Source organism: Streptopelia decaocto, assembly GCF_964273445.1.
Source record: "Streptopelia decaocto genome assembly, chromosome: 2".
NCBI classification, from domain to species: domain Eukaryota; kingdom Metazoa; phylum Chordata; class Aves; order Columbiformes; family Columbidae; genus Streptopelia; species Streptopelia decaocto.
The window spans coordinates 132,187,932-132,332,110 of NC_138655.1; the positions used below are offsets into that span (position 1 = coordinate 132,187,932).

Genomic DNA, 144,179 nt, shown 5'->3' on the forward strand with positions numbered 1-144,179 from the left:
GGCCACACTACTATCCTTTCTTCAGACCACACCGTGACTCCACAGGCTAAGTTAAATTGTGAGGCAATATTCACTGTGCCTTCACCATAAGTTTGCCCATGTATCAAAAACAGGACTCCCAGCTCAGCTACCCTGAGGAAACAACACTTTTCATGCCTTTTTGAAAGAACGCTAAAGAAGCAACAGGCTTCTGTTTTTAAATGAAATGCAGTATGAAAATTAACTTTTTTTTTTTTTTTTTTTTTTTAGCTTTGTAAACCCAAATACCTGCAGAAACATGTTTCAAAAAGAAGCTGTGGGCTCTTCAGAGCATCTCTGCTTTGGATTGGTGCTTAAGGATGCAAAATCTCTTTGCCTTTTGAAGTCCACTCATCATTTGTCAAGGAAAGTACTGAGAAAAATTTACAGAATGCATCTGGTACTTTGGGCAAACATGAAAAGATTTATCAGAAACAAAAGAAACCATAGATTTTACTTCTATCATGTGCTTAAGGATCACGAGAATCAAATAGCTGGAATGGGTGTGGCAGATCTGAAGCAGCATGAAAAGACAATAAAATTCATCTGTGCTAGGATCTTAAACTTCTGCTTGCTGAGTGTTTTGTATGATGACAAAACTCTTTTTCTGATGTTGAGGGAAAGTGCTACAAGTGGCAGCTGTGAAATGGTCATGTACAGAAACTCTGTCGCCATTGCTCTTGGGAACCCCCTCAGAAGAGCCAACTGTGAAATCATCATTATCCATGTGAAGGTGTGGACACTCTTCCCTTTGAGGGACCTTGGAGTTGAAAATCATCCCAAAGGAATCCTCAAATATCTAAAAAAAGGCATGATCCTGGACCAGCTAAGTCTCAAATTTTTGTCCTGAAAAACAAACAAACTAGAAAATTACTGAGCTGTGATTAAGTTGTTAAGACTACCAATGGAAGCACGCAAGAGAGTAATCTTAGCGACCAACATCTTCCATGCATATATGGCAAAAGGGATTTTAACCAACTAATTTAATAGCTTCCAAGACCTGCTGACTTGTTAATTGTGCAGGACGGTGATGAAACAGCTCTGCAGAAGAAATCCAGGTCCTCTAACAGCCGGTCAGTTGAGTCTTGGAGGCACAATGCCAGAGTCTGCTGGGTGTTCCCAGTGTCCACTGAGCTGGGAAATATACAGATGCTGTCCCATACAGTACTATGGTTCTGAGGATCACAGGAAAAAGCAAGGGGAAAAAAAAACAAATTTCTCTTGACTAGGGTTTAAAGAGTTTACCATAAATATGGCTGGTGACCACACATTAGATACACAGAAAAAACAAATTCTTAGATACGTGCTTATTAGGCACGTGCCTTCCATGGCTGAGCATCAGGCAAGGCAATGGTGATACGGGATCCTACCTTAATGCATATGCACAAAACAGCTGTGTTATGGTCACAAAGACAGCCCTTGAGTTTACCATTTCCTAACTTCTGAGTTGTGTGGCTCTTAATATTGTGGTTTTTTAAGATAGGTTGTGCATGTGTGGTTTTAACATATGGCAGCCAAAGAAACTCAAATGAGGAGATACAGCCTTTCTATAAACCTGCTGGGAAATTTTCTGTTCTTTGAAAACCACAAGAGTTCTTGCCAGAGGTTAAATGGATTTTTGTTTCAGTGTAGATTTCTCAGTAGAGCAAGTGACTGAAAATTTGTTCTGTTAAAAATTCAACCTAGGCAAGTTTGGAGGGATTGATTAAACTCACCTTTCTGTCCATTCATCTCAAACTCCTTGACTTATCTTTGATGCTTAAAATCTTCAGGGCCTAAATTATTGCATGTTTCTGTCTAAATCCTAATATCATCAAACATGCAAGTATGCAACTCATGACTCAGCATGTTGCAGAAATATGTTAGTATGTCTCCCTTCTTGATTCCTTTTAGCAGCTTGTGTGATGCTTTTGAAGCAAAACACTAATTAAAGCCCATGTCTTCCCCTGTCCTTCATCACTGGGATGTAAACGTCAAAAGGGCTCAAGCAACATGGGGATATCCACATTCAGATCTTTCCTCTGCTTGATCCGTGTGTGGGATTTAAACCCAGGTCCTCTAACCACTGCAAAGGTAGAGATGCTCAGTTCTGATATCCTCTCAGTCTCTCTTGTCCCACTGTGTAAAAAATGTTTAAATATTCATTCAGCTTTGACAGAGTGCAAATATGACTATATTTAGATCCCAACCTCTGCTCATACAACTGCTTATGTGCGTAAAGTGGATAATCTTCAGACTAAGGCTGCTCAGCTTATTCTATGGTCTAAGTGTAAGGGAGCTCTCTTGGGAGGAAAGCAATTTTATTTCAAAGCTTTGCTCTAAATCAGATGTAAGGAGGACTTGAACATAAGGATTTGATGCTTTTATTTCAGCTATAACGACAGTCTTCCTCTCATGTGTTTTTTTAACAACACTTTTGCATCTACTCCTGAAAGTTTTTCATTGCTGTGAAGCATATGTTAAAGAAACTCTCTGTGCCTCCACTCGATTTTGCAGATGAACCACTTTTTAGAAAAGAGCTAAATCCTGCCAATGCCAGGGAATTTCCTGGTGGCTGGCTTAACTTGCCTCACCTGCATCTGGCTGTCTTTTCTGAGCCTCTCAGGCTTCAGATAAATACACTCTATCAGTTGCCTGGCAGTAATTTGGCTGTTGAGGATTGCTCATTTGTGTAACTGTGACTCAGTTCCCCCATACATGCTCAGGCCAGGCAGGAGGCAGGGTGATGGCTCTAGTGGCTCTTTGGAGGTTGCAGGGAGAGCAAGGATGACACTGTCTCCTTGGTGGGGTAGAGCAACCAGGGAGGGGAAGTGCTGGGAGCCGCACAGTCAGAGAGGCACCAAGTCTGAGAGCACCTGGGGCAGAACACAACCTCACATCAGGTGGTTATGCAAAAGCCAAGTAGAAAACATATGGAAAGAATGAAATCATGGGGCCTTATAAAAAGACTGCATTTAGAAAAATGGAAAACATGGAAAATAACCTGAGAGACTTAGCCTGAAGCAAAAGCTATGGGTACTGTCAGCCTTTTTCTATGCAAGTATAAACCCTTGGCCATGATTTGAGGTATGAGGTGATTGTTAGCAATACTATGGCTAACCCATATCAGATTGGTACACTTGCAATATTTCCATTTTAGGATGTCTGACTTTAAGAGATGAAGTTAAACTTCCAGAACTTCTTGCACTTGACAAATAAGAAAACAGTTTGCGTTCCTCAAAATTGTTATCTACGTTTTTCTCTCCTGTTCCCATCCCTTCACATTCCGATGAGAAAGTGTGTTGTCCTAGGTCATGTACCAAGGTGGAAGCTCCAGCTCACCCCAGGTAAACTTTGCCAGGGCATTACTATGCTGCTTCATTTGCTGTATTTACTGTACTCACTCCCTGTATTTGAAGGGAGAAGAATATGTCTTGCCCAGTGAATCTGCTCATAACCGTGCAGCGGAGAGCCAGCAGTACACTTGTTGAACCAGCTAAGTTATTCTCAAAATACTTTGCTGACCCATCAGTTATGGCAGCATGTCTTACATGTTTTAGGGCAATCACAAGCAAAACAAGACTTGGCAAAGGTAGTGCACTTGAAGTTCATGGCACAGCTGCAAGCACAGTCACTGTTTGTGTTCATGAATATTTTGCTTTGCGTGCATACTGCAAATATGAGTGAAGATGTTTCTTTCTTTGAATACAATTGTCAGTCATCCTTCAAAGCATAAAGATGTTTTGGAATGGAGTAAATTGTAGGCATGCAATTATTTGAATTATTTTTTGCAGCTGAGCTGTTTATTTGATTACATCTGTGCTTATATTGCACAGGCTTTTTTCTTTCGCTTTCTGTTCTATGTTTGTTTTATGATGTGTAAATATATTACAGGAAGGCTATTTTCAACGGATAGATGAAATCAACGTTTTCTAATAAATTAAGGCTCAATAGTGTCTTACACCTAATCTTTCTGATAATCCAACTTGGAACTTAAAAAGTTGATAATGGTACATCATCAGTGAATAAACCTAACCATGATTAATTCTCCTTAAATAAATCGTGTTTCTCTTCTATAGACAAATTTAACAATTTTGTTCATATAATAAAAAAACTAAGAGGGATTATTTATGCAAAAAAAAGAATAGCGTTTCATAAAGTACCACATACAAATTAAATGAATGAACATATAGAAGAATATGTGAAGAAAAAAACCTACCACAACACAAAAACAAACAAACAAACAAACAAACAATAAACAAAACAAAACAACCCCCACACAAACCAACCAACTAAAAAAAAAAAAAAAAAGAACCACACAAAAATAACAGATAAAACCATAAAACCTCAAAATCTATTAAAATTTAAATACCTTGTTCAGACCAAAATATATTTCCCACCCTATTCTGTAACAGCCTTGGAAAAAGGTATTGTCAACATTAAGCTTTCAGCTAGTTCACCTGAAACGCAGTAAATACATAGTGCTATTATCTGTACCTGTCTAAACTTGCTGTACTACTCCAGGGCTGCTCTGCACAGTAGCATGCCTGATGTCTTTGCTTTGAAACAACTGGCCTGTATTGTGGGAAATAAACAGGTCTCTGGCACACCTACTTAATATTTTTTGTTATGCTTGTGTTATCGGAGAAGGAATGTACACATTGCAACCTCTCCTGTTTTCTGTTAATGTAGAATGACTATAGAATTCTTTCTGGATTACTCTGCAATCTGCAAGAGCAAGCGAGTACAGTAGGTACAAGGTATTACCTATCAAACCCAGTGTACTTATCATGTAAGCAGTGAGTGCTTACACGATAGCCATGCTCTGTAACTTAGTTATCTAAAACCCTGCTAAATATTTTAAAGAGTCTCATAGTGTTCCCCACCAGTATAATAAAAATAAATACAAAAGAAAACCAGAAGCAAACAAACAAAAAAACCCAACCCAAACCAAACCAAACCAAAAAAAGATCAGCAGATGATATTTAGCAGCTGTGTTCTTAGGTTCTTAGCAGGTCTGGGCACTGAAAAGCAACAAGCACAAAGGTTTATGAGACCAAACCTAATTCTTCACTTAAAAGCAGAGTGGGCATTCTATTACTCAGTGCAATTAAAATGAAAAATCTTGCTTCAATAACATAATTGAAAACATCAGAAAAAATGAACAAGTTAGTCATCTAAAATCAGTGTAAGCCATTTTTGATCCTCAGTTTGACAGTTCCAGGAGTACGTTTCATTCTGGTCTAAATTACACTGGGCCATCTACTCTTTAACACTAGTGTTTTCTTCAGCTCATTAAAAATGGACATTAATAACCACTTCCCATGTTGAAAGCTGAAGCTATTTCTCCTTGCTTTCTAGCCAAATACTTACCCATGGTAGAACATTACCATATATGTTGTTGCTCCTTTGTTGAATTATTATTACCTCATTACCTCAATAATAAGTATGTTTCTCAAAGGGCATTTAATTCATTGTAGGCTGTTCAAGGATTTCTATCAGCCACCTATTCAGCCATTATATTTTTGCACATACACTGAGATAATTCTGATAAATTGAGCTTAATTTTCCATGTGTGGAATATAGAAAAGAGTAGTTTAACCACAGTGGACAGATACCAGGTGTGCATGAGGGTTTGAGCTCTTGCAAAATTACTTTTCAGGTCTCCTAGGAGTTGTCAGAGCCTCTTCCCCTCACATTTGTAACCCTTTAGAGCCAGGACTAAATTCCTTTAGTCATACTCAATTTCTTTACATAAGCCAGCCTACAATTCCCCTGGTAAGGTGTGCAATGAGTGTCCCCCAGGCCACCCTTTGCCCACAGAGTGCCCTGAAACATCGTTTCTTACCCCCTGTCAACCAGATAAAAAGACTTTATCTTCCCTCTCGTAACTCCTACAGATGTGCTCTGGGACTGGCAGAAGGTTGTGTACAGGGAGCTGAAAGATGTTCAGAGAGAGGAAAATAGAGAAAGGTCAGCTTATCACGTTGCCAGAATCTGAAGGAGAGCTTGCTCTTTCCCAAGAAGTTCCTTGTTCCCTGTAAAGTACAGGCATATTACTGAATATACCGAAAACATATATGTGTATCATTGCAATGGCATATGATGCATAAAACACCTACTATTGAGCCTCCATTGCAAAGAATCTTAAGCTCAGCATCTTCCCTGAGATAACATCTGTCCTTCATTACCTTTACATTCAGGCTTCTTTCTGATGTGTTTGTGGATAGTTCTTTTTTTCTGCGATAAGCCTAACATTACAGGACTCTCATTTACATTAGAAAACAAGGGTTCTTTTTGTTGAATTACTAGGGCTGAGTCTTTCAGAGTTATGTTTTTAATGAAAGTTTCCATAGATGGTGGAATTTATTTGGATGGAAATATACTTCCATAAAAAACAGTGGGTCTTTATTGTTTCCATATATACTTCTTACAGTTGTTTTTTGAGCTGGTCACAGGAAAGCTGATGTCATGTAAAACTTCTATGAAGGGACCCTTCCAGATTTTTTTGGATCATTATTACAGAAACAGAAGAAAGAAAAGTGTCTGAAAGACCAGAGAAATTTTTACTACCCACTTTTCTCATATTGAGGTACAAGGCCTAGATTAGCTGTTCCTGGCCATGCTTAGACTCACATGAGCCATGAAAAAAAAAAGTGACTGTGGAGCTGTCTCTAGCAATGGTTAATTTTAGTGCTAGATTTTAATTTCACCTGTAATCTCTGCAGGTGTCTACACTTAAAACTTCCAGACACCTACACACAGTGAGTTCTAAGACAGTGTATAGCACTAGCAAAACAGTTACAAGTCCTATCAGCTTCCTACTCCCTTGGTTAAACCAAGGATGAATTGTATCTGTAGTTACAGTTTCGCAGTGTCAGGTATGTAGAAGCATAAACTCCATGTATCTGGAGAAGATGTGAAGCTGTTAGTGTTTCCTAATTTTCTGATGATACGAAAATGCCACATGAAATAATTTTGACACTATTAAGCAAGAGTAAGAATTATCCATAGTAACTTAGGGAGAGGGGCTGGATTAATCTCATATGACTTTAGGCATGTAACAGTTGCTGTGCATAAGCTGGTTGCCTGGGCTTCTACATAACTGCCACACTTCTGGGAATAAAATTATCACAGGCACCCTTAAAAATGTACCCATACCAACTATGTTGCCACAAAGCAAGGCAGTCTGTGCTTAGGTATATTTGAAAGTCCATCCTTCTTATTGGCATCAGTGGATAGATAGCATGATTCAGAACATGATGGAATAAGGGACATGAATAAGGCAAGAACTGAAAGAAATTTTAAGCATTTCTTCCTCCTTATCCTTGAAACTACGTTATATATACTTCAGCAGGAGTGTGCATGGTACTTTAAAGGTGTAAGAGAGCTCCCAGGGAATTTACCATCTAAGGTTATTTGTCAGTGCTGTACATGAAACCACTAAACTTGGCAGGATCCATATTCTTTTCCAATATCACGAGGGATAAAATAAGCAGCCAGGGATCCCACAGAGTGAGTAATGCTAAAGGAAGGTGTTTTATACTGTAAATCTGGCACCCTCTACTTCTGTATCTTGAAAGTCAAGATGCATCTGGGCTCAAGATGGCCTGGAGTGGAAGTGGACATCATGGTCATGTATAAAATTCCTCTATCTCAGCTTGAGAACTTGGCTGCTCCTGAGCCGCAGGTGGTCCTCTGCTGGGGACACCCCCTCTTGCCAGGAGCCCTCAGCCGAGATGGGAGAAAGGAAAGCTCGAGAGTTTCCTGCTTTTTGAACCGAAGTGTCAATGACCATTATTTATTAACTGACAAGAGGGCCTTTTTTTCCCCCTCTCTTTTAATTAGAAACTACAACAACTTGCTTTTCAAAGCTGAAAATACTTGAAATGATCCCAAGTAATATTCCAAAACCACTAGCCTAAAGCTGGCAGTTAGAAACCTAATGAAATCTGATCGACTGGCTTAGCCCTCCTTTCCCTAGACACATACTCACATGCACACACACACTCCCTTTGCCCCAGCACCACAAAAGAAAAGACCCCAGACAAGGCGACTGCATTCCTTTTGAACAGCCATCTACATTTGTTATGCAGCAGACAACCTGGGATCCATCCATGAGAGATTACACATACTGCTTTGAGAAGCAAAACCTCCTTCATGAAACCTCCCAAAGCAGACTAAGGAAAGCACATTCGTTTCCCTGGCTATTTTTAGTTTCATTCCAGGCTCATCACAGGGCTTTATAATCCTCTTCTGTGGGGAATATCTTCATGGTCTGAACTCCTCTTTAGCAGGGTACATTTGCTGTGGGAGGGGGGAAAAGCTAAATGAAGCTGTGCTGAGTTGCAGCAGCTGCTCCATCACAGGCTCCCTCCTTCCTCATTTAGCATGATTGCTATTCTAGCACAGGCCGCCTCTGCAGCACACACACACCAGCTCACAAGATGTGAGGGGTTTTTTTACAATGGTAGAGTTTGACAGACAGCTTGCTCCTGAGGTTCAGCCAGATACAGCTGGTCAAAGCAAAGCTGCTCATTTACATCTGCCTCCCATGCACTGAATTCTGTCAGGTTTTATTTGTCATGGACAGAGTTAATTGTGAAATGCTTGATACTGAGAGAATATGGAAGATACAACATAAAACAAGCATCTGTTCTGTGAGAAAAATGAAATGATGACACAAAGCTGGCCTAAAGTTCAAGCAGTTTAAACGGCTGCACGAGCCCCATGTGTTTGAGTGCTCCAGGATTATTTAGTCTATCTGATCCAGTTGTCCTCCTAGCGAGTTCCTCTGCCATAGTTTGCCTACAGAAACAACTCCTGAGCCTGTTCTTGCACTGTGGTTTTGCAAGAGATGCTTGAAGATCGTTGTAGGACACAGATAAGTAAGACTATGCCAGAAGGGCATAAACAGTGATAAGGTTAGAGCTCATGTATGGCTGAAAGGGTTTGAGGAATAGGGACTGCTGGGTCCGGGGAGTGGGCAGAAGTTGTGAATGCTGGAAATTAATCAGTCGCAAGACAACATAAAAAAATACTTTCTAAATGTGAAGCAGAGATTTCCTGAATCTTGCTTAAGGCACACCCCCACCACCTCAAGCCTACCTGGTATGGATGGCCTATGCTCCTTTTGCACAGGGATGTCTGTCTGCAATGTGCTTCCTTAAATCGGGATCTGTATGTTTTCCAGTTGTTCTTCTTCAGCAACAGCAGAATCACTGTCAGCTGGTCACAGAGCCTTCATGATATATTTGCCACCAAGTGGAATATATATATATTTTAAGAGACTTTTCTGAAAGCCTTTATGGTGCTTAGAAGCCTCCACAAGGAAAATATTTCATCTCCGGAAGCATGGAAAAAAATCTCTATAGACCTTCAGCCAATGACTGCCTCTAGGAAATGATGATTTGTAGGAATATATAAAACTGGCACATGGCACTTCTCACACAGTATAAGGCCCTTTTCCAAAAGTACAGTATTTATTAGAAATCATGTTTCATTTCTATTTGCACAGAGTGTTGTTATACATATGCTTTCTTATATTATGTTTGATGTCTCTGTCCACGAAAGAGAATCTCAAATGAAAAAGTTTCAAGGATACCCGTACTCTGTACAGTTGAAGTATAGTTTTTCCCATGCTAGCCTTTCTATAGGCACAGAACCATCAACATTTGCAAAATATTCACAAGATGCCACACAATGCATATGCCAAGACATACACTCAAATTCTGTTGATTCAAGTAAGACTTCAGCCCTGCAAATTAAACACACCCTTAAAAGCTTTGCAAAATGGTGCCTCAACTACTTGTTAAAGCCTACCTCTTTTGTACTGAAGGGCCATAACAATTTGGAGTTAGTGATGACACCTCTGAGTACTTTGATATATGTAGCAAACTCCTCCTTGTTGTCTGTTGCACATCTGTTTATCTCCTCACCCCAGTTGCACACCACGAGAGGCTGTGGGCTCTCTGAAGTCCTAGCCATTTAGGTGGGATGCAGCAGAAATGCAGTTCTGACACATCAGAAAGGCTAAAATCGTTGATGCTCTTGAGTTGGGAATTAGAAACTGTACCAGATGTGAAGAGGAAAAAAATCACAGCTAATTGCAGAAAACTGCCAGCAATCCACAGCAAGATGCAGAACCATTACAGGAAATCCCACAAATGTCAGGAACAGACAAAATTCCTCTAGCCCATGGTGTCTTTACAGTATTTCTCTAAACCCAGCCTCTAGTCCTTTTAATGTCAAGTTAGCTACCCCTTAACTTCTTTTCTGTGTATCCTTCTTTGCTACTTTTTTTTTTTCCACAATCCTTTTCCCATCATACCCCTTACCACCAAAAATATACAAGTAAATAAATAAGCAGTGACTGTGACCTCTCTCTGACTTTGTTCTGCTTTCAATAGAAACATGGTGCAGGTTGGTGCTTGACGAGAATTCATAATAATTTTAATCCTCTTGAAAAAATTGTTTCCCTGGCTTTGTCACCTGGAGCCTTAGGATAAATTTAGGAACAAGAATATGCTGTCTACATTTGTTTATACTGTTTTCAAGATCTTTATGTCTATCTGGTATTGTCTATATATAGTATACTGTCCACTACTAAAAAGAGTAGATGGAGTATCTATGGAGTTGTAGCTATCTGTGGTAAATAATTAATTGTTTTGTGCTTCAGAAATTTGGAATTCTCTCCCATGTTCACGGAGCAAAACTTCTTCAGCAGATCAGCTTCACTATCTTCCTGAACAGAAAAGACAATATTAAACCTGCCCAAAACACTAACTGATTTTGCCTTTGTCTTTGAAGTGTCATCATATGGAAGCCTGTACAAACAATAAATTTCCCCATCTTTTAATGTCAGCAATTCTCCCTCCTTTCTGTTCATATCAGTTCTCTCACATCAGCAGTTCCAGAATAAGAAAATCTGCTTACTCTGCCAAAAGTATGTGAAACTCTGCCACATCCACAGAAGGGCAGCTTTTTCACATCAATAAAGCACTTGACACATAGGAGGTAGACCATGTGAAAGGTGTCACACACCAAAGCTGTGTGACTGAGCACAGGGCTATAAATATTTCTATTCCATGGCATTCAGAACTCCATTCTAAATGCAACAGGTAACTAGTTCTGGACATTTTGTCAGCTGTTTTCGCAAAGAACTTACGGATTTGTCTGGAAGAAGTGAACTGGATTGCCAGACTACATCAATTAGCACTTTTTGGAATCCTGTGTTGGGCTCCACTTTGTGAGTGTATGCTTATGGGTTCCTCTGAAAGATAATGGAAAGCCGGGTCCCCACTTGTCCATCTGGAAAATGTCAATATTTACACTTCCTTGTCTACACTAGAAAATCATAGCACACTAATTTAGAGCACGTTAATGTAGGTGCCCAAAGTGTACTGATTTCTTTGGACCCATAAATATAATTTGGGTTTTTTTTAAGAAATCAGAAGAAGAATTAAATAAATAAAAACAAATTAGTGTACTTTGAATTTTACCATGCTTTAATAGTGGAAGAAAGAGCTTTAAATATGTAGTTATTTATAGGACTTGAAATACCAAGTCTGAGATCAAGCAATTTAAAAGAACATAAAATTTATTGGAACCATGTTTAGCTTGTTCTTAAAAACCAAGATTTTTGCTTACAAGCTCAGATCATTTTCATGGGAAATTAATGCCTACTGCTAATAGCTGGATTCAATTTCTAAGAAATTACTCCAGAAGCAATCTTCTGACAAACAGTTAAAGATCACTTGTGAATTTGGCACATGGTTAAGATTTAAATTTGATGGGGTTCCCTAGCGTCTTCATTTGCATTAGTGAGAGCTAATTCCAGAATTAAGGGCCTTTGTTAGTTGCAAATTTTTGTAGGACAGAGATGAAGATGATTGTTGAATCAACAAAGCCTAGGCTTTTTTAAGAACTTAGGGGAATTAAAGACCCAGCTTGAGGTGGAATATAGACATTTAAATCTCCTGAAGATTCTATATGTTATGGCTAAAAGATTTCTTGTTACAGAGTTACGTCCTTCCAAAAATGTCATGCTATTACTTAAGTTTTGACCAGAGACCTCTGCTGTAGGCAGGAACATGAGAAGTGTATGACCCATAAATAGCACTGTCCTTCCGGGATGTCCAGCTGCAAACCTTTAAGAAAAATGCCAGAGTGGCAATATGAAGCATTAACCTGCACCGGGGAAAAGCTCCTTGTTTCACAACATGCTGTCTTCAGAGACCACGGATATGAGCAAAACAGGGACAGCTGAGAAGACGCAAACTCAAGGTAATGGTCAGTGGGTGCACATGTCAGCTTCTGTCACCCTAGTAACGGTGTAATTGTCTCAAACCTCAGAACAAGTTACTGATGTTCCCATCCACCAAGAAGTGCCTCAACAAAACCTCAGAAAGAGAAAAATAGTAGTTTAGACATGAGGGGGAGTATAATAGAAAGACTTCACTTTTCCTTTTTCATTTGACATGCCCTTGCTGAATACTCAAACTTTCAGTTAAAAACATGGCACTGTGCAATCCTATATTTTGGGTATAGAGGAAAAAAAAAATAGGTGTTCCTTGGTGCTAATTTTAGCCAGTTTTTGAAAATCAAGCTGTGGTGTTTCTCTCTTGCATGTTACTCTCTGCAACAGAGTTCTGCAGGCTACTTTGTGATTCACAGCTCTAAAACACCATTCTCCTCCAACTCTGCTGCTTCTGTAAAGTCAATTAGGTATCAGCAGCTGGACTTGGTGATGTCTAGCAGTGCTCACGGACGAACAAGATTAAAAGTACACCCTGGGTACCCAAGAAGAGCAATTGTCTGAAGTTCAAGGTCAGGCAACAGTTCAATCAAACTTGGTGATCTAAAGTAAAGAGGAAACGCCTTCAGTGGGAGAGTAAGTTTGGGGATGGGAGGCAAGAGTGTGAGATGAGTCTTCCTACTGCTGTATAGTAAAACAATAATTTTTGAGGTGGACAAGCTGTGTAATGCATTGCTTATTGCATTAATTTTATAAATGAGGTGTAATAGGATGTTATATGCAACCTTATGGGATTATTCAGCCCACACTCCCACATGAAAAGGGAACTTTTTTAGCTGTAGCTGACAATTACAGAGCATTAACTTGGTGTTCTGGTCCAGGTCACAAAGAAATTATTAATATAACATCCACCAGATGAGGGCAAGCTGAGTGCCCATCTCCACTCAGTCACAGGAGATGGTCAGAAATCCTCTGACACATCAGTGCTGTTATGTCCAAGGTGAAAATGTAGAACTGGGAATAAATGTCACTATCGAGTTGATTCTGGTTACTTTATGTTGCCTCAGCCCAGGTTGCTGTACCAACCATCACAGTGTATTTTCTCTCTATGGGGATTGCTAGCAGCAGCATTTTACAAACTGGTCTGTTCTGTGTTACTGATTGAAAGAACTAATAGGCACCACTAATGTTTTAGACACATTTTTAGATCATGCCTGGCAAAAATGAAAATGCTTAACATACACAGTCTCACTTCAGATTATGTTTCAAATTGAATTGACACCACTCTCTTTCCATTTACTTTAAAAACGAGTAATAAATCATTGACATGCCTCAAATGAGCAGCTGGCTAGCCCTGTTATTTTTCTTGAGATGAAAAAACCCACAAAACAAAACCTAACAGCCGAAACAGAACTAGTTTAGTTGCAATACAATAGACTAAGATTTTGGCTGTAAACCCTAATTGTGGTGTACTATAGTGTTAGTAATTCTTCTACCCTGTGGATAAGATAAAAATGAATATGGTTGTTATAAAGCATACACACACACACACACACACAAAAACCCCAAACTTTATTCATTTTGGAAATGTTTGTGCTTATCTAACCATAATGGTTAAAACTATTTTGGCAGTGTAACAGTGCATTATATAGTTTATTGCTTTTTGTTTTGGAAAATGAAAGCTGCTAAGATATTGTGGTTTGGAAGCCGTCTGCAGAGTGTGTACAGTGTTTCTCACGGGCATACACTTTCACTGTATTTTTGTTTTGTCAATGCATAACAGACATCTCATGTAGTTGGACTTTTAAGTACCTTTTTAAAGCCCCTTAGAAAGTGTAGATAGACTCTCGGCTGGTTTAATTTGACTCACTCCTATGATAACAGGAGAGTTATGTATTATACCATAGTAAACTTTATAAGAATGCATTACACTGCCCCAGGAGCTGTTGTTTTTTATGTGTTATTATTATTATTATTATTACAGTTTTTGATTCCATACTTAATAGCTAAATCTGTATTCCTCTTTCCTTAAAGAGGGTTTCCTATCTATAAAAGGATATCCCTTTCTGAGATTTACTCAATAAATAATAATGAAATTTCGCAATCTTTTATTAGTGTGTGTGGTCTTTGTTGCAAAGACATATACAAAAGCAGTAAATGTGGAGAGGTGAATCAAGCAAAGGAATTCATGGGGAAATGATGTGAGGGGTGTGTGTTGGGAGTGATTCTGATGGGACTACAACAACAACAAAACAAGATTTTATAGTAATGAAGGATCACAACATCCATGGTGCATGGGCTAGATTACTTTTTCAGGACACTGAATACACAGAGAGATATGATGAGGGATGGTGTCAGGATGGAGCTGGACCTTAACATTTACTTGGGGTTGGGAAGGCTTTTGAGTAGCTTTACATATACAGACACTGAGGTCGTCAGAGTTGTACCACAGTCCACAGTCCACAGAGTTGTACCTTGTCCAAATCTCCCTTTCCTCCCCATCTCTCTCCCCAGGGCCTTTCCTAGCTCAAGCCACACAGCACACCTGTGGCTGATCTGCTTCAGATTATTGCCCAAATATCTCCCAATTTTCTCTAAGGTTGCAATAAAGATCCCTCTGTGATCTCCCATTCCTGGTGACAACTGCTGCTCTTCCTGGAGACCTGGAAAGTGGCCTGGGGTTACCAATGGGGTGCTGATGGATCACATACATTGTTCTCACCACTACTTTCAGCTTACAGTTTACTTACAGTTGTGTTCTAATTAGCTCTCATGTCTTTAAATCAAGACTTATCTTGCATCGGTGTGCTGGGTGGTGATAGGGAGACTCTTTGCCTATTTTCCTCAAAATGAATTCAAGTGTGGTAAGATTCCAGGGATTACTAGGAGGAAAATAGGGTGTTTCAATCCAAAGGTTATAGCGGAGGTGTGAACACTGTCAGGTCTTCATGACCCAGACCTCTTAATTTCCCAGCATAGTCCCAGTGATAATCCCCAACTTGGGATACATGAATTTAGCTCGAGGAAAGTTTCACAGATTCCTGTGTTCTTCCCTTTACAAATACAATACAAATACAAATACATTTAAGCCCATCTCAGTGTTTTTTTTAATTTTATCTTCTTCCAGCTTGTTTATCACTATCAGCAGAACAGTAGCTTGAGCAATAAATAACTGACAGCTTTTAAAAGGGATAAAAAAGTTCTTTGTTCACTTTTATCTCAGAAAAGAGACTGGTGAAAGTGCAAGGAAATAAATTGCTAACTTATTAAAACACTTGCCAAAGAGAATGGGCTCCCATTCTGCATAGTCCTATGTGTGAGCTGTGAGGAAGTGAGAAAATATTTTTCTAGTGGAAAAATACTATCTCTAAGATAGTCATGAGAATGAGCAGAGGCTGAGCGGTGCCCAGGTGCCAGTCTCCTCCCGCCACAGCCCTGTCTCGCAGGCAGCTTGCCTGGCAGTGCCTGGCAGTGCGCTTACTCCCAAACATGCATGGGCAGGCACCACGGATTATGTGCTGCAGGTATGTCTGGGGTCATGTCTGCAAGCCCACAGTGCATGGCGAAGAGACGGCCATGAAGAAAGCCTGGTCCAGCTGCGGCAGAGACATGGCCAGAAATTCAGAGCTGGAGGTATTGACATTTTGAGTGAGGATACGGGTTTTAAAGACTACGACACATGGGGAATGCAGACAGAATTCAATATGTGGTTAAGTAAAGCATGTACTTAACATAATCAAGCAGCTATCACAATGACTGTACACACAGTGGTTGTTATAACACTATTCCTTTGTTATTGTCTTCTGTTACTGTAGCCATGCACTGACGTATGATAAAGATATGTGGGTGTAATAAATATTAGGGTGTTCTCATCTATGGTATGCCTCTGAGGGGAGTAAAACAAATAAAGAAGAGATAAAAAAGGAAATGAGTCTTAGAGGGTGAAGCTATAAATCATCATCGTGTAAAATGCCAGTCAGGTTTATTTGGCGCTTTTACTGCAAAAAATAAATAGCAATAGGAATTTGCTTGCGTGGAACACAATAGCAGGTAGGGATTACAATCGCACCTTTGCCTTCACTGCCAAGTCTACTCTTACCAACATAGCTGTGCTTTGACACTTACTATGGGTCTCCTTTTTTATGTTAATATAGCTCCCAGCACCCCAGCATCTGCACTGGGGCTCCCTGGCAGTGCATGAGGGCCAGCAGATACTTTGTGATGGGACGCAGCATGGCCAGCAGCCTGGAGAGATGCTGGCCTTGCAGCTGCACTTTCAGGCTGGTTCAGCCCCTCTTTCACAAGAATGTCCTCCTCCCTGTCTTCGTCATGGTGCAGCCATGTGATTCCCCTAGATTTATACCAGATGTTAGTCTGGTATGGGGCCCACATACTCCTATGAGTGGGGTGCAAACTTATTTCCAACACCTCTTCCAGGGACCACAGCCTGCCATTCTGACTAGGAAAGATAAGTGTAGGTCTAGGCTTGATTCCCAGATCCCAGAGATAGCCCTGGGGAAATAAAGGTGCTGCTCTTCTGCAACCCAAGTAAGCACTTTAACCCCGTGAGTCTTGCAAAGGGGCCCCTCTGCTCATGGTAGTGTTTTAAAGGAAAGTGGAAGCCATGAGTGTGTTCAGCATGCTTTGCAAATGCCTCTCTGATCATGCTCCTGAGGGATTTAGGAGAGGAATGCCTGGTTCCCCAGCTCCCAGCTGCTCAGCCCTGTCAGAAATGGGACTGTTCTAGGAACATGCTTGAGATGTGAACCCCACCACTGGGACAATACTGCAGCGAAAGAGGAAAGCCCCTCTGGTGTTCAGGTGCCTGCAGGCTTATGTGGAAACTGTGCGGTGGTATTTGGTGTTTCAGTTTTGCATTCACCACCCAAATTCTGCTCAAGACCCCTAGCTTGGCTCCAGGGTTTGGCTGCATCTGACTCAGAGTGCATTAACTGTTGCACAGAATCATCGCTTCCCTTTCCAAAATGGTCTTCACCTCTCCATTGGCTTATATTCCTTTATTTGACCTGTTGCTGACTCCATTCCTTTATCTAACCCCTAAACCTCTTCTGACTTGCAGGCCTGGTCCCACCGTGGCAGGTCCCAGTCCTCCCCAGCAGAACCTTGTCCAAATCTCCCTTTCCTCCCCATCTCTCTCCCCAGGGCCTTTCCTAGCTCAAGCCACACACCACACCTGTGGCTGATCTGCTTCAAATTATTGCCCAAATATCTCCCAATTTTCTCTAAGGTTGCAATCAAGATCCCTCTGTGATCTCCCACTCCTGGTTAACTGCTGCTCTTTCCCAGAGTTGTGGAGCAAGCACGAGTTTCCTGAGGAAAGGGTTTTTTTTACGTGGCAACTGCAATTTTTAATTTTCTTTTTTCTTTTAATTTATTTATCAAGTGGTTCTTGCCTGAAAGTCTTCTCTGTGAAGGGACCGCAGGCAATGTGCAACAGTGTATTGCTCAACCTGGTGCAATTACATGTTTGCTCTGGTAAACAAACAGTGTGCAGAACCCAGCCAGTTCCCAGATTTCATGTTTTCTCCAACTGTTTTTACAGGAAAGAATTCACATTTCACTTCCTCTGTTGTTGCAAAGGTTCAAAGCATTCATACTTGGGATATGGTTTTATTTTATTTTGAGTTTTATTTATTCTTACTTTTCCTGAATATAGAAGCCACCATAACTAAGCTGTACCATAGTTCAAATACATGTTTAACTACACAGTAAAACAATGAAAAGGAAATTTAAACAAAAAGTATATGAACTCAGCACTAAATCGCAGCATATTTCCAAATGAAACCATTATTTCTCCACAGAATTATTACATTCCTTGCTTGGTGGGATAAAATGAAAATTACCTCTGTGAATATTTTCCAGTAAAATGACAATGAAGACCATATAAATATATTCATAGATATATATATACATAACATAACCTTGGCTAATATAACTTGAAATTTATTCCTCTCAATTATATCCTTGATTACACAGCTGTTACCTTTGATTTATGTCAATACAAGTGAGAGAAGGACCATACCCTAGCACTTACAGGCAATCGTTATTGAATGTAACCTCTGTAACAAGCATGTTTTCCGTTACTTCTTTTTCTTGTCATATTGAGAGCTGTTCTTCACATTTATCTCTGTTGTGATTTTTTTTCTTCTTAAAAAATGATCTCGTTGTGGGAAAGCAGATCGAACTGATTTAAACAGCTGTTGAAATTGTCAAAAGTAGAAAAAAACATTTATTTTCTATCATTTCTAGTATAGGCTTATACTAAACAGATAATTTTGTCCAAAAGTCATGTTTCCGAATTGTTTGGAAAAGAACTGTAAGTGGCACAAAAAAAACCCAAACACAATTGGAATACATTTTTGGAATGCATTTTATTGCATCTGAGACTCTAAAAAAAAGGACAATTTTCCTTCTGCGAAGAAGGGAATTCCATATATTGGTAAGATAATACTTTTCTGGCTAAAATAGCATTAGACATGGGATTTATTAGTGCAGACAGATGTCAGTCATTCATCCTATTTGTTATTAGTATTTTGAAACCAAATGCTCAATATAGGTTAATAGAATTCCCACAAGTCACCAAAAAAAACCCAAAACCCAACAAAACAAAACAAACAAAAAAATTTGTTCCAACCAGAAAATAAAATGTTGGCAAAATAGGGGAGAGCTGTAGTTAACCTCATGAAGAACAATGAGTTCTTCAATAAAAAAAAAAAAAAGGAGTTTCAGCACTGCAGTAATTTGATATCCTCATTTAAAATGAAATAATGATCAAATAATTTGCTGTGCAGATGCATTCTCATTGCACTAATTGTGGCAGGGTGAACAAGTTCTAACAATAGAAAGATTAAAAATGGTCATATTTCAAGCCACAGCTAAAAAAGACAGGAAGGTTTCAGTAGACAAGTGCTACAAGACAGTGTCTTTCATCTTTTCTATAGCTGGCTCGAAGAAGGCAGGTCAGTAGTAACCAAAAGTTTTTATTGTCCTCGATAACGATCTTCTGAAGTCTGTTTTCTATGTGAAAAGAAGCAGCAGTTTCAGTTCCACAGAGCAGTAAATCTCTCACTGTCATCATGAGCTTTGCAGGCTGTCTCAGCACACTGAGAGGGAGTTTAGCATTTGGGACTGTGCATTTACTTCTCATCCTTAGAAATATTCCCCTGGAGGACAGGTTTGGGAAAGCTTGCTCTGGGAACATCTGAAGGACAGACATGAATGTCACCCGTGCTAAAGTAACACGTAAAATGGACAAATCGTTTCTCATAATAATAATTTTTTATTTGACCTGTTGAGACCTGCTACAGAACTGTTGAACATCTTTAGAAGCTGCAAGAAAACTACTGTTAGTCACGTGCTGAATGATCTTAACATGAAACTAGAGAGTGTAGAAAGACTCTTTGCTTTATCTTCACATTCTGCACTATTTCGGTTGGTTGGCCTTCAATAACTGAGTTACGTTAACACTTAGTGAGAACATTATAATACTTCTTTCTGAATTTGAACCAGTCAGGAAAAAGTTCACATTAAATTTAGAAAGAAAGCTTTGCCTTCTTTCTTTTTTAGTGTAAATGATTTTAGTCTGAGTCAATACAAACCTCAGAGCTGCAGGACTTATGGGAAATGATAGGTATGTTTCTGCTTTGCATGTAGGAGAAAAAGGCAGAAAGGAAACTCCCTCTGAGTTATTTGTATGAATGATAGTATTTCTATCTTACCACATTGTACAATGCTTGAGGCAGTCATGTTGAGGAGCTGATGTTCTAGTTGTAGAAGTGACACCCTGTACAGCATCTAAGCAGACCTACAGAAATGGTGAGAAAGAGAGGAGTGGCTGGTGGCACTGCACATCCCCATGCGCATAACCACAGGATTCTTACCTGAGTAAAATGTAGCCTTCAACATGGTAGACTGGCTGTCTGAAACAATTTTTTTAACCTTTCCTTGAATCACTCAGCCCTTTCAAGATTTTGTTCCTCCTACTGAGAGCTTCTCTGTGAGACCAGTCAGGCAATAACTGAGTTATGAGCTAAGTTTGTAAAACTGGAGCATATCGCTAATGTTGCAGAGATACCTCAGGTCAGGCTCCTCCTGCCCCTTTGAGTAGTCTAGACAAATGTGTAAAAGAACTTGGGGTAAGAGAGCATTACTTTCTAATTGTCATGGAACTAATCAGTTAAATTTTTGGATGGCAGAATGGACTCAATGTCTGATACTCATTTATTCACCTCTAGGTTCAGATTTTGTAAATATCTTCCCAGTCAAAACCAGCCCATATTCCCTGAGATCTCAGGATGCTTTCGAAGAACCACTAAAACCCCACTGGTGGCAAGGATTGCTTATGACCCTCTGCCCTCCAATTACAGTCTGAATACGATCCTACAGGAATCTTCCATGTGCGGAGAAAATCAAAATGTTCTAGGGCAGACTGGCAACTTGTGCTCTTGCTTTTATGTCCCTGTCACATTCTGTGCACTGAGGATCAAAACGAGGTAAGCAAATGAACTCTGTAACTGATACATCTCTTGCAGGAGCCTTAGAGACAGATTTTTGCTTCTGCTCATGAACAGGAGGAAAAGAGTATGTCAGGCAAGAGAATCTGCTTGGTTATTTTCAAAGTACATAAGATATTTTTGGAGAGTTGGAAAAAGAATAATAACAGTAATAATAATAATAATAATTCCAGATTCAGGAAATTTAATTTTGTAGAGTATAAGCAATGCCCTAAAAGTCTTGAAAAACAAAGAGTTTTAAGAAAATAGGCCAAATGGATATATAAACATTTTTTGAAAGTTGCTACTTGTGCTACCAACAAAGATGAGAAAATCAGAGTCACTTTGCACACATGACAATGTTACTTTCTAGTGAGAAACTGCAACTCTATGAAGACTTTTCACTCTCAGGACAGGAGCTTGAAGGTGTGTTTCTATAGTGCCCAAAACAAGCTTAAGCTTGAGCAAGAATGAATAGATTATAACAAAGCTGACTAGAAGGTAATCAGAGAAATTAAAAGGACACACATTAGAAGCGTTCATTCTGCAAATTAGCATTTTGAACTTTAATGGATTCTATTTTGGCTATAGTGTTGTGTGCAAGCTTGATTTGTAAAGTTTTATGTACATGTAATGGTAGGTTAAAGTTACATGTTTATTAAAAGAAAAGCTACAGGGCTTAGCCAATATATGATCATCCTAGATAAAAGCTGATTCATTTTGGCCCAAGGGCAGAATCACTGGAATAAATCCTACTAAGCACTAAAATCAGAGAGAATCAAAGCTACAAATCTGGCATGCAAGAGCTTTAATCTAGAAGCACTATATACATTGTATTATAGTTTGGATTTTAATGTACTCATTGCTTGAGGAAAAAACATCTGCTTTATATTATGCCTGCAGTGCAGAGTACATTGATTTCATCGCATCTCTATACAGAATAACAAAAAATGGACTGTGAACTATTCTTCAAATAACTTCTTTAAGAATATAACAACTAGTGTAATCTTTCAAGGTATGAAAACTTAAAGAAAATGAAATAGAGTAACTCTAAAAATGCCTTTTTAGAGCATGTTTCAGAACTGTCTCAGTCATCTTCCATTTATTTTATTCTCCCTCTTGACAGCTGGCTATCTTTGGCAGTCACCAAATAAATTGATTAAAAACTTTCAGTTTGTTCCTATTTTAGAGATATTATATTATATTCAGAAGAGATATTTATCTTCTGCAACATGAAAGTTGCAAGCCATGTCCTGCATGTTTGGTTTGGGTTTTTTTGGTATGTGTGTGGTTTGTTTGTTTGTTTATTGGGTTTTTTTGTTGTTTGGTTTTTTTAGTTATTATTTTGTTGTTGTGTTTGGGATTTTTTGTTTGTTTGTTTGGGGTTTTTTTACAATACAGTTATTACTTAGAACATTAAGTAAAAATGTAGCAGAATTTTAGATTTTTGAGAGTAGATTAAGGCACAAAATATTTACTAGGCTTTGCAAACAGCTGGATACATAAAATGTGGGTGTTGGGTTCCTTTCTGGAACTTCCAGAGCAAAATAAAAAACCAAAAGCACAGTGCTTGCAAAAAGAAAAAAAAAAGTAGATAACACATCTTGATACAGAAGCAAATCTAATTATCTAGAACTTTCAGAAAAGACAGACTAGATGTGATGATGGGCACAATGCTAGAAAAGTTACATCACTGGGCAAACATGATCTACAGCATAGAGTGACATATGTGGTTATTATGGTCACTGGCCAGCATAAAGAAATCTCAAAGGATGAGGTAAGGCAGTGAAAGTAAATACAGTCAACTGCACAATTTTCCACTACTTTGATGAAGAATGTGTGTTTGCCCCATGCTGTGCAAGGCAATGATGATATTACAGCAGGCAACTCATCCAGAAAAAAGCCTGAACTCATTCAGTTTAAAGCCTGAAACTATCCTAGTAGTCAAAACAGTACTGAGCTGGACCTAAGTGACCAGGGAGTTGCATGACATAAAGGAAAAGCCTTGAAGTCGTCTTGTCCTGTCACTGTGTGGTCTGGATGATAAATACACATTGACTGATCATGGTTTGGCCAGTAATTAGAAAATTTTCCCTAGCCATCAGACAAATTCGATGGTGCTTGATAACCCTGTTTGTGAGATGATATGACCAGATCTCTTTAACACTGAAGGACAAACTGTGGTAATCCAGAAGTCCTCCTCAAGTGGTATTGGAAAGCCATTCTGTTTACACTAGACCGGACTGCAACATCTCAATCACCCTCCAGACTTCACTGACTGTAGGTCAAGACCTTTGCTGATTATGACAATTGCAGTACTGACGCCAAGTTCACTTATAGGTTTCTAAATTAGGCATCTTCAACTGGTGCTGACTCCCCACCCTTTCACTCTGCTGTTGTTTCTGTTGCACCTTTTCAATTGTATGAGTCAAGACAGCACTATGTTATGACCATGCAGACTAGTTGTCACAGGTCATACTGACTCATTCATGAATCCGTAAATCAAAAGAAGTTTCGAACACTCAGGAAAATGGTCTCAGATGCTGAGGTAGCATACAAGGAATATGAAAACTTTTTTTTTTTTTTACTCAACCTTAATTAAAATAAAGGGCCTCATATTTCAGTGGGGAACTAGACAGTAGTTACATTTTATCATAGTTTAATCTCCTGTGCTTAAATGACTCAGTGCTTCACAGGAGAGCAACCAGGGCTGCAGGTTCCTCATTTCCATCAAGATTTAGTCATCATTATGGGTAGAGGTCAATGGCTCACTTTGGAATGAAACCTTGTCCTGCAATGGCAGTAAAACAAGCAACCGTTTCTGTGGGAGCCTGCTCATTCCCCCTGCTCTCACCAGAAAGATCCACATCTAGCAGTTGTGTGGGGTTGTTCAGTGCTCAGTTCAGGGGCCATTTTTAGGTTGATAATACCTGCCCCTTCTCTTGCTGGATTTCATGAGGTGGCATCAACAATGTCTGCTTATACAGACTTGAAAACCAGAAATTTTAGATATAAACTTGAGTGGTTCTGACTTCAGCAATGATATGCCAGAGCTGCTCTATGCTTACTTCTCTGCAAGAGAAAAAAGAAGACAAGTGTAGCAGCAATGAGATGACACCAGCAAACCTGAAAACAGATAGGGCTTTTTTTTTTTCTTTCCTTATTTCCCAGTCCCTCTCACCATAACTGCTCAAAATCTCCTCTTGCTCAAGTACCACAGCACTCCTGACCCAGTCCTGCTGTGCAAGTCTTCATAACCACCATTTCAGGTGCCTGGCAACTCTATTTCCACCTGGTTTGGAAGTCCTGCTGCTGCTCTCTGTGCCCTGACATTATATGTGCTGGCCCATGACTGACTGTCTCTGGCTGAGCCTGGTTCTGTCAGAGCCTCCTTTGTCAGGAGGACCAGAGTACTTGTTGTGATACAATAGAATGAGCTGCATTTCTCTGAATCTTACTTTGGCATATTTCCAAAGAGATAAAAAGCAGGAACTATAGGGAACAGAACCCCAAACTTGTCTACACGTACTTTTGCTACTTTACTATTTATTTTTAGCCCGTGACTGAAAATGAGGTTGATGCAGGAGATGTTATACCCTACTCCTTCATTTTTTCATTTTGTGGCCAATTCACACTTCTTCCCCTGCAGTAGGCAGAGGAAGCGACCATACATTTCCAGTTCCCTTTTTGGTACCTAGAAGAAGACTGTGAAACTAATTGAAACTATGCTAACACTTTGCCTAGTGTGACATTCTATATATCATTTTCTTCCTCCACATAAGTCAGTGGCACTCAGCAGACGGAAGAATAAAAAAAAAATTTATAAATCATAATAAACATAGATTTAAATAGGACAGGGGGCTTTTGCAAAACTAATACCTATGATGAGGAAAGGCTGCTATGGTGAGTTGAGGGAATGAAAGCAAAATATTCTGCTATCATTACACTAAATATAAAGGAGGAGTCTGAAGACCTGAATCTGTCTGGCATCTGTTGGGACCCAAATGTCAGAACACATCCACGATGCTGAGAGTCTGGCCATGTGGTCAGTGGCTGCACGTCTTCAAAGGACCATCGTTCTGTGTGTAGGACCCCAAGGGATAATTATTGTACAAAAAACCCCTAAGTAAATGACTTTTCTGGCAAAAATCATGTTGGTATTTCAGGTAAATCAGACTATGTTTAAAACAAAACAAAACAAAACAGTAAAACCTTAATGAATGCCTCTGCATCTGGCATACATCCAAAGAATAATGTTAAACCACTGCTTTTCAGAGAAAGTCAAGGTATTATCGGTGGGTGTGGAATAATTATTATGAACTTCTTTCAAGCAAAATTTTTCAAAGGCAGTTTAAAGCATCAGGTAAATTGCATGTATTTTAAAAATAAAATACTTCTTTTATTGGCCATACACACATTTGGCCAGGAGGAAATCTTTAAAAGGGCCAGGTTTATTGGAAGAAGTGACAGAAAGTTTTCTAAAAATCAGGACTCTATAAAATACAACTTTTTTTCTTAGTGACTTTTACTGCATCTATTCCAGCAAGCTGATTTCAGTGGGAATTCGGTCTCTGTGTTTGTGTGTGTATTTATATATCTACCTACATATACAGAGAGATGAAAGTCCAGATGTTGGTGAGGGCTAGGACTTCTCAGCCTCATTCACTTCACGGGGGACATGCAGATTCTTGGTCCACCTTCTGGAACCTCTCTGTTCATGTTTTAATTTTATTTAGAGTAAAATCTTCTCTTGGATAGATAGTCTGAATTATTTAATCATTCACAACAGCTAATATGAGGGCTTATATTGTGCATATGTCCCAGGAGAGCCTTTCTACATGGTTCTCTGAGTCTTTGAGTCAGATCAGCCAGTTTGTAAAACAGTGCAGAACTGTCCACAGAATTTTTGGCCTGATCAGCAAGCTTGTCTTTAGCCCATTACCTCATCTGCAAGCAGAAAGACTCTTCAGAATAAGAAACAGGAGATAAGAGGGGAGCAGTTGTGGCAGAGCTTCTATTGGAGAATTGGATGCATCATCTATGAAAAATATCTAGCACTGTTCCAGCTAGCTGATGCTACCCAGATACATGCAAAGCACATGCTTGAGGGATCACAATCAGCTTTAAAAGTTTCTGCTTCAAATATATCTCTTCAGAAATGTTCTTCCTCCCTCACCAGGCCAGAGACCTGGAGGAAGAAGAATTAGCAGAGAAAACTGAGCTGAGTGCCAGCAGTTCCAGCAGAGCTGAAGAGCTGTGCTCACTGTATCTGGCTTTCGTGGCTGCCTACAGCAGCCTGGACTGATCGCTGCAACGCCCAGTGGTACTGGCAAACAGCCTGCACTGTGTCCCTGTAAAAGCTTTGTGGTCAAATTTCTTATCCCCTGTCACAGCGAAGGGAACAGGCAAGACGCCACCAGCAAATGATTCCAGAGGTCTTTTGCTCACAGAACACTAATAAGCAGAATGAAGCCTAGCTGAGTGTGTTGGATAATTTTATGTTGAAGTCCAGACACCAGAGGCCAGAATTGATGTGCTATCATGCAGTCACATTCAGACAGAAGCACTGAATTTTCTTTAGTGAGATAAGATTGGCAGGTTTTTGCACACAAAAATGTAAGTTGCTTCTGCATTCCAGATGCTTTGGTGATATAATTAACTTTTTAAATTACAATGTTAACCGTCTATGAGCACAAAAGGACCATGACCCGGTGATGGATTAGAAAAATAAGATGTTAATAAATTCAGTTTTGCCCTCCTAATTTCCAGGTCTGTGAGATGGTAGGTAATGCAAACTGTTACTGATATGCTAAACAAATTCACATGTTGATCATGTCAAAATGTAAAAGGGATGTAATTATTAATTATTTTTCCTCTTAGGTGTTCCTCAACAATGTGAGGATGCCCCAGTGTGGCAGTGATTCATATGTCTGGCGTAGGCACCAATCTGTTCTGGTCTACCAGCTGTTGCTCTGAAAGAATGTGGGATTGCATATGTAGATGCTTAGGATAGCCTATAGCTAAAATGGCATTAGATGCCTGTGTTTAGGTCCTTGGATATCTTCCAGTGTGTCAGTCATTGATGTAGGTAGGAAATTGAATTTATGAGTTCAGAATTTCAAGATTTATTTGCATAACCAATAACTATGAATTCCCTGAATAATTAAATGGCTGATCTTGATCTTACACCTTAGTCATGTTTTTGATATTCTGTAAAATACAGAAGAAAGCTACATCTAGCATTACATCTGGTAACAGATCCTTTCCCTTTGCAACAGGGAAGTATTTAAAACAGTCACTCTTCATTCCTCAGAGTTAAGAGTAAAATGGATGATGACATTATCGCTGAGCGAGAAGGAAAAGATGCATACCAGTAAGACTGTGTCAGATTGCTAATACAGCAAAGGTTTCAATTTCTCAGTGAAGGGCAGGGATTCCATTATTCGAAACTACACAGATACTGAGGAGAGGCTGAGTGGCTGAGGAAAAAAAAATATAGGAAAAACGGAAAAACACAAAAGCTGATTTCTCCTCCTGTAGAAAAGCTAATCTTCCAAAGGTTTTCAGAAGATAAAGTACAAAATTCTTTCTCGTACTGCAACCTCTTCAAATAGTATTTCATCATTTACAAAAAATATCTGCCTAATGGGTCAAGTAGTGGCAGGAATGAAATGTGGAAAGAGCCCTGATTACATTCTAATGTCATATTTTCTGTCTTCTCTGCTTTGGTGCCAAAAGGGTTGTAGCACAGATCAGAAAAGTAAGGTTAACAAATCCTTAACAGTCAGTGTTTTCCAAGCTTGATCCATATTCATTTTTAAAATGAACCTAAGAGCTTTTCTGTGTTTTATATGAATGGCAATTGTCTCCAGCTTCAGAGGCAGTAACCATTACTGCCAGAACAGGAGAAAAATTAGGAGACCCAGCAGCAAAATGCAGCATCAGAAACAGCCAGAGCTGGTTTAGGTGCATGAAGAAAATACAGTTATTTTCACAAATATGGTCTGTGTTTTTCTGCATGGATAGGCAGAAGTGATCTCTTTCCTGAGGCATATAGTTACTAAGTATGGTAGGCCACTTCTAAACTCAACTGTCAGCTTTAAACAAGCTAGTTTTCTTACTATGTGGACTGAACTAAATCCACTGTGACTGGGCCTCCAGGTGAGGAAGAACAGTCAGGGTAAGGATACAGGCAGGAATGGAGGGGAAGACAGAAATTCAGTGGGTAAATCTATACTGTATGTTGGTTTGTTTTTCCTATGGGCTAAAAGGATTCCACAAAACATTGCAGAAATATTTAGCAGCAACAAAAGTAGGATTTACATGCAATTTTTTAAAGAATCTCAGGTAACTTACACTGCAGTTTGTTAAGTTCCATGAGATAAAACAATACCATGAGCAAAGGAAGAGGTATGTTCTGTTGCTATGAGAACATCTTAATGACAGCTGTGAACACCCACTGCATGTGGAGATATGACACAAAGAGTCTGTCAGCTAGGGAGCAAACACCTTCCCTTTCCAGTTTTTCTGGATGGAGTCACTTCCAAAGGTTTTGTATGATTTTCAAAAATACATGAAACCAAAACCAAAAAGCAATTTGGCAGGCAAGTTTAAAAACACACAGGCAAGCATCCACTCTTCGGCTGTGCACATATGTTTTTCCCATAGAATGAAAGGCCCTAGTCATGGACTAGGCAGAGTCATGAATAAAAGATGGAAGAAATCCATTAACTCATATAGATTGTTCCCAGAGTATAAGCTAGCTCAGTGTAGGTCTGACTGCCCTACACAATGGCACTTTTAACTAACCCCCAAGGGACCATCACTGGATCTCCTATTATTCCCCCAACCTTCCTTAATATTTTGGTCTATCTTTCTTTCACAATTTTATCTAACAGCTCCCTGCTGCATTCTCTTCTGTCAGAACAGTCCTTCCTTTTGTTTAGGTCTTTATTGTTTGGGAAATGCGGACTGTCACCTCTTTCAAAGTATGAAGAAAACAAATAATTCTTAGCAATGGAGAAAGAGACATTGGATAGGACATTTGACATGAGTTTGCAACATAATGTTCAGCAAAACCAAACCAATTTAAATCTGGTGTGCATAAGGAATTTCCTCATATAAAGAAGGAGGCAAGAGATTTTCCCATGTATGTATGTCTCTAATACAATGAACAATTAATTCAACTAATGTATCTTTGTCCAGCACCAGCATAATGGACTCTATTCAGTTTCAGAAAAAAAAAAGCAAAAAACCAAAAACCCGAAAAGACTCCAGCTTGCTAAAAGGAAAGGATTTTTGAAACAAAATAATACAAATGGGCTTGTGTTACCAGAGAAAAGATTGAGGATTTTTATTGAAGAACTTGCTTTGTTTTGAAGAAAAAATAGTAGCTGCTCACCTGTGACTTTTGCTGGATTGGTCTATTTCTTTTAACTTGTTTCTTCACACCAATTGTTTTATTGCATATTGTGTGGAAATACCAGTCCCTGAATACATAGTGTTCAACTACAAAATGATTAACGGTAACAGTCAAGAAATATTTTGTTGTTTGTCTGTCTGGGTGGCCATATCTTGAGATAACTACATAAAGAGACTCGTAGAAAGAAATGAAGAGCAGGAAAAGGTCGGATGAATGAACGGAAATCTTTCTCCCAGGGAGAGCGTGTACAGTCTGACCACCCTCTTGAGTGAACAGGATTCACCACAGTTCCCCTAGTCAGGCAAACAAAGCTTTTATATAACAAGGAATCTTGTTCTGTCAGCAAGACGAAAGAGATGATGTAAGAAGTCTTTGCATCATTCTGTGATCCACTAGTAATACTTCTGTTTACTGATGCAGCTGATTAAAGTTAATCAGGTGACGCACTTCTACTAAAGGCTTCGCTGTGAAATAGCAATTTTGAAGGTTCCTGACTGATAAGCAGAGATTAAACAATCTGATCACAAGCTACAGAAAGCCACAGATCACAGCTTGTCTATGCAGCTCCCCAGAAAGCTCCAGCAGAATGATGACAAGACCTTACATGAGCAGGATAATGAGCACAATATAGCTGCAATTCACAGCGCTTGACTATTTTTAGTTTCTACTGTGCCTAAAAAGCAAGCTTTGAGACATGAAAAATCAGAAAAATCAGAACAGGATGCAAGGCTAAAAATGTTAGCCTAAAGATCTCTTTAATGTGATCTTAACAGCACTGTACTGATATTCATCTGATATGAATGATTTTATTTAGGTAGACTAACAAAAAAAATCTTGAAAGCCACAGAGCCTGCACTGTGGTTACAAATGAGCATGATCCCAAAAGCAGATAAGTAGCTGATTTGCTCCCAAACGTGCAGGATCTCAAAATACCTTCATGGTGTGTGAGACTTTTTTAATCTCCAGCCAAGAGTTACTATTTTTTCTCCTTCTGCTACTAGGCAAAATGTGCCTGGATATTTTACCGTGTGTCGTAAATTAAATAACACCAAAGGGACCTTTTCTCTTTATTATAATAATCTACACCAAACCCACAGTCTGATTTTATAGTGTAAATAAAACAACATATCTGGTTTCTAATTCCAGCAAACTGAGCAGCTAGTTGTTAATGTGGCTCTGAAAAAGCATTTCATGCATGATTTAAGAAGCTGAGTGTAGGTAATTGTAGCTGAAATTATACTACTAAAAATATAGTATGGTGAATGAAAGGTCAAATACTGGCTCTTGAGGGATGGAAGGAGGTCCTTCACCATTTGTTGCATGCTATTTTTAAAGTTGTGTTTCTCAAATTTTGGGTTACAACCAGAAAGTTATAAAAGGCTTCAAAGAGGTAATGGGTGGAAGAAGTATGTAGAACTTCTCTTCCTTTAACGTGGGGAGTGATGAGGGAACATGAGTGGGCTGTAATACCTGGCTGGGTATGTTTATCTTAGCCACGGAATTGCTACCTACCTCTCGCTGCTGGCAGCAGCTGTGTTCCTCCCAGGCAGAAGAACTGACTCAGGGCTGCACAAAGACTGACAGGCCAAAAAGTTGAGAAACACTGCTTTGCAGATAGGCATGAGTCAGAAGCGACCAGCAACGAGAGCACTGAAGTATCGCTTTGCGTCTGACACTGGGGCAAGGTCCCTGTTCCCAGCATACAGGGGGCAGAGAAGCAACGGTGGTAACAAGTGGTGGCAGGGTGAGGCATGGAGAACAGAGATAATTTGCAAAGAACAGAAGCAAGGAAGTGTGGCAAAGCTACTAAGAGTGGGTAACACAAGCAACTTAGCAGACTTTCAAAGTGGGTTGTGCTACCCAACAGGTTTTATCAACTGAGGGCTGCTACTTAAGTGATACTGCAAAGTGGACAAGTCTTGACCCAACAGTTGCCACATCAGAGAAGAACAAACTCTAAAATAGTTTGGTATTTGCTTTAGGCATTAGATGTCATAAATCATCTTGTTTACCCAACTTGTTGGAGTTTTCTCCCCTCCCCCGCCAAATAACAACTGTTAAGCCAACTGTGTTTGCAAGCAGGGGAGTCAGCTCATTTTGAGCATCAAGTAATTCAGATTAGTTGTTCCAGGTTCCTGGGTGGGAGCTTGACTGGTATGTTTGTTGCGATGCTCAACATTTAAATGCAGTCCTTCCTGCTGCCAGTCAAGCCCTGGCAGAAGGGTTGTACTAGAACCATGAGGCTATTGCAAACAAGGGAGTCACCCATATCTCCACAATTGTCTCAGACAAGTTTGGTCTGAGAGCTCACAGTTAGCTCTGGGCCCTGCAGTGTGAGCAGCACACAGCAATACAGCTCTCCCTGTAGTACTTATGAAGAGGTGAAGAGCTTTGGCAGCAACTTTTCCTCTGCACATCCTTATAGCAACTTCAGCTGCTCTTCAGCATTGCAGCAGGAGTCTGGCTACTTGGTTCCCTGAAGAAACAAGCAACTTCTCCAGTCATGGAGTGACCATTCTTGCTATGTAGACTCCCACAGGCTATCTGAACTCCTTGTCTGCCTTTGCTGTGTGGGAGCAACCTGCCCAAGTGATCTGAACAGACATTCATACTATACTTTGGCCCTTTCTGCAGAAGATACCCAGATGTTATTGGTGGGAAGCAGCAGAGGCTACAAAAAACATTGATAGCATCTAAATGAGAAGCTTAAATTGGCCTTATTCTGTCAGTACCTATTGGAGCAGATTCTATACAAGGTTTACATGACTCCTGAGAGTAGGTATGGAAGTGTGCCCAATAAATATACAAATACCTTACTTTTAAAAGTGAGTAAAAGCACTGAAAAATGTTCCAGTAGCTCATTCACTCAGATTTGAATCTTTTTGTCACATATTTCACTTTTGTCCAAATTGTATCATTAGAGAGCAACTGTCCTGCTGACTTAAAAGCCCTTTGAACTTCCACAAGTTTGAAGTCACAGCTGAATCAGTAATACCTGTCTCATTTTCATCTTATAGCAAGAAACATTTTAAATGCTCATTTTAGATGTTTGCAAAACAAGGAGGGAATGAAACCAACTTGATGAATGTGACTTCACACAGCTATATATGAGGCAAAAAGCATGACTTTAGAAGCACGATAATGAGGCTTATCTACAATCTTCTAACAAAATTCTGCTAATTAACAATAATATTCTTGTTCTGAAGTTCCTATAATTGTTGTTTTACCTAGCAATATTAAAAGTGCAGTATAAAGTTAGCAAAACTTTTCTTTGCCTGAGAATTTCCTTTTATTTATTTTATTAAGTCCTATTGACAGACTGAAAATAGACTTAGGCCATAAAGCTAAATACACAGAAGTTTCTGTGCTCATTGTAAGACTAGGTCTGAAGTTTAGCGCAGATTCTTCTTTATATTGAATGAGGTGTCACAGGCTCTTATTACCTTTTCAAGGTTTGATTAGACGCCAATGTAATTAAACCATCATTTGGCACACGATCATGTGCTTTCATGATCACAGGCTGCTCTGCGTGCATGCATGTGCATGTTACACAGCAACGCTACCACCACCCACCATGGGCTCACAAATGCTACACCACTTTGTGCAGTAATTTTAGGGACTTCTGCAAGCAAAAGCCTGTTCTATTTTTTATAATGATTGGCACTACTATGAAGCCCTGACCAGCTCTTGGAGTTGTATTTAAAACTCTACTGGTAGAAAGTAATTCTCCTCTTCACTACAGTTCCATTTATAACTTGAAAAAACAATTTGCAGCTTTTGTAAAGATAGGTCTCAGAGAAGCTCATGATTGTAATGATTATGAGAACTTGGAAAACATGTGCTTTAAAAAACATATATGGTAGCATGGACAGCTAAAATCAAAGGGAATAACCTCTCTGATAAGACCATCTGTAGCATATTTTGGAGATCCTCCATCTACTGCAGATGTAAAATCAAGTAGGAAGGTCAGGCCAGGTTTGATTTTGGATTTTCGCCTTTAAACCTCCATCCAGAACTGATGACTCTTCTCCCCTCAGGAGAATGAAACAGATGCTGGTGAAGAGCAGTGTAAGTTCCCTAACTGGTGGGCCACAGAGGTGCACCCAGTACCTCCTACTGAAGAGTCCAGTTGTCTTAAGTGTGTGTCCTAGCTCTTAGACTAAAGGATACATCCCTTGCAGTCTCACTCTGTTATTCATGAACTGTTTGTTCCAAGTGGAACAGTTTAAGAGAAGAGTTTGTTTCATTTCAGGATATCCAGTGAACTGCTTGAGACACTTGATTTCATTCACATCCAAACTCCAAAGAAGGTAGAACATGGAGCTAACTTGTGTGTTTTGCTTACCCATTAGTTCATTTGGACAGAAGATTTTCTGTCTGCTTTCTGTTGGACAAATTTGTTCTGTGTGTTCTGAAACCACTTACTGGTTTGGGTCTCACAGCGATGCAGGAAACACCTGGTGTGCAACTTCTCGAGGGCTTGGTAGCCAAGTAGCTCAGCATTTCCAGGATCTGAGTGGTTATGGGAGAATGAAGATGCTTGGTAGTTGAGTAGAGACTCTGAAGATTTAAATTTTGCTCTTTAAAAACTATGGATGACAATTCAGAAACTATAAAAGAATATAAATAGCCTCAGACATTTTCTAAGTATATTAAGGATGAAACCATCCTTTCTCTTTCTGCAGTTCCCTCTCAAAACTAACTCAATAGTTTATAATTTAGCTCTTATTTTTATTAGGAAGGAGTAAAGCTCCTCTGGCTCATACCACCTACCAACAGATGCCCACTATTCCATGTTGAGGAAAGTCTTCATATCCAGTCAGCAAAATGCAGAAAATTTGATCAATTTTTTTTCTCTTTTCCCTTGTCATTCTGTAAATAGAGGAGGAATTGTTACATTGAATATTATTATGCAGTATGAAGGATTAGAATCTGATGAAGTGATTAATTTCGGAATACTGCTTATACTATTATTTGCAGCCAGGCTGGATTCAAGAGAAGAGAAGAGCCTGTTGGCTTCAGCATAAATTATAAAAACTACTTTAACTTTAGTGTTGAGGAGCCTCTCCCTTTCCCAAAGCCTGGCTACTTTGGAAACAAAACCGTATATAGCTTTGTCTAATGCTAATAACATCGCCTGCTGGACCTTTACTAGAAAGGTTGGGTTTTAAAGAAGCAGCCTCATTATCCCATGGACTGAACACATCTTCAATTTCACATCTTTGGTTGAATCTTTTAAAATTATGCACTTAGCTGCTGAGGCCTTACTGTTATGGTCCTTTTTGTCAGGAAGATCAGCTTCAAGAGGTAAGAGGATTTATAAAATATAGGTTCACCACAAAAATCAATGCACCAGCACTTACTTGAGAGGAATAATGGATGTTTTCGTGGACACCTGGGTCAGATCCCCTGGTAAACAAAGAATATTGTTCACTGGAGGTAACAGAAATGAAAGGGGGAAAAGTGAACAGTGGCCCATGCTAGAAATCACTAAAAGTTCAGATCATGGAGAGCATACAATGGCTGGAATTTAATTCCTAGTTTTAGATGTCAGCTTGTATTCTAGATGTCTAAAGCTGTTTGGGTCTAGTGTTGACTTATTTAGCACTAGAAGTGTCAGCTTGCAGGGAAGGATGCATAGGCAGAGGGGGAATGGAGGAAGCTAATTTTTCAACTTAATAAATGGACAGAATAAAAATGTTCAAAGTGGAATCAGGCTCTTATTCTCAATAGTAACTTTAATCTAACTTAATAAACCAGTTCTCAGGTGAACAAAATCACCTGAAAATAAAACAGTTCTCAGTTTAAGTGCATGAGTGGGAAATGTGGTTCCTCACTAGCAAAATGCATCTCCAAAAGAGCTATTTGGGAAAGCCTCCTTCTGACAGTGTTGGGTACCACCATGGTTGTTAACTGTCATGTTGAATTAGAAGTGGAATTCCATAAATCAAAGAAAATGGCTTAGTCTAAAAGAAAGTATTTTCCCTCCTTCAAACAAAACTGGACAGTGAGGTCTTACTTTTCTGGGTACAGGTCGATACATGGCTTGAAGGTATTCTTTTAACAAATGCAACAGACTATAAATAGGATGCCCTATGTTGTTTGTATTATTGCCTGAATATTTCTAGATGTTACTTAATAGATTTGCAGCCTTGTTGAATGACTCTCGTACCTTAGCTTGTCTTTTTCTGCTATGCAAGAAAAGGAACCAAGAGGATCTATTATACATACAGAGTTCATGACCTAGTGCTGAGTCTGGATAAGACGTGTGTCTTAATACATTACAAGACAATAGCGTAGTTGAAACCAATTAATTTCTTGTCCATCAATGTCATTAAACCAAAGAACTATTGTAAGTTTGGTAAACTGCACAGGGGATTACAGTGAAACATTGGATGTAGCAGTACAACTGATTTTAAAAGATTATCATGCAAAACCAATACAGCACACAGGAATCAGTAATCAGAAATAAACTAAAAGAACTGCTTTCTTAACTTAAAATCACTATTTATGAAATAGCAACAAACAGTAAATAGGTTACCAATGGCCAGCTACAAATCTCAAAACAGAAAATGCTTATTTTTAGCAGCATCTATGCAGAAATCTATTCCTGCCTCAGTATTGTTGAACTGTGAATTTACTGTCACTAAGCAATGAATACAGAAGCCTTCCAACTGCTAATTGGGGCTTACTATTTACAAGGTTTATAAATAAACGCGGTTTCATGCCAGTATAAAATACTAATTCCACGGACAAACACACACAATTTTTCACCGTTCTACATTATATACATTGTATTTGCATCTAATATTTAGGGAAGTGCAAAGTCCACAGTGACGTAAATAACAATAGTTTTGTAAACTATCAGATGACGAGCTCTCAAAAAATATTAATAACTATATGATAATGTATCTTTTTGTATACTGCTGAAATAAAACATTTTTGCAGTAAAAGAATATACATTTTAGCTACATTCAAGTGATTATTTTATTACCATATATTATATCTTACAAACTTTACTGGAGATGAGCAAGAGCGCTACAAAACCATACCTGAACACAAGAGGTGTATTGCATGGTATGTACAGGCATAGCAAAGGAGAGATAAGAACTGGAAAGAAAAACAAGCTAAGAAAACTTGTACAAAAATGGATAGTAATACTGACTAACACTGGATTATAATCTTACTTATAACAGACCTGAAGGGCTAATAGCGATCCAATTTAGAAACATCTGTGCACTGTAGGTACAGTTTGGTGCAGATCAAGAATGCACTAATACAGTCAATGTTGTACACGTAAGATAATGCACAAAATACGCTGATATGCATATAAACAACTAACTTGTTTACAGTAAGTAGGGCAGTACAACCGTAGCACTGCATCCTTGGCACTTAGTGATAGGACAACACGTATTTGGTTTAACTAAATTCATAAACAGGATATATACTGGATTGTAAGATGTAAAACATACATTATCCCTTTGAACCTTCTAGTTTTACAGCATTTTTCTGTTTTTCAAGTTCAAATGCAAATATGATACACACTAGCTGGATATGGAAGACGTTTCAGATATTGGCTTAAAACAAGACTTCAATTAAAAGACAGAATCACAAATTAATTCAAATGAAACTAATTAAACCTGTTACTGATGTCTTGTGGTGAAAACAAAATCTGAAAAGTTAACAAAAAAAAAAAGCAACATTTTAATACAACCCACAATGTCTTTATGGGCTTTTCCTGAATTGTACTTTATTCCTTAATGTCCCTTTCATATCTGTTGATTTCACTTAAAAGAACTGTCGAAGTTATTAATCTGAAAAGCTTTAACTGAATTAAAAGTTTGGCCTAGCATATCATATCACACAGAATAGAAGAAAATACTATCTTCTTGAAAGAAAGGATGTTTCAGCAATGAAAGGATTTCAGTTTTAAGTGATTGTCCTTGTATTAAATAATATTAACAACCATCTGGAGGAAGCCAATTTACTTTTGCCTGTTTTAAACAAACTGGCTAAATTGCCATTTTATATTATATATAACAAATGTAATAAAATTGTTCTGAACATATAATGATGTAACACTTTAAAATTAACTTGTTTAAAATATTTTACAAAGACATTTTATTATATATGAACTATACAACACACAAGAGTATGAAATATTTTGAACATATACACATTTCTGTATTTTTCATGTAGATTATTATTTTGCACCAAACATTGGTGTCTGCAATTCTAACAATCCTCTCAGATAAAAACAAAACCAAACCGCAGAATGTTTTTGTGCATGTGGTGGTTTTTTGTTTGTTTGTTTCTTTGTTTTTGTTTAGTTTCCTCTTCCGGAAAATAAAACCTATTACAAGGAGAATTCCTCTAATGACTGTTTTCTTTCCCCATTTTCATATTTTGCACAAGGCTTTTCAAATGGATCAACACACATAAAAAGAATAACTTCTCTGTACTTTGCAGTGCAATTTGCTAGGGATAAACTTTAAACCACAACTGACCCTTCCCCCACTATGAACATTGAAAACTGCAGTCAAAGTAAATGCTAATACCAACTGCTATTGAGACTCCTTTCCCCCTTATTTAAAATGTAATCCTTTTCAATATTCATTTTAATGAAAGTACTTGCATAGAGCAGCCTTGTATTATTTCTAAAGAACATTATGACCATTTTAACACAAGATAAGGCACAGGTTTTTTAACATTAATAATCAAAAACAAATCCTGAGGATCTGCTCCTTTCCCTCAGCAAAATCTGCTTTTTTAATATACCCTGTTTTACCTGAAGAAAGCAGAAAACCAGCATAGAATAAACCAAAACTCTAAAACTGAACTAGATACAGAACATTAATAACTCCTGATAATAGTGTAACAAATCCACAGATAAAGAATTAAGTCATACTTTAAACAAATTGTCTTCGGGGGAACAAAAAAGTTACAGCCAGTAGCACTGTAGATGTTAGATAAAAGTTCACATAATATGGATGACATTTATATAGTGAGTTTTGCTAAAATAAGCTTCCATCAGAAACAAGGTAGCTAAATTGTGAGGCACTTAAGGTTGACAAGAAAAGGAGGAATGCAAGGGACCTGTTTCATAGAAAACCTGAAGTTGCATATCATATCCTTGTATTAAGCTTTCTATTAAAGTGCTAGAAATGGAGACTTAAAACAAAAGGATTTAAATATAAAATAAGTGATTAAAGAGCTTAGTATGCATTAAAATTAAGTGCTTTTGATTCTCATTAATTCAGAGCTTTTTACTAGATTTTTAAAAAATAAAGCCTGGAAATAATCCACGTGTGAAATCATCTTCCTTGTGCCATTGATGCTATTTGTAAAGTGCCCAATTATTTTCTAAATAACAAAACCATTTGCCTTATCTTATGTTGTATAGCATGACATAGTCTGTAGTACATATGTAATCCATACTGCAATGACAGAGTCAATCTGATGGAAAACAGCACACACACACACAAGTTTAGTCAGAAGTTTTAGTTCCACCTGTCACTCAAAAAGCCAGGTCTTGGATTACATATCCACCAGTATATAGTGCAACCAACCTCATATTCTCAAAATGTAATTTAGCTGTTAAAGTCCAATGCTCAAAGACAGTCTTAGCAAGCTTTTCCTCAGAGCAGCCTGACGCCCAGACAAAATCACAGATGGAGCTCTAGATCTGAATCACATAAATCCACTAGACGCCAAATCTGAGAAGGATCTGGGTTCTGTTGGATGATGAAGAGGCTGAAGATGTGTAGCAGTCTGTGCATTACTGATCACATCTAACTGAGAGGGATATGCTTCATTTACGTTTCCTCCATTGAAACCGTTTTGGAACTGGGAGGAAAAAAGATAATATAAATGGTTAGTATGTGAAAACAATTTATTTGTAAGTTAAAAAAAATCCTCCTAAAGAAACAGATTGGAAGAAATTGTCTTCAAATATAATAAATAGCTTTAAAACTTTTCTTTTTTTAAATGATGAATGATGAGAAGTTAATTTGCATTAAAGCAGGGTCTGAATCAATGTTGAAACTTCCTCATGTTGAAGCCAGTGGGAGTGCTATTTCTGGCTAAGTAAAGAAACATCGCTATTATCTGAGGCATAATATAGTTTCCATTTGTAGAAAGCACAGTCTGACTGAGCACTCCTGATTTCCACATCCAGATGTTGCATTTTAAAAGCAACCTATTTACATATTTTCATGTCTGCAATGCGATCCAGAATTTACAGCTCTTCCAGGAATGCACATGCAGTTCCACTCGTAAGCTGAAGAATCCTGCAATCAGTCCACAGGCCAAGCTGTCACAGGGTGGGCTTTTTTAACAAACAGTCTTCATATTGACAATGCCAAGTACGAGCAATGAATGGCTTTCATCAGTCTCAACATAACTGTTCATAGGATTATTTTAACCATCTGATGTAATGCTTCCTGTCATGCTATGGAAAAGTCACTTTATCTACAAAATACTCCATTCGGTCATGCAAAGAAAATAAAACAATTTTAAACATTTCCATCATCTCTTTGGGAGTAGCTTATGTCATAAATACTCACCCATTCAAAGTTTGTCCTAGAAAATATGTATTATACATTCATTCATCTATCAAAATACACTGGGTTTTGGAAACTTTTTTTTTCCTTCTATGCAAACATTGAAACTTGACTAATTGTGCATGGTTCTGCTAAGTTTTTAACAAGACTACAGCCATGTGAGTCATGCTTTTAATCAAAGTTGCCATACTTTCAAAGACAACTACAACAACATAAGCTAGGATTACTTCTGACAGAAGCAGATAATTTCAGTATTCTCCCTGAACAAGAAGAGCAAGCTCATTAAAATTTCTAAGAAAGTTCCCAACACACAATCTAGTAAGTAGCAATGTCTCTCCCAATCGACTTTAAACAAGCAATCAAATTACTTGAGGCCTTTCTGCTCTTCTCCATCACTGAAAGTGTTTTTAGACTGCATTGGTTATGGTCCTACTGCAATTACAAGTTAGACAGAAGATCAAGGCAGATGACCACAACAGACCCTTCTGGCTTTCTAATCCCCGTGTCTATTCACACAAAAATCAATGGGAGTTAGAAGGCTGAGGAAAGGATAGCAATCATGGCTTGTGTAGCAACATCTGCCCTCTCTCCAGCCTCCAGCCCCAGACAGGGATGTCCTTGTGCTAAATCCAGCCACAAAGACTGCCCTGCTTTGGTTTGGCTGCATGAACATAGGCTCAGACAGTAGTATCCTATCTAATTAGTTACATCCTTACTAGAGTTAGCAATTAGCAATAAAATCCAACCTTGAGTTTATTGTCATAAGCAGTGATACACTCTCCCTATTTATAATAAGGAAATGCCTATTATTTGCCATCATAGCTTTGGTACAGGTGATATTTTACAAGATTACTTCAAGTGCAGCAGATATATTGCTGACTTACTAGTTCCAATGGGTTTATGTATTTTAAAGTTCTTATTTCCTCTGATACAAAGCCAAATATAATCTCTGCAATATGAGCATATATAAATATTGGGTTATCTTTCTCTGGAGCAATGACATTTCTACGTAAAAAAAAAAAAAGTTTCTACATCAAAACATTTCTCAACATAACAACTTTGGTTTATAGAGCCTCACTTTGCTGTCAATCTATGAAAACGTTAATTGGTAGACGTGACTAGAGGTCAAAACTGAGTGTAGTCTGACAGAAGAGATGTTGGTTTGTTTCATGTGAACACTATATAGCAATATGGGCTGCAAAAGTCAATGCTATTTGGCTCACAAACAAGCAGTCTCTTCCCACCCCCACTGCACCCAGTTGGCATACATCGTTTTGGATCCACAAGGACTTGGAAATAGCTACTGGCTATCTATGATCACTCTTTTACAAAAGGCATTCGGGGAACTATCCTTCCTTATCTCATCAAGAAGCGTGCTCCTCTTTTAAGCTCATTTGGACAAATGTTCAGCAGATCTCTCCAGAGGTAAGCAGGAGCCAACATGCATAAGGGTAACATCAATTCCAGACCAAGCTTCCGCTTAACCAAATGCAGTCCAGATCCACACAGCATCAGTACACCATGGCAAGAAGGGCTGAATTTGCCTCTCGATGACTTAAGGATAACTTTTCACAAAGTAGCCTTTGTTCATTTCTTATGACAAACAAGCTAAAGGCAATATTTTTATTGCAGCACAGTGTTCTAGTAAATATCAAGCAATAGACTTATTAATTCATTGCATTCAGAGATGCTGTCTTAGTCATTAGAATTTCACAAGTAGATAAGAAGTGACCAAGAAAATAACAGAAAAGGGGCATAACAAAAATCACTAAGGCAGCATAACTACAAAATCTACAAAATAAATGTATTTGAAACCAATAAGTAAAAAGAAAGGGAATTGCTTATGTGCTAGCTTTTCAAAACTGATGTACCACACCAGCATAGGTTTTGTGAGAAGAACAATTTTATACTGCTATAGGGACGAACTTGGATGACCCAGGAACTGTTTTGCAAACCTGTTATGAAGTACTATGAAGGACCCATAACACTGACCATAGCCAAGCCAGGCAACACGCAGCCAAGCACTGTGCACGCTTGCACACTGCAGTTCGCCAAAGTCACTTTGTGCTACTTCAGCCCGTGGGCACTCAGGCAGAAGCTATTTATCTTGCTGAACTGGGCTATATATATTTTAGCTAAAGTTCTGTAATTCCGCAATTATATTTTTTCCATTAGTGAAATAGTTTTAAAAATGACATGTTTTGTACTTGTATTAAGCATACCGAAAAATGGGGTATGTTCTACTTGCATTCCTCACCTCTGTCTTGTGTAGTTTAAATGCCAATTAATACTTTAATTCTGTAAATGCTTATGCATGTGCATAAGCATTTGTAGGATCAGTACTTTAGAGCACTGAGGTAAAAGAAAAATAAAAAGAATTGCAGCTCTGTACTCAAGCAGCATTATCAGAAATAAATGTTACAACTTAAACTATTTCAGCAGAGGTTATTCAAAATCAGGAACTGCTGCAGTACTTGAACTGTTTTATTTCTAAGTTAATTTTACCTATGAAGAACTGTGCTTAAAACTGTAGCCTGTGCTACAGCCAGGCTTCTCTCTTCTACGGTTTTTATTGTGCATTCTCCTTAAAACAATGTGAAAAAGGTTCACCTTATCTACTATTAATAATTTTTTTTCCTGCTCTTTTGTCTTCGGCAGACAATTTAGACACCAGCTTGAAAAGCAAGCTGTCTTTCTCTTATGGTAATATATAAAAATGCTTTTGAAAGTATCATCATGCGTAAAAATGCAATAGTTCATAAGATTTCATGCTATTTATGTGATATTATAATCTGACACTTTAAGTAATCCTAAAATCATTGATGAATCTGAGTATCCAGAGAACACTAACACTTTAAAAAGAGGATATTCTTCTGAATCCTTATGACATATGCCATGAAAATGAACATGCTAGACGATACTACTGACATCATTCCACACCTCTAAAAAAAGGTATATAAGCAAATTCCAAGCTTCTGACCGATATCCTTCTCCTTTGCTCCTACTGGGAAAATGACTGGTAGGTACAGCAGAATAGTTTCAGTTACTCATTCTTGCTTTATTAATACCAAAGAGAGCTATGAGGATGTGGATACGTTTACACAAAAACTCAACCAAATGCAGCTCTCTTTATTCTAACGAACAAAGAAAAAAAGGACATTCACACACTGCTAACCCATCAGTTCCAAACTCAGTGGTTCAATTATGACAAACTCTGCATCCCCGTAGCCATCCAAAACAATAAAAACATGGTTTAAAATGCAACAATACAACAATGCTGTTTACCTTACCTTGTTCAACAAGGTTTGTTGACTTGCTATCATAGGATCATACTGCATTTGATCCATGCAGCTGGGCTGTGCTTCTTGCACGCACTGATACATAGAAACAGCACCCGCATAGCATGTTTGAGGAGTTAACATAACCGACTCAGAGTTCATCTCACAGTCATGATTTTCAGGGACTTGGTGCAAACAACTGAGAAAATCCTCCAAGTTGGAAGGAGCAGAGTAGGTTGATCTGTCAAAACCTGCTACAGGGAAATCCATTTGAGCAAAATTAGAAAGCTGGGACACCATTGGTGTGGGTTGCTTGTAAGGAAGAAACTCTTGCCTACATGCATAAGGGGAAGTGTTTACTTCTGATTTGTAGGAGAACTCTGAGGTAGTGCCATGCCCGCCAGGGAATACGTATTGCTGGGGCTGCTGCTGCGAGCAGCTAAGAGGCATGCTGGTGCCAGAGCTCCAGTTTGTGAACATGCCATTGACCTGCATGTGTTTCATCTTTTGACAGAGCTGCTGCTGCTGCTGCTGTTGCTGCTGCTGTTGCTGTTCCACGAGGTGTTTCTGGTGCTGATGAAGTTGATGTGGATCCAACTCTTGCTGTACCAAGCAACCTTCATTCTGGACCAGGGGCTGCTGCTGGTTACAGCCTGAATATAAGAAGTCAGATTTATTTAAGGAATCCTGAACATAAGTCAGGATTTCATCAGTTATGTCAATGTCCCCAATATCATCCATACCAGACAATTCAGTTTTAAAAAACTCCTCATCCTGTTGAATACATTTTAGATCTTCAAAGTCAATGCCCAGATTTTTCATGATGCTGTACAAATCACTGGTTTTGTTATCTTGAAAGAGTGCTGCACTGTCTTCAGGAAGCGGAATAGCACTGTCCTGAGAACACTGCACCAGCTCCTGTTTGAGAACGTTGTGATTTCCAGCAGGCAGGAGATTACCTGTCCAGCCGCTGCTACCACCACCACCCAGTTCATCCCTGCTGTCTGCAAAGAAATTCCGCTCAAAGGAAAGTTTCTGTGATGCTGGAGGGCAGAGGTATACAGACTCGTCTTGCCTCAACATGGCACCTAGGAGGGAGTTTGGATCCACAGAGTCATTGTGTAGCGTTGCTTTGGTTCCTTTTCCCATTGTGCTTTTATTCTTCATCTGAGAGGGATCCATAAGGCTCGACACAGGGAAAGACACCTCATACAACACAGCCTCCCCAGTGGCAAACATGAAGGGCAACTTCATGTTACGCTTCCGTAGATGTTCTGCCCCTTCTTCATCTCTGAAAATAAACCAGATACATAGCATAATACTAAAGGATGAAACGGTTTCTGCAATATTTTGTTTCCCTGGAATTAATATGAAAAAAACCCCAACTATTCCATTTGTAGGCATTTTTCAAATTCCTAGCTATTCCAGCTCAACTTGGCTGAGTTAAACCAAGAGGCAGATTATGAAGTAAGGAGCTTATGACCGTAATACCACCTTACATATTACATTTGTAATTAAATCTAGATAGCATACACCATTTTCTGTGCATTAAGAGCTAAAATGAAAATAAGTGGGCTTTGTTCCATGCATTATGTTTTTCTTGCCACAGCAAATAAATGAATACTTCAATAATGAAGTACCTCTTTTTCTCCATTTTACAGACTCTTTAGCAGAAATTACTTAATCTGTATAATAATGCTGAATTCCATATTATGTAGCATTTGGTTCAGCACAATAAAGGACTTAATTTCTTTATGTTATCTGTTGTTTCTTCTGCACAACTGCAGTTGGATTTCTTATTTTTTGCTAACATGAATAATGAATTAAAAAGAGGTTGGGTGGAATAACTTGGTGCTTATACCACTGCTCTTAATTTTATAGGAAATCAAAATGTCAACAGTTTTACACGTAAAGGACTATGCCACGTAAGTACTGAAATATCAAAATTCTTTTCAATGTTTGTTAGCAAATTGAAAGAGGTTTTCTTTTTGGAGTTCAGGATTTAAAGGGGGCTTATTTAAAGAATTCCTTTCTGACTATAGACAAGGTCGAAAGTTTTTGGTTTTTGAAGTATACTGCTTTATGCAACGATGACTTACGTAAGAGGTCTTTGCGTGGCAATGATGTAATCTGGTCTTCCATTTTTGTAGACAAGACGTGCATTTGCCTGTAACCAGGCCCATCGATTTTCTTTGGTTAGAAGCCTAAATACAGTCATTCCACTCTCACCTGTCTTCATCACTAGAATAAAAGAGTAAGCATACCATTTACTGTCCAGTGAGTAAAAATAGGAAAAATCTTGCATGTCATGAAAATAATCCCATTTGTAAAGCAATTTTATAAATCTCACGTCCTCAGCCACTCATTTCTGTGTGGCACTAATGTATTCCTAGTGAAACAGGATGATCAATCAATTTAAGATGTCTGCTTTAATTTGCTGGCAAAATAAAAGCCAAAGCTCCAAGCAATTTTAAGATATCCACTACAGATTTGCAACATTCTATATGGATCTTCAACCATTATTTCTGCAACAATGGAAATTAATAAATACTAGAACATGTAAATGACAAAAGCCTAAGGCTCTTTTACATCTGAAAAGTGACTGTTACTTAAAAAATTAGAAAGCACATTAGCTCTGAATCCAATTCTTCCACAGTCTCACTGGCTAATACAGAGGTACTTCAAAATCAACTAGTTTTCACCCCCACTATCACTTCACTAGCAATGCTTGTTAAACAAAATGCATTTTCATTGTACATTACTGAAAACACTGCATTACTAGACAGAAAAATTAAATTAAAAAAAAATTAGGAAAGCTTAAGAAACCTAACAAAAATAATCTTTGCTAAAAGACTTGTTTTTTTATCTTGACATCAGAAATGGGACAAAACCAGTTTTAAGACTAAGTTCCAAACCAAATTTCACCCATTCTATTCTAAAAGTATTTTCCTTTTTTATTCCTTACCAAACAAACAAAACCACTGATAGGCGACAGTGATTGTGCTATACCTGAAACAGAATATTTCTTTAATATAGGTTGAGATCTAACCTACCACGGGGGGTTATTTAACTGTCCCTAAGCGGACAAAAGAAAAAACAGTTTTTCAAGAGCAGTCAGCAGAAAATAAGTGCCAAAATATCATGAAGGTGTTCTTCTAACTTCCAAAGACAAACACTACAGCTAACAAAAAAATTAAAATCGTCCACTAAGTAGTTATATATCAGATAGCTGATAGTTATTTCCGTAGCTTTAAGTGTTATGCTTCTCTTCTTAAGTTGTTACTTAAACCAAATCAAGGTGCCAAGAATTAAAACCGGAAATGTGTAGGATACTAACATGCTAAATCAGAGCTTAATTTCTGTTAAATATCTTACACTGATATCAAAAGAAATTGCTTTATTTAATTTCCTATATTTGAAATATTCCCTTTACCCAAAGGAAGTTGTTTAAATAGCAGAAGTTGGGTTGAGTAGAGAAAGAAATGAGAAGAGTAAGATTTGACAGAAATAGGAATATATAACCTAAAAAGGTCTAGACAGGAATATTAAATTTTCTTCATCCAGCCTAAGTTCCTCTATGTATGGAAAGATCCCATGAAATGGTGTTCTTTTTGTTAATGGCCACCTTTTTTATTTAAAAAAAAAAAAAAAAAAAAAAAAAAAAAAGAGTATTTCACAGTATTTTTTTTTTCAGTTTTCTTATAATCCATGCTTTGACTTTACAGTCTTTCCAAGGGAAAAAAGCTTACTTCGGACATGATTTTCAGCACAATAAAGCATATCAGCTGCATGAATGAACTGGTATCCTGTTCCTCTCATACACAGCTCTGCTTCAGTGTATCCCAGGACAATCTTTCCTCTGGAAGGTAAAAACAAAGAATTGCAACACTGCTGATGAATCAACTCACAGAACAAATGCCAAGCAAGTTAATTATGGCTAGAATATTTCAGACGTCAATGCTAACTATATTTTGTTGCAATATCAATTGTACGCTATAGCCTGACACAAAGTTAATAAATCAAAGCTTTTACTAGTTCCCCCAAGTTGCCTTCACTGACTAGGAACAGGTTCATAAAATTATTAGATGGTTAAAACAAAAGTATGTCTACAGTTCAGCTGGACTCTGAATTCCATACTTTTGAACATACCCACTTATAGCAGGCAGCTCTCGTCTGTTGCAATGAAAGATGCTGTTTGCCTAGCCCTGTTTCACCGCATTTAGCTATAGAAGCTCACATGTAAAATTCAGTAGGGGCTTAACTTTAGTTATCTAGAACTTCTTCCCCAAAATAGTATTTTCAGTAGCTTAAACTTGAAAGCAGGGCATATCTCAGAACTACATCACTTTTGCTGTTGAGTCATTTGGGACACCTGTGTTTACATTTAAGCTTTCTTAGAAACACCTCAGAGGAGTACAGGCAATAGAGTCAAGTTCGACCCTGGAAGCTAACATTAGAGTACTTTACTAGAGGTCAGGTAGATAAAGAACTTAACGCATTTGTGTAAGCACTATGAGATATGTGACAGAATGAAGCAGTCAAAAAAGAGACTGAAAAAAGATGTGGACCAAAGAAATGGAGATCCAAAGATGAGGGGTGGAGGGAGGAGGAAAAAGTAGAGATGGGGAACAAGATACGCAAAAGTGTAAAATGTGACAAAAACTGAAGGCTTCAAGTGAAGAACAATGAAAAAAATCACAATGAGGAAAAAAGCCTGCATTAACATTCTGTTAACTTTTACTTAAATCAAAATATTTTGCTGTGAACTGATGGATCAGTAGGTAGAGCACTAAGTAATTTGACTCTACATTATTCTGTAAGCAGACATGGAAATCCATGAGAGATTCTACTGAAAATTAGTCTGAAAGCTTTAAGCACTATCAGTCAAAAATAGGATGGAGTAGAGAAGGAAACAAGTAGGTCCAAAGCTTTTGATTTAATAAAGAAGCATCTTTACGGGCTTCTTGCCATGTTGATGCATAGTTATGTTATGTCAATATAGGAATGCAATAGTGTTTCCAGTTTATACAGGAAAAATAATAGTTTGGAAATAGGTAAAAGTTCTACTATAAAAAAGGACCTCATTTGTTTATTTTGAAGTAAATAACATTTTGATTATATATACTTGAACTGAAGGAGAAAATAAGCATGTAGAACAAAATGAAACACTTGTTCTATCAGTTCAGAAAACAAACTCCAAGCAGATTTAAACACTGAACTTTTCTTCTTCCCTAATTCATTAGTATTCCGTCTTCTGGAACTTCTGTTTTGTGTGATTCTGGCGGTTTTTGTTTGGTTGGTTTTGTTTTTAATGATTGAGAGTCAGAAAGCAATATGCTCTGTCAAGGAAGTATTAATAATAAATACATTGACAATTATGACAATTCCATTTCTCTTTCCTTACTAGCAGGGCTGAAGAGAAAAATCGTAACAGTTTCTACATGATCATCAGCATTGATTGAAACAGTAACCAGCTTTATTTCTCGAAGTCATACTTGAAACCTATCTCAACAGTAAATGAGCATTACATGAAAGAATTTACACCTACTTTGCATCACAGCCAGTAGGTGTGAAATCCAGTTTGTGTTTAGTTCTGAAGATGAAGTTTTTGGTTCGTATCTCAAGGATAGATGGTGGCTGCAAGGGAGTTGCTACGGCAAACAGAGCGAGCTGAGGAGACAAAGCAGTACCATCCTTCCCTTTCTTGTTTTGTCCATGGAGAAACTTTAATCGTCCTTGAAAATTCATAGCCTTAGGATGAAGAAAAAAGTAACCGGTTTATGTTGGAAGTATTTAAGAGTCAGATACTTCTGTGAGGATGTAAAACATTTTTTAAACTTTAAGACCCATCAGACTCAAGTTTTGTACCATGGCATACACAGAAGTTAGCTAATAAGTACAGAACACTGTTGTTGTACCCCTGAGCACGACACTTAGAGCTCTACTAATAAACTCACGAGAAAAAGAACTGGAAAGTTGTTTTGTCAAAAAAACCCAAAACATATAATAGCAAATGCCAACTGGATCTTCTAGTATTCCAATGAACATGGTATTCCACATACAAGTAAGATAACATTATTTCTCTTGCATTTCTGTCATTCATTTGTATAAAATATGTAAGTGTGTACAACTGCAAAATCTCCTATAAACAATTCTATTTGTAAGAAGTCACCTAGAGAGCGATACACTCATATTATTTCTTTTAAAATTACAGTGTTGACAAACAAAATGTTTATTAAAAAGAACAAGCACAGACTTTCCTAAGTAAGGGAAAACCATAGTTCTGTTAGTTATTATAACTTACTGCATTTCAAGATATCCAACAGAAAATAATATCCGTATAGCTTTTTTATCTACAAATCACACAGTACTTTGCAAAAACAGATGCTTATTCACATTTCAGAGAGGAAACTGAGCCAGGCAAAATGAGGGAACTTGCACTTGGATGGAACACCATGTTGAAGGGGAACTCAGCAATACAATCTTTACTTGTCATTTAGCATCACTAACTGAAACATGCTGGTTCAAGCAGCTCAAGTATCTACAGACACTTGACAAATAAAGTGAATTGCTGTATGTATAATACAGATTTCCAGCTTGCAAGCATGTGCGGAAGTTTTCACATAACTCTATACTCACCAGGAACCCAGAGGAATTATCCAGGAGGCATCGCAACCTGCAGATGAAATTCCTTTCCATAAAGGAAGAATTCTCTGGAGGAAGTTGGTCTGGATTATAATAGGTATCTGGCTGTGAAAAGCCATTATCTCCTACAGGAAAAGATTATTTATAAGGATTATTTTTAGAAGAACACCTATTTGAAGGCTATCTATAACAAATCACCTTCCGTCTCACAAACAAAGCATTAGGTCATGACCTGAGCAAGATCCATGTAAACTGGAAACATCCTCAGAACCTATACTGATTACAATGTGAGGTTAAGTATCAGTTCTTCTCATAGAATTTTGTCTTACAGGCTCCGGCACTTGAAAACTGCATGCCTTTTTTTTTTTTTTTTCTAAATTCATTAATTATGTTTGTCACCAACCTAAATTTTGAATCAGTTGCAGAGAACAGAGCTCTCAGCAGAGAGCACATCCACATTTCAGCAATGGCAGGGTCTGCAAAAGTGAAGTAGGCACCCAGGCACAGTAACTATAGGAGCAGAATATGCAGAAGATCAATTGATGGTCTCAAACTGAAATTTTTACTTTCCAGACAGCCAGGTGAAAGGTGTTGGTAGCAATAAATAAAATAAAGCATCTTTAGAGAACCACCACAATGTGAGCACTTTCTCTAACAGATACAAAAAGCCCTACTCAATAGCAAAAACATCCCTGTGCTGATCAAGAAAACACTATAGTTACCTCTTCAAAGGAACACAAAGCACTTATTTAAAATTTTAAAAAGACTCAAAAACATGGCTGACAACTAAGATAACAACATGATACTCTTCTGCCACTTCTGGACAAGCATTTGCTGCTAAGTGGCATTTAGAAAATAGACTTAATAGACTTAAATATTTGGAATATAAAGTAAAAACAGAAGACAAATCAATAAACTTCTGATAGAATACATATGTTCTGCATGAGGCTACATATACAGACATACCAGAGCATGTCTACTCACAACAAACTTAGCAAAGTGATCTTGTTTGTAATACATATAAAAAAACCACAAACTGGTCATTCCCTAGGAATTCATACATGCAAAAAATTAAGGAAAACAGTTAAAAATGCTATTTTGGAGTGCTAAATATTCTGTAATTTAAAAAACAGTCCATGTACTCCAAGAGAACTGATTGCCATGTATGGACAAAAGAAGGATACAGTTTTTAAGAAAGAAACCATATTGACCTTCCAGGCTTGGAGATGAAGTTAGGGAGAGCGTGTCACTTAATCACATACCACATTGTCTTCTCTGGAACACAATTCTGCCGCTTGGACAGCTGGAAAAACTTACAGATAGGCTAGGTGGTTTGTACAATGGTGAATCAAACCCAAAGGAAAACAAATCATGACCAAAAACCATCTCTGTTAATTCAAGGGACTGAACTGGAATCAAATAAGATTGCTGATGGCTCACCAAGAGACCTTGCGACCTAAGGCCATACAAATGCAACAAGAATGCTGAATTATCCAGCTTTTCAGTTTTTTCTTAAAAGAACTACTATGCAAGGTTAAATTTTGCTGAACAAACTTCAAGGTATAGAGAAAAAGGGCCCTAGCTGATAGTATGTAATAAAAGGGATAATCTGAAATTACAGCCCTCTGCAGAACTGTGTATTGGCCAAACTCATCATTACAAGCTGATCTCACAGGTACAGAAACTCAGACGCTTGTAGTCCAAGATAGCTACCACCTAACACTGATATTAGAAAATAGCAAATTCCCACACCTGTCATGTGGATGGTTCTCAGACAAAAGCAAATTTACTCCCTTACTTCCTACTGCTGCAGATTATTGGTTTTTAATTGCCTAGTTGCTGGTGAGAATTTTCAGCACTTCTGAAGCAGTGCTTCTCCAAGAGATGCTGAAACAGATTAGACACTCTCTGAAGAAGCAATGACTATGAAGAAAGAGCATCAAAGAAACAGCTTACAAATCCCAACCCATCTTTCAAAAATGCCAACTCTGACATCCTTGAGAATCCCTGCAGACAAATTACTCGAGGGCTCCTCAAAATGGTTAATACACTGCTTGTATCAATATTCAGGTTTCAGAAGCATCAGCACCACGGAAGCCACTAAAATACTGTGTTTTTTTTTTCTCTCCAAGCAATCGCAATATTTACATTCCTCTTCTGTTGCCGCAACTTCAATCCTGCAAGACCAGCTACTCCTGAGAAAGCTGCCAGCCAGTGAGGCTGAAAGAAACTTGGTATCAACAGTCGGCTACTGTTAGAAGAGCTGACTGGAAGAGCTGCTGGCCAGGCAGGAGTGTACTGAGAGCGCTGAGTAGTTTAGGGTGTTTCAAAGGCCCTGTGTATGTTCAGCCAATTCTTCCATGGAAATAAATGAGATTATGGGCAACCTTCTTGGATGGGATGTAGGGAAAGACTTTAATCATCAGTGAAGGGCTCCGTGAAGGGCTCTGATTAAGTCCTCCAATTCAGATAAATATTCTGGCTGAGGCGTGTCTATGGAGTGTAGCTCTAGTATCCACTGAGCCAGGGGTGTCAAACTCATTTTCATCAGGAGGCCACATCAGCCTCGTGGTTGCCTTCAAAGGGTCAAATGTAATGTTAGGCCTGTCTAAAAGCAGGAGTAGTTACATTTATACAGGCCTAAAATTACATTCGGCCCTTTGAAGGCAACTGTGAGGCTGATGTGGCCCCCAGTGAAAATGAGTCTGAGACCCCTGCACTAAGCAGTGCAAGACTTTCTGCTGGTATCCTTGTCACTGGCAGGCACATCCTTCAACATTTCTGTGACAGGAGCAGCTCAGTGTTATTCCTTTGGTAAATACAGAGCTGTAATCTGAATGCAGGTATCTTACCTGGGTTCTCTCAAGTGTCTGACAACTTCCCTAGTAAAATGAGCAGTTCTCAAGAGTGAACAAGGCTGTGGTAGAAGAAGCAACAGAGTCTGTAGCTCATGAGAGGGGCAGAACAGAACTCAAAACAAGAGGGAATAGGCTTCAAGCCCAAGCCTTCTACGTTTAGGAAAGGAATACTGTTGTGCTTTCCCAGGCAGACAGGAGGCAGAGAGGTTTTAGCACCAGGATCTTGGAGAAGTGACTCACTGTGAGAAGGCAGAGTCTTACAGAGCATCTGCAATCCCTGGAGCAAAATCACCAGTTAACACTACAGGGGGTATAACCCAAATCCCTGATGAAGTTCACACTGCAGCTCATCGACATCACGCAGTAATGTGCAGAACATGCTGTGCATTAAGTGCTTTTTTTCCTCTTTAAGCTCAAGACCATATATGGCTGCGTAACAAGCAAACTTTAAAAGACAACACAAAGTTGAGGGTGCAAAACAGACTGAAAAAATCAGAATTTTGCAGACTTCTCTGGGAACATGACAGGGTTGGGAGGAGTGTTGGGGATGCACAGTAAATAGCTGAGGAGACCACTGGTCCAGAGGCATACAAGAGTATTGAGTTAGAAACAACCAGTCCAGGCAGAGGCAGAATTAGTTCCCAGAGCAGGTTGCAATCTGTGCTTAAGCCTGAGAACAATTATAATATATTTATAAATATCTACATAACGCTAGCCAAATGTATTAAAAAGGAAATGGATTAAATTAGCAAAAATGTGGAGAATCCTTATGATCATATCGTTATCCTTTGTTATAAAGCTGAATTCAGTTTAAAAAGCCTCAACATCCAAACATTTTATACTACTTGAGGCCCCAAAATAATTAGCAGTTTCTAGTAAGCTAGGAACACAAAGTACAAAAAACCCCAAGCCTGATGGCAAGTCAACCTGGCATCATACTTTTCAAATACAACCTTTTGTAAATTCAGGTGCACTTGCTTAAGCGCTATGGAATGCCATTTCACTCTGAAGCAAACACTAAGCCACCACATAAAAACCCACTTTCTGAGTGCCAGCAGCTGTTTGCTATACCAAATTGTATAATTAACTAGTTCTGTAGCATGTTTTCAACTGGACTGTGTGGATCAGAGGTGTCAAACTAATTTTCACTGGGGGCCACATCAGCCTCACAGTTGCCTTCAAAGGGCTGAATGTAATTTTAGGACTGTATAAATGTAACTACTCCTGCTTTTAGACAGGCCTAACATTACATTTGACCCTTTGAAGGCAACCACGAGGCTGATGTGGCCTCCTGATGAAAATGAGTTTGACACCCCTGGCTCAGTGGATACTAGAGCTACACTCCATAGACACTCCTCAGCCAGAATATTTATCTGAATTGGAGGACTTAATCAGAGCCCTTCACGGAGCCCTTCACTGATGATTAAAGTCTTTCCCTACATCCCATCCAAGAAGGTTGCCCATAATCTCATTAAAACTCATTTGAGTTTTAAACCAAATTGCTTTAGGAATGATAATTAAAAATAATATGGACTTTTTCTGGATTAAAAAAATATCTATAATCAAGTAACTTAGAGTAACATAGAGCTTCACCTACATATTTAAATTAGTGTTGTGCAAAACGGAGCACTACAGTTGTCTCAACAGGTTTGTCATTATCAGGCAAGCATTCACTTCCCATATTACACATAACTATCTGTACCAACACATCTCTCTTCCGATAAGTAAGCAGTGTGTTTCTCAATACAGCAGGTCACTTGAATATCAGTCAATAACATGTGACAATCTGATGCTCTAACAAGCACACCATTTGGTCTTAAAGGGTCATCTACTTAATCTTTTATTCCTCTTCTATTCCCAAGAGAAGTACTGGTCTATGTGGAAGCCTTAATACAACAGTAACAGATGTGGAAGACATCATGATGCCAAACAGCCATAACATTTTCTACAACCAGGAATGCAATATTCCATATATTAACACTGTAATTAACACATTCTTAATCATGGGGTGGATCTACCAGCCTGAAGAGCTTAAAGAAGCTGCCATACCCAATTACCTGCTGGCCTTCCTAAGCTAATAAATTTGGTGTCATGATCTGTAACCAGGAGCAGCAGATGTAAAAGTGATCATTACTTCAGCAGAGAAATCACTTTCTCACTCAAACACTGATTAAATACAAGCTGTATAACTGAGGGCAAACACAGAAAACCAAAACTTCCTTGTTTCTTATGTCCCCAAAAGCAACTGCCCACTTCTCACTGCCGTGTTCACAAAACAAACATGCAGGATTACCTGCTTTGCTACTTGCCACAGGACTAGTTATCAGACATGCAAGACTACAAATTAAAATCTCACAAATTAAAGCAAAATTAGTATTTTAATAGTGCTGTGATATGAATGTCAGTGCTTATTTAAAGTGAAAAGAAAGTAATTCCCACTGTTAGCCAAACATATCCATAAATTCAAAGAAGTTTAAGAAATATTATTCCTTCCTTTTTTCATGCAAAATAATCTAAACTTTTTTACATACACAGATTAAAAAAACCCCTTAACTAATCAGACAGGCAAACACATAAATTGGCTGCATTCTTACCCTGTATGCTTGGTCCAGAATCTGCAGACTGGGCAGGATTTAATGCCCAGTGTAGCTGTCGTTGGAACTCAGGTCTGTCTTCTGTGTGAATCAATTCAAAGACACTCTGGTGTATAATATCAGACTACATACAAAAAGGAAAAAAGCAGGAAAGAAAGAGAATAAGAAACTTATATGATAATGTAAGTTATCTGTTTGACAACACTGCTATGGACATAGCAAAATCCATTTTGTTCGAGGATAAAAACATACATTTGCATGCATGTGGGAAAACTTCATGAAACAATTTTTAGTAACACAGAGCAGAACTCAGAAACACCCATGACTGCAGACATGAGAAAAAATAATAAAAAAATTACCTTAGAAAAATAAATAACATTATGTCAAGTATTTCTTTACCTGCTTTTATATAAGCCAACTTTAAACTGTTATGCTTAGGCTTTGTTTAAATAATTTAATTTTACATACTGGTAAATCAAGTACTAGCCAGCTGGTACTTGGGCCTGACCCATTCTAGGTCTAGAGGTGAGCCTGGCTACTATTGTAAGAGGGAACAAAAAATGTTTCTACAAATATATCAGTGACAAACGGAGGGCTAAGGAGAATCTCCACCCTCTGGTGGATGTTGTGACAAAGGATGAGAAAAAGGCTGAGGTACTAAATGCCTCTTTGCCTCAGTCTTTGACAGTAAGACCAGTTTTGCCTCACGTACCCAGCCCCCTGAGCTGGAAGACAGGGATGGGGAGCAGAATGAAGCCCCAATAATTCAAGGGGAAATGGTCAACAACTTGCTACACCACTTAGACACACACAGGTCTATAGGGCCAGATGGGACCCACCCAATGGTACTGACGGAGCTGGCAGAGGTGATCACCAAGCCACTTTAAATTATTTATCAGCAATCATGGCTAACTGGGGACATCCCAGTTGATTGATAGATGGGCATTACATTTGCCAACTACAAGAAGGGTTGGAAGGAGGATCCAGGGAATTACAGGCCTGTCAGTCTGACCTTGGTGCCAGGGAAGGTCATGGAACATATAATCCTGAATGCCATCATGCAGCACATACAAGACAACCAAGTGATCAGTCCCAGTCAGCATGGGTTTATGAAAGGTAGGTCCTACTTGACCAACCTGATCTTCTTCTATGACAAGGTGACCCGCTTAGTGGATGAGAGAAAGGCTGTAGATGTTATGTAATTAGACTTTAGTAAAGCCTTTGACGCTGTTTTCCATAGCATTCTCCTGGAGAGGCTGGCAGCTCATGGCCTGAATGGGTGTACTCTGTGATAGATAAACTGGCTGGATGGCTGAGCCCAAAGAATTGTAGTGAATGAAGAGAAATTCAGTTGGTGGCTGGTCATGAACGGTTTTCCCCAGGGCCCAGTATTGGGGCCAGTTCTGTTTAATCTCTTTATCAATGATCTGGACGAGGGGATCAAGTGCACCCTCAGTAGGTTTGCAGACAACATCAAGTCTAGTGGGAGTGTTGATCTGCTGGAGGGAAGGACGGCTCTACAGAAGGATCTGGACTGGTTGAAGCCAATTGTAGAAGGTTCAACAAGGCCAAGTGACAGGTCCTGCACTTGGGTCAAAACAACCCCAGGCAGCGCTACAGGCTTGGGCAAGAGTGACTGGAAAGCTGCCTGTCGGAAAAGGACCTGGGAGCGTTTGTCAACAGCTGACGACATGAGCCAGCAGTGTCCCCAGGTAGCCAAAAAAGCCAACAGCATCCTAGTGTGCATCAATGGTAGTGTGGCCAGCAGGACCAGGGAAGTGATTGTCCCCCCTGGGGCTGGTGAGGCTCCACCTTGAATCCTGTGTTCAGTTTTGGGGACCTCACTATAAGAAAGACATTGCGGTATTGGACAGAGTTCAGAGAAGGCCAATGAAGCTGGTGAATGGTCTGGAGCACAAGTCTGATGAGGAGCAGCTGAGGGAACTGGGGCTGTTTAGCCTGGAGAAAAGGAGAGTGAGGGGAGACAGCTATCTGAAAGGAGGTTGTAGCATGGAGGGTGTTGGTTTCTTCTCCCAAGTAGCAAACGATAGGACAAGGGGAAATGGCCTCAAATTGTGCCAGGGAAGGTTTAGATTTAATATTAGGAAATATTCCTTCACAAAAGGGTTGTCAAGCACTGAAACAGGCTGCCCAGGGAAGTGGTTGAGTCACCATCCCTGAAGATGTTTAAAAGATATATAAATGAGGTTCTTAGGAACATGGTTTAGTGCTACATTTAAGCTACAGAGGGACTCGATGATCTTGAGGGTCTCTTCCAACCTAAATGATTCTGTGATGATTCTCTCATAACACCACCAGTTGCATGGCTAGGAATGTGATCTAAATGGCAAAGCTACAACAGCCAGGATCAGTGGTTGAAAGAAATTAAGGGCAAAAAGCCCACCAAAGATATTCAAGAAAAGCCCCAGTCAATGGAGAGGAGTTAAATTGTGTGTTTTCTGCATGGATTGAAAACTCAGTACTTATAGAAACAGAAAATATTTCAAATAAAATATAGAACTAGAGTAATTTGGAGCTGGCAAGAGCAGAAGCCTAGCTCAGATTTTATTTTGGTAAATTTCATAAAAGAATCAGTATTTTCCAAATTAAATTGTAGAAATGCTAATTTTTGGAACTTTTAAGACTTTAAGTCGCTATTATGCACTTGATTTATTGGTATTACTATATAAATTTTATGCTAAATTTGTTTTACAATCTTTTTTTTTTTTTTTCCCAACACTGAAAGAATCTGTGACCCCAGAAATAATTATGTTTTGTTTGGAACATTTTATTTTGTGCAAACATTCCCCAATCTCTTATCAGTTAGCTAAAATTGCAGACCAAGCAGAGTTTCTCCCTGGTTTTAGACAGCAACTGAATCTACCACCATCCAGTACACAAATATACAAACTGATAACAATAACTCAGCTTCTATCATCTTAACATTAACTAATCCCAGGAGTTCTCTAAGGAAGGGCAACATGTGCTCGCTGGATCTTGGTCTTTACTACCTTGTTACCTGGCTTGCAAGCCGAAGGAAGTTAACCATATATGATCTGCTCCATAAATTGTAAATAGCAAATGCTGGTGTTGAAATAAATAAGTAAATAAAGTAAATACAAGCAAGAGAACACTAAAATTCTAAAAATATTAAGATCACCCAGTTGATACTTAAAACCTCAAGGCATATAGAGTTAGTTTTATTTGAAAGGTTTCTATTAAAAGAATTACCTTCCCCTTGAATTATGTCTCACTCAGCATCATAAACTGGGTAACACCACAGTATAAATTTCAAACAGTTGTTCCAGTAAAGACTAATTAAGTGTGAAAGTTTCCTATCTTGCCTAACTCAACTTTGGAAATTATATTCCTGTTGTGCTTGGCCTGAGGACCCATTTCATCCATATAAGCTGACAGAAAAAGCAATATGGTTTCAAAATAATCCAACCTAAAGTACCCAACTGAGATTTTTATTTCACAAACTATCAGATCCTAAATACACAAACAGATGCCCTCCAAAATTAAGTAAAACCACTGAAAACAAAATAGAAGAAAAAAATATATACTTACTTGTTGGAACCCCAAGTAGTCTTGGATAGTGGAAGAGACATAAAAAACCAGAGCATCGGCCGTAACAACTAACACAAAACCATTTAATGCCTGGGGAGAAAATACACCAATCTATCAGCTTCAGAGACAAAATTCCAGAAAATTATTGTGGCTGTAAGTCTACCTATACCCTATTCTCCCAATAAAATGTGAAGTATGCAAAAACATATCATTATCTAACAGCACAACAAACAAAGATTCTTCACTGCCTCTTTCTACAGTATACATAACACAACAGAAAAAACTGCATGTAATGAAAAAGAAAAAGTTATTTTTGAAAATTCAGGGGAGAAGACAAAGCATACTGATGACTTTTAGTTACTCTTGATGGTAGGAGATGAGGGACAGCAGTATGAACAACTATAGTTTCATCTAGCATCAACCATAGTTCACAATGCTCATGCAGCTCAAGCCTTCAGTCCAGCCATGTGCCTGCAGCGCAAATGGGAGTCATGTCACAAACCCATTCCCAAAATCTGTTCTATTCATAGTGCAGATGGGCCCAAGTGGACAGGAAATCAAGTGATCAAGATCCCCCACATAGTCCAAGAAAATATTTTATAGCTTACTTAAAATAGAAAACCTCTGCACAATCAGACTGTTGCAAGTAAACAATGTTTTTGAAGAGATTTCCCCCTTTGTGAAGCAGCAGACTAAGCGGCTCCTTACTCAAAGTCACGCAAAGGGCATTTATCTGAACTCCAAATCAATACGTTTCACAGCAATTGTTGTGATAGCAAACAGTACATTTGTGACTTGGCAGCTCATCTGAAAGGTGCTGATTTACTTCTATGGATATCAGTCAAGATTTAACAAAAGGATGTCTCGAGGGACTGGATTAAGTATATTGTGCCACTTAATTTCCTCAGCTGCATTCAAAGTCAAATTTGGCCAGCATACTCAAAACACATTTTTAAAAAACTCTTTATTATGCAAAATTATTGTAACACAGAAAATGTAAAGTAAGTGAAGGATATCCTACATCTTACTGTAACAACATACAAATATATTTTTATTATAAACCAGCATAATTCTTTCACAAACATTAACTCCCATACCCCCACACTATGGTAACCACCATAACTGCTTTTTCATATTTTGCAGAGAAATGGTTTTACTATTTCTTGGGTTTTTTTAACGTGGTCTAATTAAATCAAATTAAATATCTGACTAAATGGCTGGTCTTTAAATGGTGTGAACCACTCTTTTTGAATGCATAGACATTTAATCTATTCTCACAAACAGTTGTGAGATCTGTAAAAATTCCTTATATAAGCTTAATTACCTGAATACAGCATGAGCTAAAAAAACATGTAATAATAATCTGAAATTAAATAGCTCAGGCTATCCAAGAGAGTAGTTGCACAGAATCCTTGGTTTTGATGAAGTTCAAAGTAATTCCAAGGGAGCAGAATGCCACAACGGCAGGTGCTTGTGTCCTCTGCTGACCTGTTCTGCAGGGCATTTCACCTCAAGTGGTTGATATAAAAAAATCTGCAAGCTGCATCCAATTCTGGCCCACACATTAAAATTGGTTATTCTGCTCTGTTTCATACAAAGCTCCTGTATCTGGAATTCAATCACATTTTACAGTGTCTCCAATTTACAGTTCATCTTGAAACAGGATTGTTACTGCTGAAATCAGATGGCTTCTGTAAGCCAAAACATACCTGCAGTAAGAGTTCTCCTTCCAGCATCTGCATCCCTTCTCCACATTTTGCTGTTCTACAGTTTTCCTGAATGCCATTTCTTTCTGGTCTTGTCGAGTTAGAAGATTTTAATGCAACTAGAGAAAAAAGAAGTGGTTTTTGAAAGGATCACTAGAAATTTATGTGATGCATTATTTTGTGTGAGAAAAAAAAAAAAAATTAAAAATGTTTATAAAGTCAATCTAACAAAATATTTCTGTTTCAGTGTCAGTTTTTTTCCTTACCTTTAGAGATAACGCCCAAAATTTGTCATTCATCTCCTTTCTAAACTATAATACTTCAACAACAGAATCAGTATTATTGAAATCAATCCAAATCTCACTAGTTTATTGCTTTTTTTTTTTCCTTCTCTTTGTCTTTATTATAAGGCTCACTTTTAGTTTGTCACTCTTGCTAATAAAGGACTTTTTATTTTCTCTCATTCAATTACCTCCTTAACCTGATAACAACTCTGCTTTAAGGTAGGACAACACTTGTACTTACTGTTATCCCATCTTATTTCAGGTATCAAACTATGGTACTGCAGATATAAGCCTGCTCTAGACCTGAAGTGCCCTTCAGAGAAAGGAAGGAAAGAAACAGGAACCCTAAATGCATATTACACATTAAAGAAAACAAACGAAAAAAGTATTTCAAACAAAAAAGCTTTTTTCTGCCATTAACCATTTCAACAATTAAGCAAACTTGCCAAATTCAGATAAAATACTATAACAATGAATCATCGTTATTCCGTTCAAAAATACTTCCAACTGCAAGAAAAAAATACTCAGTGAAAAAGGGATAAGAATCAGACCAAACTGCTACAAAGTACCTGAAAGACATACACCCCCCCCATCTCTGCACCATGTCTTCCTATAAATAGGATGCTGTCAAGTAAAACTAGATACTCAATGATTGTCCATACTCAGAATTTATCTACTTTCCACATAGTTCTAAAAAGAAAAAAAAAGTCTCCAAATCTTAAACAACACCCCCACCCAACCCCAAACTTTCTAAACTGCAAAGCAAGGGAAATTTATAAAAGCAACTGCGCTTCTGTAAAATCCAAACAACAGAAGTTTCTCTCATAAGAATGAGATATTCACCCTAAATTCCCAAGGATTTTTCAACCTGCTGAAAACCTTCATTTCTCAGCTGCTCAGAACTTTAGTCAAGAGTCCTGAAGAACTCCTGTTCAGTCACTTTTCAACTATTTTAAATGATATTTTACACTAAGTGTATTAACTGAAAGATAAATCAGGCTTTTCAGGTTTTTTTAAAGTCATCGCTGCAGCTAACAACTTTCAAGCCAGACAGTTTTCATTAAAATATCCCTCAAAGGCACCGCAGAGGAAAAACATGTTCTAAAAAGACACAAACTGATTAATCAGTCAGGAATTTATCCGAGGGTTTCCTTTGAAATTAAAACCTTAATGCTCTTCTTTCTATCAGATAGTCAGAAAGTCCTGTTGTATTCCACACAGTTGCAATAGCAAAGTAATTTTAAATTCAAGTGAGTGGAAGACGTAGCAATATTTTTTTTTCCTAAGCGTTATTTTAAAAGGAGAACCAGAACATTCACTAAAGCCCCCTGAAGTCCACTGTCAGTAGAAGAAAACTTATTATCTTTTTAAATCATATTGTGTGATTATTGAGAAAGTCCACAGTCAGCTTTGGAAGCTGCAAGTGAAGATACCTAGTCACACTTGTTTTTTGTTGGTTGGTTTGTTGTTGTTATTTGTGGGGGTTTTGTTTGGTTTGGTTTTGTTGTTGTTGTTGTTGTTTTGGGTTTTTTTGTTTGTTTTTAATTATTTATTTTCTTTTACAATGTGCAAATAATAAATGAGGGGGAGGAATTACAGGTGGTTGACTAGTGAAAGATGTTCTGCTCTACACATATTAATGAACAGATCTCAAGAGCTCAAGCACAGCCTATACACTGATATGGCTATATTCCTCCTAACTTTCAAAGCAAGCATATAGGTACGCGTGAAGTTACATGTTTTGCTGAATTAGAGCCTACTCTTGTTGCAGAAATCAGAACATGGATGAAATCAAGTTGTTGTAACCTGGGACAGACAGAAAAGTGCAGACAATCTGGGGTAAAAAAAAATGGAAGATAACAGTGGAAATTACTGGGGGTGTACAACTCCAGAGGGGTGTGTGTGGGGAACCACAACACACCACAAACACAAAAAATAGATTTACCTTGTTCTGACAGATAAATTCGAGGCCTTCTACAAGCCAGCCAGCCCCTGGACTTTCTCCCTCACCACCCACAGGCAAGGCAAAGAAGTTATGCTACAGGAGACTTCACATTCTGAGACTCTGGAGATGCATCACTAAGTGACAGCTCTAAAACACCCACACACTTTTAAAGACTAAGTCAGAGAAAGGTTAACTGTTCCATCTGCAGAAAGGAAATTTTTTTATCATCCCTCTTTTCAGTTAATAAAGTGGCATCAAATTTGAAGTGCAGGATGTTGCTTAGGTAGGTGCGGTCTTCCCTTGACTTCATAAAATCTAAATTCCACACATTAAATAAAGACTAGATTCTGTTTAGCTGGTACTAGAAAAAAGACAATTTCACAAAAATCAAAAGTCAAATCAGTTAGAAGCACATAAACACAACAGCAAAATGGGTTTCTTCTTAGGTGGAAGTGAAAAAAATAAAAATGATAATGTGGAAAAACTACAGGAAAGATGACCAAATATTTCTATTTCATACTTCTGAGAATAACAAGTGAAATATTCAAATTTCACAATGAAGGTCTTTTCAGTACAACAGAGCTAAGCAGAAGTATTGGATTGCTTAGATGAACAAGACTCGATAAATTTAGGTCAAGATTTTAAAAACACCTTGTTGAATTCCCTACTGGGGAAAAAACAAAACTGATGAAAAAGAACTTTGAACAGTAAATATTTAAAAGAAGGCAGGATTAAAAAATAAAAATAAAATTCAGTATTCAAACTAGGTATAAACTTCTATTTAAGAAATTATAAATGCAACCTGTAAAGTTGACAATGCTAATATAATTAAGATACGGTAATTACCAACCCTGTGTGAATAAACTTCTTTATCAATACTCTTCAAGCAAACATTGATAAAAATCGCTAGTAGGATTTTAGGTTGACACAAACACAATGAGAATAAGAAACAGAGACAACACAGGTCCTTGACACTGAGCAACCCCGGCTAGCTGGATGCAAGCTTGCAACGTGCGGTTCAGCACAGTCAAATTGAAAGGTATCAGATCCCAGAAAATGCTGCCTTCCAGTATGGGAGGGCCTTCTTGTAAAGCAGTAATTCTGAAGAGACTTAGTCACAGTGCACAATGCCATGGCTTCAGAAAGCCCAGCTAGAGATATAGTAACAGATGATGATAAAGAGAACTAAAGCTCATAAGGGTAACTCATCCAAAGGTAATATTAGAGTCAACATAAAAAGACAGAATCATTCTGGTTGAAAAGACCTTTACGATCATAGAGTCCAACCATTAACCTAGCATTGCCAAATCCATCTCTAAAACAGGCACCTAAGCACCGCATCTACACATCTTTTAAACAGCTCCAGGGATGATGACTCAACACTTTCCTGGGCAGCCTGTTTCAATGTCCGACAACCACTTCGATGAAGAGATTTTTCCTAATATCCAATCTAAACCTTCTCAGCACAACTTGAGGCCATTACCTTTTGTCCTATCACTTGCTACTTGGCAGAAGAGACAAACACCCTCCATACAACAACCTCCTTTTAAGTAGTTGTCAAGAGCAATAAGGTCTCCCCTCAGTCTCCTTTTCTCCAGGCTAAACAGCCGCAGTTCCCTCAGCTGCTCCTCATAAGGCTCGTGCTCCAGGCCCCCCACCATCTTCACCTAGTTTAAAATCAGCCATGTATTCTGCTACATCTCATAGTCTGTGTTACCTATGTAGTCAGATCAAATAATCCCAATAGTCCATTGCTTTACAATTTTTGAATCTCTGAATTAAGTACAACATGTTTCAACCTATCCCCTCTTAATTTTCAGCCACAGGAAACTGAAACATGAATACGACCGTAAATAGAAAAAAATATCTCTATATGTACCCTAAAAGGCATGAAAGATACAATCAATGCACTTCTCAGAATTTTCCATAATGTTAATGCACTAAAAAATAAAGCACAATTGTTTATACCAGTAATAATAATAATCTGCTACACTATTTTAGCAAGACGGCTAAATTGTAAGCACATACTTTCTAAGTAGGTTAATGATTGTCACTTAATCCTGTGTTCAGCAACAAGCACCATTTCCATTTCCCAGACTTTCCTGATTTGAAGTAAAAGCTAAATCCCAAAGACAACAAAACTAGATAGTGATCTTTAATAGGCTGTCTAAACACAGAACAACATTGTATTTTCTGGTACATTTGTTTTACAGTTGTGAAATGCTTTAGCACCCAAACCAGGAAGTGTAGAAGATAATCAGTTTTACATTACATTTAAAAAGACAAATAACAATGGTAACATCAGAGTTTACCAGCTCCTTATCTCGGCTTCCAGCTGTTACAGTCAGGTGATGAGACATTCGCACAGAGATGCAGTGTACTTTATTAGACTAACAATATATCTGAGAAACAAAAAATGTTTGACACAAAACTACTTCTTCAGGTCTGGAACAGAATTCAAACGACTGAGTTCTGAGTACTGCCAAAAGCCATCTTTTACTTCAAAACCACTGAAGTATTCATTGAAAAAATTGTTTTCAGTACCTAAGGAGAGCAGGTACTAAGCAGTCTTCCTTCTTTCCAGGGCATAACACTCAGTCTGAAAAAGTACTTTGGAATATATCCTAAACTGCATGAGTTATAAGAAGCATGCTGAATCAACTGACGACACATGACACATGAATTTCATTAACTATTTGTTGAGATATTCAGAAATCATTCTCTTCATTATGATGCAGAAAATGAGTATGCTTTGCAGTTGCTGGAGTTGTTGGAATAACAGCTGGCCTCAATATTAGACCTATCACTTTCACATTTAATGGGAGAAAATTCTCAGATTCTTCCTTTCTTCAAACCAGGTCCCTGAACTAAGACACATTCAACATCAACTATGATTACTCAGCGGATCCAGTCAGAAACAAAACCCTCAAGTCTTTCCCTCAGTACCTGTATGCTACAGATTTTATGTAATGCAATAATAACTCCTAACAATAAGATCATAGCAAAGTATATGAGGAAAATTATATTTTAAAAGTTAAAGATTCTATCCACCATCTCATTTAATCTCTGTGCTATCCTCCAAAAGAGGCCCTAGACCTGAGTGGAAAAGGCCTCACACTCAAACACTTTCTATTTGCTTCCCCAAACTGCAACTCACAACAACTGGTGTCCCCTTTCCTTCCAGGCTGTCACTCCTGTTCTCAGCAACAATCTTTGCCATCACTTCCTCACTTGAGAGCCGGCAGCTTTGAAGTCCCACCCCCACTATTTCATTCAGTTCAGATTGCAAAATCAATGACCTGTAGCTACCAGAGGACCTTTAGCAGAAGTCCTGTAAACAGTGATTCCTTACTCTGTTTACCAGAAGTTACAACATGAGAGAACAACAAAATTGTCACAGAGCAACTGAAAATACCCTCTCTAGTGACATACTTGAGAGGGCACTACCTGTACTACATGTTGCAAAGTTAATGAAGTAACTGGAGACACAGAGAATTCAGCATAAGGTGAATGTCAGCAAATGTTTAGCCAGCTTTCTGATGGGCATTCACATAGAACCCTGATTTAACACACAAATACTTGTCTGCCATTACTTCAAGAAAATAATATTAGCAATTAAACTTCTTAAAGTAATATAAAGAGGCATTCAAAAAACATTCCAGTTCTCCTTTCCATGAAAGAAGTGACACACCTACAATATTTGGATGAATATTCAAAAGGAATATCAGTAAAAATGAAATATAATAAAACTGCCTTTAGTCTTTACTTGACTACTGTCTTATGGAATATTTGGTTGTCTGGCCAAGAGATGAATATCCTTAACAGTGTATATTAGGACATTGACAATACTAGCATTTTCTGCAAATCTAGGAACTGCTTAAATTGAAAAAAGTGCATTTTTGCAAAACATCAGAATGAACAATATAAAGAAGAAGAAGAAAAAAAAGGGTAGTATTTTCTGTGTTGAGGGAACAAAGAACTCTTTCCTAACATAAATGAAGAAAATATACCATATTTGCTGGTGCTCAGCTGTGGAGGCTAGAGAGACTATTCTCAACTGAAACCTGAGCATTTCCACACCAAATGTGTCTTATTATTACTAAATGAGTGAAGAAATGTATGATTAAGCAGACTTTCCATCTCAAAATTCACCTAAACCAGCCATGTGTTATAAGAGTGCTGAACACAAACCCATGAAGTGATTGCTGGCTGAAAAGCTTCATGGAAACCACATCAAGATACTCTGCAGTTAAAACGTTTTCTCCTCCTTACCTTTTCTTCCCCAGATAAAAAGGAAAGCAAAAAGTTTTTGAGAAGCCAGGATAGCTCATCAGAGGGAGGTGAAAAGAAAGGAATATCAAGATGCTAAATTTTAACTGAACTTTTAAAAATCATATTGAGATGCAACACAGTACTTAAAACAAGCGGGAGATAAATTCTACTTTTAGGTGAATGATCTGTTCAAGCCTAAAACCGTATTGAAGTAACACTTGTCTAATATCAGAAGTATATCGTTAGCACATCAGTCATGTAGCCCTGGAATTTAATCTTAAAGAGCTTCCCAGAACTGCTTTATATCAAATTTTGGCACAGTTCCCACAATTCAGCCAAACAGGTCAAAGTTTGCAGTCAGAGTCAATTTAGACTGTTTCATAACCTCTTCAGTAGAACTGTAACTTCAACTAGTCTGTTCTAGATTACTTTAAAAAAACAACTGTTCTCATGAGGGGGGTGGTCTTACTCGCTTTAGCAACAAATGCCAGCCTCCAACACGAGATTTACCAGCCAAAACTAGACAAGAAGGGCTTTATTGAAAAAACAGAGTTTAATATTAAAACTCTTGCCTAATTCATTAACATACACTAAACTGTTTACACTGGTAAAAGATCCACTTTAAGTGGGAGAAAATACTATATGTATCCATGCACCTACGTGCAACTGTAGCTGTCTCAATTACTTAAGAGCATATGGAAAATTTTTTATCTACTATCTCAGAGACTGCAAAGGGAAAAGTGTTTATGAAAGTTATTAAGTAAAACAAAGGAAAAAATGCAATTAATTTTTTTTAGAAATAAAAACATTCATTGATTGCATATTTTGTACATAGCCACACTTCTACTAGATAGTAGAAACTGTACATTTCATTAATGAAACTTATCTAAGGATTGCTCTGTACTTAGAGCCACAGGAGAAAACAAATTGAGACTTATGATATTTATGTCGCTAACATTTTAGTTATGTTACACAAAGAGATAAGATAAACTTCCGTGTATGCTGCATGTACAAGTAAAACATGTTATACGTAGGGGAAAAGAAAGTTGTCACTATAGCTTAAGTTTTGCATTTCCTATCCCTTCATTTATGAATTCTGAATATTTTTTAAGATAACTTAATATTGCTTATTTATATCCTATAAACAGCTGAGATGATATTTACCCCCAAGTACTAAAAGAAAGAAAAGGCAATGTAGGGTAACAATTTATCTTTGTTTACAGAAATACATATGACAGACAAATTCATAATTATTCCACTTATTCAGCAAAATTGCGTCATTTATTTGGTCAGCTGCCTCTTGCTCTCATGCACTGTTTCCACATTATCAGATTTTTGACACATACTTGGTTTTTAATGTTTAAGAGTTATGCATTTTCATTTTCTAATGCCAGTATCCTGGCCTCCAATTTTTCTGCCACCTACTAACAATTAAATATGAAGGTTGTGATATGCATCAGCATTTTTATTTCTTACACATCTGAAGAGGAAACACTTTAAGGGCAGTCTTCCTTGTAAGCTGTATTACAAGTCACAACACAGCTTGTAAATGACAGTAAACTTTGAATGGATGGATGGATGCATAACAACATGCATTTTCCATTAGTATAAAAACACCAATGTAAAAAATGTATCACTATTCTGATACAGTCCAGAGTACTATATGCAGAAAACAATTTACAAAGCTGGTCATGGAAGCTGAATAACTGGATTTTGTTATTTTAAGCAGAGAGATCACAAGATTGCCCAGCTGTGACGATGTCTGAGGCAACAAGATATTTTCTTTATGATAGGAAGAAACGTAGGATTTTCCCTCCAGTGCTTGGGCTGGAGAAAAAAATGAAAAAGGAAATTTTCATCTCTAAAAGTGGATGATTCTGAAGATTAAAAGTGTCTGAACACAAAATGTCTTAACAGAAGCCTATCTGGAACCTGTAGGGTCTGCCACCAAAGCAACTACTAAAATAAAGCCATGTTCATTTGCTAGACTACAGAGAACCATTTGTACTTTTGGTATAATAAAGCTAGAGAACTTCTAACGTTAAGAACCATCCTTGAATGTTTCACAGACCATGGATGAAAACAGACTTACAAAACAAAAATAAACCAGTAAATATTTTGTCAGCATTGGACTGAAATTACTCAAGGTACAGCTCCAGACCCTCCCAAGGGCCCGCTGTACTTACACTTCAGACATGTCTTCATACATATTTTACACTGAACGACAGAAAAGCGCAGAAGCAGTACACATTACTTGAACTGCTGCAGGAGACTAAAATATTCTCTTCGTTACAATCAATATATAACCAACACACATGAAGAATAAAAACAGTACACAACATTTTTCTCAGTGCCAAGTACCACAGTTTTTGAATGTGTGATATTTCAGACTCACCTGACAAAACCCATCTAATTTTAAAATGACCCTGGGTTTCCCCTACTATACAAAAAAGGTCGAAAGTGCAAAATATTATTTTCCATTTATCTATGATCAAATACTAAGCTTAAATAATTTAGCACAAAAGCTATTTTTGGCATAAGGAAGTCTGTTGCTTGCCCTTTTGAAACTGACACATCTGTGAGCTCAGACCAGTGCTACTTGGTTTCCAGCTCTATGGCAAGGATACGTTTCCAATGTTCAGAGCTATAAATCATAAGGTGGACAAAAACTTGGCAGGAGTATCATCTTTTCTTTCTCCTGTCTAAACTCCAATCAAATTTCACTGTCCAAGGCTCAAAGGGAGCCATGAATTTTCCAGAAATTACATATCTGGATCACAAGATTATTTACAAGAGAATAAATGAGGTTACTGTTCTACTGTTAAAAACAAACAAACAAACATCTAATATTGCTGCCTGGTAAAATTTATCAACACCACCAACAAACAAAATCAGAAAAACCTTTCAAAATGTTTCAAAACCCTTCTGTACACCTTTTGTTGATAAACCAGTTTAGCCTGGAATATTGTGACATATTTTCATTTCCCTTTCTTCAGTCTGGTTGTGATATGATATACTTTAACCCAGTATGCATATGAATATGTATCTTCCATAGAAGGAGATTTTTATTTAAATTTGTCATTTTTGTCATTTAAATATTTTTATTAAATGATATATCTGCAAAAATTCACACAAATGCATATCAGGAACTTTTTAAAGTGTCCTAAAGTTACACAAAGGTGAACCAACAAGTCAGTAATTTACTTATTGTTTTACTGCATGTGAAGTTATGGGTTTACTGAACTGCAATTTCAATAATAAAACTAGGAGATGTACTTTAATAGTTTGTCCTGCTGACAATCCATTGTTCTGCTAAGCGCATAATTACATGGGTAAATACTAAACAGGATGAACAAAACCATAAACCCTTACTCTTTCTAGCACCTGAAATATGGGCAAGCCTCTATGAAAAAGCTCCAGCTCTCCCTGGAATTATTTTTGTACCAGCAGAAAGCCTCTTAGAAGAAATGAACCTTAACCCCACTCTCCTACGGAAAGCTGAATAGGTAATGGCAGGTAACCAGGACAGGAATTAGATCTCGCCTAATGAGTTTATTTGTGATGTGCTAAACTTCCGGAGCCAGAATTTGGAGAAGACACTGGGTTTCCACTGTTACTTTGGAAAAATGTCATAACCGTCAGAGTTAAATATCCTGAAAGAGTGATGGTTTAACTACAACAGTCTCCAAAACTGACAGTTGTCTTTCTCCAGGGCTTCACTCATGGCAGTATTTTAAGACAGCAGAACTACATATGCAAAAATAAGAAAGGCAATAAACAGTACAGCAGCTGTGGCTTAGGTGTATTTTTCACGTGGTAACAGACACTAATATTTTTAAAATTAATATAGGATTATAAACCACACTACAGCATATACTAGGGCAGGGTGTGGGGGTGGGAAGAAAGAGGCTGAAGACAAGCAGGAAATTATCAAAAATATGCATAAAAGTTGAGAGGATGGATGGTTTTGTGGTTCTGACACCGTCTTCCTGTGCAATGTGGTGGAAATCAGAGGCACCAAACGCTTCATTTCCTTAACTGTGAAACCAGAATAAGAACCTTTAACTCCAGCAGCATGGCAAGGATAAATCCAGTAAAGGTTTTAAAAGGTCAGATACTGTAACTGGGAGATATTTTAGTGCTTCGTATGAAAATCATATTAGATAACACATAGTTTGAAGCTTTGCATGGTATTTCAATATCATCTTTCCTGACAATTTTGGTTTGTTACACTGAATCAGCATAATTCATGAATTAAAGATCTACAAATTGTTGTAGCCTGAATACAATAAAGTAGAAATGTCAGTATAGAAAGAGGAGGAAAAAGATCAGACTGGACTTCATCCACATTGTGGTCAGGAGCTCGCACTGGACAGAAGCCTGTATTTTTCATCAAGCATCAGAAAGTAGAAGCATTAGATACCTTAGGTGGTTAGGGGTTAGACCATGAGACAGTGGAAAACTATTTTATTCATTACAATCCTACGGAGAAGGAAAGAAGAAAGAGGTGGGCAAGGCTGTGAAGAAGGGGAACTGCAGCAAACAGGCTAAACTCTGAAGAGCTCCTGTCACCTGCTCCTCCCCATTTTCACAGAAGGCCTGTCCATCCATGAGTTCTCATAGCAGCTTTTTGCCTTAAAAATATTTAAACACATTTTATGTTTTCAAGAGTCAAAATTTAATCTAGAATTTTACATATCATTTAAATAATCAGTCTAGTTAAGGCTTTACTCCCAACAATTCTAAACACAGAAATGACACATCCCTTTCATAGCATAAGTTTTTCAGTAAACAAAAACGACTGAAATTCTCTCAGTATTTTCAATATTTCCATTCCAAATGTAAACAATACTTAACTTTGTAACAACAAATTATTACCAATAAATTGCCTCATGAATCATGCCTCTCCTCTTTTTGTATGAGATTCTAATAAGGCTTATTTTGCTATTAGAAACTTTCAAATCTCGCATGTGCAATTTTTCATGTCCATTCCTATGTGTTCCTGTGACAACACTGCCCATTGACTTCAGCAGCTCTTCTCCCTTCTCAGTTTTACCCTGTCTGGTACATTCATAGACAGCAATCCTAACTCCTAGCCTTCATTTTTGCAACACTAAACATGACAAACACAGAGTAATCTGCTGTAATATACACCCTCCAGGCCTTCTCTGTGCTCATTCCAATTATATCCCTAAGATCCTAACTTGATTTTACAAACTGAACAACATCTCTCCTTCTCAGATATTCTAGAGAATCTCAGTTGTTTTAAACTGATTTTGATAAATGGAGTAACCATATGGTATGGGAAAAGCCCATCCAGTACTGTCTCCAAGACTGCTTCAGAAGACTGCACCAAAATCTTCAGAAGGAAGAAACAAAAGACTAGTCCAACTTGATGAGCAATCCTCTCTCATCACTGTATTGAAGTCCCCCCAGAAAAGCTGAAACAAAAACAACTACAAGTTATAAAACTACTTTTCATTGGTATTTATTAACTGTAACTACTGAAGTGAGAAAACATGTTAACATTTTAGTACGCAGTTTGAAAATGGTTATTGTCTGGCCCCCAGACTCCTGAAAACAGTTACACAATAGGAAATACTGTTTTAACATGAACAATTGTAATAGAGGTTGATGTGACTATAGGTCAGAGTACTGTACAACTCCAGAGGATCAGATCCATATAAATAACCTGATACCTGAAATTTGGATTTCTATACCAAATATGCTATTTAGAAACTTTACAATCTAAGTAACAGATGGCTACTTCAGTTTCCTGAGTTTCACTGTAAGCATCATCATGTATAGCCAACATACTTCCCTTGGGATGGGAAAGAATGGCTTGATACCCATTTTTATAGCATCAGGATATGATATACCCAGGTGGTTCCCATCCATTCCTTTCACTGCAGAAGAAGTCAGTTATAAAGCTAGAGTACAGATAACACCTACTCTTCCCCTTGAAAAGTTTCTATCACATAGAAAAGAATTTAAAAGTTCCCCAAACCGAGAAGTTAAAATCAGAAAGCAGTTTCCCAGCTGGGGCACTGACCACAGAGAACAAGATATCAGTTCCTGATCCACTCCCCACTAAAAGGGCCATTCAGCTCTTCTGTGGGATGGCTGCTTCATGGTAGATGCACAACCTAGTCCAGAAAACTCAGTTTTGAAAGGACTTCAGATCGAGTAGGTTAATTAAGAGAAATCAGAAGTAATTTAACAGGGAGCATACTGAATTAATCTTGACAGCACATTTAATGCAATGTAAAAAGTTTAGATAACACTACAACATTGGTAAGGATATCTGCCCACAGAGTGGACATTGTAATAGAGAATTGGAATTCACTGATTTTGGCTGCCACATAAAAAAAGAAAAACAGAAACATAGAGCCAACATTTGATGGCAGCTTTATTTATAATGAACGTAAAAACATGCATACATTTGCTTGCGAACACCTGCATGATATTAAACTTGTTTTTACAGTTACATAGATTGTTCAGGATCTTACCAAGATAAATGTACTTGGTTTCTTTGCTTCAAAATTTCAGTTAGAAGTTTGTGCCATGCCTTTATCGAGTACATTCAGATTCATATTAGAGTAAGCACAAATCAACTCATATTTTAATGGTGCCATTTGTCATATACTTTTTGTAATCTTCTGCCAATATAGCAGAAGATCAAATGAAATAAAAATCTAAACATGAGGTTTCACTTACCCTGCCACAAGAAATAATGTTCAAGGTGGCAAAGACAGATCTGTTTGATAATTATGTATTTTCTACTAAATTGTTCCATATGCTTAGAATATTTGGGATTTAGTCAGGAAGAAAAGCAAAAGCACTTCTGGTAGTTGCATAGTTCCTTCCCAAAATGTGCGTTGAGTCATCTTTGCACAACTAATTCTTATGTAAAAAGATTTATATTAACTATTTCTGTTCACTATGTTCACCAAAAAAAAAAAAAATCCAGAAATATAATTCCAGAAATACATGCACTAGCTTAACTTAAAATATGAGAGAAACTTGTGCAAAAATGCTTTGAAGTACTCTATTGACAATTTCACTGAAATTACTCCATCTGCATTGCTAAGCCTTTGAATTAGTAACATTTACAAATATATTCCTTTGTCATTAATGACAAGATATATTTACACAGAAAACAAACCAGCACAGTCGCAACTATTCACCATCTCCATTTAATCTATTAATAGAAACTAGGTTTTGCTCCCATAGGCATAATTTAAGACATTTGCTTGAGTTCTAAAATTAATTCATCTAATTACAGATTAGCTTTGATAAAATAGAGTAACTATGATAAGTTTTAATATGTTAGCGAGGGAAACACATAGAGGACAGACGATGAGACAACACTGAGTTCTCCTCAGGATTCAGACAGTGACTTATTGGTAAGAACCTCCCTTCCTTCCCACAACCCAGGCCTTTGTGCACAACAATTCCAAACTCATCAAGGCTGTTTTAATCAGCAGTTGTAAACTACACCATACTCTGATTTTTATTTTGTTTTCAAATATACTGTTGCTATAAGTGTTTTGTAGAAACAAGTTCCAATTGATTACAAGCACAGCTTCGTACTATTGCCCTGACACTCGAATATAAGAGAAGGAACAGCAACATGAGAATTTTTGCCAAAAGCTACATGCACATCTCCTTACTGCGTCACACTTCACCATTTCTGTAACAAAACTACCAATCATAATTTGATTAATTTTACTTTGAGACTTAATACACCACATAAGTTTACAAAAGGAAACAGAAGAATGTCTGCTTCTCCAGAGAGGAAAACTTACTAGAAGAGTTTGATAGCACTGACATACAAACAAATTTTGCATAGTTTATTAATTCTGCAATTCCGTTTCAGATATCTGCATTCCAAATCAGTATTAAGTTAAATGATTCTCATTCTTACAGAAAAACACAAGTAATAACATAGAAACAAATGCGAGGGCTCGAAGAATAGAAGGGTTTGATTTGTGAAGGTAGAACAGTCAACCAGCCCCCAGCTTGCTTTCCCACCTGAAAGTGGCCATTACTAGCTCTACAACTTGGGTAACTTTAGCAGGGGACATATTTGTCTTTAAGCTATGACAGTTCACAGCCTATGGTGCTCATGTAAAACAAAACCAACAGCACTTCCTCGAGATGGTGAGTAGCGGACTGCTGTGACTCAACACTCATAGCCACCCCTCTTCAGCCGTTGCTACAGAGCTCAACTGCTAATGCAAGCCAGAAGCCTCAATATAGTTTAATAGAACATATTTAGTAACATCAGCTGCAGCTTCCCAATTTTGTAAGCCTCCTTTGCATGCATTTAATAATAGTTGCAAATGTAATGGCCAAATATTAAATGTCACTGAATCTAACATTACATTTATCAAAGAGGACTGAAGACAACCACCACTATCTTTCCCCTACAAATGTTAATATTCAATAAACAGCTCTTTTAACTCTCTCCAACGCAAACATACTCAATTAAAACAACTAGGCTGTTAGTAATTTATGTTATTTTACCGATTTAGGAAAAGGGAAATGAGTCTTTATTGTCTCCACCTTCGTGGCACATACATGTATCAACTACTCAGAAGAAAAACCAAAACACTCTGCTAAAAGCATAACTTCTGACTGGTCTCACAGGTATGTTTATACACAAAAGTTCACGTGCAAAAGGGAATTAAAAAGGCATACTACTGGTGATGACTATACTAATGCATGAGCAATTTGTATAAAGATAAAGCAGCAGGTGGGATAGATGTGGTCTGTCTTGCACAAAGCATCTCCAGAACCCCCAAGATGGAACCAATCTTGGTCAGTCTCATAGAAGACAGACATGAAATTGCCAGGCACTCCTTCTTCAGGACAGCCTGGCTTTCTAGGGCAGGCAAAAAGTTATCATATTGCTATGAACTTCCCTAGCCTACTTCTAGCTTTAGCAACAAAAGAAGTTATTAAAAAAACAGTGCCTATAGTATCAGATTTGTTTTCCTGCTCTTCATGCATAGAAGGTTGTGAAAACAACCAATACAGCCTTCCTCAAACATGACTAGCATAATTTAAGGGTGAATTATAAATAAACTATATGGAGCTCAGTTAAGTATTTCTTAAGAAAGGAACTATGGGTGTTTAGTCTAGTTAGTACTGTAGTAATTTACAACTTACTTTTACGTACCAAATGGCATTTCCATTCTTAGATCCTAGTGCCAAAAAAATCTACTATTTCATTCAAAACATTTAGCAGTATTACACTGACTATACATAAATATATAGCTGCCAGTTTGCAGAATAAATTCAAGTGACAAAACACTTGACATCCAAACTGTTCCCTGGAAGCCACTCACTCTGCAAGCAAGACAGCAAAAGATTCCGCTATAAACTGTTAATCCTGCTTAGAAAACTAAAAAACAAATTTGGGTATCACAGTTCATCACAACTTCCACTGTTCCATGACATAAAAAGACAAAAATAATCAGCTTTTATAAAATTATTTATTATTTGCATCTCTTGGCTCATTTTATCTTATGTATGAAACTTCAGAGCCTTTAAGTGGGGTGACAATTCATCTTTAAATTCAATCTGAGAAACACGCAGTCCATTACTACATTCAGAAATAAGACAGCAACATTTATTTTCAGAGAAGTACATGGAAAAGAGGAAGCTGTAGCAATGTTATATTCAAACTTACTGCATTTGCTAACAATTTACCAGGTTGAGATATGTTTTTGAGTTACCAGAAATTACACAAATGTAAATCTGTTGAGGCTATTATCAATATCTTGAGAGGAAAAGAGTACTGTTTGTGGTCTTTATATCTATATTTAGTAAATAACCCATAATAACAGTTGATTATTTCCTAGGTTGATTTTTGACAAAAAGTAGCATTTAGGGATTATTTTTAGTGCTTTGGTTCCTACTGTTTGTAATAGTGAAATCACACACAAAAATATAAAGATATTAACATACACAACTGATTCCTTACATTTCTCAGAGATGCTGCCAAATGAGCTACACCTTCTTTTAAGCATTAAGTTTCTAGCTAAGGGAGATTTAATCCTCAGAAGTATGCCTATGAGCATTTAGTGGTATGATTTGTATTTTAGAAGTCCCTTGAATGTGGAGTTCAAATTCTTGATGCTAAGAAGGGTCCTAATAGCACCTACCATGTTCTTCCATCAGAAAAGGTGTAAAGTCAGTAAATGCCTATATAAAGGCAGGAATTCCCTCCAGGGAAAGATCATGAAGCCCTGGGAAGATGCCTGTAAGCATTATGCAGCTGTACAGACAGTGTCAACGTGAAACCTGGAGTCAGAAAATCTGAAAGTCTCTGAAATATAGCTGTGCTGTCTGTGCTGTACCTTGCTAAAAGAAAAAAATAAAGGCAATTCCTCCAGAAGTCTCTTGTACCTTCCATTTAATTTAATATGGCTCTAATATGGCTGTGGGTATGGGGTTGGCTTATGCAGCCAAAGAATCTTCAGAATACTTGGACGATACATTAAGTATGGAAATATTTATATACAGTGTAAATTCCTGTGTTTTATTTTCATCCTGAAAGGAATGCAAACCACTTTACAAAAGACAGCAACTGTAGGCTTGGGGGCCACTACCCAAGTGAGAAGGGAGACAGATATTTTCCCATCCAATTTCACACAGATAAGATCCCACAAAGTTTCAAGCAGCACATTACTTCAAACAGCACTGAAAGACTCTGCAAAGGCCATTTTCCCTGACACAGGTTTGAATCTGAAGTGTTTTCTCAAAAGTTACAGCCATTTAATAACATATTATTTGAATCAGCCCCCCTTCTCAGTGAGGGTGACAGAACACTGGAACAGGCTGCCCAGGAAGTTTGTGGAGTCTCCTACTCTGGAGACATTCAAGACCTGCCTGGACGCCTTCCTGTGTGACCTCATCTAGGTGTTCCTGCTCCGGCAGGGGGATTGGACCAGATGATCTTTTGAGGTCCCTTCCAATCCCTGACATTCTGTGATAATGCCTTCCCTCCTTGTTCATGTCCATTTATGGCTCTTAATCAGACAAGTCTTCTCCAAGAGATTATAAAGTAACTTACATATTGGCTTCCTGGAAGAGAACAGGCAAAAATGAACATGGCTATATTCCTTCCTAGGACAATTAAGAGCTTAACCTGGGAAAATAAGGTGAAGGGCTAAAAATGAGGGAGCGTCTTAGCTGCATATCACCACATTAGTGATTCACAGTCAGGTATGAGATCTCAGTCAGAGGAAAGCACAAAAAGTCATTGGATCACCCCTCCCCACTTCTGCACTTCAGATAGAGTCTCTCTCCATTAAACGCCAGAATCAAAACTATATGTAAAACGGAATAGCCCTCCCAAAAACATGTCTTTGTATATAGAGGTAGCAACTCGTTTGAGCCATGGTGTTCCAGAGGTGAGATGCATTTCACAACACAAGCTGCTCCTCAGCACAGCTACTTGAACTGATGAACAGAAACGTAAGTAAATGGTAGGACCAGAAACACATCTCCTTTGCACTAGACAAACAAACTGCAACAGATGTTGCAGGTGACACAAAATGACAGCAAAGTAATTTGAAGTTAGGAAGTGTGGAACAGAAACACTTGCTAAGGTTCCTCACACACAGCTATGCTTCCCCATTTTGAGCAAGTTTTTTGTCACATTCCTGTTAAGGTCCAGTTCACACAGAGTCAAATCCTGCAAGAAAAAAGCTTATAATATTCATCCAGTGTTCTTGCACACATAGCAGGTAGAGCCTGATGTCATATTAATTTTAAACATTTGCCTGCTCAGGCATGTCCACTTCTTTCATTAGTATCTCCCAATACTTTCTTAAGTTAGAGGGGGCAGTGTAAGGCTCACTGCATTTGTTATATTACTAGTAATCCAACTTGTTGCTCGAATTATCTTTTCCTATACAGTTTATAATAATTATTACAATATTCCACCATTCTGTGTTTTTCGAGGCTTCCTTATTGCTTAGTGTAAAATGCTGTTCTAACTATGCTTTTAAACTTCTCATTTGTATACACAGATTTTATAGCTTTCTCTCTTTTACCAGGTGTCTGTTTTATTTAATTCTTTAGCCAAGCATCCTAATGATTTTGTAGAAGTGTTTTCTGCTTTTTTCCAGTCTTGGCTCCAATTTTTTTAAGTATACATTTTACTAGAAAAGCATTTGCTGAAAAGGTAAGAAATTCAATAACTGATCCATTAAATGCATTCAACACTTCTGGAAATTTTGCCCCAACTTTTGATTCTGAGCATACCCTAAATCACATTCTATGAGCCGGCAGCTCAAATCCATTTGGTGAAGGGTGATCTGCTTGCACACAAAGGCCCACTCTCACAAATATTGTTGTGTTTTTTTTCTTTACAATCAAGGTCTTTAACTGTTTACAACAGTTAACCTTTATTTGGCCTGTACAGCAAAACAAGATCAGGGAGTCTTTTTAAGCCTGTTTCCCACTACTGTGACCACTTTCAATTAAGCAAGCAGAAGTTATGTCTGAGCAGGAAACCACCTTGCACAACATAGTACTCAGAAGTCCCAGAAATTAGCTACATTTTTTAAAAAATCATTTTCTCAGTGTTTCTTTCTGCATCACAAATGCAAAAACATTCCAACAGCAACAGAAACACCACAACTTATAATGAACTGAAACCGCATAGTAACCTTTTCTTCTGGTATGGTTTGATAGAAGCAAATGCCTATTTTGCTCTTGGATTCTGAAGTGAGTTATTTAAGTGTTGGTTTAAAAACATTTTCAGAATATACAAATGCAGTTGGAAAGTCTGTTGATAGTGTTCTGCTGAATTTTATCTAATTCAGCTCAAATATACAAATCGCATAATGTCAGAGGCTTATCCTCAAAAATTTTTTGACAGACATTTTTGAGGTACCAGAAATGTTACAAGTCTGAAAATACCAAAACATTCTAGTGCTAGATTCATTACAATGGACAGCTAGCATAAACATCAACAGTTTAATACATGAGCTCTTACTGCCTATTTTCTCCTCCCACACCAACAAATCTAGAAACTGTTGGCTGAATCCCGCTCCTGAAGTCACAGCTGCTACCATCTATAAAATTTCTACCATCTATAAAACTTACTGCCACCGAACAGTAAAGTTGTATTAGCAACTAAAGAAAAATCATGGCCAGAAGTTATTCATTTTTTTTCACATCTGTATTACTAATTCCATTTTCAATACCTTGCATAATATTCTAGTCCTCCATGCAAGACACCAGAAGAGGGACAGTTTATCAAGTTCATTACACAGCAGATGATGTTAATCAACCCTGCTGGTTTATATCAAAAATGTCTGCTGCATGCTTAGAGCAAAATGCTTTGTGGAATGTAAGTTGCAGGGTAATTGAATTTTCTCTACAATATCAGACCCATGAAGAGCTATGACATGCTTAAACATGGCTTAAGTTATGACACTGGAGAAAGACACTTCCTGGTTTTAAAAGCAATTTAAATACATTATATTTTACAAGATTTACCTAACGTATATAAGATAAAGGTATAAAAACCGGTTTTAAAACATTCACATAATGCAAGAACTTGAAATTTAATCAGATTATGTATGAAATTTTCCTCAACTTTCATAGGATACCTTCTTTTTACCCATTGCCAAAACGCATCTCAGCAAGCCGTGAACTGTTTGTTGAAGCAGATTGGTGTTTCTCTTAAGACCATTAAAAGATTAAAAGAAATATAAAATTTTAAAATCTCCTCTTAAAGATCTGGAAAAACTTTATACACCATTGAATTGCTCACAACATGGACTAAAAACAACTTAACTTCTGCAAAGGACAGTTGAACTCAGTTTTTTTTATATGTTCCTATCCTTTTTAATGTTGCTTTTTAAATAAAAAAAAAAAAAAGAGTAACAGCATTATCAAGTGTTAAATGTTAAGTGTTTATGCAGTAGCCTCCCTTAAATGGGGGACATATCTTCAGTTGCCACAAAGTGGTACTTAACACAGTGCTATGTTTTCTTAAGTAGAAGGAAAAACCAACAAGCAAGTTGTATATTTTTTTCTTAAGTGACTGAGTGATGCTGAACTTGGTTCACAGCATGCTAATAAATCACTCCAGAAACACCATACTAAGTAAACATGTGCCTACCTCCAAAAATGAGACTTCAGTCATTGTATTTGGAAAACTTAAATCTTCGTGCAAACAAACACTTGCACTACCTAATGTAGATATTCCCAAGTTGTGCTATATAGGACACTTTGAAGCTACTTCATGTGTAGGCTTCAGAAGCCACTGCTCCTCAGTTGACGGGAAAAAGCAAAGGAGGAAGAGAGGAAGAAGAAGAAATTAAAAAAAAAAAAAAAAAAAGGAAAAAACCCAGAAACTGTTGCAACCACTAGGCAATAAAAGCTCATTCCCTTAAAGCCTACAAGCATCTCTGTGCTTGTTGCTCAGAATATCTCCATCAGGCTCTCAGACTGCAGGAAATTAAAAGGGAGACAGAATGAGAGTTATACGGGAGCTGAACGGCCATTTTTGAGGAACAGGAAGAATACAGAAGTTTACAGTATAATGAAGTGCAGGATCAGGAAGAGCTTATTATTCCTGGTCTGAGAAGGATCAATGGTATCTATTAATATATGCTTTTTGGGAATTTCTGAGCTTCTAATACATCAGTGGTAATTCTCCTCAACTTAAAATTAGAGAATCACAGAATCGTTGGGGTTGGAAGGGACCTCTGGAGACCATCTAGTCCAACTCCCCTGATAAAGCACGTTCACCTAGAACAGGTTGCACACAATCACAGCCTGGCAGGTTTTGAATGTCTCCAGAGAAGGAGACTCCACAATCTCTCTGTGCAGGCTGTTCCAGTGCTCTGGCACCCTCGAAGCAAAGAAGTTTCTTCTCATATTCAGATGGAACTTTGTTTCAGTCTGTGCCCATCATCCCTTAACCTTCTGTTGGGCACCACCGAAAAGGGTATGGCCCCATCCTCTTGACAGCTGCCCTTAAGACTTTTATAAGGACTGATAAGATCCCCTCTTAATCTTCTCTTCTCCAGGTCCCCTAGTCATCTTTGTAGCTCTCCACTGGACTCTCTCCAATTGTTCCTTGTCTTTATTGAACTGGGGAGCCCAGGACTGGATGCAGTACTCCAGATGTGGCCTCACCAAGGCAGTGCAGAAGGGGAAGCTAACCTCCTGGCTGATCACACCCTTCCTAATGCACCCCAGGATACCACTGACCTTCTTCACCACAAGGGCACATTGCTGACTCATGGTTAGCTCATCCACCAGGAGTCCCAGGTCCTTCTCTGCAGTGCTGCTTTCCAGCAGGTCTGCCTCCAACCTGTACTGGTGTGTGGGGTTATTCCTCCCCAGGTACAGGACCCTACACTTGCCCTTGTTGCACTTCATTAGTTTTCCCTCCACCCAACTCTCCAGCCTGTCGAGGTCTCACTGAATGGCAGCACAGCCATTCTGGCTTATCAGCCACTCCTCCCAGTTCTGCATCATGAGCAAGCTTGCTGGACTTCAGAAAAAAACAACCCTGAAGAATGACTGTACTTGACATAACTATAACCCGGCAGAACAGGAATTAGTGTACAGTGCTTTTATAGCTAGCCAGTTGTACCTAGTCACCTGATGCCAGAAATTTAGTAATAGTTCAGGATTTCAGTATTTTTTTTTTAAACACACATAGGGAATATAACTTTACTTTTGCTTTTATTATTTACTTTAAAACAGAAAAGTAAATATCAGGAAACATGCAGTTGTTCAAATTTGCCAACTCTCACTTGGGTTTCGAAGCTTAACAACCACATACCAAACCATATACTGCTTGTGGTTTCATCTCAAGGCTTAGAGGCAATGAACTCTTGTTCTAGAACTATAACAGAGATGACAGTCACCTGCTGAATCATCAAAACCATACCCTGGCACACCCGCTTCTCTTCCGAGGCATTTCCCATTCAGTTGCTTGTCTGGGTACCTCTTACTTGCTTCTACAGAAAAAGTCAGCGAGAGGTGCATGCTTGTAACTTACCATCAGACCTATGTCATACTGCTTTAGGCACAAAAAGAGGAGAAAAAAGCTTGCTACTTTTTTTTGAGGTGAGGGATGAAAAGTCAAAAGAGAACATGAAGAGATTGACCTCCTTGTGGAATGAGACCTATGAGAAGCTGAGTCTAGATGCACAGAGGCACCCACATATCATATTTTTGGTTTTTGAACCTTGGTTCCTAAAACAGAGTTTTCTTTTCTTATAACTTATTTTTTTCCATACATTAGAACAATGCATAAAGTTTATACGCATAAAGCTAATCAGAAATTACTTATTGTTTAAAAATCATCATCCATTTGTTATGCTTTCAATTTGTAGAAACGATAAGTTAATACCAAGTACCACAGGAACTGAACCACTGAATAAGTGACAATGAAGCCTGATAGAGGAGTTAGAATATTTGACCACCCAGGTCACGGACTTGCTCCAGTAAATTCATACTTTATGTAATCAGTTAGAATTTGTCTTGAGGAGCCAAATATATCTGTCTTTTGGTGCATTAGAACATTATATGATGCCATGCATAAAGTGTGCAGTTCTAAGCAATTCAAAAGACACATGAGTTGAATTTCAAGAAGCACTTATTCAGTGGAAAAAAATGAGCATCTCTTTGTTCAATTAAAAACAGAGTTTAGTATGCATCACTGAAGGCAACTAATTCCTATTTCTGTTTCCCCTTTAATGTTAACAGCTGGCAAACAGCAAGCCTACATTTTCTTAAGGCAGTTTCAGATCACTCTATTCTGGTTCTTACAGTTCACTTAATTCAAGTTTCTAACCATAGTAAGTTTTGTCATTAACATAACACCTTGTTAAAACATGGAGCATGGACAGTCCATCACTGCACTGAGGTAAAGGAACACCTGGGAGGCTTTTCCCAGGAAGCATCAATACATAGAATCACAGAATCATTTAGGGTGGAAAAGACCATTAAGATCATGAAGTCTAACTGTTCACCTAGCATTGCCAAGTCCACCACTACATCATGTCCCCAAGCCCCACATCTACACATCTTTTAAATACCTCCACTTCCCTGGGCAGCCTGTTCCAATGCCTGACAACCGTTTCAGTGAATAAATTTTTCCTAATATCCAATCTAAACCTCCCCTGACACAACTTGAGGCCATTTCCTCTTGTCCTATCACTGTTACTTCAGAGAAGAGACCAACACCCTCCACGCTACAACCTCCTTTCAGGTAGTTGTAGACAGCGATAAGGTCTCCCCTCAGCCTCCTTTTCTCCAGTTCCCTCAACTGCTCCTCATAGAACTTGTCCTTTTTGCCAGGTAGTTTTCCCAGTCACCTTTTCTGAAGTCTGACGTGCTACACGGGGTTGTCATGACTCAAGTGCAGGACCTAGCACTTGGCCTTGTTGAACCTTGTACAATTGGCCTCAGCCCATCAATCCAGCTGGTCCAGATGCTTCTGTATGACCTTCCTACCCTCCAGCAGATCCACACTCCTGCCCAGCTTGGTGTCATCTGCAAACTTGCTGAGGATGCACTCAATCCCCTCATCTACATTATTGATAAAGGTATTAAACATCATGTGAAACTCCGAAGAGCACTTCTGAAATATTTTTTTTATTTTACTTTTTTTTCAGATTATCTTAAAAAGAAATTATAAATTAATCCATTACAGCAACCGAGCTCTGGTAACTGGAATTAACTTCTGGCTATCTAGCCAGGTTGCCAAAATGATTCACAAAGGAATAATTCTTTAACGACTTAGTGCTCTACCAAAGCATGTATGGAGCAGAAACTGTTTCAACAGAGCTAAAAGTTTTTGTTTACTCAGGAAAAATAAACAGTGTTATAACCTAGAACTGTAAACATCTACAGAGCTTAGTCATACAGGCAAGTCTTATTTCCTTATCAGAAAACAGATAAAGTCAAACAGGAAAAGTCAAGGTATTTCTGCCATCAACAAGCACACACAGGAGGAAAACTGCTGAGTCATAGAGGCAGAAACAGCATTAAAAGCTACTCCAGTATTAACAGATTATTTGTACACATTTTTAAAGTGTATTCATGCTGAAGTCTTAAATTACCAGGACATTTTTAAGGTCATAGTCAAGCAAACTATGCTTGCACAAATTCAAATGGATGAATCACAAAGCCCATGGAAGACAGATGTTGAGATCCTGGTGATACCTCTAACTGTATTTCTCCAGTCAAACTGTCTTTGGAGAAGGGATCAACAATTGATGTTGTTTGTACAACAAAAAGTCCCAAAGCTCATTATCTTTAGATGCTACAGTATAGTAAGAAAAATGTAAACAAAGACTACAAGATTTGGAACACACAGCGTCACAGAACCAGCAGTATCTCCCAAAGCCAGGCTTTTTATTTTGCTGCCTGTTGTGGGTTTGAATTTCATACTAATCCTAACAATGTAAAACTCCAGCACACTTACACGGTTAGCATACGATAAATTATATTTTAGGCTCTCTTTTTGCAAACAAGAGACTATTCACTACAACAGGTATGCAGAGCAAAGCCCAGAACAGTATGCTTAAAGCTAATCTCACTAGTAACAAGGGCTATAGAGCAAAGACAAATGCTCTGCATAGTGGGACAGGGCTTTCAAGAAATTTTACAACAGCTTCGGGGAACATAAGAGGCTCCTACACTGACATTCCATATACCTTCGATAAAATGATACATATAGGGCAGACAAGAGATAACCTTTTATTTCTCTTCCTTGCAAAGGTAATTCTAACAATGATTAACATTAATCACTGAAATATTAAAACTAGCGCAACATGAAAATATAAAGGATACAGTAACTATTTGTATTTGTACCTGGCTTCTCCTCTTTATCTTGCAAATATATTGCCATATTAAGCTTTTACTTTGTGATAGAAACAGAATATTCAATCCTAGAACGTTCAGTCTGGGGTATATTAAACGTCACTTATATCAGTCCATAGGGGTACAGAGCTGCCTAGCTGCACGATGTACATAAAAACACAGCACTCCTAAAAATAAAATGTTTCTGAGCAAGCTAAGAATGAGCATCTAACAATGAAAACATACACATTTCGAGATTTAGGATGATGTCACTGCTACATGGCTCCAATTATCATTTTTGAGAATCAGAATTTAGGACTTCAAAGCCTAAATCCCTACTTACATTCTGCAATGTAAAAATATAGGCTAAAATAGCCTGTAGCAGAACAGCCACAAATGCTCAGTATGAATCTCAAGGGATTGGGGGTGGAGGGGAAAATGGATCAGGAAATAACTTGAACAGTACGATAGTTTGATACTGAAATAAAATGCAATTCCAAGGTTCATCTTTTGTAATGATTTTGGATTAGGGCCAGTGGGAAAGACATTACAAAAAGAGACAGTTGATTTGTTTCAGTTTTTCTTTTTCATTTTTTTCCCCTCCCATTCTCAGACAAGATTCAAAACAGTTCATTCAAAAATGTGAAAAAGAGAGATGTGGTGTATGCTACATTTAACTTATTTCCATGAAATTCAGATGTTGTTCTACAAAAGCCACAAACAATCTCCTTCAGACTACGGGGTTTTTTTCCACCTTGGGAATACAAAAATGGCTCAGGACAGAGTAATGAATCAAGCAAGGCCAGTCAAGCCTACCAGAAGCTGCTGGCAACAGTAAACTCCTATATGGCAACATAAACACCTGAAAGCAGTAAGCGCAGCCCAATTCCATAGCTCTACCCTGGAGGGCTTGGGCTTTTCCTGAGGCAGCAGCAAGAGCAGCAGCAAAAGGTGACATTAAAGGGAAGTCCCCCTTCCAAAAAATACATGAGGAGAGCTGCATGAGACAAGCAAGGCAGATAAATATAGCAACAGTCTGAAATAAAAGCAAGTCAGGCCAGATCTGCAGTATTATCCTGGCCTTCATGGTTGAGTTTTGTACTTTCAGACCAGCACTCAACACTCAGCAGAAAGGCTACCTATGCCCACTGAACCATAGGTACGTTGCAGCCCTTTTCAATGTGACAGAATAAATACATTGTCTCCCACTTTGCTTGTCTTTCCCATCTGTACATCTTATCTTAAGCAGTACTTCCCAGAGCAGGAACCATGTGCAGTCTGTTCTCTGTAATACACAGTACGATAGAACATCAGCCATCACAAGAAAAACACACTATATCAAAGAACATATTTTATGTGATGACAATGGGTGCATTGCAAATTTAAGCTATGTTAAGCCAAAGAATGTGTGTTAATTATATTACAAAGCAAAATTAGGCAATACGAACTCACTGGAAAAAATTCTTAATTATTTTGTTATTGCTGTGCTTGCCAGAATCACTTGCATACAACATAAGAAACCAATTCTAAACTAATTTTGAGCAGAAATTTTCCTCTGTAATTGCAGAACACTGTCCAATAAGCAAGAGGGAAAAAAAAAAAAACATGCTTTAAACCACAGGAATTCTTAGTGAAATGGATGAAAGCATAATTAATAAGCAACATGCTAAATTTTGTTTCTAATGTATTGATACACACACAGCACAGCTACTTCATTCTTGATTCTGCAAACCTCTCCTTAATTCTTATTATATCTTTAGAAAGAAAAATCATGTCCCCAATATTAAAAAAAGTGATAAATCACATGAACTCTACTTTTATCCCTTCTAATTTAACCACTTCAACAAAGCCCCAAGAAGACTCATTATAAAAATTCTTCCTTACAGCAAAGTATTTAAATTACTATCAATTCATCATATAAAGACCAAAGCTAGAGGCAAAAGGGCTTTTTCTTTTTAGTAGGCACAAGGAGCACAGGCTATGCCTATATGATCGTCCAGTTGTGCTCCAGATGCTGAACTCACACTAACCTGCACCCACACAAAGAGCTGTTGTCCCATATTCCACTTTGCATTTTTCACCGCTGAACGCACACATCCATGGGCACTCAGCATCAAAACGGAGTAAAATAATACTAGGACAACATATAAAGTCTTTCTTTACTGTCAGAAGACAGTTGTCTGATTTATTCTAGTCTCTCAAAAACACAAAGTTTGCCTTAAGCCACCTTCAGAAAGTATCTTACACCCACAAAATAAATACTCCAGCAGTGATTTAATTTAACCTGTTTGACTTTGAGGACTGCTAAGCCACTTCAGTATAGGCAGATAGCACTGCACAGCTGAGAAGCGACTTCACCTTAAATCACTTCTTAGCTTTGAGTCACCACGCAAGAACTTTGACTTTTATAAAGAAACAGACTTGAGAGACGTTATTTAAGCCACTACTGAAATTTCTTGATTACAGAACTGTAAGGTCAAATTCATACACACAGGAGCATGCTGGTATGCTTGACATGGGGATACAGAAAGCCTTTTAACGCTATGTAGACTCGAGACTAACCTGACCACAGAGACAGCTACAGCATCATTGAACTGGTGTGTCTAAAGGGGTAAAAATACAGAAGGATCACTTAGTGAAGTTATTTGATGGCTACTGCTAACAGACTACAACAACTGCTTAACAAAATATAATCAGTTTCCAACAGAGGAAAGGAAGATGGTTAAATGTTGTGGAAGAAATAGAAAAAAAAAAAATTATATATATATATATATATATATTCTGTATTCCTATGTACACCTATTTCCTACAACCTGAAATATGGTAAGCATGCAGAAGTCTACTGCATTTTAGCCAACACTATGGAAAAACTCATCTGGCTTTAGCTCTGAAGAGAATTCTGTACCATTTTAATGACTGGGAACAGGAGAGATGCCTTTTATTTATATACACTTTGCTTTTAAACCTTGTAGATGTCAAAGTGAGGTATGCTTATTCAAACTGATGCAACTTCTTGAGATGTCTTTCATAAAACAGTTCCTTTTTTCTCCAGACTTCCCACCTTCAAAAACCAGACATCCACTCTAGATTATTTCAACTTGGAAAAATGCAAGTGTTTTCTTTGAAAAAATATCCATTGTTACAGCAAAAACTTGAGTTTCCTTTCAAGCAAGATCATTTGATTACACGTTTATATTTTACTTTCCGCAGGAATTTACACACCCCCCATTTGCATCCTGTTATTCATTTAGCGTTTCCCTTTACTTCAGCACGCTGTGTTAATAAAGTGGACCTGTTGCCTCAGTCCAGGCACTCAAGGTGACAGTCAGTGCTCACTCTTGCATTTATCAGATTTATTCTATAGGGCTTCCTTCATCTATTTAACCACATAAAACATTCCTTCAAAATGGCATTTATGTGAGGAGCACTGTATAGACAGACCATGAAACTCTAACCTGGGAGGAGGGGGGGAGGTTCTTTTGTTTGTTTTGTTGTTGTTAATTCTGTACTTTAAATCAGTATTTCTCTTTTGGAAGCTAATTTTTAACTGAAATATACCATGATATTTAAGTACATTAAAAGAGTATAAAAGATCTTATTTTCAAAAGCGGATCTGTCACAGTCATAGACTGGTTATTCTTGTTTATCTTCACTTTAGTCACTGATGTTAGCCTTTAAAGACCTTCAGATAGATAGTGATTACTAAATTGATTTTTAATCCTACAGTTCAAAGGCCTGTAAAGAAGTAGCAAGAAGCTTTTTTTTCTGCTAATAAAGGTTGAGATGGCCTATATTTGCATGGTTCAAAATGTCTCCAGTTATTTATCTTTTAACATTCACCAGGCTTTTAAATTTTACTTTATGGAGACCACAGGAAAGATATTCTGCTGCAACACACCTAGTATATGCACTCACTTGTTGTTTTGAAAGTCCTTTGCTACTAATCAAATAAAAATTCTGCTACTTAATTCATGATAACACAATTAAATACTCTGTTTTCTACAGCTGTGGTCCAGTACAGTAGCATTAGCTGCATACGTCTGGCTGATGTGGATACCATCCTAATTGTATGTTACTGAGTTGAAAGCACAGGTTAAGTTTGCTTCAACTCTGCATCCATGATAGTTAAATTGCAGCCTAAAATGCACATATAATTTCTCTGCCACTAACACACATTCATCACTGCTGTAAAAGGCTGAAAGCTACCTTCATGTTCAAATTAGAAACAAGCTATTCTGGCTGTTGCATGGTCTTTATAGGAAAAAAAAAAAAATCATGGCTTTAGCTATAGAGAAATGATAGGCTTAAACCTCTTTATTACAGGACCTTGGAGTGCAAACTGAGGGAGGGTGGTGGGGAGAAGAATAAATAAATAAATCACAACCCACCCCACAACAAAAATCAAGTATGTCCATTGCATAAGAAACCAAGATTTTATATTACTACTCTATACATCATTTATTAAAAAAAAAAAAAAAATCATTGAGACTGGAACTTCCTTTTCGATTCACAAAAACAGCACAGACAAGTCAAATCATTTGTTTTACAGTAGTCAACTTGAGATAACATGTCACAAAGACACTGATGAAACTGATATGCCAAGAGAACACTTTCATTTCATGGGAGCGAATATTTTCATTTGAAAAAACTATGCTAGAAATATTTGACCAAACTCTAGCCTTGAGTAGGTCCCATGCTAAGAAATGTCCTGAATGAGCACAGAAATCAAGACACTTGCATATATTCTGCAAGCAATAAAACACTGGATATAAATGTGTGAACATTATTAAGCTGAAGCCACTAGACACAATAAATGAGAAGAAACATTCTGTATTCCTGAAGGAAAATGCAACACTTTCTTAGGCAGTTAGGTTTCTTCAGTCCTTTCATACATGGTATGGAGCCACCATCAAGAGGCTGAAACACTAAATCTTAAATTAATGAGGACAGGGGTTATTTTTATGTCAAAAAAACTCAGTAAAAATAACTAAACTTGCACATTAATATCAACTCGATTGTAAGCAACATTGTCTGCAGCTGATCAATGTAATTCTACCTTTAGTATAATATTGTAAAACAAGCTCCCTGCTTTATTCCAGCAAATAAAACTAGACAATTTCTGCCTTTGAAGGCATCAAGCCAGCCATGGTACCTCACCCTACACAACAGCTCAGGTAGTGAAGGAGAAGAGTAGGACTCCTTGGCCAGCTCCGAGGCGGTGTAAGAGAACACGTGCTGCTGGCCCGATGCTGAGCGCTGCCGTATCACCGTTGCCAGGGCTGCAGCCAGTGAAAACCTGTCCATGCAACTGGAGGACCTTAGCTGTCATCTTAATGCCTCATGCCCTGCATTAATCAGGGCTTCAACATAGCAAAGACTTCGCCTCTTTTTTTTTTTTTATGTCACCTTTGCAATAAACCACAGAAAGGGGCACAAGCAATTACTTTAAATCAAAGTCAAATCAGTTTTGATGCATCATTAAGCAAAACATACAGCTGATGGGAACTCATCCTACATGATTTTCAGAGGGGGGGAAAAAAAAAAAATCTCCAGTAGCTTTGAAAGTCTAAGCAAAAGGCCTGGAAGACTCATTAAGGGCAATACTACTTTCAAATGTGAAATTTTGAGAGGCTGGTGATTTAAGTGAAATATAAGTAGCTATATGTGGTTTTCAAGAAAGGGGAAAGCTTACTTTATACAGTTACATTGTATATGCCCACACTACTGGATGTTCCATTAAAATACAACTAAATTTAACAGTTCTAAGTACTTTAACAGCTGAAATCAACATAGAGCATGAACAGAATTTTACAAGCAGCCTAAAAACAAATAAATTCCCAGCCCTTACCATCAAAAAAACTTTTGGCTCTCAGGTAACTGACGCTCAGCCTAAGCACTGACAGCTTATCCAGTTTGGCGATAACATCTTGAGGGAAGGGCAGAAGGCTCGCCAAGCGGTCCAACTCCGCATTTAAGCGATCTCTGTGTCTCTTGGATGGATTGGACTTGACTCCTTCAGCTGCGGATGGCTTTACTCTGTGGAAAAAACAAATGAACAAGAGAAATGTAAGTTCCTTCCCAAAATGAAGGTCAATATTTGCCAAACCTAATGTTATAAACTGTCTTTTAAACTTTAACAAGCAAAATGTTTTTTCCCAAGTGACTTTTGTTTCCCATTGTAAAAAAAATTATCTAAAATAGTTTACATCTCCCCATCCCTAACACACACACTGTTAAATGAAGCAGTTAGAGCCACGATGGTTACTTGAACAACTAATGAACATTTGAAACCTTTGAGATTTAGCACTTTTTATAAAAAGCTTCCTACACTGTCACTCAAATGTCACTTGAATTCTTCCAAACGTTCATATTACAAAAAATTCAACAGCTTTTAGTAATATTTGTGTACAAATGCAGTTGACAGTATGCTTCTCCACTTCAGTTGCAATTTTTCACAGGTGTCCTTAATTTTTGTCAATGTTTGGAACAGGCTACTGTCAACTGAATACAACAAAAGTTTCAGTAATATGCTAGACCACAAGGCATCCAAAACTGTCCAGGACACCAAGAGATACAGCTCCATCAGGCAGTAAAGTCTTTGTAGCAAACACTATTGAGCTCGTCCTCTGAGTCGGCTCTCAGCTGAAGGCATTCAATTGGAGTATGGCATGATGAAGGCATGCCTTTATACCTTACAAAGTACCATTTTAAAAGCTTTCTGTTATGAACTACTTAATAAAATTTTTATAAACTTGCTATTTTCCACTCACATTCACCCAAAGGTCCAATCCCTGATACTTGGATACTCGCATCTTCCCACATACGCAGAAGTCTAGGAACAGGTTTAAGCCCTACTCATTTGAATTACAAATAGTCATCACCAGCCAATACTGAAACCAAATAATTTATCTGCACAAGCCATAGTAGATTTTATGATATTAAACAGTTTTGTAATTAGAGTGATTCATCCTCACTTTTCCAGTATTGCAGTTCTACTTGAGATCTGCCACAGTTATCAATCTGTGTTGCTCTCACAGAAATGTTGACTCCGCAAGATGTATCACTCGCAAAAACACTGAGCATAGACTTCAGCAGTTAATTTTTTCAATGCTTCATTTAGCCTGCTCCCACGCTTCATCCTGAGATCAATTTTACAATGAGAAACTGCAAAAGCTCCAATAGTTATTTTTGCTACTGCTAAACAAAAACTATACTGGAAAATAATTTCATCTTGTATTTCCAGTCAAATAAGTAGTGATAGAATGGACATTTTTACTCTCATTTTTCCTTTGTTTCAATTACACTTCTTGCTAGTTCAAATTCAAGACCTTCTTTTTTACAGGTATTATTTATTGAAGTGCCACTTGTCAAAAACTTGCACTTAAGTCTTGTTGCCTGTTTCCTGGCACTAAAGCTCCTTATGCAGAGCCTGGAAACTTGAAGGTGCTATCATGCCAAATGTTGTTAACATATAGAAATACAACATACCAGCAGTAACTACTTAACTCCCAGATGGATAAAGTTAAGCTTGCTGCAGGGTAAAGACTGTCTAGGATACACTTCTGGTAGCATTTATTCTGAAAACATTGGAAAAGTGGGGAAAACCAATGAGTTAAGAAAAAAGAAAATTTTCTCTCTTGAAAAAAACATCGTTTCATCATCAACTGCAATGGATGACAAACTATTTGTTTAGATATGTGCTTCAGTCACAAGTCCTGCAGGTCACCATATCCCCAAGTGAATATTAAAGTAACTTAGTAAAGCTTCCTTCACATTCTCTTATCCTGGCAGGATATTTCCCTGTATAAGCCCTATGATTAACACAGCTGAAATACAACCGTAACTTACTTTGTTAAGTTCAAAAGTCAGCAAACATTAATAGATAGTAAATATTTATGAAGTAAATTGTAAATTGCCATAAAGGCAGAGACAGAATAATAAATTCCAAATTTTAATTTATAACGATCAGTGAATAGCTCACTACTATCAAATCAAACAGGTCTGCTTCTGAAAAGTGGAGGTCCCCATGAAAACCATTCAAAACCACTCATTTTTTCCAACTAAATCAGCAATAAATACCAGACTTCTCCATTTTCTCAACTGCCCTCTGCTTTGTTTAAAACTCCTATAATCAATTTGACAAGTTAGTTGAAAAAATATGCAACTGTGCAGTTATCATGTTGTTAGTTAGATCTCACTGGTTTTGCTGTACTTTCTAATGATTTCTCTTTCTTACTTCTAACTAGTTTGAAGCATAAGGATTTTCTAAATGTAGCAAACAACATTTCTGAATAGTAAGACAGTGGTATTTGCAGCAAAAAAATCTTACCATGTTCTCTCCCTCCAAACCAAACATTGATTTTCCCTAATTTCCCCCTTTGTCACCCAACTAAAGTCTGTTATATAAGAATGGATCCTTTAGTGATGAAGGGAATAAGGGCGGAAATGCCGGGGGCATAAGTAGCAAGCTAAACCATTTTCCATCCACTTACATAAACCCCTGATGCTAAAGACAGCTCTAGCTCCGTTGCAGAAAATTATCTTCGAAAGTTCCAAGCTATGTCAAGATTAAAACCATGCTTGCATTTTATTTAAAAGAAAAAAAAAAAAAATACTAAGGGAGGGGCTGCATTTTAAGCTGATCTTTCAATTCTTGATCTTTTACCTTTCACAGGAAATCTGAATTCCCTAATCAAAGGCCAGAGGTCTCTGTACACACAGTGACTCTGAACTGAGCTACAGTCCTTCTCATCCAACAGCTGTGAGACAAGCAAGCACTCTTAATTCTTGTTTTAACAGTTCTAAAGGATTTGCCATAATAACATTACCTGACTACTATTTTTACAGGTCTGCTACAATAGACTACTTCATCAGAAGTTTTCATTACAGATGCTTCCCATGTGTGCCTTCACAGACATTAACAACACTGAATTATTATAAGGGAAGTGGACAAGTACCTGAGTCTTAATTATGATCAAAAGGCCAAAACAAGTTTCAATATTTGCACACTAATTTGTATTTTTAAAGGTAAATCAAGCAATTGAGAAAATAAAAATAAAGCACAAATTTATTTTGTTCGTAATATGACAACAAAAACTCTGAAAAGAAAAAAAAACAAGCACTGAAAGGCATGATACCTATTAACAAGACCAAAGTGTGAAACGACGTCAGGAAATAAAAGAATGCACAAAAAGAACACTAAAGATACAGTGTTAAAAAAATGAACTTGGTAAAAAAAACCCAAACCACTAAATAGAAGTTCATCAGAACTGTTTTATTGCTTAGAAAAAAAGGACACAAGGAAGAACATACATTTCACCTAGCTAATGGATTTAATCTTTTCAGCTACCTATACTTTTAATTGCATATTTAATAGTCCATGCAATAAAATATGTTATCCTTATGGATATTATTTAATTCAATGTAGATCAGGTATATTACATGTATCAGTTACCACTAAGCAAGTATCACAATAGGTGACATCCTCCAAAATTCTGTATTTCTGTTAGCAACCAAACAATACTCCTAAGCACTTACTCTTATTTCTGACACCAAATTTACAACTACTGAAAATTCAGACAGTGATTTCTTTAGAAGCAACAGAGATGACACAGACTATTGACCTCTTGGATCAAAAGTTCTTGTCAGCCTATCTTGAAGGAGCAAGAGATCCTTTCCAGTGGCTCCTTCAGCAGGCAATAAAAGCAGCAAAGATTTAGGCTGCTGAAGGAATAAAGTTGTTTTTACTTAAAAACCTCAATCGGCAGCATGCTGCTGGTCTGATGCCGGGCAACTGTTTGGTCCTCAGTAGTAAAGAGAGATTTAGTTTGCTCAGGTTGTTTTGGTGTATGAAGGAGAACAGAGTGACAGAGCCAGAATACCAACCAAGAATTAAAGTTTCACATTCGGTTTTAACATATTTCATTACTGTTTAAGATGAAAAGTCAAGATTATTTGGGCAGAGGAAAAAAAAAAGTTCCTATCTACTGACAATGTTATCTGCATTTGCTGCTGATTCTTTTTCTAAAAAAGATACTTTTGCAAGAAATGTTAACCAAAAACCAACCAAAAAAAGGCAAGAAACTTAAACAGTGAATTTTAAGTAGCAGTCTACAAGTAATATACAGGTACTCCAAGACTAGTAAGGTTATCATTTATACATAGTACTTTTATTCCATGTATGATAACAACTGTGTCTTGATTTCAAAAAAGAGGTGCAAACTGCTGTTTGTGGCAGATGCTGCTTTACACAAGGAATCTTCTAATGATTATTTTTCTTTTCTGATGAACTTCCATTCTGAAAGCTTGTTCTGGCACTTCTTGTTTGTTTGCCTTGAAAGACTATGTAAATAGTTTCATTTTTTAACTTAAAATATCTCTGCACTGCTTTCTGAAATTACTCTGTCTACTTATAATTAAGTATCAAGCAGTCAAACATTTTTCTCTGGATTACTTAATATGATAAACACACTTAAGCTAACACAGACCAAAACCGTATCATAATTTCTTATTTACTCTGCTAAAGAAACATGCCATTACATTCTTTGTACCTGCATAGCATGAAACATTTAGACCTCACCACCCCGTTCCTTGTCTATTACAATTACCCAGTTATGCAAAACAATTCCTATCCAATCACCTAAAAAAGCAAAACAAAGCAAATCAGAGCTAGTAGGCAGAAAAACAGAACCTACAAGGTGGATCTACATTCACAGAATACCCTTCACCTGATATTAGTCTATCTACAGTAAACCTCACTTCCATGTAACTTGCATTTTATCCTTCCTACCACAATACCAGTATTCAGCAGGTCAGTTAATAATCACTAGAGAAAAGGAATTCAAAACTTCAAAAGAAAAAGGAGAGATGCAGGGGCCACTCTTTGCTCCCCCATTTTCGGTGGGGAGTGAAGCAGCCCACGGACGTGCAGCCACCAGGGGGACTCGCAGCGCTCAGACGCTCAATGGGGAGGAAATTTAAAGACTCCAAGGTTTTAAGAAAGTGATTTCTGTAGCATATTACATGCAATTGGAGTGCACATGGTTTAGCGGGCTTTTTTTTTTTTTTCTGGCAGATGACAAGATAACAAGATTAACTGCAGGAACAGTTGCCTATTAAGTTTCCCCATGATTGCTTTTCTTTTTCAGCTGTGATACTGTAATTCCTTATTGAATCAAAAAATTAAAAAAGAAAAAAAAAAAAAAAACATTTCAACACTCAGCACTGTCAGGCAATAACCTGAGATTCCCTCTCAAGTTCAGTCTTTTACATAGCACATAACAAGAACAGGGAGTTGCAGGGGGGAGTTTCCTAAACTGGTTTTGATTTACTACCATGGCTTTAATGAGTTGTTTGGTTTGCACCTGAAGCAAGAAGTATCTTTTTTATACTTCATTTTATTCCATGGCAACTATGGCATTATATTAATAGCTTATTCCATGTCTATAAACCAGCTGCCTATTGCCACAGGTTACCAATTATCATGTTCCATTCAGAGTTACACACCTAGCAAATAAAATATCAGAAGACCTGTCTACAGAAACATTCTATAGAATTCTATTGGGGGGAGGAAATTCCAAAATCATTTTAGTGTCAAACCACAAGACAAAAAACACCACACTGGAATTGCTTATAAAGTTTAAAATCTTTATTAATGAACAGCAAGAACATCTTCCCTCCCCCTATCAGTTACAAAAGCTTCTTGCTTCTCTCACTTTTTTTTGGCCTAAAGGTATGGTCTGTAATTAGTTATGTGAGAGACTGGAGCCCTCTGACCCAGTAACAATGTTCTGTAGGGTGGGTCTAACAGAAGAAACAACCAAAGAGTGCAACCAGTATGAGCAGAAAATAAACAGATACATTCTACATGAAAGATAAACTAATCTTAGATTAAAATAACTTCTAGTAATCCAAGCAAGGCTGGTTAATAATCAGCGTCCACTTCCATTGGGTGAGCAAACTATTTTAATATGAGTATTTTTATTTTAAGAAGAAACATTAGTTCTCCCTTTGATCCAAAAAGACAAGGTCCCTCAATAAATAAATGACTTCCATTAGTAATAAAAAAAGCTTCAAGTTCAACTAATCAGAGAAGCTCAGCCAACTTAGATAAAAGGTGATACATGGAGGATTACTTACGTAGATACTAGAGTAACATGAGAGAGAAAGTTTCACATCCTCTAACCAAGACTAACCAGAATTTAATAAGCCAGACATTAAGCGAACTAACCAGCAGGACAGAACACCTCACCCTTTCACAGCCAGAACTTAAGATTTGCCTTTAGCAGCTAATAGTCTACAAATAGCACCAACACATTTTTGTTTCTTCACAAAAAAAATCCAACTCATTTCATTCTTAAAAACAGATTGTACAGTGTGAATTTAATTTGGTACCTGAACATTTTTGTTTGGAAATGAATGGTCAAAAAAGCAAACACTGCTCTTTTCATAGTGAATGTATCTTCTAGCAAGGGAATTTTTTAAAAACCACATTTCTAGACTTTCTGTGTTAGTTTGCAGGGTAAAAACCCAGCTACATACATGCACTCATTCTAACAACTCCAACCATAAAGAAACAAGCAGTCATTCTAATTTCCTTGCCACCAAGACAGTTAACTGCTATAAATCTGAAGCCATAACATTCACAATAGAACTTCATTAAATATTTGTCATTCTTTCCTTTAATGCTTTTACAGTCTTGGTAGTTATTTTATATTAACAGAAATGCCCCACAGAAATACATGGGGGTTTTTTGAGATTTGCATCATGGTTAGCTTATTTTTCTTGCGACTCAGTAGTTTAGCTTTGCTACTTTTCATGACCTACAGATTCTTTCCTTTCAGTTGAAAGTGCAAGTTAAGCATCTCCTCTAGCCTGAAAAAAATCACTCTCGTGAGAGCACTCTTTCAGCAAAACATGCTAAGCCTAGGAGTCAAACCTACAGCAGGTGCCTAATGTGAAATTACTCAGGCACTAAGCTGTTCGCAGAGTTTCACAAAGATAAATTAATAAAGAAAAAGCCACCCCACGGCCAGACACCCCCGACGCTCCCCCCCGCTCCAAGCCTTTTGACCCCTCCTGCAGCACTTCGGTTTGTTTGGAGCTGAACAAATAAAAACATCTAATGGAATACCGGAGGGTTAAAGCTGGTTCACCCCTCCCAGAAAGGCTAAAAATAGCCCTAAACGGTGGGAATCGGACGAGCCTTTCCCGGCTCCGGCCGCGGCAGAGACACCTGAGCGCCCAGCAGCCGCGCGGAGCGGTGCGGAGCGGTGCGGAGCGGTGCGGAGCGGTGCGGAGCGGTGCGGAGCGGTGCGGAGCGGTGCGGAGCGCCCTGCGCGCAGGCGGGAGCGCGGCGGCCACCACGGGCGGGACCCGCTCCGGTGGGGTGAGCGCAGCCACCGCTCGGGAGCCGTCACCTCAGATGCCTCCCAATCTAGGTCAGCCGGCTGCGCCGCGCTGCCGGCACCGCTCCCTCCTTCCACCGCCACGACCCTCCGCGCCTCGGTACTCTTTCTTTTTTCTTAAGAAAAAAAAAAAAAAAAAGGAAAAAAGCTAACACAAATAAAAATCCCGCCGGCACCTCAAGGCACCACCTCTCCCGGCCACCCCCGCCGGGCCTCCGCGGCGCGGTGCGCGCAGGACGGCGAGCCGCCGGGAGCCGGTCCCCTCCCGCAGTCCCCGCCAGCCTCTCTCCCTCCCGCCCCGCAAGGCCGCTTACATTTTCTGCACAGGTTTCCGCCGCTTGCGACTGGCGTAGGTGACATTAGGGTTCATCCTGCCCCGGCTTCAGCGCACCGCAGGCTCCGCCGGCCGGCGGCCGCCGCCGCCCTCCTGCCCACCTCACCCCGGCTGCCGAGAGGGGTCGAGCCCCAAGCGGCGCCGCAGCGCTCGCCTCGCTTCGCCCGCGGGCCCCGGCCCTGCTGCCTGCGGCCGCCCGGAGCTCGCTCCCTTGTCCGCTCGCAGCAGCGGCGCCTTCCCCAGCCGGGCGAGGACGGGAGGCGGAGGCGCTACGGGGCGGGGATCCCAGGTGATCGGCGGCGGGTACACCCACTCGCCGTCCCCGGAGGGCACAGGTGTGGGGGCGGCCGCGGCTTTCCACAGCGCCGCTCGCCCCGCGTCTCCCCGCCGAGGCGACGCCGTCTCCCGGCCGGCTCCCTTTGCGGCGGCGGGCGGGTGCGCGGCGGCCTCTGCACCCCGGCGCGGCCGCCGTCTGCTGGCCGAGCGCCTGTCAGTGTGCGCGGCGCCGGGCCGCCCCGCCCCGGCCCAGCCCCGCGCCCGCTCCTCCCGCCGCCGCCGCGGCGCTCCCCCGGCCGCGTCCCGCCCCGCCCGGCTGACAGCCGCCGCCGCCCCATCGCCGAGGAGGCCCCTCGCGGCGGCGGGGCGGAGGGAGGAGGGGGCGGCCGTGCCGCCATGTTGAGAAGGTCACGCGAGGAGAGGGAGGACCGGCGCGGCAGCGGGGGGGGCGCCCGCCCGGCGTCCCCGGGGGGACAGCGACAGAGCGGCTCGGGATGGGGGGAAGAGCCCGAGCCTGGGGTGGCCGAGGAGGGGTGCGCAGGGGGCTCCCGCAGCAAAGTGAGAAGGAAGGTCAGCTCTAAGCGCCCATGTAGCCCTAGTAACAAAAAATAACCGGGGGAAAAAGAAGTCACAGCGTTCAGTTTGGAAAGAAAAATAACACTGCCTCAGTGGCACGATGACACTACCTCAGTGTCTGTCACCCCTCCACCCCAGCGCTGCCGCCTCCCCTGCTTCCTGCGCCCCCCGGGCTGAAGCCGTCACGGCCGGAGATCGCCCAGCAGACAAACCAGCAATAATACGCGATCGACAAAAATAGGGGTGGGAGGGAGCCCAGGGTAGGAGTGCCCGCGGCGGGAGAGAGGGACAGGCACCACCAAGGACAAGAACAGCAGGACACCTGGGAAAGTAAAGAACTCCTCGGGGCAAGGTTGCACTCGCTGAGCACTGAGAGGACCGACGGGGCTTACTGGACGCGGACGTGGTTCATATCTCATTGGGGTTTAAATCCCTGAGTTATTACACTGACATTTTAAGCTAAACACTTATTTTAAAGGAAAGGAGCAGCCTCGCAAAAAGTAAGAGGTGCTGCCAAACAGCTGACAAATAAAACCATCCAAGAAGAGCCCCGGTGCCTTTCTGACCCGCCGCCACTTCTCCCGCCCGTTTTCTTCCTCTGTTTCCCTTCTCAGCAGCAGAGCTCTTCCCCCGGAATAACCGCAATAAATTTTGTCTCAACACTCAGCTTGGGAGCCTGGGAGTCGCCCTGTGTAAACACAAGTTGTACGCGGTCAGGGCCGAGACGAGAGCCGGGAAGAGCTCTCTTCTCTCCCCTTCAAACGCACCCGCGTCCCGGGGGATGGCCGAGCCCAGCCGCCCGAAAGCCGCCGCAGCTGCGGGCTCAGTCCCGGCCCCCGCGGGTCTGCCCCCCGCAGCCTCCCGTTCCCGGCTGCCGGGAGGCTGAGCAGTGTCCGTGGTGCTGGTGTCCGCCCGCCCGCGCTGTCAGCGCTGCGCCAGCTCGCACCTTCCCTCGCTGCTTGCTGGAGCCCCGGTTATGCAACCCCTGCTGTCCCGCTCTGCTGACGGAGGCGATAAGCGGTGGCCCAGGTATCACCGTGCGGTAAAAAACGCGGGATTGCGCAAAGCCCGGCCACCGCCAACCGCAGCACAGCAGCTTCTCCCAGAGCCGGCAGCTGCGGCGTCTGCGGTACCGGGCGTCCCGCCGCACGGGCCCCCTCCGCGGGCGCTCGCAGCTGGGATTAGGCAGCATAACGCGCGCTTGTTTACCAGCTTAATTGCTCGGCTTTAATTGCGTGCCAGGCTATCCCAGATGCAAAGTACACTGAAGCCACAATTTGCAGATAAAATTAATTTGCCTAAACCTTAACGATGCTAGTATTCCAGGAGTTGATCAAATGATATTTTGAAAAATATGTCTTCAGCAAACAAAATTTTTGAGAAAATATAGTAAAAGAACCATACGGCTCAGGAGTTCAGTGCCTTGCAGTCACACTCCTGCCACACTCCTGGACAAACACCTTTGCAGAGGATGTCATCTGTTCGCTAGCATCTGTCTCTCCTCAGTCGCTTCCCCTTTCACTCTCTCTTCTCCCCTTACAAGATCTTGCCAGCACCCTGGAAAAAAGGTGGGCAGTACTGCACACTATGTCTTACTACCTTCCCTTCTCCACCCCCTTTCTTCTTTTGATTTCACGGTTGAAACTAGAAATCATAGAATCAGAGGATATCAAGTTTGAAGGAACCACAAGGATAGTCTGGTCCAACCTTTCTCGGCAAAGCACAGTCTAGACAAGATGGTCCAGCACAAGCTTAGAAGTATCCAATGCTGGTGAATCCACCACTTTCCTGGGAAGATTGTTCCATTGGCTGATAAAACGCATTTTCTTCAGTCCAAACCCATCCACCTGTCCAAGCACACACTTTCTTCCAGACTAAACTTCCCAGTCCCTTTCTGTACCCTCCTCACCCCTAGACTCTTCCTGCTCACTGGTTTCTTTTTCTGTCAACACGTGTGCTGTGATCACTCCATACACAACATAAATGGCTGCTCTTTTTCATTCTTCTCTTTACCTACACTATCTTTTAGCTGAAAACATATATGCATTGATTAAGGCTCCTTTTATTCTAATTTTTAGTTTGCTTCCGAGTCTGTCTCTTACTTCCTCACTAAGATTGAACAAAGTCTTTGGCAACCTCTTATGCTTCACTGGACCTCAGTATCTCAACTTTTTCTTGAGCTTTTGTGCTACTTGGATCCAGCCAGAGACACCCATATCTATGCTGTCTCATCTGCCAGCTCCCAATCTACTGGCAACTACATGAAGAAGGAAGTAGACTTTAGCCTCCCATGATGGACTTAATCTCCCAGCTCCCTTCTGGGGCCATGGCAATGTACATGGCACCAGTGAGTTACTTGGTAACTATTCAACTCCCTAATTTGGAAAACAGAGTAAGGAAAACTCATTTTGCTGGACAGAAACCACATCTGTACAGTTGCCTCTGCTGCCTGCCATTGGAAATCCACTCCTATGCATCAGGCACCTATTTAATATGAGATTTCTGATCTTCAGCACAGTTACCTCAAAATTTCTGTATCACATTATCCACACCTTTTGCTAATCTGTCCTCTCCTGATGTTCTCACTGTCTCTTTGCCTAATCCATTGACTCAGTATTTTCTTTTTTATTTGATAATTTGGGTACAGTAGAAATCTTGCTCATATTCAGTGTAAAACAAGCAAAAACTATACAACCATGATTCAGCAATTTTAGAGCCTTCTTTACAGCATAAGTTTTTTGTTGAGCTTTTCTTTTTATTATTATTTTTCAAAGTAATATTTTGTCAGGTTTAACAACATGTTTGGTCTTGCAAAAAACGACTGTGGCTGATGTCATGTGGACAATCAAAAGGATTTAATTCCTATGCAGATCACTTTCTAGTGTATTGTACAGCTCTAACTAGTCTCTTCTTGTGCGTGTCTAGGCTACTACACAAGTGACTTACTAGGTCTGCACTGAAGTTCACTTCTTCCCTTAATAAATACTTTTGAACCATTAGTGATAATTTTTTTTCCTCCTTGCTCAAATCCAGCATTTTTGCCTTTAGAGTCATGAATCATGATGCCATCCAATGATGAGATTTGAAGAAAAATGTGTTTGTGCAAATAGTGAACTGTGCCTTTCCGTGGCCCTGACATGTGTGAGGTGCCATATTAATGAACACCTTCTGTTCTATCCAGTATGCTTTGTGGTTATCATCCTCTAAAGCTTCCAGAGCTCTCACTTGTCAGAAGTCACATCTGCTGCCCTGACTCCAAAATGAACAATATTATTTTGCTCCACATATCCATTCTGCCTCATTTCTTCTTCTTCTGCCCTGGACAGTCCTCCTCAGCTTTGTCTCCTGGCCCCTCACTCATTTCACAAGGTGGGGGCTGTTTGGAAGAGGGGACTTTTACTAAATAGAGAAATTCCTGAGCGGGCTGGAGTTTCACAGGATCACAAGAAGACCAACAAAGTCTTGTCATTTGGGAGGAATTTATAAGAATTATAAACACCACTTGTTATCTTAGGGTCATCTCTGACTCATTTCTAGCCTTTATCCTACTATTTTTGTCCATGACCAAAATTTTACTTCCTTCAGCTTAATTCTGTGTGCTGACTTGTTCTAGCTGCCTCCAGTGCAAATAATGCAGAAGAAATCTGGTTTGGTTATCTGTGATCTCCTTTCTGCCTCTCTGGAGATGAGGAAAGAGGATTGTGATTTAAAATTGTGACTTATGCAGCTCAGATTTGGGGGATATACAGAACTGTGGGTGTTAGTTTCTGCAAAGCATTTGTGCTGCTAAGAAAGAATATCTACAGTAACTCAGATGATTTACTTTGTACTCAATTCAGGGAACTAATCATTTAGGGAAGCTGAATTAGGGTCAGTGAATAGTGTATACACTGATTCTTTAGTGACTGGGAAGGTCACACAATCATTTTACTGTGAGGAACCAGGAATATGGAGGGAAATTGTGCACCACATTTTTAAAACTTAAGCAGAAATAATTGTATCTAGGAAAAAAAAGAAATTCAGTAAAGGGTCTAATAATATGCTGATTTATTGTGACCTTTCTTACAGGAGCTTCATTTGCAGGTACCAGTTGAACTATGTATGGTTTTAATGAAAATTATATTAACAAGAAACTTTTTTTTTTTTTTTCCTGCTTTTTGTATGTTTGTCAATATAGGACAGAACCTGCACACTCCTTTTTTCTTCTTCTGTCCCCACACCTGGCTCCCCACTCCCATTACCCTTGCAGGAGCTTCTGATATGCCAGTGTTTAATAATGCACCATTTTTTTATTGAGTATTTAACTGGGGAGCATTTCCAGAAGTTGAAGCATCATATAAAGGATGAAAAATATGAAACATAATTATTATTTGGGCAAGTAGACTATGATTCTCACACAACGATTAGTGCTGAAAGGCCTTTATTAACAATGGTGTTTAAAATATTTTAAATTAATTGAATTGCACTAATCCAATGAAATCTACAGTCTTCATTGTTCCAACAGGGTCCAGAAAAAAAAAAGCCCGAGTAAGCAAAAAACACATTTAGAGTCAGTATTCAAGATTTTTCCACTTTGAGAAAATTTGAGAAATTAATAACAATCATTTGTGAGGCAGAATCATGATTCTGCTCAGATCCTATGATATGTGAAATGAAAAGCATGTTTCACCTGTAAGCACAGGAATAAAGGAACAATATCATTATAGAGTAAGTATACCAAGGTTTTCTCTCATGTACAGAAATGAGCAGAAGATAAGTTTATACAGAAACTGCCTCTGAGTTCAAGAGAACTCTCTTTTTTAATCTAAACCAAAAAAATTCTAAAGAGTTATACAGATATACCAAGCAACTTAATTAACCTTGCCTGCTCAGAACATTCAGCAGCCCTCCCCCCACAAATGTTAAAAGTAAATTTTATTGAATGGTTGAAACAGTCTTTATCATTCCCAGTGAGCTTCATGTTTTTGTCATGAAAAGAGCCACTCATTATTTTAATCCAACAGAATCCACTCCCAATCAAGTACTGAGAGCCATAAAGTAATCAGGAGTAACGAATCATCTTTTCCCCAGGGCAAGTCAGGAGGACCTGGTAGAGTCACTTGACCAGGACACTATCAGTTAGACACCCAACCACCACTTCTTCCTTCTCCTCTCCCTCCTTGTTGAGGCAGTAAGTTTATGTTTGTTACACCAATATGCAAAGAGCCTGCAACTACAAATCCATTTAAATAAAAATACTGTTTCTGCATACATTATGTGATGTTTGTTTTTCTGACAGTCAAACTATTGGGCTCAACAAATACCTTCTGTTCCCAGGATCCTTCCCTGCCACCAAAGCTCACTGGCACACAACAAATCAAATCCATACTATTATATTTTTTAGTTTCCAAACTAAGTAGACTGCATGCAAACTGCAAATTGCAAATGGCCACTGGCCTGAGATAACCCCTGAACTGCATCCTGGAATGATGGGGGAACATGCCAAAAATGTGTAAAGGATGGTTCTAACCATTTAAAACTACCAATGATTGAGTTTTAATGTCCAGGAAGTTCCATGGCACTCATTCAATTTACTAGTACACATGTAACCTTAGAGTATATTTCCAATGCTTTTGGCTATAAATGAAACAAATTGCCTACAATTATTAGTATGCAGAAGCAGGAAAGTTTTGGTCACAACAGTAAATCATCATGACAATGAGCAAATGTGGGAAGCATATGATCCAGCTGTACCAACATATGATCTTGCTGCACCAAGACATTTTGTGCTGCTCTACACAGAAAAAATACAAAAAACAAGCTGATCATTTTACTTCTGCTTTAAAACATTACCAAACTGTATGTATTAACAGGTCGTTGTTGCTATTGGCTTATGATTAACTTATAATATTAACAAAATCTGTGGTTTGAGAGGGCCTGAAACAAGCTTACAGGTCTGATGGCTAAGCTAGTAGGTTGCAAATTCTCTTTCTGGTCTCATTAATAAGAAATAGTATACAAAAGTAAGACTAATTAGCAAAAAAATTATCTAAATTAGAGGTGACAATGCAGTTGCCATGCCAGAGTTTAAGTTCTGTACCAACAAACCTGAGCTAATTTTAATAAATATAGCTAGTTTAATTTAGCCTTATAAAACCTTGCCATGATTAAGATAAGATACAGGTATTGTATTAATGGCAATAGTATTTTCTTTTTAAAGGGACTTCCTATCAAATCCAGTAGTTCTACACAGAGAATATGAAAAAATAGCAAACAGATACACAGATGTCTGAATGCCAAAGGCCAAGGCTAAAATACAAGATCAATACAATTACACAGAGAGATTTCCATGACCGTGTGTAATTCATTATAAGCAAGAACAAACAAACAAACCAGAACATCCAAACACAGTTATTTTAATACCTTCTCAGGAAATAGCCTGCTTGAGAACAAAAATGTGGTATGTGTTAGTTCCATTCAAACTATTTTCATTGGCATGATAGAAAATGCAGTCATTCATTGAGTCCAGAGTTCTCGAAAGCAGAGTGAGCTGTACCTGTGTCACATGTGACAGATAATTGCCCTGCCCATGGTTTATGGCCTCTGTCACAAGGACACGATGGCCTCCCCAGGTAACCTGTGTAGGACTTACTCTTAGAGACTGTTTCTCAATAAGCAACTGTAATTTTTGTAGGTTTTATGATTTAAACCTGTAACATCTTTTCCCAACCAGAGTGACTACAACTTTCTGTCATTCCCACAACAAATTTTCTTCGATTGCAGCTGTGGCTGAGAGACCTGAGGAAGTGAAGACAGGAGAGGACAGTGAGTCTGGTAGGGCAGGAAAGCGGGGAAACAACTGTCTCTGGAGAACTGAAGCCAGCAGGAATCCAGAGCACTACCACATTGCATAGAGCAAACAATAACACTGGATAAACGGTAACAGGAGCAGATATCTTTGCTATGAGAAACACTTGAACACTTATTCTTCTCAACATTCCGGGAGAACATGCGTGTACTGAAAACTGTCTACAAGCCTTTTGATATATTGTTTGCTTTATCCTTTCTTTTTTTCCACATTTATCCTGTTAAGTGTCCTAACCAGAGTGTGTTTACATGCATCCCTAAGCAAGCCACAACAGTTGCTAGCTACATATCATCTTTATAGTCCCATTATCTCCGGTTCTCTGAATTCAGTCTGGCCCACAGAGTTACTTGTAGTATTTAACACTTGCTGGTAATGAGTCTTCTGAAAACCTTCTAATCGGTGTGCCCTGCATGCAAGATAAATGTTTAGCTCCTGAGTTATAGTGACTTACCTGTTAGTTTTCACAACTAGGGCTGTAGTGTCAGCTTCAATGTAGAGCCTCCAATGCTGTCTGAAAAGCAAAGCTTTAACAATCTCAGCTATACAGAAGCTGTCTCTTAAATGCTTGTATATTATCGATGTACACAAAAAACCAGACCAGTGTCTAGTGTGTTCTTTTGCAGTTCAGAATGTTCTTTAAATATTTTTCTGTTTACATGAATACTATTGATGATACTGAAATAAAAACCTATCTGTCTGGTGAAAAAAAAATGTTGTTCTGTTTCTTCTAAAGGAATTTGCCTTATTTATAATTTGTGATCTATATTATATATGTAACTTTGTAATGTCCATGACAAATAAAATATTGAAGTGGAAAAACAGATATCATAGACATTCTTTGTAATAAAAGATCTGTTAAAAATAAGTGTTAATTTTTAGTGTATGTCTTTAATCTTCTAGAAAACAGTAGATAAAAGCAGCTTCAAAACCTGCACAGAACCAGTTTCTATGACTATCAATTCTCTTAGCAATTCCAGTGATCTCAGCACTATAGTGTTCAGAACAGTTTTTTTCAGTGTTTCACACAAGTATTCTCACTGCACCCCTATAGCTACAATAGATTGCATCACCAAGATACCACGAAACTTTAGAAGTTCGTCATTTCCCCTAAATGGTCAATGGAGCTGCTATCTAATCTATCTGCCATAAATTAAAAGCAGCTCATTTCAGAGGTATAAAATATTGCTGGGTTATTTCTGTGGGTGTATATCTGGAGTCAGTTTGCAGTTTCTTTGGTAAGCAAGGCTTACTAAAAGAGGTATCCTAGAAGCAGTAAGACTCCAGCAAGCATGATTTTTTTCATCCAGGATTTCTCTTATAAGAATTCCCTGACTCTGCACTTGGTAAGTTTGGATCTGGGCTCTTCCAGGCTACAAAATTAAGAGTGAAGTTTCTCCAGTAATGAGCAGCATGACAGATGGTCCTTCAAAAGTAGATGATAATCCTTTCAAGCAACACATGACAATATTTTGAAGTAGAGAGGGATTTGAAAAGAAACTAAACAATAAGCACAGAAATCGGGTGAGGTGGTCTCATCCATGTTGAGAAGGAAACAAAGAGCTGCAACTTGGTCTGTCTGAGCCTTTCAGCAGACCTTCAGGCTTGGCTTAAGGTGGCCCGTGGTCTACCTAATGGCCCAAGACCAGTATGATTTGTTTTAAACATGTTTCCAAAGACAGACAGAAGAAATAATACCTGATCTCGTTGCTACCTTGACCCTGACAGAATCAGGAGTTAGAGCTAAAGGTTACTTCAGTTATTGAAGTGTCTTACTGAATGAAATGCAACTCTGTTACATTTTAATTTTTTTTTTTTTTGTAAACATTCCTATTGTCCTTACTGAAAATATAAATAGTTATAACGATATGCAGTGAATTGAGTCTGTGTTTCATCCAGTTCCCTAATTCCATCATATCAGAAAATCTGGCAAATGGTCTTGTGCATGACAAGAAATAAGATAACATCATGTTGTTCTTGGTGTAATTATGCATTTGTTATCCACTGAAAGTAATTAAGCATCTCTATACAATCTCGAAATGTTTAATAACAAAAAAAGTCTTGTGGTATTTTATTGGAGTCAGAGACCTTTTAAAGTACAACTCTCTAAAAGTGGGATTCATACAGTACATTCCTAGAAATGCAGCTAGAATTGAACAGGAGATAAAACTGGAGAAAAGAGAATAAACACAGCAGACAAGGAAATTTGGAAATAACAAAAGAGGTGGTTATTGAAAAGAAAACTGGCAATGGCTAAGAAGAAACTTGTGACCAAAAAGAAGACATTAAAAAAAAAACCAAACTGAAGAGACAAAAGAGAAAATCAGAATTCCGCTAGTAGTTCATAGAAGCATGGAAACTGTAATATCCTAGTAGTTCATAGAAGCATGGAAACTGTAATATCCTAATATTTCATTTAGGAAAGTCACTGTAGGATGTAGTGATCAATATGTTGTTACATTGAAAAGACCTTTCTTAGCATTTTTCAAGGCAGAAGTTATGGTGGCAGAGAGCCATACAAAGAATTCTACAAATTTAATACTGTATGTATGTCTGAGCTGCAGTATCTGTGTCATTGCCAATATCTAGGCTCTTGTAATTTCCTAGATAGATGTTGCCTTTTATGCCCATGTTCTAGAATTAGCCAGACCAAAAAGTGGGTAAAGAAAGGGAAAGATACAGGAATAATCTTCAGCTTGCTCCCATAGGGTTTTCTGGTGGTCTTTTTGTTCTGCAGAATGTCTTGTGAATGTACAATAATTCTTCCTCAGTGAAGCCCTCAGGCAAGGGCATAAGCAGGGAAACCTTCGTCTCCCCCATTACACAGTCCTTCTACAGTAAACTGGAAAAGGAAAACCTTTCTAAAAATGGAGACCTGAAAACAAATTTAGTTTGAGATATTGGTCTTCCTGTAAGAACCTCTCCCCAGCCACAATTGTTTCAGCAGTCCATGTTCCAGAATGTTATGGCTAGATAATGTTTGTTCAAGATATATTGCTACCCTTGTATAAAATATTTAGGTCATTCCCATAACATTCTCAATATGTAGCAAATATGCATTTAATGATCTCCATTGTTTAAGGCCAAAATTTGAACTACAGTCACGACTACATTTATAATGGACACAATGAGGCAGTAATCTTGATCAGGGCAGAATGTGGTAGTTACCTTGTGTGTGTTTCCCCCTTGTTTTCCTTCCCTTTATAGCTACACAGATGGAAGAAACATAGCTCAGTGGGTTTTTAGCCCTTCATCTCAAAATTTTCTATTATGGGCAGAGCAGAATAAGGAAAACTGCCAGTTTAGGATTTTTGGCCTAAAATGTTACCACTCCTGATGGTTGAAAATGTGGTTATCTTAAAATCATGACTGCAGGTCACTTGAACTACTTTTATTAGTTGAAAATAACGTGAAGTACAAGAATTTGTGGTATGCTTGTGCCATTCTATTCCTGCTATGGTTATTGATGCTCTGATTTTGCTGAGTTTGTTCCTTCAGCATCTGTGTGCAGCCTACCCATAAGCAGCTGAATAGTTACTACCATAACATAATTTCACACAGATATGATTAGCAACATTAAATTTGATGATGACACTGTAGATATCTTAGGCTTGTGGTGGCTAGAACAACCTACTGTGATCCTCTCCTAGTTTATTAAAACTGCAGTCCATGAACAGTGCAAGCTGCGTGGTATATACATATGTGTGTGTGTGCGCACGTAAGTGAATGCATCAAACTACCGTACAAAGATTTATATATTCTTAACATGCAGTCAGAAAAACAATAATTTCTAACATTAAACTGTATGCAGACTTAGAGCAGAATTTTCTGGAAATGAACAAGCATTTTCTAGTTTAAGTGAAAATGTATTGTGAGGAAGGGAAAAGAAAGAATACAATATTTTTTTTGCTATTGAATTACGATAATTAACACTAGACGTTTAATGGAGTTTCTTGGTAACCATATGATGTAAGAACAGTCAATATTAGTAATATCTGATATATTGTACTCATTTAGTTGAGCCTTTTTCACACTGCTAATGTATTTGCAAATATCCAAACAGCAGAGATACTGTTTTCAGAAATACTTGATGAGAATGACATAATTTACATAATAAGCTTTGAACAGTATTCTAACTCACCTGTGTCTTCTTTATTAAATAAAACATTCTTTTTGAGTAGCTAGGTCATTTCCATCTATAAAAAGCACAGAAATCACAGTGTTTAGTCTGGTAGTATTTCCCAATCCCTTCAATCTGTTTAGCTTAACAGATGTACAGAAGCACACAGATGGAAAGAAATCAGTCCTTTTCAAGCTTGTTGTTTAAGAAAATAATCAGGACAGCAAGCCGGTGACACTATTCCTGTCTTCTCTTGTAACTGAAACTATTGCAATGGTGATATAGGGAAAACAAACAAACAAACAAGAACAAACAGCAACAAAAAACCCCCACCACAACCCCCCATATATTAATTTCTAGAACACTGTGGCTTCCATGTGGGTTATCTAATATCCTGCCTAATTTATCCCCAGAAATCACTTCAATTTAAGAGAAGAAGTGGATCTCCTTATCAACTCTGACCACCATGCTGGTGGAAACATGAGCTTCTGTTGAAATTAATGGTTCATTCAAACTGCAGGTGCTGTTAGTCCCTGAGCCTGGGTGCAGATGCTGGCTGCATCCTATGGCAGGAAGAGGTGAGCTGCAATTTAATATAATTTTCTCTCTTCCTCTTCCCTCATTTCCTATACTCCAGTTTCCACTGGAAGAAGAAACACCAGTAGGAAGGAAAGTGATTGCATGCTGTGCATCAGGGTAGCTGAACTGCTGGATTAATTACAGACTGCTCTAGCCCGGTAGTCTAGATGCAATCCAGGAAGAAGTGTTACTGAATATCAAGCTCACAGAAGTGAATCAATGCTGCGTCCTTTCACAATTTCATCATACTTTTCTAAGGAGCGATAGAATTAAAAAAAACAAAACACAAAACAAAACAAAACAAAACAAAACAAAAAAAAAAAAAAAAAAAAAACAAAAACCAACAAACAACCCAGTGGTGCTCTTTGGTTTGCTGAGCAGCCACCTGTACTGCCAGATGTACAGAACCTCAGGCTTTTGTACCTTTCAAGTCGATATTCTGCGATGCAGTCACTCCAACCAGCCATCAGGTAACAGTCTCAAACATTCAGCGTGTCTCACTGAGGAATTTCAGCTGGGATTTGGACCTGCAGGACTTTCCTTGAGGGAATTTGTCATGGCATGTTTGAACTGACAGAGGGCTTTAGAACCAGAGTAATTTACATTACTTTTTGCAAGGCAAAAAGCCTTTAGGAAAAGTAATAAATAAATAAATCCTCTTTGTGACAAACGGCAGCACTGAAAATAAAACAAACAAAAAAATTACCTTATAGTTTTGAACAGCTAGATATCAATGGCACATTTTTTATAGCTTCTCATTTATTTTCAAATTTCCTCCTATTTGAATGATTATTGAGATTTTTGTTTTCCTCAGCCCCAGGATTACTGACTTATTTGTGTTGTATTCCTCCCAAACACTCTTGTCCCAATATATACAATGCACAATCACTTTTCCTTGTAGCTTTGAAGAGGAATGGGGAGGTTGTATCAGTACCATTATTTTGCCTTTTTTTCTCAGTTTTTTGCCTCTTCCTTTATTACTTTTTCTGACTCTTAGCTGTTGAACGGGCATGCAACAATACAAAGCTGAACACACCAGTCATAGAAAGTACCTCCATCACCCTTAATCAGAATGTGTTTTGTTTCTTCTGCAGCTGCGCATTGCACAAAGACACATTCATGAAACCACACACAACTTTGGTTATTTTGAAGGCATGGGGAAAATAAGCAACAAGAGCAAAACAAGCAAAAAATCCGGTAGAAATATCCTCTTTAATTGCTTTCTTACTGAAACTAAACTGTGTTCTTCAAGAATGAATGCTCAAAGTGTCTGAATTAAATAGATGGAAAGTGATATTAGATGTAATTAAAACAAATACTTTCATTTTTTAATAGTTTTTATGGCAGTTCTTACATGCAGTTTTACCTACTGTGACTCTTTTTGTGTTCGTAAACAAATACAGAGACCAAAATTAGAATATATAAAAAATACTGACTTGTAAATATGATGGAAAATTACAGATGTGGTGTGTAAGTTAAGATCTATTCTTATAATGTAGACTCATTTTTTATTCTAGAGGGGAAAAGTAAAGTGGGAGAGAATCAGAAAGTTATTGATTGGGGTTGAACTGTAACAGCAATAATTCAGACTTGCTGGAAAAATGAACACTTCCTTGTCTCCAAGTTTCTTTTCCAAAAGAAAATTCCTTCATTTAGGCATGGGTTAAATTTTCCAAGTTTTGGAGTAAACACTTTAAAAAGCACTGCAATCTTTTTTTTTTTTTCCAATGTCATAGACTCATAGCCTCATAGAATAGTGTGGGTTGGAAGGAACCTTCAAAGGTCATCTGGTCCAAACCCCCTGCAACGAGCTGGGACATCTTCAACTAGGTCAGTTTAAATAAAGTCAGGATTAGTGCTCACTGGATTTGCTGAAGTAAGTGTATCTCATACACATAGTAAATAAACTGCTTGGTTCCACCTCTACTCAAAATGGATGCAAATTTGCTTGTTGGCATGAGTTTATACAGTGCCATTCAATGGATCCAGCACAATTAAGGCTCACATTTTGAATGGACTCTCAGGCGCACTTTCCATTTGTCACCTGTATCATTTGAAGCTATCAAGCTGAAATAAATAGGCATCGGTTTATATTCTGCATAATAATTAATGAACAGTTTTGAATTAACCTGAGAAGTTGAGTTTTGAAAAGTCAGAATTAAACTGAACATCCTGTCTGAAATCTAGAAAATATTGAATACCTTACATTCCTTAACATACCATATTACAACACACAATACTGGTAGTAACAAAATGAAAACCAAAACCCAGTAGCAATATATTGATGTCGAATTGCCAAATTGCTCCTGAAGAGCTATCGTTACTGGGTAGAAAACAGTGAAAAGCAGGAGAAGAGTTCCCAGGTAAACGTTGCTTTTAAGGAATCATTGTTCTTAAGGGGTTATGCCACAAGCAAGTGTATGGATAATACTATCAACACTAATTTAAATAACTGATAAATAGTTCCTGAACTATAAACATACTGCACAACTCTGTCTAGACAAAGCACTAAGTCGTGCCTGTTTGCTTTCACTCCATATTTTCACCTTGGAGGGAGAAAAAAAGCCGGTCTTCTTTCTCAGTTCTCCCCATAGGACCTTGAGGAATCAGGTGGCAGTGAGAAAGCATGGGATTTTAGGGGATGTTGCAAGGAACTTCATGGGGCAACCGCAGTATGAAATCCACATCTAACCTATCAACCACTGTTGCAAGCATTAAAAAACTTCTATAGGAGTGAGCTAAAATTTATAAATCCATATAGCCTTAATCTTCAGGTGACATTCTGATGGCTCTGAGATTTCCTCATAAATACTGCAAACAGCTCTATTATTAAAAGGTGTTCGCTCACCTCAGTTTGTGAAGAAGCAGATTATTATTAATATCAGTGTGAATCTGTGTTATACATATAGTACAACTAGCAAGTGACAAAAAAGTTACAAAAATTAAGAGATAGGAAGTTCCTAAAATACAGTGCTGCTATGTAATCCTCATGGAATCACAGGATGGTAGGAATGGGACAATAACAATTAATGTACAATAAATAAAGTAATAGATATTAATAAATAAATATAGTATCATGGCAGTAAAATGGAAAGAGTAGCCTGGAAACAGCACATAAACTGTTGTCAAAATCAAGCAGAACTGATCTAAAGCTTGGAGGCAATGAAGTAGAAGAGAGGTTAATCTGATCATGCAGCAATCCTTATGACCCCTTTATGTTGATAGGATCATTCCTCTTAAGAGGAATTAAAACTTATGAAGGAATAAATACTCTAAATTGTGCCAAGATGAAAATGCTTATCAAATTATATTTTGCTGAAAATAGCTGTGCTGGGAAGGCTGCCCATGAGACATCACCTGCCATCAGTGCATCACTACCTGCTTCTGAAGGCAATGTGCTGATTTTGAATAACCTACCTCTGGAAGTATCTATTGATTACCCCAGTGTGTTGCCTCACAGCTTCAGTAGTCCTCTCTTCTTTGGTATTTAGCAGGCCAGCGGGAGGAACTTAGGTTTTCCATTGACTTCAAGTAAAAATATTGACCGGCTTCCATTCATGACTGGTCTAAGTTTGCCAAAGCAAAATGAGTAGGTGTTATTTAATTTCATATCACAATTCATACACAGACCTGGATGTTCCAAGAAAATTTTAATTAAGATGCCTATAATTTAACATTTTGAAAGAAATCCAACAAATCCAGAATTTCTGATACAGATCATGAACACAAGATTGTGTGTCATGCGTATAAACACTGAAACGAGGTTGGAAAGCTCTATCCATGCTTTGAATCATCTGGAAGTCAAATGACATTTTTACAATAACAGCAAATGGTCTAAACAAGAGGGAAAATAGATTTAAGGAAAATAGTTAAGCAAATATTTTTTTTTAATTACGATGTATTACAGCTAGCGATGTTCGCTTCAAGCTTTTAGCTCATTACAATTGTGTCTTCCTTTGGACACAACTAATCAAATTGCCTCAGCATAATTTAATTCTTTTGGGCGTAATAAGCTTAATGCTTTATATAGCAGTGCTAAACCTAACGACTGTACATAGTCCTGCACATGCGAAGAGTAATTTGTCATCGTATAAACCATCATGTGTAAATACCACAATTTAGACAAAGCTATAAACAACTTCAAGCAAGATTTCTAAGGTGTCAGCACACGGCATGATGCAGAACTATTTGTGCAAGAGAACTTTCCAGGCACTAAAAATATATTTACAAAGCATAGATGCATTTTCTGTCCTGTTGCAAGACTCCATAGTGTAGCACAGTATGTACTGCACTCTACACACACTAAATGCTCAGATGCTGTTTCAGAAATGTTTTAGTTATATTAAGTTATCAATGACTTGAAAAATAAACCCCCTCAAACCATTCCTTACTCTCCTTCCACCTGTGAAAATTTCTCAGTAACCTTACTTTCCAAGGGGGAGATGGGAAAGACAGCTCATAGATGCTATTTATCGTAGTGCTGAAGGCTATGTAGCTGATATGAAGTATACAAAAAGACAAAGTATCAGTAGCTCTGTTTATCTTATTTTATACCGAAGATGACTTCTAAGTATATTGATAACTCTCCTGTGAAAAATCAGCCAGCCTTTTATTTAAAAGCTAGAAATATCTTAGATATATTATTATCTTTTTAAAAGCAAGTTTAACCATAAGAATCAATGTTTGCAGTAATATTGTATGGTTAAATTAGCCTTTTTATTTTGGAGTATAACTATTATTTTTAAGACACATTCAGAATATCTTTTGAATCTGGATTTCTTTTCCTGAAATATTTTCTTAAATTTCCTTAAATTGAGAGTCCCATTTCCTAGTATAGAAGTTCAGTTTCAGTAGGACTATTTAAATTATTAATAACAAAATTTGCTGTCTATGTTATGCTAGGTAGCCATAGTACTTCAGATTATTAGAAATGAAGGTATATTTTGTATTCCAGTTGACCTTCTGCAGTATTTGCTTTTAAAACAAACAAACAAACAAACAACCCTGCTTTCTGTGTCTTATACAATAGAAAATACCAGAGTTGTGAACAGATCTGAAAATCTTCTGTCATTATGTAATTGTATAGTTGTGTGTGTATGTGAATTATTCTACAGAAAAATGAAACCCATTTGTATGGTTTTCATGGTTATGCAACTTGCTGAACTGACATTTAAGAATACATTTGACTCATACTGCCTCTTATTTTGGGAAAAACTTCTGGAGGCTCACAGTTCACAAGGGAAGAAACCTTTGCAGACCTTTTGAGTTGACTAGACAGTGTGACCACATTCAACCACTTCCCATCCCAAATCAAGACACTAGTTATCTCTCCTTTTACCGGCTTTGTGGCAACTTGACACTAAATCTAACATACATGGGAAACATTGAGCTTAAAGGTTGGTCCAGACAGAGCAGCAGTGAAATGGATCCCTCTTTGCATAAGGCAGCTGGGAAGATGTGTGAAGGCATGAAGCAGAATCTAGTCCTAAGGCCAGTGAGAATGTGTGAGTATAATGTCATGCGTAAGGGTGTCAGCTCTCTTGAGGATTAAAGCAAAAGAAGTGAAGGCTTCCACCTCTTCTTCAAAGAGAAAATTTTGCCTGTCTCACTTTAGCATCCATCATAATACTGTTGTATTTCATCTAAAGAGACTGTAATGTCAAACAAATGCTGCTCATTGTTGTAAGACTTCAGTTCTCTCAACTGTTTTACTTAGCAAGGGAGAGTTGAAAAAGAAAAAAGAGTGGGACTATAAATAGTCATTCCTTCATTCAAGCTGATGCTTTTGCTCGTTTTATTGTTTTTACCAAAACAAGGGAAACCAAGCAAAGATGATAGATACATAGATAGATAGATAGATAGATAGATAGATAGATAGATAGATAGATAGATAGATAAAGGGGGAAGACTAGTCAGGTAAAGTGTTTCCTGGACTTAGTCAGACTTCCTTAATCTCAGAATTTCTTTGTCTTATTTTCACACAGAATCCACACACTGGGAGTGCTGACAAGTCCACTCAGTTTAGGTTTACTTCTCTTTCCCTTTAACACAATATAAATGGTAAGAACAATAACAAAGATATTCCAGTCCATTAATTTCACAATAAATTTAACAAATATCTATGGCTGGTGTGTACAAAATAAAAAGTGAGCAATGCACTTTTACATTATAGTCACTTTTACATTATAGTCCTAACTTTGAAAATATTTCCACTACAGCTAAAGTGGTTCAAGAAGGCTTTTTTTTTTTTTTTCTTTCTTGGTACAGCAATATGAAACACCTATTTAGAAAGATGGGAAAAGCTGGAAGACTGAGATCCAAACACTCTCAGGATCTACAGACGTTCAAATCCAGATATGAAAATCGCTGTATGTCTACTGGCCCTGACCTAAACACTTGTACTGAACAAACTGCTATAGAAAAGGAAAATTGATGACTAAGGCCTATCTGTATTTAATAATCTTTATTACAGTTTTGAGCATCTAAAATATTAACTTTTTTGCTTTTCAGGACACCCTTCTAAAGCTCTGAATGAGGAGAGTACCTCCACTCAAGAATACTGGTCAGATGTGCATTTACCTTTGGGAAAAAATTAAAGTATAAAAAACCTGAACACCCACATTTGTACTGATACTTCCTTAAACAGAGATGGATTTCAGAAGACTCTCAGGAGTTTCTCCAGCCGATGTAACGTCTTTATTAATGTGTCATTTAACTTGTCTGTCATGTCATGGAATGTGTAAAACCAACAACATAATTTCTTTAACCACCTCCCAAGAGCATTCTCTCTTTTGATAAGAAACAATACAAAGAGGAAGCTGAATTCTATTTTTCCTCATTTGTGTCCAAAACAATTGTATGTCATTAATCTCACAGGAGTGGCAGTGGGAAGACTGAACAGCTGTTACTACCTCCCTAGCATGGAGGAAGCCAGGCTCTAAAGCAGAATAGCTTTATATGATCATGGTAGTTTGAAACAGGAAGGATTGATTATAGATCAGAGAATCCAACCCTGTGCTAATGTCTGGTATAGTCACCAGACAGAGGTCCTAGCAGGTTAAAAAAAAGATATATAAGATATTCTAAAATATATTTAGTACAGGAAGAGTATCTACTGTAAAATTAATTAAAATGTAGAAAGCAAAATGAATAATGTTTGTATTTGACAACCTGTACTTTGATTCCTTATTTTAGGGATTATTCAATGATTTACCCAACACAGGTGTGTATATAAATCACCTGTGGGGCTTTTGTGTGTGCTTTTCACTACATAATAATTCTGGCCTTTATTTTGTGCTTCTTTGTTGTTTCTGGAACAGCGGGAGGGACAACAGGCTCCCCAGTGTCTCACTGTAATCATCACTTCTCCAGAGAAAGCATCTCCTTGTAAATCAGAACTATTCACTCCACTCAGGTGCTTTCCCACAAAATCCTTCAGATGGGAGGCTTAAAGTAAGCCCTTAAAGGGATCAGATTGTGCTCCTGGGGAGTAGTTGCTTTTATGTTGTCTTCTTTCTCTGAGAAAAGGATCAGCAAAACATCTGCTATAGGGTATGAGGTGGTTAGAAAAAGAGGCTTTTGATAGGCCTAAAGAAGAATGAGGGAGAAGCTGAATCTTAGAAAATGGATAATCAGTATTAACATGCTACTTGAATGTAGTTTTGTAAACTACCAAAGATACTTCTGTTGTGCCTACCATTATTGCAAACAAAAATATAATAAAATTTCCTTACAATAAGGCAAGAAAGTAAAAATTCTAGGATTTACAGTAGTCTGAGAAACCTTAAATATTCCTCCTATGTAATTCTTGAGAGGTCAGAATAAAAATAGAATGCTATATGACAGCATATGGTCATCTACTTGAAGGCAGTATTGTAATAAATATATATAAATGTGGCATAACATTACCGGTGTCCCTGCACTATAAAGCTTGTCTTCTAAACTCAAGTGTGTAGCATTTTACAGTGAGCCATCCTATCTTTATACATTTATGCTCTACGAGTCATAAAACTCGGGGCAGCTGTCAAACTGTCAGCCTTAAGACACCTCAGCTATGGAGAAACTCTGCAACTGTAATATAGTTTTATGCATGTTTTCATCTTCTGAGAAAAAAAATGACAAGAGGTCTAATAGGGTAGGCAAGCAAAATTAATTCCTAAGGAATATACCTACATAGTCGTGTATTTTTAAATAACGTCTGAAAAAATGCTAAAAGAATGTTATTTAGGATGCAAAGGCAGCTGTTGAAAGGGAGCTCTCATAGAATATGAAAGTGATGCTTCAGCTCTGCAACAAGTTCTGGCTTCCACAATGACTTACTTCTACTCAGGTTTGGTTGGTCACCCTGGGATGTTCCACGAAAAATACATGAGAAAGAGAATATACTGAGACTTTTCCAAAAACTTTGTGACAGTAGTCACTGACATCTGGGACTGTTTCCAGTAACAACTGCCCTGAGGAAACAGCACAATCAGCTGCTATGAAGTCCAAAAATTATAAATTAGTTTGGCATAGAAGTCAGTAATTTTGAGGAAAGGCGCCAACTGAAGAGCACTTTATGCATCTGGCATCTGGTGAATAGATGCTCTATATGGCATGGAATTATATTGTGGGCAAAGATTTGAAACAAACTGGAAACAAGTGTCTTAAAACCAAGCCTTCTGGGGACTGAGAAAGATTCTGAGTAGATAACAAAAAGGAAAATCTAAAATACAAGGCTCTTGGGGAAAGGGTGAACCACAAAAGAGGCATTGCTGGGAATGTGACTGAACACAACTAAGTATCATTTTTCAAAGCCTTAATGTGCAGATAAGCTAAAACATATATTTCTCAATAAAGACAACAACTGATATTAATACAGTATTAATTATATAATACATAGAAAAAAGTATTTTTAATTTGCTAGAATCATGAATCTTAACCTGACAGTACTTAAAATGAACCATTTTTAGTGCATGTAAGAAACACGGAACTGAGGTCTACAATATTAAAGAAGCTATAAATAATGATTTAATATAGGGATTTGTATAGTGTTAGATGAAAGAAGGCTGTGAATAAATTAATGTTCTTAAAGTCCTAATGGTATTAAGGCAGCAACACGATGCAATTTGATTAATTATTCTAATAAGAAGTTGAACATATTTTGTTTTCACTGCCATAAAAGAATCGCTCTTTTCTAAGTGTTTTTTATTTTGATGGGGTATCTAGTATAACATGATGTGGATCAGCTTAAAGGCAGTTGTGTTTGATTATTTTCCTTTCTTTGTTTATTATGTTCCTGCTGTTATTTTAAATATAAGGATTCCTGTGATGCTAAGGAGAACAGATTCAAAAGCTGTAATTAACAAACTCTCGACATGGGCGACTCTAAATGTATACAAATACAAAAGAAGTCTTGAGCCAAATCTGAGCATGATGAGTAAATTATTCTAAGAACCATTACTTAAGTATCATCAGCAAAGCCAGACTGCAAGGAACAAATTGTAAATTGAAAACATGACCTTATGTTTTCCCTAATCGCAGGCACTGAAAATGTACAGAGCCTGACCTGCTATTCATTGTGAGCTCCTGAATCTCTGTTAGAAAACCTCTGACGTGGGACACCAGACAAGGTCCATGATTCCCTTTTGTAAATCCTGTGGCCACATTGGTCTTGGGTTTCTTCCCCCACCACACAGTACAGGGTGATGCACGTGCAACTGTGGCCCACCAAAAAAGTCTGCAAGGCTCTTTTGGTCTTTAGCAAGATCAAGTTCTCAACTCTCTTGTCTTCTAGTTCTTTCTTTTAGCCTCTGATTTTAGCATTAGCCTTTTAACCAAATGATCACTCATCATTTCTTTGTCTGGCCAGCTTCTCATGGAAAAGTCTGCTACATTTGTCAGTATGCACTGGACACTGGCACATTAACATTATCCTGCATTTTTGTACTGAATAGGCATTAATATTAATCTCAAAAGTCCACCTATCTGACAAAAAGAGAAGGTGGTATTTCTGTTTTGTTAGACTACAAGTCAGTGGCTTCACATATACAAGAAACTTAAAAATAAAAAAAAAAAAAGCAAGTGTGCGGAGGCAGTCTTCTTCAGCCATTCTCCAAATCCATAACTTCTGTACAGGTTGAAGGGCCTCCAAGCTACCTCTGAAACGTGAACATTTACTAGTGGCAGTGAAATAAGGAATTTTGCCTCAAGACATTGCAGTGTGAAAGACAGGTCAAAGGATTCCAAGAGCAGAGCTTTTTTGCTCCTTTCCAGTTGTCAGATTTAGCTGGCGCCAAAAGCCACTATGGTCCCTGGTGAAAGTTAAGAGGCTGTTTACACCTCACAGAGAGGAGAAACTGCCCTTAGCTGATGCTTTTGCGATGCAGCCACAATCCTTCACAGTCCAGAAATCTGGTTTATGTCCCCCAGCACCCAGGCAAGCTCCCCCTGCTGGGGACTTCATCGGCGTCTGGAGCAAGAGGTTTAGACCTCATAGACCAGGTTACCTCAGTATTGAGGGAATTCTTCTCTTGTCTCTTGACAGAACCAAGGAGCAGGAAGAGCTCCCATTACTCCCAGTTTAGCCAGAAAGAGCCACAGAGATCTACAATTTCCTTCTTTAAAGCTATGTTCAAAAAAAACCACGTGTGCTGCCAGTGTTCATAGGAAGGGCAGGGTGGTTATAACTGTTAATTTAAAATTTACACTTGAGTGGATGTATGGTGAGCAGAAAACTTTAGTCTTTTAAGGCAGATTTGCATTTGGTGCTGCCATATTGACACTGGGGTCTGCTGTACTGCAGCAAACCATTTTTGTTTTGGTCTTGGTATTTCAATTTGGCATCCTAGGTAGGCTCTAAAAAGTCTCTAAAAGCGTGGCTGACACCCCTCCCACACCTTTTCCTTTTATACAGCCCCTGCCATTGCGTGGTGTGCATTTGCCTGGATGTATTTCAAACCAAAGCAGCCTAGTAATGCTTTTAAGGGTTACTCTGCTGATCCAGTCATCCATCTAATTTAGGCAGGGGTTGTACCCTTACCGTTTTGGGCAGAATTAAATTTTTGGGCATATGAGCTCAGAAGTGAAAATTTGTGCCATTTCTTGACATTTATATCACAGAGTTGTTAAACCACTTGACAGACAAGACATTATTACGTTTGTTTATCAGATAAAATGACGGAAATCCAACCACGACTGAAAAATCGTATTTTCATTCTAATACCAAGTTCTCACTGATACAGCCACATAGAGAAACTACATCTGTTGCTTCTGAATCTGACAAAATCTTCAGTGCAATTTCTCCTCCCACCATATCTTTCTGTATTCCTGTGGTTTTAAATCCATAGGCTCACACACCCACACAGAGCAACTAAATGAATCATTTTCTTCCACGACTTCCCCCACATCTACCAAAAAAAAAAAAATAGCCAGACTGTTAGCAGTCATGTTTATAAAAAAGAGAGACAATCAAGGAAACATGAGTTCTCAAAATGTCACCAATGCCATAAGTTCCATAAAGGGCTTTGAATGAGGTCACAGTTGCATATGGGGACAGTGTAAGTTCTGCTGATCAGACTGTCAGTTCCCAGTCTGAGGGAGGCTCCCAGTTAAGAGCATCTGATCACTACCATGCAAGAGCAATCCCATTGAGGTAACAGGCGCATAAGATTGTAAAGTTGAGCTCAGCCTATTAAAATGTCAGAGAGCAGGGGAAACACCCACTTCACTCCATGACTGCTTTCTTCAAGCATCTCAAACAAAAAGCATTTTTTAGTGCTGGCTAATATCAAGAAAACATATATGCTACTCCTGAAAACTGTGAAAGTGTGTTACATTTCAAGCTGTGAAAAAGAAAGAAATCAGAAGAAAAATAATTAGAGAAAATCATGGCACAACACCACTGGGGAAAGTTGTAACCAATGATGAAATAATGTCTCTTATGCTCATAGCTGAATACATCAGTCTTTGAATACCACACTGCTTACCAAACATAATACACATTTCTGCTTTTCAGTAGTAGGAAGCAGCCAAAGAAAAAGTCAGTCCAGGAGGAGATAAGACATCTGTTATATTAACTAACTAGCTGTGGGAATACATTTTTACATCAGTGTTTTAAACAATGAGCAAGGATATATGAACATTTATTTTATTTCCTGTATTCTCTAAAATCTAGAATGCAGTCTGCAGTTTAATTTTGATAATTAAGAAATGAAGTTAAGCTTTCTCGTGTGCCAACAAGCATACTGTATGCTACCAGTATGTGTAACATTCATTTTTAAAAACTTATTTAAATATGAGTAAAATGCTATTTCCAGGTGCTCTATTTTCCTCTATTCTTGTGAAAGAAGTGTGTTTTTTTCCTGTCTTGCAAACCATTAACAAGACATTGGGGAAAAAATGTATTTTATATGGTATGTGGAGCATATGCATCTGAGGTTTTGGGGGGGTGGTGTGAAGAGGAGTTGTGAAGTTTCTGTTAAATGAGTGAAGCTGCAGAAACAGGAAAAAGAAACAGCTAAGTATGAAATAATCTAGAGTGAAATCTTTCACAAACATCACAGTATTATCCCTCTGTTCTTGACAATTGCAGTGGAGTTGCTTGGGATACCTAACAAAGTAGATGAAACACCAGCCTTAGTTACTACTGAATACTTATAAACAGTGACATTTGTATCTGTGCTAGGAGCTAGCACACTATTTTCTTCTAAGAATTCACTCGGACTAGAGCATGTGAAGAATTTGAAGGGGGGCATTTAAATACAAAGAGGGATTTCACAGAGATCTGCCTTTGTCTTGTTTAATCCTAGAAAATGCATAGACACTGCAGAAAGGGTTGATTTATACAGTACTTGCTGTTACTGACTGGAACTACCACAATCTCCTGTAAATAACTCATCTTGTTATTGTCTGTGTTCAAAGCTGCAGAGAGGTATTTTACATTTAGAGATGGCTGGGAAATGGCTAAGCATTTCCTAGTTGATTTTCTAATGAAGAATTTGTGTCAGAAAGATAATTGTCTTTAAATACAAATTTTCACTTCTCTTTCTTTTCACTTTCACTATGCAAGAAGCACATTTCTTCCTTGTTATATGCCATTTGATTAAATAAGTAAACTAAATAGCTATTTAACAGCTTAAATAAATACAGCCAGTAAAGGTATATAATACCAGAGAACTCTGACAGATTTTTGTAAACTGTAACCACTTCAGAGAAGCAAACCTCCCACTCCCTTTACTACGAGTCTGCATACCTGGTGCTTTCCCTAATGCAGTTGAACATATCAACAAAACCACAACACTCAGGTTTCATTGGAACAAATGATAACTTTAAAGTGATTCATTATGCTTTCTGCCCTCCAGTGTAATAGCTGGGCGATCCATTTATATCTGTGCCATTAAAATAAAATACCAATAATTTAGAGGAAGCCATGTGCATCCTCAAAGACTGTATATGTATGTGGAAGAGGAAATCTATTGGTATTATAGTCACACTGGTAATCTGTAACGAGTTTCTAGTTTTCTCTTTGCCCGAGTAACAACCCTCTTCAGCACCACTGCAAACATGTTTCTAACAGGATAGGTGCACTCCAGCTGTACCTCTTGACCATGGTGGAATCTGGAGGCTCGTATCTCTCTGTAAAACAGATGTTACACAAAAGACAGAGGTACAAGCTCCTACATGGTGCTGGCACATTTTGTGGGTGAAAAGATAACTCATTCTTCCCTGTTCACACACATTTGCCTGCAGACATGGCAGCTAAAAAAAAAAGCATTGGAGGGCTAGTTTCATCTGTAGGTCTGTCAATGGTATACTGCACTGTTTATGCACTGAAAACAGGAATGAAATGTAGCCTCTTTTTTATGTGATAGCAATTGTTGGGCAAAATTTTTTTGGTGACTCAAAATTAGGACTGAAGTAGAGAATAAAAACATTTCGAAGCTACTTCTGATTCATTCAAAAGTCTTGCAAAGCCATTAACTGAGAAAGTAATAGAAGCTGTTTGAGCAGCTGATGATATCAAATACCTTGACACACAAAAAAACCCACAAGTTCTTTAAAATTCATCCTCACATGACTGCTAAAAAATGCTAGACAACGGTGTATTAATGATTTCACTACTTGTGTTTGCACTAAACACAAACATTTTGAAGTTGCTGAAGATAGGTAAATATACATTGATCCAATTAAGGCAGCCTGAATTTCAAAATCCTCACAAGTTGCCTCAAAAAAATACTCATTCTTTTCAGAGACATGGTTCAGTGGTGGACTTGGCAGTGTTAGGTTTACAGTTGGATTTGATGTTCTTGAAGGTCTTTTCCAACCTATGTGATTCTATAAAAATTCTCACACCAAAACTTTGCAGACTTCCAGTTCCCTTCCACATTTTGATGATATGCAATGACAGAGTTGTCTTGGCCACAGAGGGATTTGAGGAAACCTATCTATATTCACCACAGTAGTGTGAAAAGTAATACCATTTCTCCAGGAAGAGTGTGTTGAACTGTGGTACTAATTCTACTGGTTGCAAATGAAACAATTCTTTTTTATGTATGTATGGAGCAAGAAAGGCCTGTTTCTGTCTCTCTCCGGGTGGCATGGGTAAACTTCTAGGCATTCTGCAAGTGGTGCAAGCCTGGCCTGCTTTGAGATTGGAAATATGAGATGGGGCTTCAATTTGTTGAGAAAGAGGCTGCATTTATTTTCTAAGAGAGCTGCCTGAGCCATCCAGTATTGAGGAGAGTAAGGTGGCTACTTTGTAGACATCATGGACCGTATAACAGAAAGGCTGGGCATCTTCTGCTTCTGGAAGTTGTCATCTGTTGAGAAAGGGTTTAGAGAAGCATAGGGACACAGAAACATGTATTTCTGGTGTAGACATGCGAATTCTATTTGGAACCCTGAGAGGTGCCACCAGCAACAGTTAGCTCCTGTCAATGAATACTCATATTGTAACATATTAGACAGTTCCCATTACAGCCCAATAAGCTGCAAGTGAATAAGAAAAACTCTCTGTTCTTGGGACTTAAATCCAGTTGAACCAGTGTTTCTTGGTGTTTAAGGAGCCTTCACTCCATGTAATAGAAATGATTATATTTTACAGTAGGATAATTTTGATTATATCATTTTAAGTGATAGAAATAGTCTGTCCTACAACAAGAGTAATGTGTACATCTACAACCTGGAAATTATGCAAATCACACGTGCAAATGTAACATGAAATTTTTCTTTCTAAATAGAAAAATTGTTTGATCATACAATTAGTGGGTGATGTGCCAACTTGACTGCAGCAGTATGAATAGTGTTGTCATATGTCTTGTGATGAGTCTGTTCTTACTGGAGGAGGTTATAAAGAATACACTCTTCATCCACAGACCACAAACTATCTACACTTCAGCAGACGTTTTCTCACAGCAGAAATTTTGGAAACAAAAGCCAGTCTTTTTAACCACAAGATATGAATCACACTGCAGTAGCATAGAAACCAAGGTTTTAATATGATGCACATTCAGAAATAACAAATAAAGAACAAAGATAGCCATGTATCATGATAACTATAATTCTTTAGAATTTCTACAGGAAATCTTGCTTGCTCTATGAACAAATTAAACTTTGCTGTTTACTTATGAATGAGACTGACTAAATTCTCCCGCTTCTGAGTAATAGGGTTTTGAATCATTAATTATCCTTCTTCTTGCAGGTAGTTCTAGTTTATATTTAGTCTCATATTTTAAATGTCTCACTGAGTTTTATGGAAGTGAGATGCTACTTGCACTTAAATTTTAAAATTGAATACTTTGGATTTTACAAGATTTTAAAATAAAGTCAATTTTCACTTCTTGAATGTTCCATCACTTTTTGCCATACTTTTTTAAAGATTCTTATTCTTTTCTTCTTGTAGCACTACAGTTTCATGATTCCAGGACTGGGAAGTCACAACCAGCTTCTATTCTTACCATCTGGTATCTGTGGATTGAAAAATAATAATTAAAAAATCTGAGTTTCTGGGTATCTTTCCTTTCAAATAAGGTTCGTTACTTCCAAGCCACTAATTCTGCAAGTGAATGTAACCTTGCAGGGAGGTCTCTAACCCAGACCAGCTGCATCTGCTCTGCAATACAACACAGAGAGCAACAGCAGCACCAGCATCATCCCAGCATGGTGTGCTGGTGGGATGCTGGATGGGCCAGCACTGTGCTGGGACTTGTTGCTTTCCCAGTATGCCCTGAGCTGGCTCCAGAGCTGTGCTATGCTGGGGATATGGCACCTCACTCCAACATTTCTCCTCTTTCTTTGCACTTGCATTGTGTTCAACAGTTCCCTTTCTTTGCCTTCACTGAAATGCTCATCCTGCTGTCCTCCAATACACAATACTTTCCTCAGTGCTAGCAGTAGTTACTTAGTATTAGCATTTTTCATTTAATCATACAGTCTGTGCTGTAATTGCAGTGTAGATGGGTGATAAGAAAGAGGAGAGAGATGCAGCACTCAAGGGAGAAGGTGCACACCCCATAGCTACAAAAGTTCACCGTGCCTTGCCTTCATGAAGGAGCTGTAACCCTGACCCACTTGTGGGTTATCATTTTACCTACCACAGGCAGCTAAAGCCTAGCACATCTGAACATCCTACAGACCTTGGCTTAAGGTCTGAAAAGACAAAACAGCATGTTGCAGGAAAAAAAAAGAAGCATGGAAGCAAAAAAAAACCTAAGTGCTGACAAATACGTATTTTTTGTTAACAATCAGGAGAGATACATGCAAATAGTATTAATCCACCCTATCAGAATTATTAGAATAAGCTCTTTTCTAGATCTAGAGTTTAGTGTTACCACAAATTTTGAGATTTTGGCTTGTGGAATAGAGGGTGGTTTGGCAGAACAAATATTATGTTTACCCTCCTTTCTCCAGTTCTTGTTAAGTAAATTTGAATCATCCTGCATGTAACAATTAGGAATGACAAAATAAACGTGTATGTATTTAACAAAATCCTAATTAATATTAAAAACATTAAGTAAATACTTATATCCTTTATTATTCTTATATCCTTCAGCGCAGAAACCAAGCACATAAATAAAACTGAATACAACAGACCTCTGCCTTCAGCTGAAGTTGGGATTATAAATGCATGCAGACAGGTCAAATACTGTTGTGTTTTCACATCAGTTTCTTCTGTTTTACTTCCATATTTTTGAGAGCTTCCCTTAGGTAAGGAACACATCTGTTTATGTCTGAAAACAACAGATATGCTTAAGCTGGAATGTGGAGGAGGTTACTTTTCACAAAACAAGCACAGCACTCTGCTGGTAGGCTTGCCAGAGGGCACAACATAGCTAAGAATATGAACTGCTCCACTTACCATCTCTATACAAACAGAACATTTTTCTCCAGACATGCCCTTGATGATACCAGGAGAATATAGCTGAAGCTAACACTGGAATATTCCCATTTACTTCCTGGCACTGGGATACCCTATCCATCAAATTTACAAAAGCAGGTTACTTCTGGTGTAGTGTTATTCAGATTATTACAGTGCAAACAACAACAATGATAAAAAACCCAGTGTGCCATATCAGCAATAAACTTCTGCATGAACAGAGCAAAATGCTGGCCACCCTACAGTCAGAGAGTTTTTGTCCTCATTTTTAATGAAATTAATATTTAACTTTAAATGTCTACATTCATACAATTAAAGATGCGGTCTATTGAAATGAAATCAGGTCTGCATTAACATAAAAAAAAACACCATTTGGCTAGGCTTTAAAGAATTGATTATGAAAAGGTTACATGTACACTACTAATATGAGATCAGTGTTAGAGATAGTACCTTGGCAATGATATTTCCTTCAAGCTATGGTGAGAAGAGAAAAACATATTTTTAGTGCAGTCATTAAGTTAACATCTTTCATAATTAATAAAGAATCATGAGTCACTTTCTGGGAACGGCATAAAAGGAACCTCAGGACATAGTATTTAAAGAAAGAGAATTTGGGAAGTCGTGTGATATTGTGGAACTGCATTTCTTAATGATTCAGGCAAGAGATTTCAAGCAGCTTTGGAGGGGGAATGATGATTTATTTTAGTAAATATGAGTCACAGAAATAAGGGATGCTGGAATCTGACAGTCAAAATGAGACATCATCAAATAACACAAATAACTAGCAATGTAGTTCTGAGATATAAGCAAACCACAGGTTTCCGGCAAGTGTTTTATCAAGAAAACTTGGAGTAGTTACAGCACTGTAAAGCACTGAGCATTTTGTATTGTCTCCAGTTTTAACCAATGAAGACGTAGTGGTTTAGCAGGTGACACTGGTTAGAAAATTACTACTATTATATTCATGTATGTTTAGATGTATATTTACATATATTTACAGTGTTTGTTTAAGATTTCAAATAACACAGTTGTTAAGAAACCAACAGTGATGGAAGTCATTCTGTTTAATTCATATGCTTATTTCAGCTGTAGCTTCAGCAAAAGGTCGGGGTTGTAGACCATGCTTCCAGGATTAGTTTTTATTTTATTCAATCATGATCTAATATAAATGCATTCATAATTCTGGCCATGGAATTTTAGCTGTGCCCCTTAGCAGGATACTGCACCTGCTAGAGTAGGCTCTGTTTTATCTGCTTTCCTTTTTGCCCCATGACACCTCCATTCTTGGCAGCACAAATGAATCAGCTTCAACCACCAGAGAGGCATCTCACTCAGGCTACTGCTCAGCCTTGTGGTTAGGACCCAGATACGGGACCTCAGGTTCAATTCTCTCTAGTTGGAAGCATCCAGTACTACCCACTTCTTACGTCAGCGTCAACCTCCATCAAACATAACTGCGCACTTGAGCATATCAAACTTCTCAGATTTTCCTGCAAGACTTCGACAGCAGCTTTCCACCCACAGGAACACCAAAGAGGAGAACAATCTCTCTCTCTCCAGGACAGTCACTGTGAACAAATGTTCTGAAATAGAGGGAATAGAGTGTACTATCAGCAAGTTTGCTGATGACACAAAGCTGGGAGGAGTGGCTGACATGCCAGAAGGCTGTGCTGCCATCCAGCGAGACCTGGACAGGCTGGAGAGTTGGGCAGGGAAAAATTTCATTAAATATAACAAGGGAAAGTGTAAAGTCTTACATCTGGGTAGAAACAACCCCAGGTTCCAATATAAGTTGGGGAATAACCTATGAGAGAGCAGTGTAAGGGAAAGGGACCTGGGGGTCCTGGTGGACAGCAGGATGACCATGAGCCAGCACCGTGCCCTTGTGGCCAAGAAGGCCAATGACATCCTGGGATGTATTACAAGGAGGGTGGTTAGTAGATCAAGAGAGGTTCTCCTTCGCCTCTACTCTGCCCTGGTGAGACCCCATCTGAAATATTGTGTCCGGTTCTGGGCCCCTCAGCTCAAGAAGGACAGGGAACTGCTGGAGAGAGTCCAGCGCAGGGCAACGAAGATGATTAAGGGAGTGGATCATCTCCCTTATGAGGAAAGGCTGAGGGAGCTGGGTCTCTTTAGCTTGGAGAAGAGGAGACTGAGGGGTGACCGCATTAATGTTTACAGATACATAAAGGGTGAGTGTCACGAGGATGGAGCCAGGCTCTTCTTTGTGACAAGCAATGATAGGACAAGGGGTAATGGGTACAAACTGGAACACAAAAGGTTCCACTTAAATTTGAGAAGAAACTTCTTCTCAGTGAGGGTGACAGAGCACTGGAACAGGCTGCCCAGGGGGGTTGTGGAGTCTCCTACTCTAGAGACATTCAAGACCTGCCTGAACACGTTCCTGTGTAACCTCATCTAGGTGTTCCTGCTCTGGCAGGGGGATTGGACTAGATGATCTTTCAAGGTCCCTTTCAATCCCTGTCATTCTGTGATTCTGTGAAATGCTGAAAATGTTGAGGGGGAAAGGGGGAGAAAACCTGAAAATTCTGAAATGTTCTGCAACTTTTGGTATAAGTATGTCATATTCAAGGTCCGGTGGTCCCTGAAATGGATGAAACAAAATGAAAATTCCCAGCTCTTCTTTTGGCATCATTCAGGCAGGTTCTGCTCTGCTTTATTATGAAATTCCTTATATAATCATGTTCGATAAGAAGACTAGTCCTATTTGTAGCAAGGAAGAGGAACTAGATCCTATGCCGTATTTTCATGCTTCTCTAATTTACTTGAGCATTACTTCCTAACATTGCTTCAAAAGAACATTGCTTCTTCTCTGGCCAAATTAGAATTCTTCCCTAAGACTTGTTCAGCCATCAGAAGTTTAATAGTAACAACAATACATTTACTAAATGGTACATTTTATTAAATAAAAACTAAGTAATTTTATAAAATAGGTGAGAAAGTTAAAGGTAAATGTAAAAAAAGGCATAATGTATCATCTCATCTTCCTTTCCCATTCAGCTATTTTAAATGTCTTTCTACCTGAAATTGTTATCTTTGTCTCACATTCCAACTCTGTTACACAAACCCTCTTACTAAGCCTTTTTTTTCCTCTGGCCATCTTTTTCTACCCCTCTAACAGAAAGATGAAAGGCAGGTAACTTCTCTTCAGAGTCTCCAGAATGATGAGAAGCCGGAGATTCTGAGCACAGGAGTTCTGTGCAAACATGACTAAAGAAAACATCACAGAAATGTGTTTCTCCGTGACACAAATACTACTTGAAACAAGTCATTGATTAGGTCATATATTTAAGGTACTGTGATGAGAAAGCAACAGTCTGTATTTTATGTTAAATAGAATGTTTGCATTGAAGGTAAAGAAATAGTAAAATGCTTTATTGTGCTTGGGGATAAAAACCCCAAAACAATGATCACATTATTGCAATCTTCTGTAATAAAAATAATCAATCCTCATCCTTAAGAGGAAGCTTTATGAATTATTTTGTTTGAATTACCTATTTTGTAAATATAATATTCCTAATTTAGGAAGAAAATTTGAGACATTTGTCTTCAAAGAGATAACCATTTCCTTTTGAAAGCTGAGCACATCCGCACACTGCTTTATTGAGCCTGTTAAAAAGTTTGAGGTGCAAGTTGTAGTAGACACACCTGTACTTTTGTATTTTGATGGAATTTCAGACCAAAGTGTGGGAATAACTGGTCAGATTACTCCTGCAGGTGAAGTAAATAGGTCCTGACATGAGCAACAGAGACAGACAAACAAAATTACTTTCAAGAATATATCCTTTTATCTAAAATAAGTAGTCCAGTTGCTTTATGTTGCTGTTGTTTTAAGACTGACTTTTCACTTGAAGAGAAGTTTTCTTCCCTGAAGGGGAAATATAAAGAATAGGAACTGATAACAAAAGACAACAAGCTTTACAAAAGTATCCAAGGGACAGAAGTGCACACTGCCTCAGGGAGGAAATGCAAAAAAGGATAAATTATTTCCAGATATTTCTTAATTGTCATCAATGACAGTGTCTCAGTAGGAGATGACATTCTTTAAACTTAATCAGCCCCCCAACAAACCCTCAAACGCCTCTGACTTAAGAAAAATGTTTCTAGTTCCCCTGTTGCCTTTCACATCTCAGAAGGGAACCTGAGGTATAACTCAATAGGTAGTTAAAGAGAAAATTAGCAGAAGCTAAAATTTACCATTTCACGTTCAGCCAAGCTCCTGATGAAGCCCAGAATGTTTCCTTCGACAGCTCAGTGCAGGCACCGGCCAGGCCTGGCTGCTGCCCACCTTTTTTTTTGCCTCTGTGCTGTTTCGCTGCAGAGACAACCAGTCAATGTGGGTAATCCTGTTCGCATTGAAATAACTCAGATTAAAGCATAGTCTAAATAACTGTGCTTATTCTGTTTCACAGGATTGAAGGTGCCATTCCTTCTCTGCTTTTTTCTCCCCCCCCTTTTTTTTTTTTAATTTTAGCGTGCCAGGCAACATAACATCTGCACAGTATAATCAACAGGCTACTTCTCAGAGATCATCTCCACCCCTTTCCACAGCTCTTCTTCCAGCCACATCTCCTTCTCCAGTCTCTCTTCTTACACCTTACACTCCCACTGCTGCCAGCATGCCCTCCAGTTCAGTGGAGTATTGCAGAGTTGTTCAAGGGCTGTATTTACTATATAAAACTAACCCTTATTAGCTATTTCCCTGATAAATCCTGTGGCAGGTATGTGAAATATAGTTGTCTCAGACGTCAGGGTTGATTTACTACATTCACAACTTTTCAAAATATAAGCAAACTTCAAAAAGTGTTGGCGCAACATATTTATCTTCTTTCTTCAGTGAATAATGTTAAAAAATGAAGATAAGGCAGATGACCCCTGCTTTGGTTTGTTACATGAGTCATCTCAAACAGCCTTTGCCTTCCAAAAAATCAGAATCTGCTGTCATCAAACATTCAAAAGATGAGAGAAAATACTCACAAGTACAATATAATACTGACAGAATTACACCAAATTGTTTTCTTTTACGCATGTCACAGGCTAAATGCTCTCCTACAAAGACCAGATTTGCTTCTGTTGCTGCACTTTATTGGCATGCTGGTATAATTACACCATGTGCCTGACTCTCATCTGGTCATTAACTGGACAAAGTAAAACAGCTTCAAAATGAGGGTTTAAGGATCAACCTGTGAAACATGAAGCTCCATGGTTTCAGGTAAAGAATCTTAGTTTAAAAGTTAACATGTTGATCTGCAAGGAAAGCAAAAAGCCAAGAGAAGAAAGAAACTCTTCTTCAGGTGAGTTTCTCTGTCTTACGATAATTTAAGAACATATATTATGATACTATTCAGTAGTGTCTGAGGGCCAATAAAGAATGAAGCCGTGCATCATTTTGTCGAGCATCTATACAAATAGAGACATAGGCTTCCTGTAAAGCTTATCAAGCAAATAGAAAGGGGAGACCCAAGGCAGAGGAAGTGGTAAAATAATTATATATTTTGAGCTGTGTGAAGGCAGCACTTTCATTTTAGTTTCTTTACTGACTAGAAAGGACTAAAGTAAATAGACATAAAGAGTTGAAAGGATGTTGAAGGAGAGAGGGTAAGAATCAGTGTAAAATAAAGCTGAGGAAAAACCAGGATGGTAAAGATCCAGCCATCACGGGACAGAAGAAGCATAGCCAAATCCAGGAATATTATAGTATCTGAATGGTAAAGTACCTGATTTGGTTTTCTTGGATACGTCTGAAATTTGGGAACTCTGCTACACATTCGTCAGTGATTTTCACTAAAATTTCAAGTGTGGAGAGAAAGGACACCTCATAGATCTCAAAGGCTCCTGAGCTGAAGCCTTTTCTGTACTGAATTGCTCAGTGGCGAAGCTGGGCATAGGGAATGTGCTTGTCTCCATGGGACTCTTCCGAGTACAGGCGGTTCCACGTATCAAAAATATTTTAAAATGTGGTGGAGATATCAAGAATATTAAAACCAAACCAAAAAACAGTCAACAAGCCAACCAACAAACAAACAAATGCAAACACAGCAGACATGCTTGCTATAACTACAAACAAATTTAGAAGGTAAAGATATGACAGAACCTCAGTAAAATGAATTGCACTCTTTCCTGCTGTACATAAAAGCTGTTATTTTTTTTTCTCATGATATTTTGTTTATGTCATTGTCTCAACCCAGAAGGATTCTCTGAATAAAATACTTCAATAAAGAATAGATAATTCATTACAAACAAGCTAACACCCTGTGTATGGTTGCCTGAAAATTCATGTAGTGAGATGATCCCATACATCATAACATGCTGCTGACTCATTTCTAGTACAAGAGAAAATAATTTCCCCCCAGGGACAATAAAAGCTTATCTGTTATCTCTCATCTGCAAAGAGAAAGAAAAATAACCTTGAAGTTTTAGCATATGATCTCCACCTGTGGCACTGATGAAATATTGAGGTGAAGCTGGCCAGGTGAAACTGTAGAGGTTGCAACTGTAAAATAAAAGCATCTGTCTGGAAAAGGCTGTATATTCAGAATTAGGTATTTGTTTGAAGAAGATAAACAAAAGGACAATGTTCAGTTATGATTTCTGTAGTGGAATATAGTGAGTCAAATAACCAGAGTGTATGTGAAAAAAAAAAAAAAAAAAAAAAGAGACATCTTCTGTCTGAGAAACAAGAAGTTCCTTTTCTGAATAAGTTTCTCTTCTTAATAGCTTCCTAAACTCCCAAGGTATACTTTTTATTTTGCTCCTTAACTAAGGAAGTAGAAGTCAAAAAATAAGAAAAAATATTGCACAATATTACAAAGGAAGGACTATGTCTGTTTTAGACATGGATCAGATTAGTCGGTAAAAGCAGAAACTGTGTCCTTGTGAAATGTAAATGTCACTATAAGCACTTACTATATTTGAAAATATATAAATGTTGAATATATATATATTTGGGTTTGTTCATCAAAACTTACAGATTTTTTCTCACCATTGATCCAGAGTCAGTAACTTTACTTTGGTACAGACTGGGGCAACTATGTGCTCCCCAGCTTTGTTCAGATGGACCACCAGCATGCTGAGGTAGATGGTGCTAATCACTTCCACTAATTGGGTACAATTTCAGCAAAAATCTTTATGGTAAATCAGTCTCCTAACTCAGAGTCTCATTTTGGTGCTGCTTTGCCATAGTTTTATTTACCTTCTCCCAGGAAAGGGGAGTCCGCCACCAACGGCCCTTAATTTCCTGTACAATCAATAAACAGAGGGAGACATCATTGGAGACCAGGAGAGGAAAACCGTCTCTTTGGATGCACAAGCTATTTATGAAATCTTCTTCAGTTAACGTTAGATAGGTATCTAGGTCTTCTAGTGAGGATATAAGGAATTAATGAAAAGCACCTGATGAAGCTTCAGGGTGGCTGAAGCTCATGATGTACATAATGCCATGCTGAGTAGCTGGCGGTGTATATCAGGAACCAGTGAAAACATAGCCAGCTGGACATAGCCACCCTTTCCTTGCTCAACCTTTGTGTCAACACAACTGCACTGATGTTCAGTCATTTCAAGCACAGAGATATCTGGGCCTTAATCAATAGGGAATTATGGACTTCAGCTTTCCTTATGGTTATGGAGGCTTTATTCTGAAGTCTGACACTACAAAAACCAGAATGGACAAGAATTTTGTATCAAGTCAAGGTCAGAATCAATCTTTGTCTAATTGGACCACTAATTTCTTATGTTGTCATGTTAAGATTCAATAATTGCTACTGACAACAGGATGAACTGATGTGATATGGATTAAACTGTGCTATTGATTGTTCTGCCGCAACATTCAAGTACTCATTCACAGGCAGGAGAAATTTTTGAAAGCTTTTGGCTTTAATTTTCAACTCTGGATCTAAAGAGAGATTTATTCAACATTCAATGTAATAGGTATGGAAGAAAGTACTTAGTTTCAGTAAAGACATCAAAAACCTTAAAAACATTGATTTCCAAGTTGGCAGGATGTATGTACGATTTCATAAGACACAAAGAGAGTAGTAGTTAAGAACACTGTGTCCTTGCTTTGAAAGATTTTGCTGGAAGCAAACTTTTATGATTGAATTCCACTTAGAAAAAGAAAAAGGAATGACCCAACAAGATCTTTCACAGATTAATGTGCTTCTATAATTTAAAACATGCACCAGAAAAGTCAAAAGTCAAGAAAAGTAGTGGTGGTGTTGTTCCCAAGATAATAGCCTATACACTAATCTAAACCTACTATTTATTGTGCCCTGGGATGGTAGCGAGAACCATTTTCAAATTCGTTAATTTTCTTTTAACCAAAGTTAAACATTTCACAAAGGGGTTATTTGAGCTTCAATGATAAAAAAGTTAATGAGTCTGACATGTAACATGGTGCTCCTCTTCTAAGGAAATTTCTCTCAGTAGAAAAGCAAGCTTTAATACAGAACATATAATGTTGTGAGTCTGTAAGACACACTTTATTTTCATCTTAGTCATTACACTGTCACTGTGTCATAGCCCTATATAGTGCTAAAGTATTTTTCTATCAGCATCATTTGCTTATTTTAACTCAACTATTCTGCAAGCTCAGAAGTGCTGGAACATACATGAAACCCATCACAGAGGCCTGAATAGTTTATATTACTGCAATCACTTTAAATGCAATCACTTTAAAACAGAAAATAAAACTGGAGTCAACACAGTTGGCAATAAATATCTAAATGCTACTGTAAATATTCACAACTAGAAATGTTCGGATGGAAAACATGCAGAATAACTCTCTTCATTTGCTGTACTAAAACTTTCCCAGGCTCTTTCTGGTCCTACCTACTCAATGAGTGTAGTTTATCATATAATACTGAATGGACAAAACCAGTGGAAGGTAAAGCTTCTGACAGGGTGGGTGTGGTTGCTGTCCAATTCCAGCTGGTTTGTCAAGGCACCAGAGCCTAGACCTTCAGCTGGTCCAGATCCTATTGAATGAACTCCTATAGGAATTAAGAATCAATTCAGAATAAAATTTATGTGTATCTTTATAGTAAATATCTTAATTTATGTAATTAAACCCATTCAAAAGTGACAGTCTGAGCTCTGGTATTGATATTGCAATTTCTGTTTAAAACAATTTCTATGCTAATACTGATGATAATGACTATACATGCACATCACTAACTTAAGCATGTGCATGTATATGCACAAACACAAACACATACATACTCTAAGTAGATAATCTTCTTGTTCCCTTTAACAGCCTGCTATTTCTTACTTTCACTTGTGGCATCACGTCTTAAGTTTAAGGGAAGTCCCAGTTGCTCAAATTAGCATATGTCATCACTTTATTTTGATTGGTTATCAAAATCCATATATCTATTCACAGTAAGAGATACTGCAGTTCATTTTCTAGCTCAGTTTGTCATACAGTGTGTGCTTACAGGGTCGGGTTCTTGTAAACTTTGTTAGTGAAATACAAACCTCCCTCAGCTGTGCTGAGCTTAGTGGTTCTGTTGCTGGCCACTGAACATTCATACTTCTACCTTTATCCTCTCTGTTGTTCTGCAAAGAACCTGGATACCTTTCAAATCTAAATTACATTAGCTGGAAGAAACAGTAAATACTAGTTGTTAAAGCTTCCTGTTTTCACAGTGTTAGGAGGTCTAATAACAGTCTAACCCTTACCACACATTTGTGAATACTATGAAGTGTTCACCTTTAGCCGTGATCTTAAAACTGTCGTAATTTTAGAATATGGAAATAAAAGCCAAAAATCAGAAGCAGAACTCTGTTAATGATTCATTGGTGATTCAGAGTGTGTCGTTTATCCTCTATTTGTTACCAAGGGAACTTGACACCCACTTCCTACCACATCATTGCTACAATCAAAACAGTGTCGAGCCACAATATTGCTTTCCTGCTGTTCATGACTGCTAAATGCTAACTTCTTGTAAAAAAAAATAACTGTGTAAAATAGATTTTCTTAATATCATCATTAAGTTGTATGGCTTAGAGCTACCAGTGGCCAGCTAGAAATCACACTGGAAAAGAACAATATGATCTGCAGCTTCCAATCTGTCTTGTGCAAAAATTCTTAAACTCGTTCTGCTAAGTGATTTGAACTATAGTACACCCTGAATCTTGAATTGTGTAAAGTGGTTGATGGGTTTTTACTGAAATCTTTTCTTGACTTCTGAAACCATTTCAACCAGAAATAAGCAAAAATTGGAGGTACTTGTAAGTGATTTTCTGGTTTGTGAAAAATGTTCTGTGTCATTTGGTTTTGTATTTTTAATGTGGGTTACCTCCAAAATAGATTCAATAATATTTTTCAACATTTTCAACTAACTTCGAACTTCCCTTACCTTATTCACTGCCAGTAAGACTGGCATTTTTGTCACCAGCTGTGTCTGCTCTAAGGATAGGGAAATGCAGTAGCACCCAATATACTTTAACTGAAATTTTTTAGTCTCAAACAGGTGATGTCCAAAGAAAACATCTTGCTGAAGATTTTATGGCCTGATATGATAAAGGTACTTCAGACTGGCCCTATACTTTCTGAGTTCAATATCAGTTTAGCTGAAATTATTTCAACATTCTTTAGAAAGTCTAACATATATTTTAGGTTGACCTGTGGAATCACTCAGTGATCTCTTTTGCCTTCTTTATACAGGTCTCTTTCTATCACTGCAGAAGAAAAAGAAAGGTTGAAGAAAAGAAGTTTATAAGTTTCTTTTATGTACTGTAGTAACAACTTTATCATAGTTATTGCAAGGTTTCTTGTATGGTGTGCCTATTAGAGATCCTGTTTTCACTTAGGGTTGAGTTTGCAAATTGCTGGATAGATCTGGATTGGGAGCATTTCCTTGTCACACACAGAAAATTGGTCTTGAAATCTATTTTTTGTATCAGCACAGAATGAATGTGAGAAAAGCACGGGATGGGGAGAAAGCTCTACACACCCTACTGGAAAGGACACATATCCCAAACATGGAACTTGGAAAATCTGTACTGAAAATCCATAGTTTTTTTCAATTCAGGGTGATCCAGGACAAAATCTTTGCTTCAAGCCAATCAGAAAAGTAATTTAAATTACTCTTCTACCAACAGAGTAAAACCTGCTCTGTGGCATACTTTCCCTAGAAATTCTTCTTCTTCTCAGCCATTTTTTAATTTCTCTTTGCCAAACCAAAGTGGTTTGGTTTTTACTAAACTGTGTTTTGGCAGAAAGAAGTCTTGGCAAACCTGATTCAGTGTTAAACATGGTGGCTTTGGTCCAGCAAAGCACTTACATTCTTAACTCTAAGCAGAGACTTAGCTCTCATTGTTCCAGCTACTTGAAATTATGTAGGGTGCTCCTTTAACATCAGGGCTGTAATAAGATAGGAACTTAATTGGAATGTATTCTTGAGGCAAACACTCTGCTATGGTTCAAAATATCCATGAGTAACATGTTCTAGAAATTCATTAAGGTTACAGTGTTTTGGTTTAATTTGTCAAAAACAATTAGAAAATACCTGGAATAAGATTTTTTGAACTTTCTGTTTATAGCTTGTCTTATTCCTCAAGAATGAAAGATTAAAAGTTTCCTAAGTTACTATCAAAGCCTAGTACCTCTGGAAAGAATAATTCAGTAGAACAAGAAATATGGAGATGGAGTATAATCCCATTTTATGTATGTTTTCTTTTTAATACCACATTGTACAATACCTTTTTGCAATACGGAAAGTAGATATATCTAAACATACAGGTATTTAGAAAAGGTAATTGCATTTTAATAAACATTTGTAACTGCTAAATATATGAAAATACAAGCATGAGGACCCTGTGAAAGCCAGGGATATTTATTTCTGTTTTCCCATAACTATGTGAACAGAACTTGCTTTTAATCATATCTATATTTATACATATGTATACACATAAATGACTAGAAAGAGTTTTCAACAAATGGTTTAAATGCCTACTTTTTATTCAGTTTTTCATCTGAGAAAATATGAATATCCTCTCTTTTTAGGAATTTAGATACCCTGGAGATAAAGATAATAATAAACAAGAATAATAAATAATGATAGGTATATAGATGAGATAATAAGGATGTTTAGGTAGATAATAAACAAAAAAATTGTTTTAAGCTTAACATTTGTTGTTAGACTCTCTGCAGTGCGAGAAAGAGTTTCAAGAAGATCAGGTTATATTCTTCAGAGCACAATACAGTCTCTTTCTGGGGCCAGAAAATACTTTTTTACTGGCTTTTTCACTTCAATGCATAGTTGGCTAGGTAAGGGCCAATGACTGAGGCTGAAGTCCTCTTCCAAGATGCTGATGCAGAACATCAGCCCCCAAAAAACTCATCTTTCCATAGTCTACTGCACACACCAGTATAACCCTTTAACTTGTCAGGAAAATGAGGCAAAGAGAGGTTATTTGGCCAGCCTCAGAGTAGATTAAAATAACCTGTCAAAAGAATGAAGAGCCAGTGGCTCTCAGCCAGCTTTTGGCTGCCACATTGAGGGCCCTGGGCCCTCTGCTGGGTGGGTGCTGATAACCAGAGGAGACCATGTGGCACAACAGCAATGGCCTTACGTGAAAGACCTGGAGGCAAGGCTGGAGCAGAGCCCTGTGTCTTTAGTGACTTGAAGAGAAATGCAGGGAGGAAATATAGACTTCAAAGAAGCATTACATTGCCTAATAAGCAAAAAGAAACCTAATTATAATTGTGAATGTGGCCAGCAGGGTCAGTGGTCCAGCTGGAAGCAAAGCCCTGCTTGCTTCGTGTTCAAATTCCCTTGAAGCTCCCCTGTGTCAAATCTTAAGCATATTTTATACTGTAATGTTTTTTTAACACAATTTTAAGTTTGAACTAGTTGACTTGAAATAAACAATAAAACTTCTATTGACTTCAGTGAGAACAGGACTTGACCGTAATCCAGGGCCTGAGAACATTTCTTACATTAGATAAGGACTCCATTTGATCTCAGGTTACTTGTAAGTTTTTCTCATTGATTTCTTCTGAATGGATTTGCACCCATGAAAAGAAAAAAAAATACTGGGTCCAGTACTTCTGGAGGAATAAACCACACTCTTCTGAGTTGTCTCAATAATATTTTCATGCCCAGAAGGGAGGCTGAATAGCACACCCCAATTGTGAAACTTTCCTTCTGTTAGCACTTGAAAGAAAGCCTTGTTGTTTTTGTTTTTGTTTTCTTCCAATTTCCAAGCATCAACTATTGTAAACTCAAATTAAAAATGCAAAATAATGTATTTCTTGTAGTATAAGCTGAGGAAAATTTTCTGAGTTAGGAACAATTTATAGATACAACATTAATGATGTGACATTTGTCTCAATGCTGTGAGCTGCTCATAAATTTAAAAGATTTTAAGCACATGAATGCTAATAAGGTGCCATCATTATCATGTAATACCCTGCTCTACACCTAACTTTTTTTGGTGGTCAGGCTGGGTAAAGAATATTAAAATTTTGGAACATATTATTTTATTTTCTGTAGAAATATCTGGTGCCTGCCACCAGATGTAGCAGCCCTTCATCTGACTTTTTTTCTTGAAAGAAGGGGTCTATCCTGGGGCTCTTGGCATCTTCTCAAATCCTCATTGCCAGGAACAGTTATTTATAAGTTCTACTTATGCAGCCTTGTGAACTCAACGGCCATCTGCACCACCACTGAAAAGAAGAGGGCTGAGGCCCTTCTCCATGCCAGCTCAAGTCTTCAGGTGTCTGCTCCGGGAACTAGGTCAGGGATTCTGTCTGCCTGAAAAATGGTCCAGTGACAGCAAAGGCAAAACAAATCCAGCAACCTACACTGTGGTTGGGTGAAAGTAGCTGCACAGCTGCCATCATATCAGGGATGGTGTTGACTGAAACCTAGGCCAGTCTTGAAACATTCTTAAAATATTCTGGGATCTAATGTGCCACCCAGCCAGAAAACATCTCTGGCTTCAGCCTTGCACAGAGCATTGCTACAGGGACACAAATGAAATGGATGGCTGTTTGTCTGGACTGCTGGGTGGATAGCCATCTATCTCAGCATGGAAACTTGTAATATTGTTGTTGAAGGCATTCATGTTGCTACCTGCTGCAGATCTCCTATTTACAAATATCAGAAACATTTGTTAACTTTGAAATGTTCCAGATGATTTTGAATAACACCCTTCCCCCCGACCCTGCTCCATTTTTGGCCCAAGAGAAAAACAAAACAACAGCCAGGCATTTTCAAGGTTTCCCAAGCAAAAGTTAAGTTGTATCGTGCATTGTTACGTAATCACAGTTGAAATTAATGTTTTTTTTTCCTTGGGTTACTAAATCCATGCTTTGAACTCCAAGTGTTGGTATGCATTAAAGTCAGAAAAATATCAAGAGTTCAATGCTTGAAGGCATGTCTCCCTTTTTAGGTAGTGTTCGGGTCATGAACTTTGGAAGAAAAAAATCTCTATTTTTTTAATACTGCTTTGATGACATCTGCAGCTGTCAGGAGATCTACATACAATAGCCCAAAAGGCATTTTGAGATGAGTTAGATTCAATGTTTAATGTGAAAGAAATAGCTTAGTCCATTTTATTAATTCCATTCAACCTTCATACACATTCTATTCTTATGTTACCAAAAGGTCTATAAGCACTATCTCCACCGTCATTTCTGACACAGCATATGGAATCTCACTACAGAACTGTATGGCCAGTTTGGATGAGGCTTTGAGCAACCTGTTCTAGTGGCAGGGACATTAGAACAAGATGATCTTTAAGGTCCCTTCCAACCCAACCCCCAAACCATTCTACGATTCTATGATTCTATAATATTTATGGGCTGCTTTACTCAATGTTAGATTATAGAAAAATGTAAAAAAAAGAATAAAAAATCAGTAGCTATAAAACACTTAATGTTTTGATCCAATAATTTTTTTTTTTCTA

The 144,179-nt window shown here is 38.2% G+C and overlaps 1 protein-coding gene across 2 annotated transcripts; it reads right to left on the bottom strand.

Annotated features, from left to right (window-relative positions):
- Positions 1-35,203: 35,203 nt before the first annotated feature.
- AHR (aryl hydrocarbon receptor) lies at positions 35,204-99,941 on the bottom strand. 2 transcript variants are annotated; one of them, XM_082045725.1, is made up of 11 exons: positions 99,478-99,941; positions 91,606-91,793; positions 60,405-60,520; positions 58,696-58,785; positions 55,126-55,249; positions 49,668-49,798; positions 48,577-48,779; positions 46,778-46,887; positions 45,128-45,269; positions 43,041-44,319; positions 35,204-39,034 (listed from the first exon to the last, which is right to left on the bottom strand). In XM_082045725.1, the coding sequence occupies exons 1-11, from the start codon at positions 99,531-99,533 to the stop codon at positions 38,879-38,881; spliced, it is 2,595 nt and encodes an 864-aa protein (XP_081901851.1). In that variant the 5' UTR covers positions 99,534-99,941; the 3' UTR covers positions 35,204-38,878. The 2 variants fall into 2 exon arrangements, with proteins under 2 accessions (XP_081901851.1, XP_081901852.1); XM_082045726.1 differs by having other exon boundaries at positions 43,036-44,319.
- Positions 99,942-144,179: the final 44,238 nt, after the last annotated feature.

Coding starts and splice junctions, on each gene's coding strand:
- AHR (XM_082045725.1), bottom strand. CDS start 99,533: ATGAACCCTAATGTCACCTACGCCAGTCGCAAGCGGCGGAAACCTGTG. Junction 60,521..91,605: donor AGCCAAAAGTTTTTTTGATG/GTAAGGGCTGGG, acceptor TTTTTTCTCTAG/TTGCATTAAAATCTTCTAAC. Junction 45,270..46,777: donor TGCTGAAAATCATGTCCGAA/GTAAGCTTTTTT, acceptor CTTTTATTCTAG/TGATGAAGACAGGTGAGAGT.